Here is a 144,179-nt window from a genome sequence, read left to right on the forward strand (position 1 = left end):
CATGTCGGTATGGTGTACTCACTGAGCTTTAGCATCATAGAGATAGTATACATTCATCTAAGTTTAGCATAATATTATACTGCAGTCTGCAGAGTTAACTAGAGTTTTTTTTTAAAGTCAAATGATTTATTCAAAATAGCCATAGGTAATAAATTACTCTTTTTGATGGTCAGATGTTGGATTTCTAAGATAATATAGTAGTGATAATTATTACACAAACTTAAAACTAAATTTATTCATTACCTACTAGCTGCTCCGGCGAACTTCGTACCGCCTAACAGTCGACTCTTTAAAAGGATTTTTTTTAAATTTCTCTCCGTAAGAAGAATAAGAAGAATATTATGAAAAAAGAATTAGCGAAATCGGTTCAGCTGTTCTCGAGATTTGCGATCAGCAACACATTCAGTGATTTATCTATACTCTATACTATTATATAAAGAGGTAGGTAATGTCGTTAAGTTTGTTTGTAGGGGGTAATCTTTGGAACTACTGAACCGATTTTAAAAATTATTTCGCCAGTAGAAAGCTACATTATTCCTGAGTGACATAGGCTATACGGGATCTTTGAAAACATAAATCTACGCGGCCGAAGCCGCGGGGATCAACTAGTTTTTATATATAGAGCAAACGCTTGACCACAATCACACCTGATGGAAAGTGATGATGCGGCCTAAGATGGAACGCGTTTACCTAGAAGATGCCTATTCACTCGTTTTAAAGATACCCGGGTTGCAATTGGTAGGAAACACATATCGTGGAAGAGTATTCCAAACCTTAGCCTATACGTATGAGGAATAATGACGCAAAAAGTTTTGTGCGTGTAGCTGTAGATGGGATGTCGACCACATATCTAACACCATACCAGACCATCAATAAGAGTAATTTATTACCTATTTTGAATAAATCATTTGACTTTGACTATCTGTCTATCGACAACTGCTCGAGGGATCCACGTAGTTACTCAACGATGAACTGCTCGGGCTAGCCGGATATACTTAACTTGACCTAATCATAGTGACTAAAAACCTTGGTGAATTATCTGGGATCTTAAAAATACATATAACTGTCAAGTCAAGGTAACCTGGGAAAGTAGGTACTAAGTAAATGAAAATGTATCAATGGTTTTGTCTAATACCCATCTACAAATTCATTACCAAGAATAGAGGCATTTAGAATTCACGATAATTACTCGTCCAGACCTACGCAAGATATTGTTTATCATGACGTGGTCCGTATGAATAGACACTACAATTGCGTGAGGTCACGCACTTGTAGTGTCTATTCAGACGGACCACGTCATGATAACCAATATCTTACGAGACCTCCAAAACCGTAATTTTTCAATATAGCATTTTAATAAATCTAAACGCATTCCAAACTGCAATGTTTTACGTCGTCCTCTTTTAAAAATTCATAGTCATAAGTAACTTTAATAAATTAAATCATTACTTATGTAGGTATACTTAGCTTTTTTTTAGTTTGAAAGCGTAAAATAATTAAAAATAGGCGTTGTTATTTTTCAAACGACCGACACTAATTTTACTTCCCACGTAAGTTGTGGTTAACCACAACTTACGTGCGGGAGGTATCGCTGAGTATGACGGCAACCACATCACTGCTCTGAGATTGTCGTTTGCAAAATCCTATTAGGTAGGTACACTGTTATTTTAATGATAAGAAAGCTTGGGAATGAGTTATCTTAACAGCTTTTCTAATTAGTTTTTAAGTGATATTGTGAAAAGGAGATAGTAAAAAGGATACCCGGCTGAGTTTGTTGTGGGATCCTTCTCCGACCAGAGCGCGCTTGGAACCCTCGTAGCTTTTGTTAGTAGTAGTTTACGTAATCAATTACTCACCTTAGAAATTACAAAAAAAACATTATTAGCCTTGCCGTTCAGCGAAGTAATAGCGCCAGTGTTTTGGGCACAATGCCCATATATGACCATTTGGACGGCGGCGTATATTTTTTGTAAATATAATTTTTTTAGTGATAAGTTTTATCTGTATGTAGGTATACATACACTATACATATAGTTTTTTTTAAATATTTTACAAATTCCACAATAATTGACAATCAAAAAGTGTACAATGGTGAGTTTGAGTTTCAAAATTTGAGAGACCATTAAAATTCAAGAACATTAAAAAAATTCAAAAGTAGAGGTCCTTAAAAGAACATCGTAGTATTTAAAAACGCCTTCAAGAATATCTTGTTTATTACTGCCAAATTCCACCAAAAGTAAAACAAATAAATACCTACGATGGCCGCTCTACGATAACTGTCACCTGTAATCTTCATAAAATTACAAGGGATTTGATTCCACTTTGATTACCTCCCAGATAAAAGTGGTATATCTACCTAGTAGAACTGTAATTGGACGAATTTTTATCCAAATTTTCCCAAAATGCCAAATTGTAAGATAATTTTTATCCCAAAAACAATAGGGTTCTGTGGTTTTAACGGTTCGGGCAGGACGATTCAAAATTTTTGTCAATCTTACATCATGACTTCGTCGAACTGATTTTCACTATTCTTTTTTCTTTAGTAACATGTTGTATTTTTACAAAATATCTATTTATACTATTTAGGTATAGGTAGGTTCATTCCCTTACAAGGTACGGAACGCGGTGCGCGAGTCCAACTCGCACTAAGCCGGTTTTATTTTGCTGTTACTATGACGTCAAGGAGTGAAAATTAAAATCCTTGATGTCGTCAGAGTTCCGTTCCGTGTAAATATCCCCATTGTGTTGACGATCATCCGGTCAGAGGAATCTTCCATTATCACGAAGCCCAACAAATCTCGGGAAAACCCGTAATTTAGATTCCTACGCCTCAACCGCGCGACGCTGCTGTACCCGTAGTACAAGATTTTACGTCTCACCAAACGAAACCAAATTCGAGAGTCGAAATACTTCCGCGTTACAGTAAAATGGACCTAAACAGCCTTGAATTGAAGTCAAATATTCAATGCCACTGATTTTAATTTCGCAATGTTTCCGCTTGGAGCGGTGGCTGTAGAAGTGTAGACAAACTTGAGCTTTAAAACAAGGCGTTTAAGATCCAGTTTACTGTAACGCGGAAGTATTTCGACTCTCGAATTTGGTTTGGTTTGGTGAGACGTAAAATCTTGTACTACGGGTACTGGTCGCAGGTGAGACGGAACTTAGCCACGACCTTGCCGCTATCATAATATCGGCGGAATCTAAGCGCGGGGCGGTGCGCGGTAAAAAGCTGCTCGGCAGTGTGATTCTCTAAATCTAAGAAACGGTTCAACGTTGCCAGCATCGATGTGGTTTGCGATGTAGGTTTAAAAAAAATATAATAATACGAGCGTTGTTTCTAACTGGATCATTGCCGCCAGCAGCGGCGGTTTTTAGAGTTCTGTACCCGAAGGGTGCCAACGGGATTTTATTACTCCACAGCCCGTCCGTCTTTCAGCGGTCTGTATCTCGTGAATTATAATAGGTAGAGAGTTGAATTTTCCTTGAATGTGTATTTCTATCTGTCAATTTGCACTTGGCCAGCGTGGTAGACTATGGCCAAAACCCTTCTCACTCTGAGAGGATACCCGTGCTCTGTAGTGAGCCGGCGATGGGTTGATCATGATGATGATGATGTATTTCTATTGCCACTATTACAACAAATAATAAAATTTTCAAAATGGTCGCCATGAAAATTATAAATAAATAAAAACTCTTGTACGATGGGACGGAAGTTCCGTACCATTTCACGGAACCCTTCGTGTGTGAGTCTGATTCGCACTTGACCGATTTTTTAATTTTTGCATAATTATTAAAGTCTCAGAAGACTTGTATAGTCTTCATTTCATCTTCTTCAGACTCCTTGAAATTGTGGCCCGAACATTTTTTTTACGAAATAACAGTATCTAACGCGGTACGTAGGTGAACAACAGGATATCCGATGCCCTGTAGCTTTCGATAAGTAATCATCCAAAATTATCGGACGTTCGGATAATCTTATTCGATTAAGTTGTTGTGAATAGCGTTTGATAGTCGTAATCGTACGATATCTACGTAAGTTCGATTCGGTTTCGATTTCGACAACTTTACTGTCGATACGGTTATTCTGAATTGAAAATACATCTTATCGTACGACAACTTACCGAATCGATCGATAATTATGTTATCGAAGTGTTCTGAATCGGCCTGCTGGAAGGGGTATGACAGTTTTTAATAAGCCCATGCCCCTTTGGTTTCTACACAGCATCGTACCGGAACGCTAAATCGCTTGGCGGCACGGCTTTGCCGGTAGTGGCTAGCCAGGGCCGAAGTCTCCCACCGTGCTCCCACCAGACCAGAAATTTAGAATAGAAATTATAAAATTCTAAAGCCCTGGCGGAAATCGAACCCGGGACCTCCCAGTAATAAGACCACAGCGCTTACCACTTCGCCAGGGAGGTCGGCAATAAAATTGATGTACGGGCGAATAACAGTTATTCGCCTGTACATCTCACTAAGTTATTGACTCAATAACTTCACAAGCGTCACGGACGCTGGTGGTAGACCGGCGGCTAGACGAATTAAAATATTAGACGATTTTGTAGCAGAAAATGAATGAACAGAAAGAAGCGTATTAAAATATTGTATTGTGCAATGCTCCGCCTACCGACGCGACGCCGCCGCCGCGCACACTGCCGCACCGCTTTCCGCTAAGCCAAAAGTCGTGGCCGAGCCGTAACGTAGCCACACCTCTCCGCAAGCTGAAGGTCGGACAAAGGTAAACAATTATATTATTTTCTAATAAAGCTAGGTAAGTAATATTTCACATATCCGTCTCGGTTTAATATCTTGGATTTGTCAACAACAATTTTATTTTAGGACATAATTATAGGTATTGTAACATACGGGTTTTATTTTCTTACTTCATTAGGTACCTACTATAAGTAGGTACGTTTAATACTAACATCCATGTTTTTTTCCGTTATCCGCATTTGAAACGTTGTTTACGATTTAGTAGGTTCCTATATCCGGTTTTTTTTTTATTTACACGACAGACAGACAGGCAACGAAGTGATCGTGGTTTCTTTTCTCGGATTACGGAACACAAAAAACTGACTGTGCGAGTCGGACTCGCGCCTGAAGGTTCAGCTACTCAATCCTGATGTTGCAGGGTAGGTACATACTTTTAAGCCGTGAGGCGTGGGGATTTTGGAACCATTGATGGTGGATTGATATTATAAGTAGGTAGATAGGTCGGTACTAGGCTAGGTACCAAGCAGCGACTTCACTGAGGAATACACCTGCCTTGAGGATTAATTACCTAGGTAGGTAACTTTAGATACATCTAAATCCTAAGTAGGTAGGTATTTTATAAAGTACCTACCTAATTTAATCAAATTTTTAGCTTTAGGTGCCTTTCCTGAAACTCAAGTAGATACTAGAGCTTACTAATGTAGGTACCTCCTTAACTAATTAAAACAATAAGCGACGACTACCTAATTAGTAATAAGCAAAACCATTACATGGGTCGAGTAAACAGGAAACAGAATATTTCTGAATCCGGCCTAAAAGTGATTTTATTCGATTTGAGTGGGAAGCTATCCTTATAGAAATTATAATAAGCACAATTTAAAAATAAAGTCGACTTGATTTTAAAATAGTAGGTAGGTTTAATACCTTTAAAGACTTCAAGCTCGTCAAGGCCCCTGATTTGATGATTCAATTAAAGCTAGGTAATACATAAATGTAAAAATTAATGAGTGCCTGTACTGAATTTCATACACTACTTTATCTAAACTTATATTTTCATAAAATCCAAACCATAAAATCTTGGTAACATATATATTTTGTCAAAACTCATAAGCTTTTCTTGATAAAATATTGAAGAAAAAAAGATTAAATCAAAATTATTCACTGCATAGAAAAATTAGTTAAATGTCGCTGAAATAAGAATAGAAAAAAAATCCAAAATAAATGACGATTTTTTATTATATGAGAATTTTATTTTAGAAAATGTTTGAATGACCCATTAGTACGCGACAAGTCGAGATGGCTATCGGGGTATGAGGCGGGGGTGACGCCCCGCACGTCACCCACGCTATCCCGCACCGGTTTAGCGCGGGGGCTGTGCGGGTGGTCCCCACCCCGATTGCCATCTCGACCTGTCACGTAAAACCTATAATAGGTACAGTTTTATAATAATCCAGTAACTACCATAATGACAACGCCATCTAGAGTAATACCTTACAACGATATTAGTGGTTTCAAAACCTACAAATGAGACGTATTTTGCAGTCTGTGGTTCAAATGAGGAGGTTTCCAGGCAACGTTCGACAAAATTTTCATAGATGGCGCTAAATACTACCACCTAATATATCATTTGTCCATTGATTGACACTACCTAAACATCAAAGTATAGATCATATAGATATAGGATATAGGTATTCTTTTTCATCTTTAGTGGTGTATTCAGCGACATCTATGAAAATGATCTCGAACGTTGCCTAGAAACCTCCTCATGGAAACTCGAAAGCCCCTAGGAATAGAGGTGTCAAAAAATAATGTAGGTACCTAATAAATTTATTAAATATATAAATGTATTCAAGATATTCGTTTTTAGATTAAAACAAAATTGAATACAATATATAATAAGTAGCGAAAATTTGAGAAAATCCTTCCTAAAAAATAACTCAGGCGTTCGATCTTTGATACGCCGCGCGCGGCGCGACCGAGCGACGATATTAGAATAAAATATATTAGGTAGGTACAGCTGAATACAAATATCGTCGCGATTCGACGGTGAATAATTATTCGATTATATTTATTCGGTGAATAATTATTCATCGAATTTTCGTATTGGCCTGTTACATGTTGACTGTGATGATACGAGTATGCGGCTAGTATTTTTATCATTTTGTTTGTTTCGTAATAAATTTTGAATACAGTTTTATTTATTTGTGAACTTGAGTGTCGATAAATATTTAATGCGAATAATTGTAATGTAGATTAGGCAAAATAATGTAGATTAGGTACATTTTTGTGTTGTGATAGATTTGTGTCGCGCGTTAATAATACCTATTATAGTAGATTTGTTCTTTTTGGAAATACTTGCGTCATTTTATAAATCGTATGAGAAAATGTTTTTCAAAGTGTAGGTATTATCATACATTTAAGTATTATAGGTAATAGGTTAGGTACGTGAAGTGGTATTGTTCTTTTTAGAAATCATGATCATCATTTTATAATTCGTATGATGATAAATATGTAGAAATGTATGATAATAAATATAGTAGTTACCTACTAAAAAGATTTTTTTATAGGTAACTAGGTAAACTTACCTACCTATTGTATTGTAGGTATCTACTTGACATTGCTTTATCGTTCTACTTGTTTTTATTTTTACATACATAGGTAGGTACTAGGTACTGTATTCCGCGACAGGTTGAGATGGCAATCGGGGTATGAGGCGGGGGTGACACCCCGCACACCCGCACGTCACCCTCGCTCGCTCGCACTGGGTTAGCACAGGGGCCGTGCGGGTGTGCGGGGCATTCCCTCCCCGATTGCCATATCGACCTGTCGCGAAGGTATGGATTGGGTACCTATTAAGAGTAAAATTTAAAATTTAAATCAATCGAGTTAAATACAAGCTATACCCTAGTTCTCGACCTTATTGACGGTTATGAGAAAGTTGTTTTTTGTCATATTCTTGTTCAGTAGGTATCATTCATAGATTGTTAAAATGTTGTTCCCTATGTCAATAAGGTCGGAAATCGCTTGCACCCATTTATCTGCTTGCGCCTCATGGTGAAATCGGTGCAAGCAAATCTCGACCTTATTGACGGTTATGAGAAAGTTGTTTTTTGTCATATTCTTGCTCAGTATAATTCATAGATTGCTAAAATGCTGTTTTCTGACGTATGTCAATAAGGTCGAAAATCGATTGCACCCATTTTTCTGCTTGCGCCTCACGGTTCAAGCAATTTTTTTTTTTGTAACAAAATAATGTAACGTTAATAATTATTAAATATTTGTCTGTAACACGTGATAATATTGTGATACACACATGAACCTGTATTTGACACCTCTACTAGGAAACTCCAAACTCCGCCGAAGGTGGCGCTGGTTCGGCAAAATTGTTGCTAATGATAAACGAGGTTTAGACTAGCAAGAACTTCTTGCAAGTTATTCCGCAAGTACTTGCAGAATTGTTTACACTACGAGCAATATTGTACATGTACTGTGTACATAGGTACACGTCACGTCTGAGCTATTACTCTGGTTCTCGTACAGATCTCCTCATTTCTGATTTGATCATGTAGAGTAACTCTGAGCATAGCTGCTTCCATCACTTGCTGAGTGACTCTGAGCTTTCTTATGAGGTCCATAGTTAGCGACCATGTCTCTTGATCAATATACCAGAAATCTCCAGAATTGAGAAGAACAAGACAATAATATTATCATGAAAAATCTGCCAGTAATAAAACATGTTTCATTCAATCTATTTGTTTTAATGTGCACAAATGATTTTAAATAATAAACCAGCATTATAAATTATTGTAACATTTTTCAGTAGTTCTTATAATGCTTTAATCTGTACAAATAGGCGCAGTTCTTATTATTTCCGAGTGCCATATAACCACTGTGTGGAGAAAAATTAATAGTCTCAACTTGATAACAATTCTGTTTTGGAAAATTATTGAAAACCTTGTACGACGGTATGTGTACAAGTTTTACTGCATTTGGAATATAACTTGATGTCACTGACAAGATTTCTGTGGATGAGTTGAATCTTAAATTTGTAATCCTTGTGGTCAAGTTTGATATTGTTTTCAGTGGTAGTGGTTCTCGAGTTGTGATATTTTGTGTTTCATACACATTAACTATACCTTCACCACTGCCTGTGGCTATTAATTGACCACAAGAACTTAGGGCCATACATGCTGCAGTCACACATCCATTATCAATAAACTTTTTGACAGATCTGTACATTGACAGGTCCCATACGGTGACTTCACCTAGAGCACTATAACAATACAATTGGTCAGAATTAGGACTAAAAGCTAGAGATTGCACATAGCTATTTAGTTTGAGTACCCTTAATAACTCTTTGGACTGGGCACATATTATGAATACTTCATCAAACTTGTCACTTGTAGCCAAAAGTTTACCATTTGGAGATAATTTGAAAGTTTTAGCTCTTTTGATAGCTTTGGGTAATTGTATCATTTTCGTGTCAGCTTTAACAAGATTGTAGACACAGTAATTATGGCTTATCTTCGAAGCAAAGTACGCCTCAGATCCATCCGGGTTGAACTGAGCTGCATCAACTTTAAAGCCATTTAACCTAAAGCTGTGTAGCTTGGTATTCACATCACCACCTATAGAAAATAATGAAACAACGCCAGATTCGCCTCCGATTAAAACAACACTCATTTTAGGGTGAAATTCAATAGTAGATATTATAGGCCCTTCGTTTCCTGTCTCATAATTTATTTTAGGACACTTTTTGAGCTCAAGCAAATTATTTTTTAAGCCACTTGATCTAGTTTTCTGCAAGTGACCAACTGATCTCATTAATTTGTCATTATTGTCATTATCTTTTGTAATTTTGGCCCAACCTGGAGTCCCAACTAAAGTTTCATATTTCTGTTTGAGTTTTTCAGTGTATAGTCCATCGCTTTTCACTTTGGGAATAAGAGCCGCAGTTAACTGTTGGTCATCCTCGTCAATCCATGCGGGTTTTAGATCAACATAAATATCATTTTTTAGAGTTGAGATATTTTCTGTAAATTTCTTTGACTTATTGAAGAGAAGCGATGACACTCTGTAATTGAGAAAATAGCTTGGTTAATAGTCATACTACTTAATAATACGCCTGTTGATTATTGCAGGATTATTGTGGACTATGCCTGTAAAGAGGTAATTAGCCACAACTTAAGCCGTGAAAAATGATATTAAGAGGAATTAATAAGTTATTACGAAGCAAGACCAATAATTAATCTATGTTATAACCTTTTCTCTTCTTCGTCTAAGCTTGAAATTTTACGTTTCATTTTTGTTGGTTAGGCACTAAAAGTTGTCTGTACTTTTCACTTAGGATTTTTTTCTATTTACTCGCCAATACAGAATTATAAAATATACTGCAATCAAATCATAATAATGTATTTTAATTTTAGAAAGAAACATTCACGTTGTGACCAAAGAGTCTATAATGATAATCACTTCACTACGTGGTTGTGACATTTTCACGACACGCAAACTTTTGTCCTGTGTAGCACGGGCGGTTCACGGCCATACAAATTCCGACAGCAAAATAGAAGTTGACAGATTCGACCACAGAACGATACAATAACACACGTTAGTGCCTGCCTGACGCCATTTTGTTATCAGTTGTTGTTCTAGTGATTGTTTCCGTACATTTCTGTTCCCTTAGCAACAATAATATTATAGTACATTATTTCAATATAATTTATTGAAATGTATTATAAGTGCTGTGTTCCCGATTGTAATAGTACGCGAAAAGACGCTATATTACATAAGTTTCCACAGTGTGAGAAAAGACTCAAAAAGTGGCTTAAGTATATAAATTGTGATGTTTTGCGAAGTAAAAGTACAATAGATCTTAAAAATAAGTCTCAAGTGTCATAAGCACTTTGAAAAGCGTTTTGTGACACAAAAATCTCGTCTTGCAGTAACAGCATTTCCTACTTTGTTCCTGCAATCTGAGATCCTCAGTGGTACTCCATCCATTCCACTGCATGATTCTGAAGAAATTTGTACTAGTAAGTTTTCATGGCTTTTTGTATTGTATATTGTTGTCCTCTAATCACAGTCCAGTTGTTTTGTCCAATGTATCACAACCTTCTTTAGCATACATTTTACAATCAAACCGAAGAAAATGTATTTCTCTATGCCTGAATCATCTTACCACTGTGTAGCACTAATTTTGGCCTTTAATTTTAAAATGATTATTATTTAATTTACTTTCAGGATCAGAGAAGATTGACCTTGATCATAATTATTATGCTTCCAAAAATATATATAATGACCACAACTATTGTACACAGCTGCAAACATCACAATCAGCAAGTGAAAATGAGCTTTTAGGTGAGAAAATATAATTTATTATTATTTGAAACAATATTCATAATAATAGTACTAATAGGTCGTTCCTTTGCTAACTTTGAAAGATTATTTACCTAGGAGTGTTTTAAATAACTTACTATATCAAACTTTTTTATCTATGTTTGCCTATTTGTACTCATTAAACTTATTTTTTAGAAGGATTGCCCACTACTTCTAAAAGAAAATTAGAAGAATACTCGATTACAGATTGTCAACAAAGTATTTCCTCAGGTAATCATCTATTTATTAATAGTCTTAATCTAGTATCCACAGGAATAAGGATATCTGCTCTTTTCATTGATCAGTGTTAACTACAGGTCAAAATTTTCATAAATAAGTTATTACTAGATTATGTTTTTAAGCTTAAATGAGATATTTAAATGTGTATAACAATTAACAAATAATCGTGGTGTGTTACCCATCCATACTTATATTATAAATGCGAAAGTGTGTCTGTCTGTCTGTCTGCTAGCTTTTCACGGCTCAACCGTTCAACCGATTTTGACAAAATTTGGTACAGAGATAGCTTGCATCCCGTGGAAGGACACAGGCTACTCTTTATTCCGGAAAATTGAAGAGTTCCCACAGGATTTCTAAAAACCTAAATGCACGCGAATGAAGTCTGGCATCATCTAGTTATATATACATCAAAATTTCTTTTATTTTTTGATTTTAATAAAATGTTGATAATTTACCTTAACCAAGCTGTTATTTTTCAGAACCCTTGCCATCTACTCCTAAAAGAAGATTAGTAGAATACTCAGAAGATATATACATATATATACATGCATATAACAAATTTAAAATAAGATTTAAAAGAAAATAAATAAATGTCTTGAAATAAAATGTGTTCTTTATTTTTAGAATCAATTAATTTAGGTTATTTAAGTAAAAAACCGTTTAGGTAATAAAACAAGTTCAGAATTATACAAGAAGCTAAAGCTGCAGGAAAAAATTCCTCTAAAATCCAAAACTAGAATTCAGAGCCGCGCAAAGGAGGCAATTTAAATAAATATCTTGCTAAGCTATTGGCTCAAATAATCTGATCCTATTGGTTAGTAGAGAAATAGCAAAATAGAGTTTGACAGATGATCGACCAATCACGGGCTGCATTTCAAGGGTGTCAAAATTTGTTTGCACGTGAGCCATCTGAAACGTAGGTACCTACCTAGTATCCCTATTAATCTGTGGTCCTGTGCTTTTGTCGTCCATAGAGTAAAGTAATACCCACAGACCAATAACATATAATACCTACACTGGAAATTGTTTTAGGTCAGTGTTGAGTTTTGATTTGATGTCGTAGATAGAGTAATAAAGGTAGATGCAGAAACGTTTGCTTTCTCATTCACACTAAAAAGAGAGCACAGATAAAGTTACTAATGTGATAAACAGAGACGCAGCTAACCTATTTTTTGTCCCTTATCGTGTAACTGGTTTTTTTCAAGAATACATACAAGAAGTTGCAAAACAAACTTAGAGAATTCGTGGCGTAATTATACCTATTTCTCATGAGTTATTTACTTGTTTTCACATAAAAACGTTTAATACAAATATTGTTGATCGGTTAATACAAATATTGACTACTAAACAATGGTAATAATTGTCGTGTTATTCATCGTTACGTCGTGCTATCGCTATCCCATACGCGGTTACACAGTAGGTACCTACTTACATCTATGATCTACCTATTATTCTATCTACGTTTGATGTGCTTTTGACGTTTGACATCATCCTACTCTATGGTGCTCTTTGGTTTGTGGGTTTGACAGATAGGTAGGTACTTACATAGAGACACAGAGATATGGATAATATAATAAAACATTATTTTATCAGCCGCATTATTAACTTACGTAAAATATTCAAATATTATTCAAAATGTAATTTTTGTTAGATTTCTATAGGCGCACTTAGCTTGACAGCTGATTATTATTTTCTGAACGTTCGCATTATGATTCATGCACTGTTCATGCCTCGTTCATGCTTCATGCGTGCTTCATGGCTCAAGCCCTAAATGTCGGTAAAACAGTTTAAGTAGATAGGTCTATGGTTACGGTCTATAGTCTACGTACTGAAATTGACATTGCAGTGTTTCCGCTTTTAAGGATGTCGCCCTGTTTAGGGCGAAACGACTGATATTCGGTACAGTTAGGGCGTTGTTTTATGTTGAAAGGGATTTGGAGTAATTAGTGAATTTTAGGTAGTTAGTAGTTAATTAATTTTTTTTATAACCGCCCAATGAAATTTTTATATATTTTTTGGTTCATCAACGAGCAATCATTAGTTATTTCCAAAAGTTTTTTAGAAATTACGGAATACAAGTGTATTTCTAAAGAAATAAAAACTGTTTACAGTAGCCGGTAAGAAATATTGTACATCAACCTTTAAAATGAGATTTCGGCTTTGTAGAGCGTTGACTCTGTCACTCACCTATGCAACGTTTTGTCGGTCGACAGAGACAACACACTACGAAACCACTACGGTCTATCACTTTCTTAAGGTCGATGTACTACATTTTCTGCCACGTAAGTACTGAAGCTGGGTTCATTCAATAACGTAGTACACGTAAAAGTATTGGAAATGATAACCAACCAACAATATAATGTAATGTGCCCTTAATATTAACTTACTACATTCCTTCACTAAAATTATTTTTGTATGAATACAATTTGTGACGTTCTTTTAGTGTTTAGGAAACAAATTAAAAGTCTCAGAAAGGTTAAATCATTTAGAAGAAAAAAAAGCACGACCGCACAAACGTCATGCTGTATTTCCCACTACATTGACATTAGTGGAATTATTGTGGAACAACAAACCGCAGTGGAAAGAGCCTTAGGGAAGCAACAACAACAACAAACAACGTCACAAGATTTAAAATCTAAAATCTAAATATTTAAAATGTAAAACGATGTTATAAACAATAATTATTAAAGTAGAATAAATTATTATGCGCCCTAAAGCAGGGGGTATTTCAAATAATTTTTGGGGTTCTTTAGGGCGAATTCCTTAGGAAACTAGGGTAAAAGCCAAATCATACGTTGAAACACTGTTTGTGTGTAGTTTGGTGTTTAAAAAAAGGTTTTAGTTAACTTAACTGTAAATAGATGGCGCAAAACTGCATACTTTATCATTCATCTCTTTCACAAAATGTGGTAATTTCACTCTATTGTTGGCAGTTTGGACGAAACAGTAAATTTGACCAATCGGATACAAGACAGCGACAATATTTGGAGGATTTTATTGGTCGTTTTGTGCGTACGAAGTAGCCATAACTTTATTATAACCCAACTCATCGTATAGCATAAAGAAGAACACTCAAAGAAATAGTTTTGACTACCTTTATCGGTTAGTCGTATATCATATTGGTGGTGATCTGTGGTGGTGATTTAATTCGTATTTCGTTGTTCTTTCACAGTGTTTTTCATTCGGATGGCATCGCATTCCGAAAAGAAGATATTTTTTTGTGTTTGTAGTGTTAATGAAAAATAACATTTTCCATAATATTAACAAAAACAATAATCAGAAGGATAGTTATAAAATTAGAGGGACTCGTCTAACTCTAAAGATGAAGAAAATATTTTTTATTCTGTGACCTTTTTACATTCATAAAATATGTCAATATGGATCTTATTCGAATGAATTAAAATCCAGTAGTGTACAAGTGATCTCCGAAAGATTTACGACTCGGCCTATTAAACAATGGGGCCGAAGAAGGCTCCGCCATAAAAGTATTAGACCCCATTCGTTTGGCCTGCCATAAAACAATTACGGAAAGGATTGACGACATCGATACATAAAAAGTGGATCCGAGGATGGTGCAGCGGTTTCTGGATACAGTGAGGGGTTCGAGCGATGATCGCAGGGTGGACAGCGATGCGAGGTGGCAACCCGTCAGGTGGGCTGGTAGGTCGGCTCTCGCATCGGTGGCGTCCAGCTAGTGCGCGGGCGGCCTATGCGGCGGGTGATGAGCGATGTCCGGCAAGCCGGCGAGCGTGGCGCCGCGAGCGGGCGGGGCCAACGCGCCGCGCGTGCTGGTGTACGTGGCGGAGGCGCGCCAGCTAGAGGCGCGCGCCGCGGGGCCCGACCCGCCGCCGGCGCCGCACCTCGCCCCCAGGGGCCTCTACCGCCCGCAGGACGACATTCCCGCCACCGTCTACTACAAGCCCTTCAGTGACACAGAACCCAAAACAAACTCTTTCGATTCTAATAGCTGTCAACGGGGGGAATTCTTTCCAACTCAATTTGTAAAAGAAAACTGTGTACAGGCCGATGAGAACAAAGATAGGCCGAGTAGTGTAAAGCGGGATTGTGATATAGCGGAGTGGAGTAACGACACATATGTTAGGATACCCTTGCCGCTGGGAGAGTTTGGGTATCAGAGATGTCCAACGAGTGTAGATAGTAGTATGTCAATGGTACCGGTGGTGCATCAGAGCCAGTTCCATGATAGTGTGGTGCACAGTGATGATAGGGACTGTGGCGACAGGGAGCTCGTTGCCAAGAGTCTTGTGAACTACCAGTTGTTGGAACAGAGCGTGTCACATCAGTCTATAGTGAATCAGAGTATCAATATACTGAACCAGCAGGTGGGTGTGAGTAGGGTGGTGGGTGAGGATGCTCCGCAGCTGGTGCGCACGGCTGACGGAGTGGTGCTGGCGGTGCTGCCCTCTGTGTTGTCTCAGTCGGAAGCCGAACTGAGGACTGTGCATAGTGAACTGCCACAAACTGTTACTGTGCCATTGGGATGGAGGAGAATTGTTAACGGAACATCTGTTTTGTATGTTAGGTGAGTAGTTAAGATAAATTATTTAATAAATAAATAAATAATAATCTATTTATGAGAATGTAGGTACATAAAGTTAGAATATTACAGTTTGTGAGCCATAAACATTCTATCAATAATTAATTTTTTTTTTTTTAGTATTCTCATTATTAAGTATTTTATTAATACCAATAAGTTGTTCAACAGTGCAGTTGTTGAAGCAGTGATAGCCTAGTGGTTAGGATGTCCGCCTTCTAATCGGAGGTCGGGGGTTCGATCCCGGGCACGCACCTCTAACTTTTCGGAATTATGTGCATATGCAAAATACTAATTTTTAGTTCATGACCATAGTTAAATTTTTTATCAGTTAGTCACGGTTTTCAGGTTTTCCCCGAATGTCTGCTGTAAAACCTACCTACCTGCCAAATTTCATGATTCTAGGTCAACGGGAAGTACCCTGTAGGTTTCTTGACAGACCAACAGACAACAAAGTGATTCTATAAGGGTTCCGTTTTTCCTTTTGAGTTACGGAACCCTAAAAAGAAAAATTCATAATCATTTACATTTGAGAGTGAACTTAACAGGAGGTATGTGTTTAAGTTGAAGTTTTCAATAGAGACAGAACAACTAACTTGAGCAAAAATGTAAAAAAATTAGCAAAAGCATTTTTTCTGTTTATTAATCAAAAACATATTTTTATCCTCATTTTTATCAATCTGATATGATTTTGTTGACTTTATGAACAGCTGATGTCTGATATAATATTTAGATAATATAATAATTAATTAGTTACTAACCCCACTTACCACTTACAAGAGTGGTGATAGCCTGACTTTGCTCAGACTTAAGACAGTTAAAACGAGACAGCATTATATTGCTGGTCCCGTTTTAACCGAATCTCAGCATTAGAGTTCGCCATAATTTCTCAAAGGTGTGTGAAGTCTGCCAATCTGCACTTGGTTGGAGTGGTAGACTATATATACCAAAGTAAACCATTATTGGTAATCCCAGAATGCTCTCTAAGCTACATAATCTACCTGCAGTCCGCTTCGATGGTATAGCATTGCCATACAGCAATAAAGTCAAGAACCTTGGCCTAATCTTGGACAATTCTCTCTCTTGGGGTCCACAAGTGGGGGAGGTGGGGCGGAGAATCTTCGCCACTATTGGATACCTAAGACGGTTGAAAAATCTTCTGCCAATAAAAACTAAGATTACGTTAGCTAACACACTTTTGTTGCCAATATTAGACTACGGTGACTCTTGTTATCCGGACCTGACACAAGAACTTTTAAACAAGCTGGAAAGACTACAAAACATGTGTATTCGCTTCATCTTCGGCCTACGAAAATATGATCATGTATCAGAGTTCCGTGCTAAACTAAAGTGGCTGCCAGTATCTCGGCGGAGGGAGATGCACGCTTTGTCGCTCCTATATCGTATTCTGTACTACCCTCAAACACCATCATACTTAAAAGAACGGTTTTCCTATCTTGGTGAGAACCATCAGTTCTCCCTCCGCTCCAGCACCGACAATAAGCTTATGACTCCACACAGCCGCACGGTATACTATGGTAACTCTTTCACCACTAACAGTGTCAAGCTCTGGAATTCTCTCCCAGCTGAAATACGTCAGGCGAAATCCTTAAACACCTTCAAAAATCGTTTGAAGAACTATTATTTATCTATGTAAACAGAATTATGTAGTATATTATAGAGATATGTATATGGGTATATATAATTATATTTATTTGTGTAGTATTTGAATGTACTGTGTATGTAGTCTAATTTATAATAATAACTAGGGCCATTTTCGGCTGCCGCACCAACCCGTGCTTTCGTGATTCCTTTCGTCAAAGGTTGCCTGGAAGAGATCGCTTTAGCGATAAGGCCGCCTTTGCATGCTACATCTATTAGAATAAGATCCTGTATTGTGTTTTTTCAATGTTTACTTTGTGTTGTGTGCAATAAAGTGTCAATAAATAAATAAAAATAAATAAACCCTTCTCAATCTAAAAGGAAACCTGTGCTTAGTAGTGAGCTGGCGATGAGTTGATCATGATGATGATGAACCTCATGTAATATCTAAAAGTAAATAGTCTGGCATTAGTGCTCTTACCTTATTATAGTATGACTGACTATTAAAAAATATATCATTGAGGAAAGCAATCAGTCAGTATTTTAAATAAATTATTATAAATGCGAAAGTGTGTTTGTTTGTTGGTTTGTCCCTCAATCACGTCGCAACGGCGCAACGGATTGACATGATTTTTTGCGTGGGTATAGGTAAAGACCTGGAGAGTGACAGGCTACATTTTATCCCGGAAAATTAAAGAGTTCCCACGGGATTTTTAAAAACCTAATTCCACGCAGACGAAGTCGTGGGCATCAGCTAGTTACCTATATCTTTGAATTCTTAGCCATGTGTTGGAACATGGGAGTTAGGTATTTAAGTAGCTACCTACTTAATTCAAATTTGAATGTATAAGTAGTTATTTTTTAAATGGCTATAAAAAACAACTTAAATAGTATTAAAAGACATTATAGATTTCTTATAAATCGATAATGAAGTAACAAGCGAACATGAAGACGAAAGAGGTTGAGATCGTTGCGTTTACGTTAAATCAATCCGGCGCAAGTGGACAAACCAGTCGGGCAGCTGTCGGACGTTGCGCGTTGGTATTGGCGCAAGTGATAAGAGACGTGAATCGTGATTTCAACCGCAGCCTAGCTATGGCTATTGAGTATTGACACTTACCCAATAAAAATGAAAAGCATGTTATGAGGACATTAAATTCTAATTCAAGTGTGTGCCCGCGACTTCTTCCGCGTGGATTTACATTTTTTAAAATCCCGCGGGAATTCTTTGATTTTCCGGGATAAAAAGCCTATGTGTTAATTCAGTGTATAATCTATCTCCATACCAAATTTCATCCAAATCCGTTCAGCCGTTTTTGCATGATTGAGTAACAAACATCCAAACATCTACACTTTCACATTTATAATATTAGTAGGATTAGGATTAGGATAAGTACTGAGTTAGCCGATAAATATGTCAAAAAGTAGCATTATTTATTGTGTCTTTTAGTAGGCAAGAATGCAAGCTACCTAAGCTTAAAAAAAATCGGTCAAGTACGAGTCGGACTTACACAACACTCGAAGGGTTCTGTACCATTGTAAAAGAAATAACATTTTAATTTTTAATGTTTCATGGCATTCATTTTGAAATTCTTACTGTCGTTATAGCGGCAATAGAAATTCTGTGAAAATTTCTTTCTGCCTATTACAATTCACAAGATACAGCCCACCGACAGGCGGACGGACGGACAGCGGAGTCTAATAGGGAACCCTTGGGGTAGGGAACTTAAACATTATACAGTCAAGTAAACGAAGTGTTATCTCGGCTTACGCTAGCCAGCCGTGGTATGGGTCATCATGGTTGTCCCTATTTGACCTTTTGCCAGCGGCAAGCAAATCTAGTTGCCATCAAACAGCAAAAGATCTTATATAGCTAACCTATACCTTAAAGCCTTAAACCTTAAAGCCCGTGATACACATGCTAGTTACTCGCACAAAAGCATGCCAGTTATAAGCAAGAACGAGCTACTCGCACGTGTATCGAGGTTCTGCCAGTAGCTAACGTGCCAGTACAAGGCATACCAGTAGATCGCAAGGCGTTTGATTCTCCTCTTGAGGGGAAGTGGTACAGGGGGCTCGCATGCCAGCTACAAGCACGCGAAAAACATTTGCTAGTAGATCGCACCTCAACTTCTGCCAAAATCTTTTGAATTTTTGTGCTGGTTTTGTTTTGTATTTTTTTTGTCGTCTTTTGCGTCTATTCTTTGCCATAAAAGTTTCTTCACTAATATAATCGCGAGTTCTATTCACTATTAATTTCTTCATAATTAGTATTCATTTTGTGATCTTCAACTCGCACGTCACTGGCACGCACGGTACGTAGTCTTTCTAGAAACTGGCATACCAGACACAAGCATGTGTATCACGCGCTGACATTCTGCTAGTACCTGGCATGCCAGCTTACCAGCACCTAGCATGTCATTCACTGGCATGTGTACCACGGGCATAAATTCTTGTGGAACTTTGGCCTTGCGTCTTAGATTTGACTGACATGACGAAATTGGAGCACAAAGGTAAATTAATCAAGTAATCATTAAAGTAGGTCGCTATTCGCCAGCGAATGAAACTATCGCTTTAATTACTTATTAATTCCGATTCAGAATCATGGTCATACTGTCAGTTATCATTCACGAATTAGGTATACTGGTTTTTTCTTGTTTAAGGGTTCCGAGTTCTCCATAATGTTCTCAACGGTGTGTGAAGTCTACCAATCGGCACATGACCATGGTAGACTATGGCCAAAACCCTTCTCAATTTCAGAGGAGACCCGTGCCGGAGATGGGTTGATCATGGTGATGATGATGATGATGATAGCCCCAAAGTATAAGAAGAAGAAAAACATGCACGTTTTATTAAAGAGAAACTGGGAATGAGTAGTACAAGACAAACATTCGTCCGACAATTTCCCGCGCCGACATGAACTTGCTAATTTGAACAGATTATCCTCCCACTAACTACTTAAGTAGGTACTTAGTTATTTGATTTTGTGTAGGTTTATTTTGTCCGCTCTCAGGTTGTTGGGAATATCAAAATCTGGATGTGATTTTTTTATTCCATCATCTGCATGATCTTCATTGTTCAAGAGTTAATACCTATATATATATCTTTAAATAGGATAAGTATTTAACAATACGCTTGTGGTTTAATAGTTTTGTATTGTTAAATGTTTTATTTAAATATAATTAATGGTGGCGGCACGCATGGGGCCTTAGTGAGATTCCATTGTAGGTCGCTGTGCTCATTACAGAGCCTCTTATCTGTCATTGGCAGCACAATGCTTTGCTGAACAATATGGTTACTCACGCATCTTTGGACTCAATTTAATGGACTGTAATCTGTACTTATATTATTATGCATGCTGAAGCCCGCGACTTGCTTCGCGTGGATTTAGTATTTAAAAAGTCCCCTGGGGACTATTTGATTCTGCGGGATAAAAAGTAGCCTGTGTCACTTTGAAGGACAGCAAAATTGTCTTCCTTTGAATTTTGAAGTAAACTTGCACACCTCTGGTCCATCTTACAGCTGTGCCGGTGATAAATTCTTGCCAGTTATCTTTTCACTCATTGGCGTCCGTTGCACAATTGATTTACGGGCCCGAATATCTGAAACGGGAGGTCGCCGGCCGCTTCTTTTTAAATGAAGGATTTATTTATTAAGCGCTATGGAATTTCGGATTCTTTTGTGAGGACACACACAATCTGGCCGGCATTCAATAACCACACGGGGCATCGATTGTTTCTTCGTATGGGATGGGCGTCACCCGGCTCTCTGATCCTATTTACAATTCGTTCCGGACTTTCTTTACAACACTCACAATGGAGTGCGTCGGCAAATTCATTGCATTTGTCACCGCCCGCCGTGTGAACAATTTCAGACTTCTTTGTTTTTTGCACAAAATAGACGATTGGGATTTTTTGCCAAACGCTTTGTCTGGCATAAGTACAGTTTTGTGCTTCATCTTACGGTGCATCCAATCCGCAGTTAACATTTGTTGAGCAACGTTTCCAAATTAATGTTACTCAGCAACATCAGGCAACAAAAAGTTATTTATTGTTAACTAGAGGATGGATGGATTTCCGGTATAAAAATGTCCTTCCCCGGGATGTTAGCTAAATCTGTACCAAATGTCATCAAAATCGGTTAAACTGTTGGGCCATGAAAAGCTAGCAGACGGGCAGACACACTTTCGCACTAATAATATTAGTATGGATTAAATTGTATATATATTCGAGGCAAGTAGGACATTGTGCAATTGAAACGACGTGAAAGAAAGGAGAAAAAAACCACAACCATTTTGGCCTATTGTATTTCGCCGAGAAATATGAGCTTTACCTGAGGTCGTTAGAAGTCAGTAAAACTTTACAATGTTCCTAATTTGAGATTTACGGTCCTGGCTTCTGATGAATGCCTATTGTGAAATACAATATCTTTATAATAAAACAAAGACAGAATAAACTTTAGAATACTTTGTTGGAATGACTTTATCAGACCTGTGCTGTAGAATATATTACCATGAAGAGATCCTGTTTCATCTGCTTTTCCGTATTCCTAAACATAAAAAAATTCATTGAGCAAGTAGATAGGAGGAGATCCGCAGGAGAACCAAGGTTACTGACATAGCCCAAACTATTAGCAAGCTGAAGTGGCAGTGGGTAGGTCATGCCTGTCGTAGAGGTGAGGCCGTTGGAGCCGGAAAGTCCTTGAATGGAGGCCGTAAGCGTAGTGTGGGACGCTCTCCAGCACGATGGACTGACGATATAAAGAAGCTGGATGAAGAAGGCTGAGGACCGGGTGTGGAGGCGCTCTTTAGGGAAGGCTTATGTCCAACAGTGAAAGTCCACAGGTTGATGATGATGAACTAGATAGTTACTTAAAAAATAAATATAACTCCCAATAACGATACCCAGAAAGTAAGACAAAGTGGAAAAATTCAGAGGCAGTTCTAAGATGACACCGTGATGCAATTCAAAAACGCTTGTCCATTAGAGAAAGTATAATAGACACCATTCGTTTTGGTACAAATGCTGAAAAGGCAATGGTGACGAAGAAACGAAGCTAATGTAAAGTTTGTAAGGGTGATAAATTGGACGGAATAGAAATATACCCGGATACGGAATAATCTACCACCTTACAAAGATTAGGGGAAAATAATAATTTACTTTACTTGATCTATCTACCTAGTAAAGAATAGAAGCTAGCCGTCGACTCCCTTGTAATGCATATGAGGTGTTATAAATGAAATTTGCTAGATGTTAGGCAAAATTGTTTTTAATGTAACTTTTACCGGGGTCGCTTAATACAGAATGATGGCTAATAATGCTTAGTTATTCTAGCTTAATGCCAAGACTTAATTTAGATACATTAGAATGACTTAGGTAGATAGTACATAAGATCTATGTTTTAAATTTAAGATGCCATTGGCATGGAATAGACAATGACACAGTAAAATTCATAAAATTGTTTCAAAATAAAAGCTCAGTAGTAAAGACAGGGTTCTTACTGTACACATACACTCAGAAGGTTCACTAAACTGTTGCAGGATACAAACATTTGCTTACTTGTAGGTGCGAAGACTGCAAGGTAGCTGGACGGCATCGGCCAAGATCCAAAACTCAATTTATATGATTCTTCACAACCGAAATGTTTCATTACAAAGATTTTCACCAAGTCTTATCCATAGCAATTAAGTTGTCAACGTGAATGTGCAAAAGAAATAAATACGAAAACCGAAAACGCAACGGAAAACTAAAACGGAAAACTGAAGCTAAACGTAAAACGTAAACGTAAACCCTATTTAACTCCTGGCCACCAATGGTTTTCAGAAGTCCACCCACAACCCATTATCCTCATTTATTTGGGAAGTTAAAATAACTGGAACTGAAAGAAATCATGAGATTAGGATTTTCTCTAACCAAACCGCCATTTTGTCGAATCCACATTACTTGATTTTTCACTCACCATAACTGATGAAACATTGAAAATACGTTAGGATGACTAAAATTTATGACTATTGTATTTTTCCAGGCGAAGCCATGGGCGAAAAGAAGTGAGATTTTCCTGGAACGAAAAAAATTCGTCTTCACATGTTGACTCCAGGAAAATTCTAAATCTCAGCAATCGGTGTTGCCAGACGCAACCCGAGTGTGGCCGCACTCATTTAGTTTGATCATGAAGCCAATTCATTTTTGAATATTTGCGGAACCTAAGGATATATTATAAGAACCGTTTTGTTAATGACTTAACAATAAACAAATGATATTATGGTTTTATTTAATTATTTTGTTTTATTTTTACGACAATTGACAACGAAGCAAACGCCATCTATTGTGGCTCGAATGAACTCTGAACATCGACCCACGCGTAGTTCTGCACCTTGATGCTAGGTGGCACCAACATACTTTGAACAAAATAAATTTTTATTAAAAGCGAAACGCTAATTAGTAGTTCAAAATTTACAACGTCACAATACTTCCCCTCCTACGAAAAGGTTCAACAGGTTGAACCACGCTGCCCTCAGCGTCATCCAACAACTACTAACAATTTGCCTGAAACAAACAAACAAAAAAAACACAGAAGTTACGCGTGAACGCACATCTACTACTAACAAGGAAAATTGTCTAACAAAATAAATATACTGAAAACAGTGTAAGGTTTTATACATTATACTTAACTACACAACCCTAACTTCTAAAAAGAATATATACAAAAAACTTCATGGTGTCTAAGACACTTGAGTGGAAACATCTTGGCATCATTCTTCAGCTGACTGATAGAATGCGTCTAGGCCTACGGTGGTTCACTCTTTTAAACTACCATCTTAATATTTGTTACTCAACAAATACGGAAAAACTGGTTGTGAACGGGTCCATCTGATATGGCAACCGTTCTCTATCCCATTCGGAAAAATAAAACCGAATCAAAATCGGAATATGAGAAAAAAAAAACGAAATAACTCTCCTAGAAAATAGATCTCGGAACAGAATCGGAAAAATAACAGAAATGATCCATTATCTAGAAGGAAAACGAAAACAAAACACAAAACCCCCCCTTTTCGTTATCCCCAAAGTACGATATTTGCATTTTTACTTTCTCTACCGGTTGGTCTACCACAAGCATTCCAATCATCACATATTCATCCCTACATACATCCACTACATTCATCCTCAACTGAACCATGGTAATGTAACTGTTAACTCAGAACATCACTACACTCATTCAAATTCCTAATTGAATATTGATAACTTAAATATTCAAACAGTTTAGACCAAACTAAGTAATGGCAAATATCTACTTCTTAATATCCTTAATATGCCAAGTGCCTATTGGGTGGTTGTCAGCTACTCTAACTAGTTCATAAACCAAAGGTGACAAAACCTTGACAACCCTGCACTTTTCATACTTAGGTGCCAGCTTAGCTGCGAAAAAATTTGTAGCGTCGCTTTGTGGATAGGTCTTTTTCCACACTATATCCCCAACAGAATAGCTTGCAGACCTACGCCTTAAGTTGTAATGCGTTGCATACTCTGCATGAGCCTGAAACAAATTTCTCCTAACCTGACCAAATATGTCCTCCAAAGATCCAAACTTTCCTGCGTATTCCTCCCTTGGAATTCCGGCCTCGTACTCCTTATCCGTGTCCTTATAGAAGGAACCATTTAAAACCGGTTCTCTAGCGTGGACAAGGAAGAACGGGGAGAATCCAGTGGATTCATTAACCGCACTGTTTATGGCGAACTGGACCTTGTACAGGTTTTCGTCCCAGGACCTGTGGTTATCTTTCACAAAAGCGGCTACAGCAGTCATAACAACCTTATTGTACCTCTCAACAAGGTTAACTTGCGGAGTGTACAGTGGTGTGTAGTGTAATTTCGGAATATTATAACGCTTAATGAGATTACGGAATTCAGATCCTGTAAATTGGGACCCATTGTCCACAATCACAGTCTCTGGAACACTATGGTTCAAAAATACAAAATTCTCTAGCGCTTTAACAACAGCGGCACCTGTGGCACGCCGTAACGGAAACAACATTGTATATTTCGAAAAACAACACGTCACCACAAAAAGAAATGTAAATCCTGATTTAGACCTAGGCAAAGGTCCGACTAAATCAGCCGAAATGACCTGAAAAGGTCTCTCGCAGACTTTAGGCTTCCCTAGCAGACCTGGAGTGGCTGATGTCGTGTGTTTATACGCAGAGCAAGTATCACAATTCTTAACGTACTCAACCACGTCCTTATACATACCACGCCAAAAATATCTGAGGGATAATCTGCGATGAGTTTTGAACACACCAAAATGACCTGCAGTTGCATCTGCATGGTTTTGTTGCATAATTCTAAGGATGTCGTTCTTGTGGACTACCTCTTTCCAGTCGAACTCACTGAGAAGCTGGTATTTACATTTACTGTAACGATATAGTTTATCGTTCAAAATACAAAAATTCGGAAAATTTGCTGGATTGATTTTACAGCCATTAAATGTTTTGTCATACCAGTCATCTACCAAAACTTGTTGACTAGAGTTATCATCACGATCACCAACTACATCTACGTGTATGAGTCTCGACAAGGTATCCGGAACTACATTATCACAACCCTTCCTATGTTCGATAACAAAATTATACTGTGATAATCTACAACCCCATCTGGCGAGTCGTCCTGAGGGATTTTCTAAATTTAAGAACCACTTTAGGGATGCATGGTCTGTGATAATTGTGACTGGCTTGGAACCAAAATAAGCCTGAAATTTCTCCACTGCAAAAATCACAGCTAGAGCCTCGCGTTCCGTCGCGCTGTAATTCCTTTCGTTTTTATTTAGGCTCCTACTGACATACGCAATGGGATGATCGCAACCATCGGTTTCTTGCGTTAGCATACCGCCAACACCATATGCAGAAGCATCACAATGTATTTTGAATGGTTTTTCAAAATTCGGTACCGCAAGAACAGGTGCGGTTACCAACGCATTCTTCAATGTATTAAATGCTACCTCTGCCTGTTCGCTCCACTCAAATTTAGGTGCGTTCTTTCCTTTACTCGTTAGTCTATTGAGTGGTGCAGCGATGGTTGAAAAATTCCTAATAAAGCGCCTGTACCAAGAACAAGTGCCTAGGAAAATCTTTACCTCCTGTGCAGTTTTTGGGGTCGGAAAGTTCAAAACTGCGGCAACTTTTCCAGGATCTGTGCGTAAACCAAATTCATCCACTATATACCCTAAATATTTCAAAGAGTTTCTAAAAAAATTACATTTTTCAAAATTTATGGATAGTTGAGCCATTTTTAGTTTATCCAGAACTCTGTTTAATAAAATTAAATGGGTTTCAAAATCAGCAGAACAAATAACAATATCATCTATATAACAAAATACTATTCCATTTTCAATATCACTACAAAAATTTTGATTAAATAACTGGTCCATTAACCTCTGCTGTCGTGCTGGTGCACCGCATAGGCCAAACGGCATGACTTTAAATTTGAATAACCCTCTACCAGGAACTGTAAAACTGGTTTTTTCCTGAGAGTCGTTAGCTAATGGAATTTGCCAGAAACTTGAACTTAAATCAATCGATGATAAAAACCTTGCCTCTTTCAAGCTATCTAGAATTTGTGGAATGTACGGTATTGAGTATGAATCCCCCTTTGTCACTGAATTTAATTTCCTGCAATCTAGGCAAAATCTCCAGTCTCCATTTGCCTTTTTCACTAAAATTGCTGGGTTATTCCAAGGGCTTTCACTCGGAGTAACTACGTCCATTTCCAGCATCCTATCTAACTCTTTACTTAAAGCTTCCTTCTTTTCGGGAGAAAGTGGATATTGTTTTATTTTTATTGGCAAGGCATCACCGGTGTCAATAACATGTTCAATTAATTTTGTTCTACCCAATCCAATTTTCTCTGAAGAAATATCTAAAAATTTATTTACTACAGACTGGGCTAATTCTTTCTGTTGAGATGATAAGTTTTCAAAAGAAGTGATGGTATGAATTTGTTTATTATCAATCGCACAAATATTGTAAAATTGAGAAGGTGCCTTAATTAATTCTAAATTATCAAAAATGCCAGGGGCTAACTGAAATGTTTTCCAAAAGTCACAGCCAAAAATAACATCCGCTATTATAGAGGGTACTACAAAAAATTTTATTATGTGAGTTACGGAATTATAAGTAATCGGAATAAACATATAACCCATGCAATCAAGTTTGTCTCCATTTGCCACTGAAAATGTGGTATCAACACTGCTATGCAGTTTATAACCGAATCTCAAAAAAACCTTGTGCGCCTGGTTACCCAAAATTGACGCGCAAGCACCGGAATCTAGTAAACCTGTAATCTCAAAACCGTCAACAAAAACCTTTAAATATGGCCTAAAGTCTCGTTTATCCACTGAATACAGAACTGTGTCAGGTAAAAGGGATGTTTTGTTGTTAATGACCAAGTTCTTTACTTGTGTCTCTGCACAGTTCTTACTAATTAGTTTTTTGAATTTTTGTCCGGAGCGGGTTTACTAATCGCCTTTTTACTACAACTTGGACATGTCTTTACTGTAAAGTTCTGACGTCCACACGAAAAACATCTAATAAATTTCGGAACTGTCCTGCAAAATTTAAAGGAATGGTTACCCTTGCCGCACTTGTAACATAGTTGTTTATTTGTTTTCGAAAAATCAGTGCCTTTACTTGTATCAACCTTAGGTGCAGGTGTGACTGAAAGTGTGTTTATCTGTTTTGTCACTTGTTTGTAAGCAAACTCTGAACTTAAAGTTGCCTTACTGTTAGTAGGCTCAGAAAATAAGGCGGAACGCTGCCTCGCAGCCTCTAGTTTGCGACACTTTTCCTTCAACATTGCGACAGACTTAATGTCAACAAGAGCTAATTGTTCTGAGTAAAAAGGGCGAATATTATGTAATAAAATTTGTAACTTTTGTTCTTCGGAAAGTGGTGTTGACAACCTTGAAAACATGCAAAACATTACAGCGAAATAGATAGACACAGGTTCTTCAGAGCCTTGTGTTCTTGCTCGAATTTCACCTAGCAACCTGTAGTCATAATCTACTGCATCAAATTCCTCTAAAAATAAAGTTTTCAATTCTGACCAAGACGAAACTTGACATTTGTTGCCTCTGTACCATAACAATGCTCGGCCTGTAAAAAGATGAAATGCAGAAACAAATAATTTTCCATCTGAAACGCCATAAGATCTTTTATATTCCTCAACGCGTTCGATGAAACTGCGCGGATCACCCTGTCCGTTGAAATGTAACTTCCACTTGGCAACATTTTTATCACCAGTGCAGTCAACGGCGGTACTCTCGGAATCCAGTGATTCGTCGTGAGACGACTCATTGTCAGCATCTAATCTGGAAATCAAACTCTGCAACTTTGTATGTAATTCACTCTTCCTACTTATTAAGCTGAGTTCGGAACACTGTATTCTCAAAATTCTAAAGTACAAATGTGAAGCTAAAGCTTTAGACCTACAGAGGGCATGTCTATCTTTAGTGTCAGAACACTTTTTTAATAAATCTTCTAAGTCTTGAAGTTTTTTAGTAATAACCCCTAACTCACTTTCAGAAGTGAAATCCGTCTCTAAAATTGATTCAGAAGGAATTTCCTGAATTAATTGTTTTAACTGTTTCTTTAAACCTAGCACTGTAGGTGCTGGAGTTTCGGAACGAATGGATACCTCATAACACAATTCGTCCTTCAAAAGTGAATGAAACTGGGCAAAAGTCTGTTCCATTGTGTTAAGTCAAAACACATTTAACAAAATATCGAGCTTGTGTAACTGTCTATGTTTAGCCTTATACAAATTGGTTAAACACAAACACAAAAGAAGTTATTTAAACTATTAAATATACACAAGCAAAATACACAACAAAAACAATATTCTTAAGTCTATCCTAACTATTTTATCAATTATGTTCCTATTCCAAAATATTGTTAATAATACAAGCACATATTATTACTATAGTAAACAAAATATAACAAAATAAAACTTCCCAAAATTGAATAAATGATTGTAAGGTGCAGTATCACCTTTATGAGTACACAGTGTGTTACAACCTTTACAATTACAAAAGTAAACAGGCAACAAAGTTGCAATGAACTCTGAATAGCATATTATCTTTAAAAAAAAACAAAGAGATTGTGCAATGGTTTGATGACTGTTACTTTACACTTTTAACACATAACCTAAAATACAACAAAATCTGTTTCTAAATGTCACTTTAAACTACCAGCATTCACTTAAACTTAACATGTTTTGTGTGTGAAGTAGCTTTTATCATAACCTTAACACAGCTCTAAACAAAATTTCAACAAAATAATGAAGTATCAAGTCACTGAAAAAAAATTGTTCATAACTTCATACTTGAACTTAATGTAATCTCTGAATATAGTTTATATATTTAGTTTCACAAGTTGTAACTCTTAGTATTTATAAATGTATGTGTGTAACTAGTTAACGGCACATAGCGTTTCAAAACTTTAATTATACTAAGTTACCGGAAGTTTCAAACATAAGATGTACTTACTATTGAAAGCAATACCCAACAACAACTCAGTTAAGCAATGTTTATTACTAAACTGAAGGCAAACATTCACTTATACACCTCAAAGGTAAGTCAAATAACATAATTGAACGGCATAAGCACCATTTATAATGTGTTAATTAAATAAGAAAAAAAAAACCAATGTTGGACTATACTCAGAAAATTACTTAAACTATCAAACAAAATTTCTAACTATTAGTTATTATTTAGTTAGTTAACCATAAAAACAGCTTAGTGCTCTTTGCAATGTGTCACTACTTAGAAAATTGTACAATCAGCGGAGTACATTTCATAAAATTTACAAAATTTCTCAAAATATACTGAAATAACTATATAAAAAAACGTTCGGGCGCCATTTGTAAGGGTGATAAATTGGACGGAATAGAAATATACCCGGATACGGAATAATCTACCACCTTACAAAGATTAGGGGAAAATAATAATTTACTTTACTTGATCTATCTACCTAGTAAAGAATAGAAGCTAGCCGTCGACTCCCTTGTAATGCATATGAGGTGTTATAAATGAAATTTGCTAGATGTTAGGCAAAATTGTTTTTAATGTAACTTTTACCGGGGTCGCTTAATACAGAATGATGGCTAATAATGCTTAGTTATTCTAGCTTAATGCCAAGACTTAATTTAGATACATTAGAATGACTTAGGTAGATAGTACATAAGATCTATGTTTTAAATTTAAGATGCCATTGGCATGGAATAGACAATGACACAGTAAAATTCATAAAATTGTTTCAAAATAAAAGCTCAGTAGTAAAGACAGGGTTCTTACTGTACACATACACTCAGAAGGTTCACTAAACTGTTGCAGGATACAAACATTTGCTTACTTGTAGGTGCGAAGACTGCAAGGTAGCTGGACGGCATCGGCCAAGATCCAAAACTCAATTTATATGATTCTTCACAACCGAAATGTTTCATTACAAAGATTTTCACCAAGTCTTATCCATAGCAATTAAGTTGTCAACGTGAATGTGCAAAAGAAATAAATACGAAAACCGAAAACGCAAACGGAAAACTAAAACGGAAAACTGAAGCTAAACGTAAAACGTAAACGTAAACCCTATTTAACTCCTGGCCACCAATGGTTTTCAGAAGTCCACCCACAACCCATTATCCTCATTTATTTGGGAAGTTAAAATAACTGGAACTGAAAGAAATCATGAGATTAGGATTTTCTCTAACCAAACCGCCATTTTGTCGAATCCACATTACTTGATTTTTCACTCACCATAACTGATGAAACATTGAAAATACGTTAGGATGACTAAAATTTATGACTATTGTATTTTTCCAGGCGAAGCCATGGGCGAAAAGAAGTGAGATTTTCCTGGAACGAAAAAAATTCGTCTTCACATGTTGACTCCAGGAAAATTCTAAATCTCAGCAATCGGTGTTGCCAGACGCAACCCGAGTGTGGCCGCACTCATTTAGTTTGATCATGAAGCCAATTCATTTTTGAATATTTGCGGAACCTAAGGATATATTATAAGAACCGTTTTGTTAATGACTTAACAATAAACAAATGATATTATGGTTTTATTTAATTATTTTGTTTTATTTTTACGACAATTGACAACGAAGCAAACGCCATCTATTGTGGCTCGAATGAACTCTGAACATCGACCCACGCGTAGTTCTGCACCTTGATGCTAGGTGGCACCAACATACTTTGAACAAAATAAATTTTTATTAAAAGCGAAACGCTAATTAGTAGTTCAAAATTTACAACGTCACAAGTTATTCAAAAAATCCACAGATCAGTGGCTTACTGGTCTGTGACTATAACTAACTATGTATATGAGACACCATTTATTAAATAGATATTAGGTAGTCTACCTACTAAGCATTCAAATTTCAAAGTCAATATTGTAGAATAAAATATTTCTCTTAGCAGGTGACTAGTTTTGTTGTATCAATTTAATAGGATAGAATAAAAAATATGCTCTCAAGGTTAACGACGCAATTGTGAGCGGCTATTAATACCGAGCACATTCAAGGTTTCATTTGTTAGTTATACTTTTAATTTTTAAGGATAACGAATTCAAAGACTGAAATCTTGAGGAAGTGCTTCAGTAAATACTAATTAAGGTACCTACTATATATCCATCTATTGGCCGTCTATTGTATGTAATACGTATATTGCTGAAGATCCTATATCCACATCTTCCTTCTCTAACATCCTATATCCAGAAGGATTTAGGTATATATAGATCTTTTTGAAGAGCGCATAACTACGGTCTTTCGCATTTATCGTCTACCCAGTTCCCGCCATCTTTTTAAGATCGTTAGTCTTACGTGGTCTCCACTCCAGAACGGGTCTGCTCCAACGGCCTTCGGTTCTGCGACTGGCATGGCTTGCCGAACCTGGGTTAAATTCTATAGATGGATCATGGTACATGATATAATATGCTACCTCAAGGGTACCTTAGCACTGAATGAGAGCGAAAAGTCTGCCCAGAACCAAGACAGTTGTCATTCCTGTGGTGGCCTTTACACTTTAACCAAGCTTTAACCTTTCTAAAGGCCATAGCGTCTTAAGTTCTAACTTTCTAAACCTAAGCCGTCTAAACTTGAGCTTCTGAAGCTTATCTACGGCAGTTATGAAATGCGTTGATTAAAACAGCATGCTCTCACGCTATCCACGATTATGTGATATCCAATAAGAGAACCCCCTCATAATGTTACTTATTTCTGTTCAATTTAGAATCTGCATTTTAAATACAGATTAAGGGCAAGTACTTAACTATAATTACTTCAGAATGTTTATAGTTGTCCTTATCGCTGGCTTATCCTCTAACGTGCCAGATCAGTTGAATAACAAGATCATACGCACATTGACCCCCGCTGCTGCTCAGGCCTCAGAGTTCAGACGCGGAAATATCGCTACTTACGTAAGCGAGTCGAAGATTTTTTATTGCCACATTAAATGAGGCACACCGCCTACGCTGGGTGGAGACTGGAGACTGGAGAGCAACAAATAAACGATACAAGCATTACGTTACGGCTATTCGTTCCTCTGTTAATTACTTATTGCAACTGAGATATTGTGACGAATTTTTAAAAGGTTTAGACTGCTTTATCTACCAAGGATCTTTCTTTTTCGTAGGAGAAAACATCGGATTTCCTCCCTTATCATCACTACCCGTATTATAAATTCGAAATTGTGTTCGTTGCTTGTTTGGTTTGTCCTTCAATCACGTCGCAACGGAGCAACGGACTGACGTGATTTTTTGCATCGGCATAGTTTAAGACCTGGAGGGTGACATAGGCTACTTTTTATCCCGGAAAATCAGAGTTCCCACGGGTTTTTAAAAACCTAAATCCACGCAAACCAAGTTGCAAGCATCAGCTAGTTATTGCTATAATCTAATAAGTGCAACAGTGCAACACCCCAAAAAAAATTCTTGAGACGTCATAGCTTTCACGTGCGAAATATCTCAACCCTCCTGGTTTGTTTTGAAGGAATTTCCTGTAAATTCCTGTTCAGCAAAGTACATTTGTCATCGTTACGGCTTAATTTGGATGTCATACGACGCTTTCCTGGTTCTTAGAACTACTGTTCTAGATGCTTATAAGCCATCTTCACAGCTAAAATTTTTGTGTTTACGAATTTCAATCGCTTCGTGCACTAGCCTAGGTAGGTAGGTAGGTATATCCTTATTATTTTGTATGTATGGAAACATTTTCTTTTGCACACTTTTAATATCTCAGTAAGTCTTCATAATAATATATTAATATTAAGTAAACCAACAAAACAAATGGAGTCAACTTATCATATATTTTATGTCTGCCCTAAATTTAAATAATACACCATCTTCTATCTCGCAAATGGGACGAAACTTTCTCCATTTGTAACTGACGCGACCAAATCTTATTTCTTGTTTTGATTACGAAACCTTTTTACGACACACAAGAAGAATCTCATGAAAAAGCGTTTTAATCAACCAAACAAGTCACCCAGGATATTGTTTTGTAAACTATGAAGTTTATATGGGGGTTTATTTTGTTTTCTTTTATGCAATGATACTGACAGAGATATTATACTATATATAGCTCAATTACCACTCACTCACTGATTGACATAATTGTTCTCCTAGAAAGAGATAGAAAATGATATAATAATGTATGGGAGATATGTTCAGAAGTGGGATTCGACTAGGGAAAAATTATGACATTTCAGAAAAACAAGATGGCGGCCGACCTGACTTTTGTAACTTTTTTGTTTTCCAACCGATTTTGTTACAACTTGCAACAATTGAAGATATTAGTAAACGGTTTTTAGAAAAAGTGAAAAAAATTTGAAAAACAAGATGGCGGCCGAGATTTTCAAAAAATTCCCTCCTGTAAAATTTTGTATGAAACTTTTTTTTTTCACTTGTGGTTTCATATAGAAGACAAAGATTCCTTTAGGGCAACATATGGAGGGAGCAGATGATTGAGGATTTCGGAGACGGGTGAAGGGCACGCTCAAGGTATTGAAGATAGGTGGGAGGTGCTCGACCAAATGTCATTCGAAACCTCGTCCAATTACCAAAAATTTGAAAAAAAATTCTAAATTCCGAAAAAAAGATGGCCGCCATACAAATTTCATCGGCGTCCATCTCGGAGGGTATGACAGATGGAAGAGTGGTTTTTTGGCAAGAGATGATCAGGATCCTAAGGTCTATTCGATGACTTGAAAAAAAATTCAAAATGGCGGAATTTATTTTTTCATACAAATTTTTTTATTATTCAAAATTGCGATTATAGACCTCGAGAGCTGCTTTAGCAGCTCGAGCAGCGAGCAAAATACTAGTTATACTATATATAGCTCAATTACCACTGACTGACTGACTCATTGACATAATTGTTCTCCTAGAAAGAGATAGAAAATGATATAATAATGTATGGGAGATATGTTCAGAAGTGGGATTCGAGTAGGGAAAAATTATGACATTTCAGAAAAACAAGATGGCGGCCGACCTGACTTTTGTAACTTTTTTGTTTTCCAACCGATTTTGTTTAAACTTGCAGTTATTTTAGATGTTAGCAAACGATTTTTAGAAAAAGTGTAAAAAATTGGAAAAACAAGATGGCGGCCGAGATTTTCAAAAAATTTCCTCCTGTAAAGTTTTGTATGAAACTTTTTTTTTTCACTTATGGTTTCATATAGAAGACAAAGATTCCTTTAGGGCAACATATGGAGGGAGCTGATGATTGAGGATTTCGGAGACGGGTGAAGGGCACGCTCGAGGTATTGAAGATAGGTGGGAGGTGCTCGACCAAATGTCATTCGAAACCTCATCCAATTGCCAAAAATTTGAATTTTTTTTTAAAATTCCGAAAAAAAGATGGCCGCCATACAAATTTCATCGGCGTCCATCTCGGAGGGTATGACAGATGGAAGAGTGGTTTCTTGGCAAGAGATGATCATGGTCCGAAGGTCTACTCGATGGCTGGAAAAAAAATTCAAAATGGCGGAATTTATTTTTTCATACAAAATTTTTTATTATTCAAAATGGCGATTATAGACCTCGAGAGCTGCTTTAGCAGCTCGAGCAGCGAGCAAAATACTAGTTATACTATATATAGCTCAATTACCACTCACTCACTGATTGACATAATTGTTCTCCTAGAAAGAGATAGAAAATGATATAATAATGTATGGGAGATATGTTCAGAAGTGGGATTCGACTAGGGAAAAATTATGACATTTCAGAAAAACAAGATGGCGGCCGACCTGACTTTTGTAACTTTTTTGTTTTCCAACCGATTTTGTTACAACTTGCAACAATTGAAGATATTAGTAAACGGTTTTTAGAAAAAGTGAAAAAAATTTGAAAAACAAGATGGCGGCCGAGATTTTCAAAAAATTCCCTCCTGTAAAATTTTGTATGAAACTTTTTTTTTTCAATCACGGTTTCATATAGAAGACAAAGATTCCTTTAGGGCAACATATGGAGGGAGCTGATGATTGAGGATTTCGGAGACGGGTGAAGGGCACGCTTAGGGTATTGAAGATAGGTGGGAGGTGCTCGAGCAAATGTCATTCGAAACCTCATCCAATTGCCAAAAATTAGAAAAAAAATTCAAAATTCCGAAAAAAAGATGGCCGCCATACAAATTTCATCCGCGTCCATCTCGGAGGGTATGACAGATGGAAAAGTGGTTTCTTGGCAAGAGATGATCAGGATCCGAAGGTCTATTCGATGATTTGAAAAAAAATTCAAAATGGCGGAATTTATTTTTTCATACAAAAATTTTTATTATTCAAAATGGCCATTATAGACCTCGAGAGCTGCTTTAGCAGCTCGAGCAGCGAGCAAAATACTAGTAATTATTATATTACTAGAGGTTGTGATGACCAATGACCAGTAAAATGAATTCAACTGGTCATGGTGAACCAGTCTTACGTTTCTATGTTTTGCCATGGTTTTGACATTTAGTAAAGGTAGTAGACCTGTTTTGCTTTGTTAATAATATCGCTGTCTATATCATAATATTACGCAACTCTTTATGGTATGGTAACAGGAGAACATAGATGAGTTAGGAATGCCTACATAATATATTAAATTATTAATACATTCATCATGCTTACTTAAATATTATTTAAGTACTTAAGTAATATGTATGTCTTTACGTCTTTGTATAAAAAAGTGAGGGGCGCTTTTTTACTCCTGATGTATAAAGCCTGTGTCTGTATGTTCTAATCCTCATTGGAAACTAGTATTAAATTTTGATATTTATATATTATGGTGATTGGAATCAGCGAGTGTGGCTCATATTGTATTGAGTTTTTAATAACTTCATTGACTTCATTAGAAATCGTTTATTTTTTGCATCGTCGTCGTTTCTGTATTCTTGATTGCACTTGTGATTCATTAAATTCGTTGATACAAACTCTTGTCTGATTTCCTTATTGAATATTTCAATTTTCAAGTTCGATACTCTGAAATTGATCGTGTATTTTTGTACAAGTATCATCTCTCTCAATTCTCATCTTCATTGGTCGATAACTCGGTCGATCTAGTAGCTTTAGTTTTAAGTACGTAATTAATTATCACTACTATATCATCTTACTAATTAACAATTTTGACCATCAGTAAGCGTAACACGTTACCTATATTCTGAATAAATAATTTGACTTTTGGCTTCTGATGGATCTCCGGCATCTCAAATGCGCTCCCTATTACATAGAAGTCATTGCCTATCGCCCAATGAACATGTTCCTCAAATGTAGACTTTATGGCTTGCCTTTTAGAAATTCCCTGCGTCCCGAATGTTTTCCCCGAATTCCCTGTTGTTCAGTACGAATTCCAAATTCGTACTTTATCGCATGCGTTTGAGAAATCTGTTCCCCAAATCTTCGATTTCCCATTCTGTATTATCGTCCAATTAAATTGTTCCTTGAAAATAATCTTGAGTAAGTAAGAGAGTACAGATAAGCAAAAGATCAGTAAATAAAACTTAATTACTGACTTACTAGTACCTACTTTACATGAAAACTAAGTAGATAGGTATATGAAGCAAACATAAATTAAAACATTTGTGGAAGAATTGGAACATGTTGTACGCAACATTCGTGTGTAGTCCTCATTAATCATGTAGCTCATAACAAAGGCGGATAAATAAACACTCGATGTAGGTATGTAATGTTAAGCTACACTGTGACTTGTGAGTAGTCTGCCGGATGCGTTCGGAATCACATGGACTGCAGACGGCAACGAAACGAAACGTTCCCACAGACGCTAAAGGCTTAGTCCTTACTCCTTAGATACACAAAACGCGCGACGGAATCGTGTACAACACGGTTCTCTCTGCGCCTTATCGTAAGTCGTGACGTGACCCATTTTACAGTATAAAAAATCGTTCAAGTGCGAATAGGACTCGCTTACAAAGGGTTTCGTACCACCGTATAAGAATTAACACTTTAATTTTTATGGCGGCCATTTTGAAATTTTTATTATTTGTTGTTATAGCGGCAATAGAAATACATATTCTGTGAAAATTTCAACTCTACCTATGACGGTTCACGAGATACAGCCCGCTGACAGTCAGACGGACGGACAACGGAGGCTTAGTAATAGGGTCCGTTGGCAACTTTCGGGTACGGAACCCTAGAAAAGGGGTTTTCTTGGGATAATAATGTGTTCTGCAGCCAAATCCTTTGCGCATAAGGCTCTAACTTAACATAAGAGTTCGACCTGTGTAACGATTTGGTATTTATTACCAGTCCCAACTCCAAGTTGGTTCCATTAGTACATGGGTATTGAAATTGGCAGCTGTGACAAACAAACGGACAGATGCACTTCATAAGGGTTCCTATTTATCATTTTGGTGAGGGTCCCTAAAATGATTCAGGGTTTGAACTTGTTCTATCCCGGACCTATATTTATACGTTTCGAAGCGTGGCAGGTGCTTGCTAAAGACTTGAACTTGACTAAGCAACATTTTGTATGCCGTTCTAAATAAAGGTTTGCACATCCATACTAATAGCACTACTACTACCATACTACTAATACTACTACTACTAATACTATCCATACTAATAATTTATAAATACAGTCTGTCTGCTAGCTTTTCACGGCCCAACAGTTTAACCGATTTTGATGAAATTTGGTACAGAGTTAGGACATTTGTGACACAATGTATTTCCTACAGAGGGGAAGGACATTGGCTACTTTTTATCACGGAAAATTAAAGAGTTATTAAAAAACCTAAATCCACGCGGATGAAGTCGAAAATTATAATAAACTAGATGATAATCTAGTTTATTATAATTTTGCAGCACCACCAAGCTATGTTTACACGGTATTGTGGCCTTGAATTAAATTGTATTCGATTATAAATTAGCTTATGTTTTTATTCACAAAGCTATTAAGTACCTACTGTACAAGCGTAATTAAGCCTCAAGGTAGGTGCATTGTTGGTAACAAAAACCCGATGTACCTACTTACCTACTAACTTGTTTGAATCTTATTTATTTTTCTTGGCGTTTTGAGATGTTCGTCATATTCACCATGTTCAGTATTCTGTTTAGTTGCGGAATGGATTAGATGCCGGCATTTGAAATGCCGAATTGGAATAGATGGGAGGTCTAATTTAGTTCACCATCATCAACAACCGATAGACGTCCACTGCTGGACATAGGTCTCTTGTAGGGACTTCCATACGCCACGGTCTTGCGCTGCCTGAATCCAGTGGCTCCCTGCGACTCGTCTGATGTCGACCTTGAGGCCCCAACATCTATTGGTTTTTCGAACTATGTGCCCTGCCCATTGCCACTTCAGCTTCGCAACTCGTTGAGCTATTGCTTTGTAGAGCGTTGTCTCTGTCACTCATACCCATATGACGCTCTGTCGGTTTCAGCGACCGAGACAGTGCTCTACAAATTTGCTGTCTCCTTCTAAAGACCGATGTTCATCACTTTTGGCCGCGTACTGTAATTTTGTTTTCAGTTCACCGAGCTTAGAGTTTCCCATAGTTGGCTCAATCATTGACGATTAAATATAATTAGCAAATCGGTTGGCAGGTATGTTACCTGCCAACTGATGGCTTGCATAGTCCGTGTGCTCATGCCTCAGGCCGTTCACCCTTCGGCTACGATAGCTGACGTGTTTATTAGCTACTTATTAACTATTTACCGTGTTTGTGTGGTTATTACTGCCAGTTTTATATTTCTTCTTCTTCTTGAAATGCCGTCTCCTATCGGAGGTTGGCAATCATTAGGGCTATCTGCACCTTGGACACAGCTGCTCGGAAAAGAGATCGGGTGCTCTTCCCGTACCATTGCATTGGCATAAACTCTTTAGCCACAATGTTATTCTACGGCCTGGTGGTCTTCTGCCGGCTATGTTCCCCTGAATAAGAGCTGAAGGAGGTCGTGTTTGCTATTTCTCATAATGTGGCTGAAGTACTCCGTACTCCGTAAGAAGTTTTAAATTTGCAATCCTGCAAATAGCTTTGCGTATTACAAAATTCTATATTTAAGCAGGTATCTAGATATTTTATCTCTGAAGTAGAACAAAAATTGTATGGCACGACAGTTGCCCGAGAGCCTGTTAGAAAATTTTGAAATGTTTCAAAGCCATGTCACTAGATTTAGAAGAATGTTAAATAATATATACATGTGGAAGAAAAAAAGAGGAGAGAACGACCAAAGAAATGGTGGATAGATTGCGTGAAAGAGGATATGCGTGTAAAAGAGGTGGAAAATGCGTTGACGGATGACAGAAGTGAGTGGAAGAAGAAGATAAGCTCGCGCTTGACGATAATCATGCCTTAAGGAAGCAATGACGAGGTATAAGTTGGACCGCGCACGCCTACTAGATGCCCTATTCACTCTGGAAGGTAGGTTCGTTTTACATGGCAGAAACACGGACGCCGGAAGGGCATTCCAAACATTAGCAGTTCGCATCTGAAACTTTTATTTAAAATTTAATTTATGAGTAATCTTAGCAGAATTCTATGCTCTTAACGCTTGTTTAAAAAACAAATTATTATCTAAGTATGAAACACGTTTGGCGATTAACATAATGACTTGTAGTAATACTTGTTTGCATTTTAAAGTAAGTACAATACCAGTTATAATTATATCTTCTAGCGCATTGTTCTCAGTAACTATCATTACTTAGTTTACGTCTCACAATAATTAAGTACTTACTTATTATTAGATTTAACTAGCTGCCCTGGCGAACTTCATTCCGCCTAACAGTCGATACAATTTTTTTAAATTTTTCTCTCCGTAAGAACCATCCTCGTACTGTAAGGGTGGTAAATTGGGCGGAATAGAAATATACCCGGATACGGAATAATCTACCACCTTACAAAGATTAGAGGAAAAAAAAATAATTTTACTTACTTGATCTATCTACCTAGTAAAGAATAGAAGCTAGCCGTCGACTCCCTTGTAATGTATATGAGGTGTTATAAATGAAATTTGCTAGATGTTAGGCAAAATTGTTTTTAATGTAACTTTTACCGGGGTCGCTTAATACATAGTGATGGCTAATAATGCTTAGTTATTCTAGCTTAATGCCAAGACTTAATTTAGATACATTAGAATGCCTTAGGTAGATAGTACATAAAATCTATGTTTTAAATTTAAGATGCCATTGGCATGGAATAGACAATGACACAGTAAAATTCATAAATTGTTTCAAAATAAAAGCTCAGTAGTAAAGACAGGGTTCTTACTGTACACATACACTAAGAAGGTTCACTAAACTGTTCCAGGATACAAACATTTGCTTACTTGTAGGTGCGAAGACTGCAAGGTAGCTGGACGGCATCGGCCAAGATCCAAAACTCAATTTATTTGATTCTTCACAACCGAAATGTTTCATTACAAGGATTTTCACCAAGTCTTATCCATAGAAATTAAGTTGCCAACGTGAATGTGCAAAAGAAATAAATACGGAAAACGAAAACTAAAAACGGAAACGCAAACGGAAACCCTGTAACAAAGAAAAACAAGATTATAATTTGTGCTGTGTGAAAATTTCGACACGTGGAATTTTCCCGATCAAACACAACTCACCTATTGAACTCCTGGCCACCAATGGTTTCAGGAGTCCACCCACAACCCATTATCCTCATTTATTTGGGAAGGTAAAGTAACTGGAACTGAAAGGGAAATCATGAAATTAGGATTTTCTCTAACCAAACCGCCATTTTGTCGAATCCACATTACTTGATTTTTCACTCACCATAATTGATGAAACATTGAAATACGTTAGGATGACTAAATTTATAACTATTGTATTTTCCCAGGCGAAGCCATGGGCGAAAAAGAATGAGATTTTCCTGGAACGAAAAAATTCGTCTTCACATGTTGACTCCAGAAAAATTCTAAATCTCACCAATCGGTGTTGCCAGACGCAACCCGAGTGTGGCCGCTCTCAGTTAGATTGATCATGAAGCCAATTCATTTTTGAATATTTGCGGAACCTAAGGATATATTATAAGAACCGTTTTGTTAATGACTTAACAATAAACAAATGATATTATGGTTTTATTTAATTATTTTGTTTTATTTTTACGACAATTGACAACGAAGCAAACGCCATCTATTGTGGCTCGAATGAACTCTGAACATCGACCCACGCGTAGTTCTGCACCTTGATGCTAGGTGGCACCAACATACTTTGAACAAAATTGATTTTTATTAAAAGCGAAACGCTAGTTAGTAGTTCAAAATTTACAACGTCACAGTACTTCAAGGAATAAAAAAAGAATTAGCGAAATCGGTTCAGCTGTTCTCGAGATTTGCGATGAGCAACACATTTAGTGATTCATTTTTATGTTATAGCTGCTATTTATGCTGCATGTTTTTTCTCTGAGTCAAAAATTGTTTGTTTTTCACACTTCACACAAAAAATTTGCGAGTTTTGGAAGCTTTTTATTTGAAATACTTACCTACTTAAATACTGTAACTTTAATGTTCCAATACATGCATGTTTTAGGTATTTTCGATTCCGCATGAAATAGGTACAAACACGATAGGATTACAATACAATTTCCTCTATAGAAAAGAAACGCCCAAGTGCGAATCAGGCTCGCGCACTGAGGGTTCCGTACTACAGTCGTATTTTTTCGACATTTTGCACGATAATTCAAAAACTATGATGCATAAAAATAAATAAAAATCTGTTTTAGAATGCCCTTTCACATTATACCCCATTTGGTATAGTGATTTTTCTTCGAAAATTGAAAATACTAATTGTTTGTTCATGAACACATTTTAGTTTTTATTGTGATGTAACCACAAATTCACAATTTTCGGATTTATTCCTTTACTTGTGCTATAAGAACCTACCTACAAAAATTCATGATTCTAGGTCAACGGGAAGTACCTATAGGTTTTCAAGACAGACACGATGGACAGACAGACAGACAGACGACAAAGTGATCCTATAAGGGTTCCTTTTGAGGTACGGAACCCTAAAAACGGAATCTGCTCCTTTCTAGATTTTTAGTTTTAATCGAAACTGCTATTAATTTTTTCTTTTATGTACCTATGTAGATACCTATACCTACTTAAATAATTTAGGGTAACTGCACTAGTGGCCGACAGATCCACACTCGAGTTGTAACTCATAATGTTCAAAATTAAGAATATTATTAATAGTATTTAAAAATTAATTGAAGTAAAAGAAACCTAGGTTTATCTACTATCATATATATACAAAAACTTACAAATACCTCAATAAGCAATAATAATAATTTCAATGATTTAGTAAACCACTTGTTCACCTACTGATTTCTTTAGGTTCCGAAAATGTAGTCAGTATGTAGAGAAACCATGTCTATAATGTTCCTTCCTACTCCTATTCTACAAGCGCAACCTTACGAATTAATAGAACGCCCTGGCGTTCGTAACACGGTAACTAATCCACAAATAGAGCAAATGATACGGGATTAACTATGTCCCCCTTTTGATACTTTCTATGTTTGTGGTGTCACTTCAATTGTTTATTGACGCCGTTCAATTTGTAAAGGTCTCCCACCTTCCGATACTGTTGACGGGCTGTCGTGGGAAGTGACATGCCCTATTCATTGTCACCCTCACTAAAGAAATAGATACCTCTTGCTGGGGAAAGAAATAGATGTACCTACTTCTTGCTGGGGACATTCGGAATGTTAATTTTAAGTTGTTTTGGAAACACTGATAGCAAAAAAAGAGGCAGCCATTTGACCCATTAGCTGACCCATTCTAGTTAGAATTCTCGCTGAAATCACAATCTTCAGCAGAATTATATTAAAAGCTTTATTGGTGCAAGGCCTTAAATTTTGCATTTCGCCGCGAAAACGCTACCCGTCATCTTTTAAGGTTCATGAGCTGTCATGTCGTCACACGGATTAGTAAACATTGTTTTCTTAAGTGAAATACATTACAACTTCAATCCATGTGACCTCGAAGTCGGAATCAACATCATACGTCTTGGATATTTGAAGAACAGGTAAAAAAAGTGAAATCTTTAAAATGAATTATAATTTTTATAAACTGAAATTAACATTTGTCGATTGCTTATTGCTAATACTATCTTGTTTAAATACATTATTAGATTTTTTCTCGCTTGGTGTATTGTGTAGAGCTGAGTACATATTGCCTGCCTATTATCTAAAATCATCATTCATGACTAGGACATAAGTCATAACAATACCTCGGAATTCATTGTAGTACAGTCAACAAGTAAAAAGAGGCAATGTCACCTAGCGCAGTAAATATAACGTTCCCCTCCTTCTAAAGTATCGAATTTCCTGTTTGTGGTGTATCATCAATAATTATTGTGTTGAACTCGTGTAGAGTTAGACCTGCCACCTTTCGATACTGTTGACATTTTGTCGTGTGAAGTGCCTTGATTCCCTTGTAAACCTCTTGGCACCTTTTGACTATTCCATTCCGGCGGGATGATTACGTAAAACGTTGCAGTAGCGACAGCAACGCGATGACAGTAGCAATGCGACAGTTCATGTGATGTCTCTCTTCTTCTTCTTCTTATTTTGCTTTGTGGCTATTGCTGTCTCTCTCTAGCCGGACGTTTGACAGCAATGATAGCGAGATGTAGGCCTGTCGCAAGCCTGTCGCGAGATACGTAATCACCCCGCGGGTTGCACTCGTTAATTATTCTATCGTTTCCTGTTTGTATAGTGGGAAGCGGAATTTTAAAGAATCATTGCAATGTTTATCATTATCTATTACCGTTTAACATCTCCTTTATACCAAGTGCCAACGTCTAAAACATGTATTATATAATATGTATTTAATTGTATTCGTAAGCACTTGTAAAAGTTTATACGAATAAAAAAAGATTTTCATTTTCATTTTCATTTTCATGTATAGTAGGTATCTATGCATCAAAAATAAGTTATGACAGGAGTTTTAAAACATTTGTTGATACTTTTATACGATATACCTACTAGATGATGAAAATAAATGTCGCAACTCTGTTTTTCCTTTTTCTCTTTAAAATTATCAACGCTATTGTTACAATTTCTCGGTTCGGCTAGTCTCCCAGCCTAGTTGCCTTCGTCTGAGTTGCCCGTCGACTAAGTTGCCGGGCAATTCTATCGACTGTGCGCAATGGATCTTAGTTATGTAAGAGTAAAATCGCCTCGTAAGAACGCCGTCTTAAAAGCGTAAACAAAAAATCCTAGCGTAGGTAATCATATCTTCGCTGAACGTCTTTAGTGATGTATGGACTGTGTAGTGTAACTAACGAGGCTAAACCTGAATAAACATTGCTTGCTACGCAGGAGTTAATATAAAAAGTGTTAACAGCTCGCACGATTATAGTGTGACTTGTCTAACTGGATATGGTTAACTAGAAGATTTAACATATTCATAGGTTTTATTTATACCTTAAAATAAGTGCGAGTGGTGCGACGATTGGAAATTAAAAAATGTAGATCGCAGAGTTATAGAAATACTGTTAAATAACATTTATAAGCTACCTACTAGGAAAAGGGGGAACTCCTAACTATCTCTCTCTTTCTCGTCCAGGGTCTCCTCTCAGAGTGAGAAGGGTTTAGGCCATAGTCGTCCACGCTGGCCAAGTGCGAATCGGCAGATTTCACGTACTTTTGAGAACATTATGGAGAACTCTGAGGTATGCAGGTTTCCTCATGATGTTTTCCTTCACCGTTAACTCGAGTGATATTTAATTTCTAAAAACGCTCATAACGTTTGGGGTGCGTGCCCGGGATCGAACCCCCGACGTCTCGAAATAAGAGGCGGACGTCGTAACTACTAAGCTACCCCCGCTTTATTAACAACATAATACAAACATAAGACTGGACGAGGAAGATCTTCGAGGCGACCTCTCGAAAGGACCTAGCAATAGGCACATTGAATAATACAGAGAGACTACTTTAAATCTTCAGAACCTCATAAAACAACATATACATAACATATTTTGAATTTTTCTGTTCCCGTTCACTTAAATCATTAGAAGTTTATCTAAATTTATGCTGAAAAGCTGACTGACTGACTAACTGATCTATCAACGCACAGCTCAAACTACTGTAAAGATCTAGAAAGGATTTTGGAAAATTCAATCCCTAAGGGGGTTTGAAATTTGTGTGGTCCACGCGGAAGAAATCGCTGGCATAAGCTGGTTTTAAAATATATCTCCAAACCCAAATTTAACTACAACATTATAAACATAATTGGGGTAGTTAAAATTGAAGTCGCATGTTTATCATAGCGGCGATAACAGCATATAATACATGAATAGAGTAATTATTTTAGTACGATTGCGTATCGAGTCACGAAAGGGTTTCCCGAAGTGACTCACCGCGTCCCACCGCAAACAATCATGAAATGTGTAGAATACAAACGAGTCTCGGCCGACTAGCCTGCTGGGTTTATTATCAGCTTGGTGATAATAAACCCAGCATATTCCCATATTTCATTGTTCTAAAAATGGCTGCAATACCGTCTACCACACGACACCAATTTGACCTATTAACTATTATGAAACACTAGAATCTAGTGTTTCATAATAGTTAATAGGTCAAATTGGTCGCGGGCATCATCTAGTGACTAGATGATGCCCGCGACTTCGTTCGCGTGGATTCAGGTTTTTTAAAACTCTTTGATTTCCGGGATAAAAAGTAGCCTATGCCCTTCCCGGGATATAAGCTAACTCTGTATCAAATTTCATCAAAATCGGTTGAACTGTTGGGCCGTGAAAAGCTAGCAGACAGACAGACAGACAGACAGACATATTTTCGCATTTATACCTAATACCTATTAGTATGGATACAATGAATTCATAATACTGACTAGTTATTCCACGAATACTCTGTGTGATAGCCATAAAAGAATTGTGCTACATCAGTTATTAGTACGCGAAACAAATAGTTATAACGGGATTTCTTCGAGATTGTGTCGGTGGAGCAGATAGGTAGTTAGTCTAGTTGTTATTTTTTCTCGACTATAATACAGTACGCGGCAGAAAGTAATGTGCATTGGCCTTTAGGATGACATTTCGGCTTTATAGAGCGTTGTCTCTGTCACTCATACTTATATATGACGTTTTGTCTGTCTCAATAACGGACAGTGCTCTACAAATCTGCTATCTCCTAAATTTTGATGTACTGCCGCGTACTGTAATCTCTTCGACGATACGTATATTTGAAAAGTAATCGCTGATCAATAACATTCTTATCATTTGTTGCAATCATATTAATTTTTAGGGTTCCGTTCCTCTTACAGGATCACTTCGTTGTCTGTCTGTCTGTCTGTCCGTCTGTTGGTCTGTCGTGTCTATCAAGAAAACCTATACGGTTCCCGTTGACCTAGAAGCATGAAATTTGGTAGGTACGTAGGTCTTATAGCACAAGTAAAGGAATAAATCCGAAAACCGTGAATTTGTGATTACATCACAAAAAAATTAAAATGTGCTCATGAACAAATAATTAGTATTTTCAATGTAAGATAACTATACTAAGTGGGGTATCATAATATGAAAGGGCTTTATCTGTACATTTTAAAACAGATTTTTATTTATTTTTATGCGTAATAGTTTTTGATTTACCGTGCAAAATGTCGAAAATATACGACTGTAGTACGGAACCCTCGATGCGCGAGTCTGACTCACACTTGGCCGGTTTTATTTATAATATGTACCATCACTAATGATAAATCATTCCGGAAGTCATTTCGAATTGCGGTAAAATTAAATAGAGTATAGTATTTCATAAATAACTCAATACCACGCCACAATAAAACAATAATAGCTTCGTTAAAATATCATTTAACAGGAATTACCATTAATAATTAAGTAAACGAGTCGCGTCCCCCCACATACAATTTAATAAAGGGTAACTAAACAAGAGCGAGTGCCGAGTAGCTTTCGGTTTTACATAATTTTCCCAAAACACATCCAGTGTCGTGGACCCTCCGTCTGATAAAGGATTCTCGACTTTGTTCTCCGAGTGGAGTGAACTGATCGAAAGAAGGGGCTCATTTATTTCTGGTGACGTTATATCGATGCGTCGGTTAGGCGCGCGAGCTACAAATTGAGCTTTTATTTATTCATGCGAGGGGACGATGTTGATATGGGTCGGGGTCGTTCGATAAAGGACGCAAGTCGGCCCATCAAAGAGCTCGTACCCGTGTCTAAAGAACCGCCGCGAATATCAATCAGCAAATATGTCACAGCCGCTTTCATAATAATATTGTTCGGAGTCTTTAAGAACTTGTTATGGATACAGATTTTGTTAAATGTCTCAGAATTGAGATTGAGTGTAGCGATTCGTCAGCTTTCATCGTTTGCACTGCAGCTTCTGCTCAAGCGCGTCACGTATACAAACGAAGCCTGTTCCTTATTTGAAAAGTATTAACCAATCAAATGTAAATCTCTGAGCCCAATTTTCACGGCAAACCATAGACACAGATTATATTACTTTTTAGGCCATGTCTACAAAAAACAAGTGAGTTTAATTATTATAAAAGTACTTGATCGAAATTTAAATAATAATCAAACTTCGTTTGCATGGAGCGCGCTCCGAAAACACACCTTTTAAATTCTTGTATTACTATTCATAGATTCAAAAGCATTCATTACATTACATTATAGAAAGACATATATATATATATTTAAATACTCGTATGATCATTTATTTTTTCAATTGTTAGGATGCAAGGCAAATGACCTTTTTATTTTTCAAATAAAATGTGTTTATTTGAAAAGGTTGTTGTCATGAAAATACTTTGCTACCTGGATGTTTTGCTTTGCTCTTCAAAAAACCTTTTAAAATGCTGTCGAGTTTTTGTCAGATTTATTTTAGCATTGTCTGAGCACTAGCTAGTAGGTACCCAAGCCTAACTACCAAATCCCATTGCCATTTCCTCCCAGCTTTTGGCGTAAAGTTAATCCGTACTAATATTATAAATGCAAAAGTGTTTGTGCTCTAGTAAGTCTGTGTCTGCTAGCTTTTATCCGCCGGTTTTGACATTTGGTACTGGGTTGGTTTGTTTCTCTCGTAGCTTGCATTCTGGAGACGGGCATAGGATACTTTTTTTATACCGGAAAATCAAAGAGTTCCCACGGGATCTTTGAAAAACGTAAAACCACGCGGACGAAGTCGCGGCCATCATCTTGTTTCTAATAACATTTGTGTTCGTTCGTACACTTGACAGAAGTTTTTTTAACAGTAAATTTTTCCTCTTTCGAGTTTTTTATTAAGTAGGCTTTTGTTTCGCCAAAATTATTGTGATCATTTAGATTCTCGGGCTTTGATAACTAATCCGCCATTTTCTAATTGATTTCAACTGGTTTAAGTATGAGTTACGGATTGTATGTAAATCGGAATTTTAGTTTGATTCCATCGAATCTTGACCCGTCGTCAATTCATGTATGGCAGTTGGTATTGGCTTTGTGCCAAGTATTTTAGCCATTATACTATGCCTCGCCCATGGAACAAAGGAAATGAGATCAATCACCGTACGTAACTCGACATCCATTTTATGTACGTCTATTGGGTACACGACAACGGCTTTGATTTTATTTGCAGATAGCTTTAAATGATATGTACAAGTTATTTTATGTTTGTAAACAGACGTATCTGCCATATGAGTGAACAAGAGTGAGGGAACTCTCGGTGTGATCCTGAATAGACGATATGTCAAATATTATAATCTAAGCCTCAATAGCTCAACCGGTAAAGGAGTGGACTGAAAACCGAAAGGTCGACGGTTCAAACCCCGCCCGTTGCACTATTGTCGTACCTACTCCTAGCACAAGCCTGACGCTTAGTTGGAGAGGAAAAGGGAATATTAGTCATTTTAACATGGCTAATATTCTTTATAAAAAAAATATTAGGCTATAGTGACGTAAAATCAGAGAAAAATAGGACTACTTTAGGGCTACCTGCGTCAAATGTACTAAACATTTGACGCCGGCCAGTGATGTCGATGCCTCGACGTTTTGTTATGGAACTAAGTGTCCTTCCTCTGTGTCGCTGCGACGGTGTATAAGCATTTAAATAGAGTGATAGGTACTATTTGTTGATATTGTCCTTAAAATCTATTTTAAATTAGGTTTCTTCTCCTTTCCTTTTACTCCTGTTGTATTGATTAGAGTAGCTGTAATATTGGCATGTGTTTAGTAATAGATTCAGACTGACAGCGAATCAAAACGAATATCTAAAATGTTTCATTCTTATTCTATAGAAATTGAATTGTCTGCCAATGTGAAAGGAGCCTTAGAAAATCCCTTTCCAAGTACTCGCTCTGATAGTACCTACTGCCTATTTAGTTACTTAATTATATCAAATTGGGCACTAGGCAAATAACAGCTCAGAGCTGAGAACCTCAATAGCTCAACCGGTATAGGAGTGGACTGAAAACCGAAAGGTCGACGGTTCAAATCTCGCCCGTTGCACTATTGTCGTACCTACTCCTAGCACAAGCCTGACGCTTAATTGGAGAGGAAAGGGGAATATTCTTTTAAATTAAAAAAAAAAATACTTAATATTATAAATGCGAAAGCGTGTCTGTCTGTCTGTCTGTCTATCTGCTAGTCTTTCACGGCCCATCCATTCAACCGATTTTGACGAAATTTGGTACAGCGGTAGCTTGCATCCTGGGGAAGGACATAGTCTTACTTTTTATCCTTGAAAATCAAAATGTTCCCACGAGATTTTTAAAAACCTAAATCCACGGGGATGAATTCGCGGGCTTCCTCTAGAAATAAATAAGGCAACACACAGACAACGTTGGTTCAAACAAATCCTTTTTATCAGCATAATTAATGTTACTATTTATATTTGTAGGTACGGTACATCAATTAATTGCGGCCCACAAGTTAATTTTAAACTTAAACATCGTATTAGAGCTGTAATTTTCCACAGAATTCATGTACCTGACTCGTAAGTCGTAATTTATTCACGCTAATTGTATAGATGTGAGATCAACACGAACTGGTTAGCAAATAGACTGCTTTATTACAGGCTAGGTTAGGCTGTTACAATTAGTTACAGTGTGTTTGAATTAGGTTTGTAAAAATCCCGTGGCAGTCCCGGATAAAAAGTAGCCTATGTCACTCTCCCGGTCTTTAACTATACCCATGCAAAAAATCACGTCAATCCGTTGCTCCATTGCGCCGGGATTGAAGGACAAACCAACAAACCAATAAACCAATAAACAAACACACTTTCGCGTTTATAATATGGGTACTGATGCTATCATTATAAATACTCACAAGAATAAGAATAATAAAAATTCTTACTCAACATAATTAACATGACGTACATAGTTTAATTTCAATATGCATGTAGGCAACTAGGCATCAAAGTAACAAGGCCACCAGTCAACGACAGATGTTCGTAATTGGTTAAGTGTTTCTTGTGTGCGTTTTCCTCGAATCGTCTGTTTGATTCATCGATCACATTTGGTCACTTGTGGTGACTAGATTTCTTTTTATCTTCAATTTTAGCGAGAACAGGATAAAAGAGACATTAAATCTGAGACCACCAAAGGAGTCATCATTGCGTCGCCGTCGTTGTTGGCAATCTGAGGTTGCCAGTTTTCAAGGAATTTTGGTTTACTTTTTTCAAAATTCTTTCGTCTTCGTTCTTCTATCTGAGGCCACTTCGTTCTATCGGAGGTTGCCAGTTTCCATGGAATTTTGGTTTTATCATGATCAACCCATAGCCGGCTCATTACAGAGAACAAGTCTCCTCTCATCAAGTTACATTTTTTTTTCTCAGTATGAGAAGGGTTTGGCCAGCGCTGGCCATGTGCGCATTGGCAGACAATTTTGGTTTACTTACTTCAAATAGGCTACTTGACAATTTTTTTAAGTTGGTCTTAAATGGTTAATATTTGTCCTATTATATCAAAAAAATTAACACTATATTTTTTTGCGCCCTAAAAACCGTAAAACTTTAATTTAAAAAAATATTTTTCTTAGACAGGTGAAAACACTGTCGGCCATGTTTGGCCGATAGATTATCTGTGCTCTGACGTCATGCATTTGTAAACAACAGTATAACCCTGTGGTTATACTGACGTCATGCATTTGTAAACAACAGTATAACCCTGTGGTTATACTGTTGTTTACAAATGCATGACGTCAGAGCACAGATAATCTATCGGCCAAACATGGCCGACAGTGTTTCACCTGTCTAAGAAAAATATTTTTTTAAATTAAAGTTTTACGGTTTTTAGGGCGCAAAAAAATATAGTGTTAATTTTTTTGATATAATAGGACAAATATTAACCATTTAAGACCAACTTAAAAAAATTGTCAAGTAGCCTATTCCTTCGTCTTCAAACTTCCTTCGTTATCCTGTGGGTCACAACTCACATCTTGTGAGTTTTGTTGGTTTGGCCTTGGTCTCCTCTAAAATTTTGTTCCATATCTATCTTGTACGTTCTTCTTTCGCGATGTTACAGTTCCTTTCCTCCGTAAAACTATTAACCGTCGGATATTGCATATTGCAACCATGGGGTTTTTCTGATGTTGGATGATTAGCCCAACTGCTTTAACAAAGCTTAGCATTGACAGCGTTGTGGTATAAACTTAGGTTAGTAAGAATATTATAATCCTGACGAAAAGAATTTATATAATATATCTATACCATATACCTACACACTTAAGTAATTTTAAACAAGGTTTCCTGTATCATTCGTTACTGTTTAAAGTGTTATACAGTCACTATCCGTTATGAAAAAGGCTTATAATTTATTTAAGTACCTACTTTACTTAAATAAGCATAAAATGAAATATGTTGAAGAGCGGCTCGTATGACGTAACATTTAACATTATTGTAAATAATGTTAAATGTTACGAAAACTAATAAATAATAATGTTAAATAAACTATAATAAATAATCGATACAACGTGGAAGATCGATCATACTTGCGTAACAAAAAAAAAGATAAAATTGACCGAATGTTCGGTGAAAACTAAACGGTATAACAGCTCGTGCAAGGTGTAAAAGGGTTTGCGTGCTAAGTAATTATTATTATCGGCAGCTGTCTATGTACACGTCTCCCCCAAACATTTCATTCAATTAGGGTTGTCGCCCTGTATGTCAATATGTACGTACATATAATATATAAAGATTAGGTTCTGAAAATTGAAGACATGAGTGAGGCTATGTATTTATGGTTTCTGATGTTAGTCAGCTAACCTAACCTAATCACACTATCTTGACCTAGATAATATTATGTTAAGTGTTAAGGTAAGTTACTTCGTTTTTACAAAAAGGACCACCTAGCAACACCAAGTCAGTACTTATTGTTAGTTAATAACTCCACTACATCCATCGTGTACGAGCATGCTTGCAATTTCACCAATCCACATACATACAGGTTAAAAATCACGGTAGTCCAAGATTCCTGTATATCCTTCTCTGTATACCCCTTCAAGTATTAGGTACCGATTTGCCTCTCTAATATAGTGAGTAATCTGGTTTCCATTCCAGTAGGCACATGTAAATAGTGCGGGTAGCAACCTTAACTGCGATGCAAAAGCAAATTTCACCGCGCACTGTCCGACCGACCGCGAACACGCATACGTATCCGTAGTGGTCCAAAGCCGCATAGGCCCCGTAATAAAAAGCAAACAGAATCAAAAAAGCAAACAAAATCTTTTTTGTGGTCGCGGCTTACCTTTGCCGCGTGTTGCAGACCGTGAACAATCACTGTGAATTATCATGTGAAGCGTTTATGAAAGAGGCAGTTTGTAAAGCGATGCAACTACATATATATACAGTCCGTACTGCCAACTGATTCTCTATATGTCTAGAAGTTGAATACATTGGATTGTAGGTCCATTCCGGAAAACCTGCATCAATTATTACTACAATGGAAATTGTTGTGATTGGCTGAATTTATGGTATTCTTGTTGCAACAATGCATTGTAGCCAATAATCAGCGAGTATCGGCCAATCAGCGATTGTGATCGTCACACTGTAGCTGTCATTTTACCGTATTCGAGGGGTAGACCATTGATAAGATGAATTTTATGATACGTCAATGTGGTAAAAATTACCGGCAGTCATATCGGACGCACGTCTGAATTCTTTAGGAATAATCTAATCAATGCTGTTTCTTCTATATGTCTGACTAAAATGGTCACTCCTAATTCATTATCATCAACAATGACATGACCTATGACTGAACAATGAACATCTTTGCATATTTTTTTAAGTTACTTAACTTATTTATCCCTATAATAATTTCATTTGTTATTCAAACTGTCAAACTCTAGAATAGTCAACCCTGCTTCAAAAACTACATCCTCAACAATCATGACGAATGATGTTGACGAACGTCTTTGCAATATTGTTACTCATCAAAATTTTATGTAAAAAATATCTCTTTTGAAATCTAGTTATTTACCATCTTTTAAAGTCTTTCCATCGCTTATATTCGCTTGTTATTGCATGGTTGGCTGCCTGGCATGGCAATGCCATTTTATTTTGATGAGTTGGCATCACTGATACTTCCGCTGACAAAGCAAGTTGTACCATCCTAAAGGGATTGCGTTGTTGTGTGCAAATTAGAAGTAATGGCTTTTTATGGTGTGGGAAATATATGTCTTTTTTTCTTTTGACCTCTTTTTGTATGGGAATTCCAACTAAGCGTAAAGCTTGTACTAGAAGTGAGATTTAATGATCCTGTAAAACGCATTGTTAAATTTCTGACTCCTATTTCCTCTACAATGAAGTTTCGAAAGTACAAAAATTCAATAGATAAAAGTTGACCGCTAAAAAGCTAACGACTGGCATGCATACGGACAGAGATGTGTTAGTCAGCAAAACTTCAGTTAACCATGATTCTAACGGATTGCAGTACTAATAAACAGGCCTACGAGTTCAAGCGATAGAGATCGATAGGGGAAATATTTTTTAACAGATCTGCGCTAACAAATAACTACTTGAATTACTTGAAGCGTAATTTACGATGACGATGAAATTGGTAAGTTGAGAGACATCGTACCACTTTCATGCCAATTTTGTCATTGCCAATTCAAGCCAATATGCATCCACTGTTGGACATGGATCTCTTTATGTTAGCTCCAACGTTTCGTTGGCCTTCGGTATTTCGGATCTAGCCAGTTAGCCACTTTTGTCACTTTGACTTTAGCAACATGTGAGTCATGTGAAGATATAAGCAAAATACAATAAATCATCAAAATTTCCTCTATTTGTAGTTAAATCTTCTTTGTGTCTTGCTGTGGTTTCTCCGGATGAGGTACACGAGTAGGTAGCTATAAATTTTCTGCCAATACACTTGAATGCAATAAAAACAAAAATAAATTGTCGTAGACAAAACATGCAAGAATTTATACAATCCGGTGTTAGTCATCACATCACACTAGTATGAAACATGTCTAGCGTCTAGTAGGTATTCACTAAAATGAAATATGTCGGAAATTCCGAAATACGTGTAAGTAGAGCAAGGAGAAAAAAATTATAAATTTTGTGTAAAAGAAACGATTTAAATCTTTAGCATGTATGGTCCTCGAGTTCGAGTCGAGGTTCCAATTTTCTATTAGCTTCTCAATTTTTTCAATCTTGGGTATCTTTAAATCTTGATTCCGTTAGTAACAATTTCGCATTATCTAATCAACGCTCTTTGACCTAGCAAGTATATTTACCGAGTTTTACTTGATGTAATTTTAAATAAATTTAGCTTCATACTGATTCCCATTGAACGTATCCGTCCTAAATTTAATCCCCCTATTTTTGGTCCGATTTCAGTGATCCGTGTTGATTATTGACTTAAAAGTGCAGCTTGTAATGTAATGTAAGCAAAATCGGTTGCTGGCAGAAAGGATGAAAAGCAATTAAGTGTTATTGACTGGCCACGCAGTCAGTTTATCACAGGACTGAGCGAGCACGGTTGACTAGGAGCTTTTCAACCCTTTCAGCAATCGCTTACACGAGTCACCGCATCGCTCGGTGCTCCCCTGTCAGCTTACACTACATTAATTAACAAACTACGTAACTCCAAATGCATCAGAATGTATTAATTAACTCCATAATAGGTTGAATCAACTGTTATTTGAGAGAGACTCATCAACAAAAATCTTGTATGTAATTCGATATTTTTATAAATGAGCATTGTCGGAATATCTCGTAATATGTATTCCATATTGCTATGGGTCACGATCCCTTTCCATAAAAATAATATCACATGACGATACGTTGGTTTTGTTAGTATAATCTAGGTATAATGCGGTGAATTCCCAGATTCTATGGAGTTCCGTAAATTTGCTCTTTTCATTTTATATGCGTCGTTCTTGAAAGGAATGTTGATACTTCATGCCCACCTTTAAATAATATTCTAATATTATTAGGAACATAAAAGTAAATTACGCTGACATCTTTTCAAAAGTGAAATGCTATAAAATCAGACCGGATAAAACTGTCAAGTTCCATTATGATAATACTAGATGATGCCCGCGACTTCATCCGCGTGGATTTAGGTTTATAAAAATCCCGTGGGAACTCTTATGATTTTCCGGGACAAAAAGTAGCCTGTCTTTCCCTGGAATGCAAGCTATCTTATGAACGACTAGCTGATCCCCGCGGCTTCGCCCGCGTAGATTTAGGTTTTTAAAGATCCCGTATAGCCTATGTCACTCAGGAATAATGTAGCTTTCTACTGGTGAAAGAATTTCGAAGAAAATCGGTTCAGTAGTTCTAAAGATTACCCCCTTCAAACAAACTTAACGACATTACCTCTTTATATAATACTAGCTGATCCCCGCGGCTTCGCCCGCGTAGATTTAGGTTTTTAAAGATCCCGTATAGCCTATGTCACTCAGGAATAATGTAGCTTTCTACTGGTGAAAGAATTTTTAAAATCGGTTCAGTAGTTCTAAAGATTACCCCCTACAAACAAACTTAACGACATTACCTCTTTATATAATATAGCTGATCCCCGCGGCTTCGCCCGCGTAGATTTAGGTTTTTAAAGATCCCGTATAGTCACTCAGGAATAATGTAGCTTTCTACTGGTGAAAGAATTTTTAAAATCGGTTCAGTAGTTCTAAAGATTACCCCCTACAAACAAACTTAACGACATTACCTCTTTATATAATACAACGGGCCGTGCAGCAGAAATCGTAATATTTTAATTTCGCCATAACTTCAAAACCAAACGTCCAATTTTAATCATTCAAAGACCAAATATTATCTCCATAAACTGTTCTTAGTGATGAAATCATTTATTTTGATAAGGATTAATAGCATGAGTAAAATAAACGCGTTTAAATGTAGTCCAAAAAAAATTCAAGATTTTTAAATAAAAAAATTGTTGCTGTGCCTCACTCGACATAGATGGGTATAGTGTGTCGCGGACTTTTTTGTAGATATTTATAAGATCTACAATTAATTAGAACATTTTATGGTTCTATCTTTTATAGTTTAGGCAGCGTACGCAAAATAAGTAACTTTTCTGGTTGATTTTTTACACCTTGTGTCCGAAAAACCCAAATATCTTACGGAACCCTATTTTTTTCCAAAATAAAATATAGCCTATGTTACTCGTGGATAATGTAGCTTTCGAATGGTGAAAGAATTTTTAAAATCGGTCCAGTAGTTTTTGAGCCTATTCAGTACAATCAAACAAACAAACAAACAAACAAACAAACAAACAAAGTTTTCCTCTTTATAATATTAGTGTAGATAAGCAGTCCTTTTTGTGTCGGCGAGAAGAAGCCCGGTTGGCTTAATGTCAGTTATTATCGTCCTTTTTAAAATAACTTGATAATTTACACTTTATTATCCTTGTAACCGCAGTGACAAGTTTTTGTCACGTAATTATAATGCAACAGACAGATACAGACACACATTTCGTATTAATAAAATAACCCAATACATACATCACTTTTCTTCGTTTTATGATCAGCTATCTTTCTTCTACATTATCTCTAAAGGCAATGCCTTATTGCTATTATCCTCCTTCCAACTGAGGTATGCGCAGACATGTTACTTGAGAATATAAGACGAATACACCTTAGTTAGCTAACATCTTATAGCTAACCTTACTATAATTTTCTCTTAATGATTTCACGATATTTAAAAAAATATATATTAATAAATACACGATATTTACTTACATATAAAAAGAAACTCTCGTGAACAATGCCACGCTAAGATATTTTGATCAAGTATCAGACATCCAGAAAAGTATTTTAACTTAAACTTTTGTGTTCTACCGATTAAATTCCTTTGGAATATTTATCGTGACCGGAGTAGGTATGTAATGCTACACGATTTTCACCAAGTTTGCAAAAAAATACCACCGCCCCGGCATTCGCAATCACGTAATCTTGATTCTCTGGTTTGATTGACTAACTTAAGGCATGTCTGGAATTAAAAAACGGTAGCGCAAGACCTTAATTTATTCTCTTTTGCTCAAGAAAATTTTAACTTATTTTCATTCTCGCTTAGATTTTAATTATTATTATCTTTTGAAAGTACCTATACTCTTTTGAGATCGCTTGGTCTCTGAGCGTCGGATTAAGATAATTTCTTGTCTCGAGACTTAATAAGACATTAATTAAAGCATATTATTTTAATTATTTATTTTTCTGTATTTATTAACAAGGTTTTAAAGCAACTGGTATTACAATTGATGTTTTTAAATTACAATATACTTGTATCTTTTTTGTTAAATAAATAAAACGACTATTGTCCTGCTTCGATTGTATATTCGATCGCTATAATATTATTCTATACTTGATTATTTTTGATCTGACTGTGTGTAAAGTTGAAAGTATGACACATATTATCTTCTTAATATTAATTCTTCTTTACTTGTGTTTGTCACCTAACTCCTCCTAAACGGCTGGACCGATTTGGATGGAATTTTGTGTGTATATTTAAATGGGGCCGTGGATGTTTGAAAACCCACCCGGTAGGTTCCGCTGCTGTTTAATGTGGCTCTGCTTTTCCTGACATGACCAGGTCTGCTGGGTCCGCTAGTACTTAATAAATAATAAAAGTTTTAAAGATCTTAAGTTGTAGTTATGAGTGTTGAGTAAAAATATTGCGTCGTTACATAATATTATACTTAATATATATTAGCTCATGCTCGCGACTTCGTCCGCGTGGACTACACAAATTTCAAACCCCTATTTTACCCCTTTGGGGGTTGAATTTTCAAAAATCCTTTCTTAGTGGATGCTGAGTCATAATACATTTCCGCCAAATTTCAGCCCGATTCGTCCAGTAATTTGAGCTGTGCGTTGATAGATCAGTCAGTCAGTCAGTCAGTCAGTTTCTCACCTTTTCATTTTATATATTTAGATTAAGTGATCGACATATATATTATTTAGTCATTAGACACTACAACAATCTGTAACCTTGTTGAAGAAGGAAATCACCGTTAACAAGTTGCAACCGGTGGCGGTGCATCATCATGATTGTTTTGTTGGTATGCTTGGTCTAGACTATGATCAGACAGTGGTTCGCGAACACAATGGCATTATAAATAACACGATCCTTACCTTGAAACTAGATATTACATTAACTTTTGAATATATTTACTTATTCAAAAAAAAAAAACTTAGTAGGTATAGTATTAAGGGCCGATTTTTCAATCGATAAATAAAATTTTACTGAGGATTAAAATAAATTTTGGCAGTTTTATATTAAAAAACTCTGTCAAAATTTCAATTCCTTAGTTAAAATTTACTTGATAATTGAAAAATTTGCCCTAGGAATACGATTTTAGTTTTTAATACTGTTTGTTTAATTCAAAATAAAAATACCTAACTCTATTACAATTTCTGAGCATTTTCAATGCTGCTACGTAGTAAATATGTATATGTTTTCATTCTGAACCTTATGATATTATTATGTTTATTTACGATTAAGTATTTATACTTACTCATATATTTAATAACAAAAAAACTAATAAATGATAAATCTGAATTCTGTTACTTCAACCAACTGATTAACACTGCTTATAGAAAAATGCCTACCGTTCTAGCACCCCATATTTAGCATCAATACAGCTTTAACTGGCTTGTATCAAGCATTACATTCTATACTAATCAAACGCTTACTAATTGAACGACGCGACGACGATCTACCTTGGTTGCTCTATTGCACTTGGGTGCCTTATATTTTATATTTATGCCTTATATTTTACAGCTTCTAGTGAATTTATCTACATGTTTCTATGCTTAGATACGACTTGTCTAAATTGTCACTTATACGGTAGAGCTCTCTTTAATTTTATGGAATCTTGTGACAGACAAAATTAATCAAACAATTTCTCTACATGAGCAGAAATTTCCTGTTTCATGGCAGTTAGTTTTGGCGAATGTATATATTTTATAAATAGTTACTTATGTTGGAATCGGTCTTAGTATGGCCAGACCAAAGGCCAGACGAATTTCAGTACAAAGTTATCATAATTTACTGATATAGTCGCAAATGCAGATAGGTCTAATAGCCTAATAGGTATAAAAGATTTGCAAAGGTTTCATCGCTTTAAAATATTTATAAACGCCTACAAAACTGTACAAAGAACTGCACAATTTTTTTCTCTCTATCAGACAATTTACGCATACTTACGCAGATTTATTTATAAGCCCAACATAATTTGTATCTGTGATGTGACATTTTCTTACGTAAACTTCTTTCGTTGCAGCCCCAGTGGAACAGCGTTGAGTAACCTCTCACAGCTACGGGACTACTTACAAACGTCGGGCACTTGTAAGTGCGGCCTGCCCTGCCCTTTGAGACCGGAGACTGCCTTCAGTTTCGATCCCAAGGTAATTTATATTTGCTTTTCCTTTTTCTTCTTTAACTGTTTCGGTTGTCCCTTGAACTTTAAACGGTAGGAAATTGAAGTTTTCTTTAGTTGTAACGTCGAACGACAAATAGTTATTTGTGTTACAAGGGGCCAAAGTGATAATTTGTTCCTCGAGAGCATTCGTTTGAATTCAGAGCGTAGGATTTGATAGTATTCTATTGGCCCCAAGTGACACACACTATTTTTTATCACTACCTATGAGAAAAAAAACTGGGAGTACCTACCTACTCGTACGTATTCTTAAATGTATAAAATCTCTCGAGAAATTGTAGGAATAAGTAATATCCATAAAGACATCAGAAAATAAATAATTCTGTGGATATGAAAGGTAATTATTCTATATCTTTATTTGAAACTGGTCCTAATGTCTGAAATAAAGAACGAAAGTCGAATATAAGAATAATTTGGCAGAAGCCGGGTACAGAATACAGTTAACATTCGTTTTTGTAGTCGAAGGTCTTCGTCATGTGCAAATGTGTCGTTTATAACCATGTTTATGCATTTCTCATAACAAAAAGAAGAAATATTATAGTGATGTTGTCAATATTAAGTTCATTTTTCGTTTCTTTGTGTGTTACGAGTTATGATTAATGCATGATGATATTAAATTATGCCGCATTGACTCTTTCTGACTAGTTTATGAGATGTATTTAAATATCTGCTGCAAAAAATAACAATTTCTGTCTGCTTTTAAACGAATTATTAAGAGTTGAAGTGCCGACGCGACGTCATCTGCTAACTATTGATATGCTTTTTATCAACTTGTTTCCAGTTTCATGACGGATGGTTAAAGTTACGTTACGTAACGTAACTTTAACCAACTGTTTAACCGTACGTTACAAAAGTCAAGCAATGTTGTCTTGCAAAATCATTGAGACTGACGATTGAAAAGTTCGTCCAAAAAAATATAACTAAGTACATAAAAGCGCGCGCACTGCGGAATTCATTCCGTACCGGATTTTGATAAATTTAAATTCAAATTTAAGGATTTTAAAACGCACCGCACCGTGGTGCGCGCTAGCTCTAAAAGCCCCCCCATTTTGTATAAGATCACCTCTGAAATAGGTAAAGCTTTTTATATTTTTTATGCAATATTCGCCTGAAAGCCATCAGTTTACATGTGGTTTACATATGTACTAGGTATGTATGTTTAAATTTGAAGTAATTACGTTCAGTAATTCCGCTGGGCGATTGTCTAAAACCTGCATCAATCATTATTACAATCTCAATTGTTCTGATTGGCTGAATTTGTGTGATTCTTGTTGCAACAATGCATTGTGGCCAATAGTGAGCGAGCATTAACCAATCAGAGATGATTGCGATCGTGACATTGTAGCTGTCAAACAACCACGGTAGGGCCACAGAAGTTATGGCTGTGACAGACGGATAACTGCAATTTCACTCAAGTAGACTCAGAGACTGAGCGAATTATAAGTCCCGCAAATTGCTATTGCGCTGAAACCATGTCTCATTAACATCGAAATGACGTCATTTTTACGTCAGCCGAAATAAAAATATACCATCAGCTCGAAACTTCACACTATTGCTGACGTCACTAAAATAGCGGCCACGCGCATTAGCAATTTGCGGGACTTATATTCAAGTTTTCCTGTAAGACGGCTATCACTTGACGTAATCGTTTTTAAGGTAGACGGTATGTATCGGTAGGTATCGGGAGGTATTTTGTGATCGTATTGCGAACAGGTTTGTCGTAACGTTGTGGATATGAGTAATGTGAACAATGCGGCGCGATGTGAAAGTAAACAAGTTTTGGTCCGCTTACCGCAGCCAATTCGGTATTGTTTTTATTTTACCTCGTTAAATCCGGGATTTATCTGAGGAGGGTAATTGCGTTATCATCGGCAATCTCTTCAATTGACTGATGATAGCGATCTCATTGTTGATATACCTACCTATACAATAGGGTATTTTAAACCAAGCGAGAAAAATCTAAAAATGTATAAACATGGATAGTATTAGCAATAAGTATTCGAAAATGTTAATCTCAATTTATAAAATTATACCATTAATTTTTTGATTCACTTTTTTATCTGTTCTACAATATAAGTCATTGGTTCTACAAAATAATTGAAACGCACGAAGCTATAGCCGCCATGATGAATTCCGACTGTGACGTCACATGGATTAAAGTTGTAATGTAATGTTGTAATGTATGTCATCCACCTAAAAAGATGGCGGTATGAAATTCATAACTTAAATGCATTTTTATTGCACTTATCGATCGAATAATTTTTTTAGATTTTTTTTGGTAGTTTATCATCACTTTAGGATTAAATTAAGACACTTTTATAGAAAGGGTAAAATACCGTATTGTTGTTGTAGCAAAAGTACAAAGAAGAGGGTTTTCCACGACGCGATCCAAATTGGAATTACTCTACTCTCAGGGCGTTTGTGCACGAATTCGATTCGTTTTCGTAATTTGTGAAAATACGATTCGAAGTGGCCCTCACACTACGGACCATTTCTAATTGACATCAGTTATGGATTTGACATTCTACTTCTTAGGCACTACAACCTTGGCAGACTAGTCGTGGCCGTTTCTACAGCTGCAGTTTACTTGACAACTCGTCTCCACTCCTCCCTGACGGTTTCCTCTTTATGCACTCTCTAATTTGAAGCATTCGCAGTATTTGGTTTATATTGCCACCACTGCAAAGTAAGAAAGTGCCTCCTACCTTGTTATTTTATGCCACCACTGACTGGTTTTTATTAAAAGCCTTTTTCTCCATAGTCCATATTAATATTATGCATGCGAAAGTGTGTTTGTGTCTATCTATCTAAATCACCAGCCCATCCAGAAACAGACAGGCGATAATACAACGGTATTTTGTTTATTAATTTAGTTCTACGTCAGGTGGCAAAATTGTTTTAGTTGGTCTTACGGTGCATCGTCACTCCTTAGTGACAGGGCCTCGCCGGCATCATTCTGTATAGTTATTCAGGGCACACCCATTGCCTAACGAATGCGTCGTTATAGTTCGCCCCACTTTGCGTTTACATCAGACATTTACACGAAATGTAGAGGAGCTATTGGAAACATTTTGTTGCTAAAATTTTCATCGCGTTTCATTAAGACGTATATTAGCCAAGACTAGAGAAAAATTTACCAAGTACTTTGTAGCCTTTACTGTTTTTAAACTTCACCACCCTCAGTTTTCCCCTGCTCTGGGCATGGGGTACCTACAAGTCGAGAGTGAATAGGCATCTGCTAGGCAAGTGCGGTCTTAGGCTGCATCGTCACAGCGAGTCTGAACTCTAATTACAGCCAAGCGCTGGTCTATAAATTAAGAAAAAAAATTGCAAGTTAAGTTTTCTACCCCATTATTCTCCAATTAAACTCGGTCATGGCTCATGTCTTTATTCATTGACTACGAGTAGTGAATTTTGTGTCGAAACGTAGAGAACAGTGATGAAAATTGCAATCAAGTCGCTCGTTCTTCTTTCTTCTTCTTTTTCTACATCCTGGTTTCGTGCTTAAATTGTCATCGCGTGCTTTGATAAGGCGTTCTATTTTAGTCGATACTAGAAACAAATTAACCAAGTGCTTTTGTACCTTTACCTACTGTTTTAAAACTTTCGTGACTACTGGATCATGTTATTATTCATTTACCACGAACGAAGCATTTTGTGTCGAAACATAGGGAACAGCGATCTAAATTACAATTCATTTGCTTGGTCCTCTTTTCCAGCTTCCTGACCATGTAATGGCCCTTACAAGTTGTCCGTCCGTTCCGTGTGTGACCACCACTCGTATGGCTTCCCGCCGGATCAGTGCGTTGATCGAATACTCCTTTGTTTGTCCCATCTGTGATACATACAAGTTTGAATGATCTTTGTTTGTACAGTGGGCCCGCTTCTCAACTCGAGCACGCTTTATTTGCTTTGATAATCTCATCAAAACATGTTTATCCTTCAATTTTTACTGTTTTGTCGTCAGTTCAGTGTACCTTTTATGAAATATTAGCATTTCAAATTATTCGTTTTATTTTTCTTTGCCCTGCCATTTTAATCCACATTTTAAGAAAATTACCATTTTATTTGTCATTGCTTCGTCATTTCAGAGGTATTTTTCTCGATATTCACATTTTTGAATCATCATTAAAAAGCTTAATCATTTGATGTTTATGAATAAACAGCTAAAGCAATGCTAATAATTACTTTGGGGTTACTATCCGATATGTATTATATTATGTTATTATACGGTTTTAATAGCTAGTTGCTTACAATATAATTTTTTCAAATATCTTGCTAAAAGTCGGCAAAATTGATATTGGCCTGTAATTGTTTGGGTCATTTTACTGCCCGATTTAAAAAAGAGGAATTAATTTACTATATTTCATAAGATCTGGAAAGCATCCTAAATCTACAGACTCATTAAAAATTAGAGCAAGATATGGAGCAATAATATCAATAATATTGCTGATTATTTTTACTGATATCCCCCATAAGTCTCCAGTTTTTTTGGATTGTAAAGATTTGAATACTTTAATAATATCATGATGTATGGTATAATAACATTGTAAATTGTAAAATTAAAATTAGCAACCGCCGAGTTTCTTGCTGGTTCTTCTCGGTAGAAACGGCATTCCGAACCAGTGGTAAATTAAAACTACCCGACTATTCGGAAGCGTTTGTAAAAAGTCTACTTGAATAAAAACATAATATTCTATTCTATTCTATAATAGTGGTGTAGCAATTCTGTAGTAAACAAATCTAACCCTAATGACTACAATGTTGTATGTAAATTGCAGTGTAACTTTCAGATTAAAATCGACATCGAACAAGTCACCGGCAAGCGTTAAGGTATATTGTGCTGAATGCAGTTGAAATTTGCATGAATCTAAAATTCCGTCTCGTTCAGCCGCGCGAGTTAATATAGGTGATGCTTACCTAGTCACTGGCTACGGACAAGTTAATTCTGTCAAAGCTTGCTGCGACCTCCTCGCCTTGCCTTTGTGTGCACTTGAAATGTACAAATTGCACCGTGGCCGGGAGGAGGTCGGTGCACTCGACACCCCTCCCTCCTTCACCCGTTTTCATCGATTCCTCTTTGTTCAGAGCATTCGTCTTGAGATGCATTCGCCGAGATCTCGATTTCACATTCAGTAACGTTGAATCGATTCATCGGTGTCTCTTTCTATCTTGTCGTTGATGGATGGAATTCCGTGGATGCAACTCCGAGGTACTTAAACGCCATTGAGATTCAAGCCAAAACTTCAAGCGTATTAAAGAAGTGTATGAAATAAACGTAAAACATGAGAAATTGTGGAACTAAATTTTGTAAATCGACTCTAAAATATCTTGGTGATGGCCATAAAATTAGATAAAAATAGAATGAATTTAAATGATCTGTTTTATGAGCTCTTAATGGTAAAATATTCAATGAATAACACACTTAGGTAACTTACCAATCTAAACATTACACATGTGGTAGATATATGCAGCGACATATTTTATTGTAGGTATATGACTCGGACTCTCTTGCCAAAGGAGCTCTGGTAGGCTATTTAGGCATGGCTCTCTTAACGATATGATCAAAAGGGCTCTTGCCACCAAAGACATTCCAGCGCTCATTGAGCCCGCAAGGATTAGTTGGGATGATGGCAGGAGACCTGATGGATTGACGCTGGTTCCCTAGGAACAGGGACGGGCGCTAATGTGCGACGCAACGTGCATTGACACATTGGTCCCGTGTCATATTATCAGGAGACAGCATCAAGACCGGGAGCCGCAGAAGAAATGGCTGAAAACGGCAAGCGGCGCTAGTATGTCTCTTTTATCGAGAGTTACATTCTCGTTCCGTTTGCCATGGAGACCCTTGGGCCATGGTCGAGTGTTTAGTGCTTTAAAATATTTACGAGACATTTCACTGCTATTAACTGCCTCATCTGGTAAAAGAAGAGCTGTCTTATTTTTTTGCTGGAGTTTTGCTGCGCAACGTTTTAACTTGAGATTAAACCGTTTGTTTGTAATATACCATTCGAGGCGATCTTGTTTACAATACGACGACACAGACTGACTTGTAACGTGTGTTTGTTGTAAAAATGTATCACTCGTGCTCTTGCCTCAAGTGTGCTCCATTTTTACGACTAGCGCTTGCGATTTGCTCTCGCGATGAGGCGACCTGCACTGATTTGTAATGTAACACTCAAAGGGAATTTGCAAAAAAACCGACTTTCAAGTGGAGCATGCGGCGCGAATGATACATTACAAACTAACGTTACAAGTCAGTCTTTGGTTTAAGTTATAAAAACTCGATACATTACACCAAAAAGTCAATCTCCAGCTTTAGAGGATTGTGGAAAATGGTATTTGTATGACAATAAGAAATTCAAAGTAACAAATTACATAAAAAATATATAAACTACTTTGAATACTTGCCACCTTTGCTTATGAATTGATTTGATATTAACATACTATCAAATCAAAGTTATTCAAAATACGTGCCATTGTACACTCTTTGATTGTCAATCGTTGAATTTGTAATTGATGTATCTAATGCTGAAATTGATTATGTAAACTTAAAACTAAAGCTATCAGGGTTCCAAACGCGCTCAAGCCCACAACATACTCAGCCGGGTATCCTTTACATGTTTTATCATCTAAAGTAGACACTGTTTGAAGAGCATTCTTTAAGCACTCTTATCGATTGAGTATTAATTCAAATGTAGCTATAGAGGTTAAAATATATAAGTCTGAACTTTCAGCTCCACCGTGGCAGACAGTCGTGAGGCAGTCGTTGATTCCAAGTTGTCAGCGATATCATCGCGGCCACACGTTCACAGCCTGAGACGTTTATAGACCATTACTTTATTATTTACTGCAACCGATACTAAACCTTATGCAACACTTTGCACTTGAACAAAATACACATCGTAAACAGTAAATCTGCCTTGTACTCGTATTTTTTGCAACGTAGCACCAAGTCGTGATGTCTTTACTTCTCAACATTTTATAATTTCACTTTGATGATTGCTATCTGCGAAAGGTTCTCCATTGTTGCCATGGCATTTCTTTGTTGCCCTCTCGGTAAAGGTCTGACGTTTCCGCGTGGCAACGTGTTTTCAAGTGACATTTAACAGATCGATCGAGGTCAACCGTTTGGATTATTCGTCGTGACTCTGTATTAACAATGCTTTGTATAAATAATGTCATGTCAATCGGTTTATTTTTATCTCTTAAATGATTTATATGAGTACGAATAATATCATATATATAATCTAAATCTACTTATAAATCAGTTTCGTAAATACTGCTTTTAATAATAATTTTGAGCGTTTTAATCTTAATGTCAAGGATATATTTTATCATTTGCAGTAGGTAATCGGTAACAGGTTTTGCAAATTAAATCAAATCACAATATTGAAATCAGTGTGAAACAAGCTTAGAACTTGTTTTTAACACGTTCTAAATCGCCGTTGGCGACTTTCTCAAAGTGTGAGGTGAAAGTGGCGTCCAAGTAGAGTACGGTGGACCACACAGTGAGGAGCAATTTCCTTTTATTGTCGTCCTTATGCGTATCAAAATAAAAGTCAAAATTTAGAACGTTGCCTTGAGTGCTGCTTTATACATTACTACCAGATACGAGTCTAGCTTAAAATAATAACGAGGAAGATTGTGTATATCTATATTACAATAAATCATGACCTTCATGTTTCACCTTTCCTTTATCCGTTTAGAATAGCGCATGAATTTCTGCAAAGTAATGCCGCCTTATTTAATTCAATTATTTTATACTTTCATATAACAACTTTATAACAAAATTCCGCAATCAATTTTGGACTTGCCTTTACACAAGTTTAAAAACTGTATTGAAATTATGCTCCTGAAAAAGCATGTTATACAAATCGAATATTATGTTAATGATAAAACGTGGATTTGACCTCCAGCAATGGGCGGAATGGAATTAGTTTTATATATGGTATATCAAATCTTTGAAAAGAGCAACTGCCAAGTTTCTTGCTGGTTCTTCTCAGTAGGAAAGGTATTCCGAACCAGTGGTGGATGCATTTGACGATTCAAAAGTAAAAGTAATTGAATAAAAATATTTTGATTTTGATTTTTGATTCTAACAATGCTTAGAGGTATTTAGCTTATATTTATCTAGGTATCTTCACGATCACGAACAGGAAAATCAGAATAGCTATTAAAAATATCATTTAAGTATATTATATCGGAGTAGATAAAAACATAGACATTAAATATTTCTCAACTGGATGAATTATCACCTACCTACTGTTCGTTACGTAATTTATTATGCGATAGGTAAGATAAAGTATCTCTTTCGTATTTTTAGGGTTCCGTACCTAACAAGGAAAAACGGAACCCTTATAGGATCACTTTGTTGGCTGTGTGTCTGTCTATCGGTATGTCAAGAAACCTACAGGGTACTTCCCGTTGACCTAGAATCATGAAATTTGGCAGGTAGGTAGATCTTATAGCTGACATTTGGGGAAAAATATGAAAAACGTGAATTTAGGGTTAGATCACACAAAAAAAATTAAATTGTGGTCATGAACTAATAATTAGTATTTTCAACTTTCGAAGTGAGTGACTATATCAAGTGCGGTATCATATGAAAGGTCTTACCTGTACATTCTAAAACAGATTTTTATTTTTTTTATGCATCATAGTTTTTGAATATCGTGCAAAATGTCGAAAAAATACGACTGTAGTACGGAACCCTCATTGCGCGAGCCTGACTCGCACTTGGCCGGTTTTTTTATATAATATTCCTTGAAGTACGAGGTTGGTTCGTACGGGGAGAAGAAATTAAAAAATTGTAAGTATTAAAAAAAATAAAAAATAAAGAAGCTACTGACTGTTAGGCGGTACGAAGTTCGCCGCCGGGTCAGCTAGTATTGAATATACATAAGTGGATAACATTCGGCTTGACGCGTGACGGCGACGGTTGCGTTGTGCAATTTGTCCGACTCGTCAAGCGCTCTCCACTAATTAATGGCGACATTAATTATTATTGGTGCCAAACTTGTATCTGCTTACTTGTGTGTGTATGTGGATTTTATACAATTTGCTCGTACTTTTTGCCAGGAGATATACAGTGGAAACTCGATTAACCGGACTAATTGTTGTCGTTAGGGATCCGGATAATCAAATGTATGAAGAAAAGCGGGTTTTGTGCATGTTATGTAGTTCACTATAATATCTAGTATTTTCAATTTTCAAAGTAAGATAACTATACCAAGTGGGATATCATATGAAAGGGTTTTGCCTGTACATTCTACAACAGATTTTTATTTATTTTTATGCATAATTGGTTTTGATTTATCCCGAAAATAATAAATTGAAAATACCCGAGTATGGAACCCTCGGTGCGCGAGTCTGACTCGCACTTGGCCGAACACTTTTCGGTTGGTAGTCCGGATAATCGCGAATCCGTATAACTGAGGGCCGGATTATCGAGTTTCTACTGTAATGTGATCCGACCTCCTTTACTTCATATTTTGTAGCTGTCGATTTTCGATGGTTTTGACACACCTGATAAGTTCATATTACTATAACTTTATAAGTTCTCTTTCTTTACACCTTCGGAAAGTTATTTATCAGGATATCCATTCGCACTTTTCCGAGGCACATATTTTCTGACTGTTGTCAACTGGTATATATCTGTATGTATAAAATTCAAAGTCCTGACTGACTGACTGACTGAGTTATATACCAACGTACAACCTAAACCACTGGTCCTAGAGACATTAAATTTGGAGGGTGTGTTCTTTGTAAAGAGTATGTATCCACTAAGTAAGGATTTTTCGAAATTCCACCCCTAAGTGGGTTGGGGTCGAAAGTTTATATGAAAGTCTTAAGGGTGGTAAAATAGGGGATGAAAGTTTGTATAGGATAGTTTATATATTGTTATTATTAACATTTTTATTGTAGTTAAGGATATGAAAATCGGCATTTATGTATTCTGGGTTCCGTATCTTAAGGTGAGACTGAGTGAGTAGGTAAGTGAGGCTTATGAGGATTATTAGGTCGCAAAAGCTGCTAGCAGCTAGTTGTAATAACCGGTGTTAAGTCTTTACACTACAAATAGCTGGGATTTATATTTTGGTCATTATAACCAACATATTATAACAAACATAGATCCTCGTCGTAGACATAGATCAAAATTACGCTTCAGTAGGTGTAGCCGATAATAGTCGTAATAATACTTGCATGTGATTTAAATTATACCCCACTTGTATAAATTACCAGGTATTCAAAAGCGTGGTGGCGGTAATGCGCTTGGTTACGAGTTACGAGTACATATAATATATTATTATATTACCACAAACTGCATGAGTAATTATCTTGTTGTTGAAAGATACGTGGCCACAAAAAGGCCCGACTTTCCCCTCCGGGTAATCTTTATTCAGGTCGAAAAGCGTGCAAACATTGTCGCCCACTAAACGTTTAACTGAAGTACCTACCCACAGGCCACAGTTTAAAAGGCAAAGATTCCGTAATATCGTCCATGAAGAAAATTGCGGTAAAATAATTATGCAGCAAGTACATCAGCCTGGCCCGTTCACACAATTGCTATTAGTTGAAGCTTTTGGCACGCAAACTTGAACTATAGAGAGACTACATAATAAACCACTTTTAAAATCAATGCTGTGTCTTAATACACTGAAAATAATTATTTATCTTTACCTACGTTACTTGTTCTGATTTATGTTTAGTGTATATTCTGCTCTTTGTTACTTTTGGCTTCCCAAAGTTGAGGTCTAGATCTGGGTGGAAATTCAATACGTCTTGAATATCTATTCAAAATGTTAAAATGTTGCTGTCTGTAGAGTTAGACTCAATTTCTTTAGTAATAAGCTAATCTAATTCATAGCTCCATGCGCTTTCTCCTTACTTAAACCTTACTCTATCCTTACTTTGCTCTTTCGTGGTATATGAAGTCGATTATACCTACCCAGTGGGAAGTTACGATTTACAAATCTGAAGGAGCCCTCATGCGATATGCCTCATTGTATATTGCTCCATTCTTCGGGCATCGGTAGATCTCACAATGGTCAATAAACAAAAGGTAGTGTGCCGCCTCGGGCCCCTATCGCGCCATCGGATTGGTGGACCATGTCCTGCCAACTGTCTCTAAACACATTTTACTGTGGCGTTCCTATAGTGTTAACTTGTGTAACGGACACCTGCTAAATTGTATCGGGAGTTCGGGACACCTCTTTTCACGCATTTATTTTAAAATTGGTTTTTTGATCTACTTCAACAAAAGCGGAAGTTTTAATTTCGACACGTATTTTTTTAAGTGCATCGTTATATTTTGAAAGAATTTCAAGATCATTCTTTCCGTCGTTCGGTACCATTTTCTTGTCGGCCTTGTTTTGACTACTTCTGCCTTCAACACTCCTGTTTACAAGCAAATTCCATAAAGTCTCGTCTAGTCATTGATCTTTTGTAATACCATAGCTGTTCATTATAACATGTCGGCGCCGATTCTCTTTTCTTCCTCTAAACTAAATTAAGAGTATCTGCATCTTTTTCTTTTTATTATTGCTAATTATTATTAAGGACAGAACATGAATTTTACATTTAAAGACTCTAAATTTTAGTGCAATAGGCTCGCGACTGACAGCTAAAGTTACGAGGTTTGACAGATCTAAATTAAATTTAAAACTATGAAACTGTGTCTATCCTTGTCATATTTTACATTAGTAAGACGAGAATGCGAATACTCTAAAGTGTACGTGTGCTCAGAATCAATACCAATATAAGTGTCATAGTTTTTTTTTCAATATTGTTGTAAGTTGTAACACTAGGATTTGTAAAAGCTTGAAAAAAAGTATTTTTATTATTTTTGTAATAAACAATTAAAGTTATTAAAATTTCTAAGTTTAATATTGCACGATTGATTACTAGATATATATTAAAAATCTACTTCATTAGGGGAAAAACTAGAGTATGGGCAAACATTACTTTGTTCAATTAGCGCTCCACTAACGCATTAACAAGATTAACGCAATCATGAAGTTTGTCGAGTAAACGAAGTTGTTAGATCTGGGGAGAAGGCAACTAAAACATTCTGATGAGTTGGATGTAAAATAAGCGTGATGGATCTACGAAAGTAAGTTGAATTTTTCCAATCCCATAATGTTTATTTGAATATAGACATATGACATAGTCAAATGACAGGAATGAAAATTTATTACGAGTTTGGGTGGAGAGGCTCATGATTTTGGAAGAGAAAAAGAAGTGGGTGATAATCCAGAAATATATGGAAGCCATAATTGAAAGAAAGGAGAAAGATGAAAGAGAAGGAAGATGAGTTATACCGCGGCAGTAATGGTAGGCCTGGAGAAAGGAGAGGTTTTTAGTCGGTAGGAGTCCGGCACTATGTCCATGAGGACATTCCCCTCCTACAAAAAAAAATGAAGGAAAAATGCTCAAGAGTCGAGATTGATCACACAATATAATACAGGAAAAATTGTCAACCTTGGTCCAAGAGAAAGAAGGATGGGCCTACGATGATTTTCAACCGGGGAAGGAACGCCCTGCACACCCGCACAACCCCCGCGCTAGCCCGGTGCGGGCGAGCGTGGGTGCCGTCTGGATGTGCGGGGCGTCCCCCGCCTCATACCCCGATTGCCATCTCAACCTGTCGCGGACTATACATGTAAATCCTTTGAAATACCTAATAGCTAAATTACCGTTCTATACAGTAAATGTTTAAAACTCGTTAATAAAATGACGGGCTGCTTATAAATAGAGAAACGTAGACATCATAATTCATAAAGCCTTACCCCGACCTCGTAACACTTTGAGAACAATGGCATATGTTGTTAAATGTCCATGCATACGTGACAAATGACATACATGAGGAGGCAAATAAAATAATATACTTAGATTCAAAGTACTTATTCCAAGCAGATAAACAACATTGAGTTTGTGTAATATGGTCACTGAGGTAAAAATGGGGTGAAGATAATGAGGGTCGCAGTTGGAGAAGGGTGAACTGTTTAATTAAATTACCTTCACGGGCTCAATTTTTAACCGACTTGACTTCCAAATAAACTGGTCAAGTGTGTTTCAGAACAACAGAACTAATTCCGCACCGCATTTTGATAGATTTAAATTTACGGATTTTAAAACGCACCGCAACTCGCCGCACGGTGGTGCGCGCTAGCTCCAAGGCAGGTGCAGTCGGCCATAATGCGGAAACAATCGCACTGATGGACGCATTGATGTTGGAAGAGCCAACCCTATGGACGTCAGTGCAGATACGCGTCGACGTGGAGTGAACATGAGACTCTCTAATGACTCCCACTAATTAATAGCTACGTTCCCTCACTGAATAATTCAATTGTTACACGACACATTTGTATCTATGCGTGCGCTCTGTCTATAAATTAGGTTTCTAATCAAATATACGTATTGGTGACTGTATCCCATGTGTACGCTGTCTGCAAATCAGTACCCATATTATAAATGCGAAAGTGTGTTTGTTTGTTGGTTTGTTGGTGTGTCCTTAAGGCAATCACGTCGCAACGGAGCAACCGATTGACGTGATTTATTTGCGTGGGTATATTTAAAGACCTGGAGAGTGACAGAGGCTACTTTTTATATCGGAGAATCAAAGAGTTCCCACGGGATTTTTAAGAACCTAAATCCACGCGGACGACGCACGTCGCGGTTCAGGTTTATCAGGTTTATAATCAAAACGTGAAGTTTGATGATAATTTCATTGTTGTTAAGTTGCTTAGATTGACATGATACTCAAACTGAACAATTAAAAGTTGTGCTAAATAATAAAGCTAATTTTCGCGCTGAGTTTGGACACCTTAAAAATCGTTAAAAACAGCTGTTATTTATGTAGGGTACTAGGGCTTGAAGTAAAATGGTCTACGAATGAAATCAGAGTTTTAATGTAAGTAAAGTGCAGTGCTCAGACAAGCCGCCAAGCGCTTACGAGCACGAAGAAACCAATATTGTAAGAGTTTTTTTTGTGTGGAAAAAAAAGTTGGCAGAAGTAACTACAAACATGTTGAAATAGGTACAGATAATAATTTAACGTTGCGTAGAGGTAGGAAAAAAAAATATTAAAATAAATCAGGACGTAAATAATATTGCATGTTTCCATTTCTTAGCTTACGGAAAAAGTGTAATAACTGATAATAAAAAAGTGATTATAATTAATTTTACTACTTACCAGAAAAACCTTGCTATTGATAAAATAAAATATCTGAAAAATTAAGATTATAGCTGACTGAATATGTACTTAAATAGCGTATGCCCGCGACTTCGTGCGCATGGATTACACAAATTTCAAAACCCTATTTCACTCCCTTAGGGGTTAAATTTTCAAAAATCCTTCCTTAGCGGATGCCTACGCCATAATTCGATCTGTCCAGTATAGTAGCTCAGTATTTGAGCTGTGCGTTGATAGATCAGTCAGTCAGTCAGCTCTTCCTTTTACTTTTCACTCGCCGTTGAAAAAGGCTTACAGGAGAATGATTGGACTAAGTTGATTCAATTAATATTGATAGCAATTTGCAACGAGGAGAATGGGGGTAATGGGGGTAAGGGATGGAGGATGGGGGTAAATTGTCACTATCCAGAAACAATCAACCTGATGGACGTCAAGGCAGACACGCCTTCTCTCTGAACATGACACGTCGATGAATCCCGCCAATAATTTATAGATATATAGGAACATACATGCCAACACTGAATTGTCTTGTTACGCGTTCGCCCTGACTATTAATTAGGCTGTTGATCCAATTTACCTATCCAGTCTATCTATTAATCTATATCCATACTATAATACTATTATAATATTATGAATGCAAATGTGTGTCTGTCTGTCTGCTAGCTTTTGCCATATAAGCGATTTTGATGAAATTTGGTATAGAGTTAGCACATCCCGAGGACATAGGCTAGTTTTAATCCCGGAAAATCAAGTTTCTACGGAATTATTAACCATTAATTTTTTCTCGTTGATTAAAATTTTTAATCCTTCTGCCTTTACAAAGCCAATATATATTTTATTAAAAAGTTAAAAACGTGTACTTAAAATAAAAATGGCAGCTCATTAAATACGTACAAGAAAGTGAAGACCAATAAAGTTCTGCCCAAGCTTCCTGTCAGTTGATTTTAAAAGAATAAGTGGTGCGGCTCTTATATCGTTTACAAATAAATCAACTTTAGTACTCCGTAATAAGTGTGCTATTCGAGTGCACTTGTAAAATCATAATGCGACAAAATGCCGCTGCAGTATTTTAATTCTTGTACTTTTGAACTTGCGAATAAAAAGAAGCATTTCCTTTTCTTTGAATTATCGCGTCGCGGTCAGTGATCCGTTATTTTGTAAGGCTTCTCAGTTCTCACCAGTCTAGAAGCCCTTAAAAGTTAAAGAATCACGCGTTTCCTAAAATACCAGCAGTCGACGTTCAGTGCATTCTAAAACAGATTTTTATTTATTTTTATTATGCATCATAGTTTTTGAATAATCGTGCAAAATGTCGAAAAAATACGACTGTAGTACGGAACCCTCGTTGCACGAGTTGCCAGTCGCGATTCTATTGTTTAAATTTGTAGCGTGCACTAAAATTTAGAGTCTTTAAATCTAAAATTCATGTTCTGTCCTTTTCAGCAATATTAAAAAGAAAAAGATGCAGATACTCTAAATTTAATTTAGAGAAAGACAACAAAATCGACGCCATTGAAAACCTTGTATATTATGAAACCTAATAAAAAAATCTAATTTATTCTGAACCTTGCCTTGATCACAACTTCACACATTTCGGTTACAATAGGGTTACAAGTTTTGTGAGTGAAATATTCATCAATGTAGCTGGTTTTATAGATGTTTAGCTAGTGCCCTCGTAGCTTTAGTTTTAAGTTCGCGTAAAAATTATCATCACTATATCTTACAAATCCAACAACCGACTATCATAAAGAGTAATTTATTACCTATTTTGAATAAATTATTTGAATTTTGAACTTTGCCTACTCCTATTTTGTCCTTAGTCATCCGTCTACCAATCTTGGAAAAAAATGGTCTTGCCATTTTTAAAACGCCTAATATGTATTCTTTAGTTTTGTTCAAATGTTGTACCTACTTAAGAAATGACTTGTAAGACAGATAAGAGTCTTTTATTTAAATGGCATATTTGCACGTATTCCGCACACAATAACATAGTTAGGATAAGTAAGTAATTTGAAGGAGCGAATGGCGTAAACCACAAAAGCGTTTAAAGTGAGCCCGCAAACGCAATGTGCAAGCAACGAGCGTCCCTGGCAGTTTGTCTAAACAAACAAGCGTGTGAACGTTAAGCTGATGATTGCCAGATTTAGTTGCTTTAAGCAAATAACGTCTTTTTTAGGGTTCCGTACCTCAAAAGGAAAAACGGAACCCTTATAGGATCACTTTGTTGTCTGTCTGTCTGTCTGTCAAGAAACCTACAGGGTACTTCCCGTTGACCTAGAATCATGAAATTTGCCAGGTAGGTAGGTCTTATAGCTGACATTCGGGGAAAAATCTGAAAACCGCGAATTTGTGGTTACACCACACAAAAAATATTAAAGTGTGGTTATGAACTAATAATTAGTAGGTACTTTCAATTCTCGAAATAAGATAACTATATCAAGTGCGGTAACTATATGAAAGGCCTTTACTTGTGCATTCTAAAACAGTTTATTTTTATTTTTATACATCATAGTTGAATTATCGTGCAAAATGTCGAAAAAATACGACTGTACTACGGAACCCTTTGCTCGAAAGAAATACTTATTTGCCACTATTAGCAGATAAAAGTTGATTGCCTTTTTATCAGAGTTATGATACTAGGTATTTATGCTGTTTTTCATCTACAAACATAGTAGATACCTACGCCCGGTACGCCGAATTTGCAAGAACAACAATTTGACTTTTTAGAATTTGACTTGAATAATGTTCTTAATTATTGTGTTAATCGATCGTATTTGACGTAAATGATTCATTCTGAAAATCTGTAAAAAAATATAAAAGTTGGTACTGAATACTGATAGATCTTGGACCGAGATTAATTGTGACTCAGATTAAAGAGAAAAAATTTACGCATAGCTACTTTGCATAAAAAAACGTTTTCTAATGAGAAGAATGGTTTAGGAAAGTGGGATAGGTAGATAGGTAGTTTGTAATCGGATTCAGCAAATTAGAAAATTATATGAACAAAATTTTGTAATACTCAATCTTTCAAATAAACTACATAATTGAATTGATAAATGTAAACTAACTAAACTGGATGCAAAGTGCAAGGGCGGTTTGACGTGATGCAACAGAACAGCTGTGTCAGCAACAACAGTGTTGCAATTTGCAAGTGCGACCATGCACAGTGCGCGGCGCGCGCTCATCCGTAATGTATGGCGAACGCTATCACGCCTTCCACAACGCGTTTTTGTTGACTTGTTTGAATATTTCATTTGAATCAACCCTGGCAACCCATCGCTGGCTCACTACTGAGCATGGGCCTCCTCTTAGAATAAGAGGGTTTGGCCATAGCCAAAGTTTAGAGCCTCAATAGCTCAACCGGTAAAGGAGTGGACTGAAAACCGAAAGGTCGACGGTTCAAACCCTGCCCGTTGCACTATTGTCGTACCTACTCCTAGCACAATCTTGACGCTTAGTTGGAGAGGAAAGGGGAATATTTGTCATTTAACATGGCTAATATTCTTTAAAAAAAAAAACAAAAAAAAAAATAGTCCACCAAGCGCTGACCAAGTGTAAATTCGCAGACTTCACACATCATTGAGAACATTATGGGGAACTCTCAGGCTTGCAGGTTTCCTCGCAATAATATTTTCCTTCACCCTTAAATCGAATAGGCTACATTTTATTACTAAGAAAATCGATCTGACGGATGTTACATCCAAATAAGTGGGGTCCCCAAAATTTTCTTTGAGCAGTTGTCTATTAATAAGAATTTAATTCGACGTAATGAATAAATAACGTGTAATCGTCTAATCGTCTAATTTAGTATGCAACGAATGGCTTCGTCAGATATTATAACAACACTACTTATGTGTGCAACCATGCGTATGATGCACTTAACTGCGGTATTGTGTCATAAGATGGCCAACTATCTACATGGTGCACATTCGAAGTGGACGCATCAGTAGCTTCTGGCTATATTGCATATTTATCTAACGCTGGGAACAGAAAAGTTCAAAATAAAACAAGTCCTCCATTGTTTTCGAAGTCGAACTATAGAAACTGATATGGTCGAAGATAATTATTACATATTTTGAACAGAAGAAAGTTGCGGAGGAGACTTTGTTTTTTTACACCACAATTATTTTTTATGGCGGTTTTATCAATACCATTTAATACATTTTGGGAATTTAATACATTTACATCAAAATATACATAACTTTGATTGAAAACTATTTTTAATCGAAGGATCAAAAAGCAGAAAAATTCGATGGCGTCTCTAATACCTATCTGAAGAAAATTGGAATCACGCCGATCCGTTGCTCCGTTGCGGCGTGATTGAAGAATAAATCAACAAACAAACACAATTTGGCATTTATAATATGGATAGTGATTTATTATTAAGAGATTAAAGAAAACGTATATAGTGTCAGAAGTTAGATCGGAAGGTGTAAATATGCGAATATTCAAGCAACGAGAGCTATTAGCAGTTTTACCTGATATGGGTATGAAACAGCTGAGTCAGAAAGGACGTCGCAATTTGTGTGTGCGACCATGCACAGCAAGCGGCCATCCGTAATGTATGGCGGACTCGATCACACGTCCAACAATGCGCCATGTGGACTGTGGACTGCAGATATTGGACGCTGTGTGATCTATTTGACAAATGGGGCTGTCAAGTGGAAATACGAACATTTTTGACTATAGTCACTGATAGTTAGTTCGCCCTGGTAATATCGTGCCGGAACTCAGAAGTTGGATTGCGAGGTGCAAATATGCGAATATTCAAGCATCGAACGCTAATAGCACTTGTCTGATATGGGTATGAAATAGTCGAGTCAGAAAGGACGTCGCAATTTGTGTGTGCGACCATGCACAGCAAGCGACCATCCGTAATGTATGGCGGACTCGATCACACTTCCAGTCTTCCACAACGCGCGTAGATATTCGACACTGTGTGATCTATTATGGATCTATTTGACAAATGGAAGTGTCAACTGGAAACACCGACATCCGTATTTGACTGTAGCAGAGTGAACGAGAGTGAGGGAACTCCTACCACATGTCTCATAATTTCTAGTAACTGAAATTGAAATACACCACCCTACCGGTAAAGCCGTGCCTTTAGCATTTCGGTGCGAAACCGATACCCTTATCGGTATACCCCTGTATGGGCTTAATAAAACTGCCATACCCCTTTCAAGTTAGCCCGCTTCCATCTAACACTGCATCATCACTCACCACCAAGCGAGATCCCAGTCAAGGGCTCGTAATGGAATAAAAATAAAATAAAATATACTTTATTTTTTAGGTAATTTTAGGTATCTTAGTACGAGTGTCTAAGCACTCCTTTGGCAGGATCACATATTAACTAGCATAATATTGGGAACGATTTTTAAGGAGTAAAATTGTAATTCATTAATGTAAACAATTAAATAAATTGAAATTGAATTCATATTCACAGGATGATGATGAACGATTAATCTATACTTCTATTCTAATGTTATAAAGAGGTAAAGCTTGTAAGTTTGTTTGTAAGTGGTACTCTCTGGAACTACCCCCAGTGAAAGCTACATTATTCCTAAGTAACATAGGTTATATTTTATTTTTTAAAAATAGAGATCCCTACGAAAATTGTAATAAATTACCCGTGCGAAGTGCGAAGTCGGGGCGTGTCTCTAGTTTATTTAATTATATCTTGTATCTCTTGCAGGTAGTAAGCAAGCCGTACCAAGTGGCGGCGGGCGCTGAGCTGACCAAGTTGTGCAACCACAAGCGGAAACTGCTGGCCTCGCTGCAGTCGCGCGTCCAGTCGCCCGTCACACCACCCCCGCAGACCATTGAACAGAAAAAAGGTAAATATTGATACTAAAAATTAATAATACTATTATAATATATTATAGTACATATCTTCTAATTAGTGGTTCGGTTTGTATTGAAAGGGGGTAAGGATAACCCGTACTTTTGACAGGACAGCAAAATAATATGGCGAGTGCGTTCTTAAAAAGTATGCGCTATAAATAAAGATGATAATTATAATAATTAATCATAACTATTAAACTGAACACTATCGCCGAAGATCAAAAATAAAATGGGAAAATAATTCATCATTTAATGTGATTGTTTATTGAAGTTATCTATAAAGAAAGAGAGGTCTAGTCTCCATCAATAAAATAAATGTACGGAAAATGATTTCCTGAAAACGACAAAGTAGGTAAGCATGTCATGCCCAGGCTGAATATAGCGAATAAATTGTCTGTCACAGTAATCGATTTTGCGAGTACTGGAGCGAAAGGTAAGTTTGTTGACCCAAAAACGTCGGGATGTACCTACTGAAATCGGGGCTATTTATCAATCAACTGTCGATACATCTTCCATTAGTTTAGTTGCTTTGATCGAAAAAAGGTCACCGTCATAGTGTTGTACAATTTTCTTTTATTGGTATTATTCTAACATCACTTCCCACATTAATTACGTGAATGTGTTTGTTTGTTGGTTTATTTATTGGTTTCTTGGTTCATCATCATATCAGTAATCATCAGTACTATCACCTGTCTTCGTTTTTGCCAGCGTTCTGGTTAAACTCAACTACACATCACGCGAACCAAGTATTTATCAATCAACTGTCGAAACATCTTCCATTCGTTTAGTAGCTTTGAACGAAAAATAAATCACCGTCAGTGTGTGTTCTATAATTTTCTTTTATTGATATTATTCTAACATCACTATCCACATTAATTACGTGAAAGTGTTTGTTTGTTGTTTTGTTGGTTTATCTTTCAATCACGTCGCTACAGAGCAACGGATCGACGTGATTTTTTGCATGTGTATAGTTAAAGACCTGGAGAGTGACAACATCAAAGAGTTTATAAAAGAATAAAGATAGCGAGCAAACAAGGTCTTTCAGGAATTTGTTGGTCCCCCCCTTGAATAACCCCATGTTGTAATCTAGTGGGAAACTAGTTCCCACGGGATTTTAAAAATCTAAATCCATGCGGAAGAAGTTGCAGGCATCAGCTAGTAGTATATAAGTCAATAAATTCAAGCTGTGATAGCCTAGTGGTTAGGACGTCCGCCTTCTAATAGGAGGTCGGGGGTTCGATCTCGGGCACGGACCTCTAACTTTTCGGAGTTATGTGCGTTTTGATTAATTAAATATCACTTGCTCTAACGGTGAACGAAAATTTCACTGATGTCACTCTCCATGTCTTTATCTATATCCAAGCAAAAAATCACGTGAATCCATTGCACCGTTGCGACGTGATTGAAAGACAAACCAACAAACAAACACATTCGCATTTATAATAAGTGTACGGATTATTATCTAAAATCTAAATCGTGTTGCCCATTATTATAGTGACGGAGAACTTTCTAGAAATTATATGAGTCAGTAGATAGGTAGATAGGTAGGTTGGATGTATTACTTGATTAGAGAAAGCTGGAGGCTCTCTAGGTAGATACAAAAGCAATTACTCGGTGACCTACTTTAAAGCTTACTCATGTATTACAATAATGATTACCTTTGCAGAGGTTAATGTAAAGAACAGAACGGCCCCAATCTTTCTGTAGGCTTTGTTATTTTATGAATCCGTTTCATATTTACATCTTTTGATATTTAGAGGCCAAAGAAATTGAAGTCAATTTTTAAAAAGGTGCCTTGAAAAGTTTTAGTTATTGGTAACTGAAAAGTATTAATTATTGATAACTGAAAAGTTTTAGTTATTGATAACTGAAAAGTTTTAGTTATTGATTACTGAAATGTTTTAGTTATTGATAACACAAAAGTTTTAGTTATTGATGACTAAAATTTTTTACACCCTTTAGAAACACCGGCGTACTAAATTTCATCAAAATCGATAAACGGATGGGATTTGAAAAGCTGGCAGATAGACAGATATAGTATCTGTTAGAGTAGCTTTATCAATGTTATTATATCCCGCTCTGGACGCATTCTCATGGGGACAGTCGAATAAAGAGGTTGTGATCAAATATTTGGGAAAATTCTACCTAATAGTTAAAATATTACATTGGCAGTTGATAATAATAAATAATTGATTGTAAAACCACAGTGATGTAGACAGACAGACAGACAGACAGACACGCTTTCGCGTTTATAATTTAACTAGTAGGTACTAGTTTGAATTGTGGTATGTGTTATGGAATTCTGACACGAGTAGTGTTTTGCATACAGGTTAAATCCCATTTGGCTACACCCGTGTAATTGGATGGGACAGGATGAGTCGGGACTCGGGAGTGTGCACTGGGACGCCATTACGCTTAAGCGGTTAATATTGTTAAGGAATATGTACTCGACGTTTTATCTACCTAGCTACCTACAATTACAATGAAAGCAAATAAGTATGACAGTAAATAGTACGCGACAGGTCGAGATGGCAATCAGGAAGGGAACGCCCTGCAAACCCTCACAGCCACTGACAACACTTTCAAACACTGATTTTACTCCCTTAGGGGAAAAACTTTCTAAAATCCTTTTTTAGCGGATGTCTATGTCCTAATAGCTAACTGCATGCCAAATTTCAGCCCGATCCGTCCAGTAGTTTGAACTGTGCGTTGATAGATCAGTCAGTCGGTCAGTCAGTCAGTCAGTCAGTCAACTTTTCCTTTTATATATATACCTATAGATACTGTACATCATCACCAAAAATGTGGTACAGTAGGTATAAGGAAGTGGAAATAAGGTACTAGGTGATGCCCGCGACTTCGTCCGCGTGGATTTAGATTTTTGAAAATCATGTGCGAGCTCTTTGATTTTCCCGGATAAAAAATAGCCTAAGTCACTCTCCAGGGCTTTAAGTACACCTAGGGTTGCCAGGTCGCCAAACCTAATATCCGGACAGACCAGCCAGTTTGGCCGGACATTTGGGTAGAAAGGCCGGACGTATAATAGGTACGACAATTTTTTTTATGTAAAATCAAGCTTTTTTTATTATTGCCATAAATCTTGTTGTCAGGCGGCACTGCCGCCTGCGGGAGCGACCGACAGTCGAACGCGCCTGCGCTCGGCCACTCTCGTTTGCGAAATGTAAAAAGCCCAGCAAAAGCCGGACAAGCCGGACACCGTTTATTTTGGCCGGACACGCAATCAAAAAGCCTTTATCCGGACGCATGGCAACCCTAAGTACACCTATGCAAAAAATCACGCCAATCCGTTGCTCCGTTGCGACATGGTTAACCAACAAACCAATAAACAAACACACTTTCGCATTTATTATAATATGTTACTATAATATGCCGGCGACTTCGTAAGGGTTGATTTAGGTTTTTAAAAATCCCGTGGGTATTCTGTGATTTTCCGGGATAAAAAGTAGCCTTTGTCCCTCTCCAGGTCTTAAACTATACCCATGCAAAAAATCACGTCGATCCGTTGCTTCCTTGCCACTTGATTGAAGGACAAACTAACAAACCAACAAACAAACACACTTTCACATTTATAATAGGGGTGGTGATTCTCATCTTCCCGAATGCGGCGACTATCGTGCTCCCAGGCCCCAGCGGCAGTAGAGGTAATCCTATTGGATGCGCATCCGGATAATTGGATGAAGAGGGATGAGCGCGGATATTGCAAAGGAAAGCTCGTTCGCGCGTCGGATTATAATGTTCGCGGATAAAGCCAACTGCCTAGCTAGTAGCTACATTTCTTAAGTCAGTTCCATTCTGTTTTTTTCGTTTGTCAAAAAACCATATTTTATTTAGGTAGGTATATAAATTATAGGACTAGCTGACCCAGCGAACTTCGTACCGCCTAACACGCAGTGGCGTGCGCAGGGTTTGAAGCCAGGGTAGGCACTAGTTAAGTAAGAGCCTGTTTACTGGCAGGTCATTAAGAAAAATATGCATTGAGCTATTCAACTGGGGTAAGCACGCACCTGCACGCCACTGCTAACACGTCACTCAATTGTTTTGCCTTCCCGGAACCCCTCCTCTAACACTTAATCTTTATGGTATGGTTTTAAAGTTCAAATTGACTTTTAAGTATTATTACGAATCTTTTGTATGGGAATAAAGAAAAGTGTTGTTTTTAGACTTTTTTTCAGGCAATTTTTTAAATTTTTCTCTCCGTAATCCTCGTTCTTAGAGGAATATTATAAAAAAAGAATTAGCGAAATCGGTTCACCTGTTCTCGAGATTTGCGCTTAGCAACACATTCAGTGATTCATTTTTATATATAGAGATTTATAAAATTATTATTAGTTTAAACGGGTCAATCTTCTTTCTGGACAATCTGAACATACGGAACAGATAGACTAATACGGCGACGATTCGTGCGCCCAGGCGGCAGTAGAGGTAATCCCATTGGAAGCGCATCCGGATAATTGGATGAAGGATATTGCACAGGAAAGCTCGTTCGCGCGCCGGATTATAATGTTCGCAGTGATCCAACTTTGTTTAACTCTGTTACGCAACTTAACGAAGTTAGGCCGTTTCTGTATTTACCTTTCAACGTCGAACACAAAACAATTAGACGCGACTTAAAACACACTAAAGTTTTTAATTAATTAAAATTGTTAACGCAACCCTTACTATTTAGGTACATTATACAAGTTGGTGAGTGATTTTACAAATCAATTAAACAAAACTAAATCAAACCCTTTTAAAATAATTGAAGTTCAAGATTCAGTTAATATTTACGACAACAATGTATTACAACGCAAAAGAAACCATAATGATAAATACTTTTTCGGAAAATTATAAAAAGTACAATATGTTTTAACAAAATCATGAAGGAGCTCAGATATAATAATTACATTAACGCGTGTAACGTGGGAAATGCTTCGGAGTTAACTAACTCCGTCGTCCTAAATTGCAGTCTATTTAGAAAAGTAAAGCAACACTGAGTGGTAGCTGGAGAGAGGTTCCTTCCAACAAAGAGGGTAGATCTCTTTGTTGTTAAGTGGCAGAGACGCATAGACGCGTGAATAAATTCGCAACGTCTGTTTCTACAGGCGGACCAACTCCAAGTTTGACAAGTGACAACTGGCAACTGACATGTTGGCCCATCTACAATTTTTCTAAAATAATAATTATTAACTAACACCATAATAGCAATTTTATCACCTATGCTTTGCTTAAAGTGTATTTTAACAACTTATTTTTTAATCGTCGTTTTTCAGTATTTTTAAAAATCGTCATATATCTATTTATATCCTTAGCTATTCTCTTTGGGAATTATTTTAAAAGAGGGTATCCTTTTGTTTTGTTTCGTATACTAAATAAATTATTATATTATGTATACTTATTCAAAATAAATAACAGTAATGTAAACAAGGCCTTTGAAGTGTGTAGACTCGGTAAACAAATCTTCTCATCTCTAATGGCTACATAATATTGTACCCTATAATACAAAATTATTTTATGACAAAGGAAAACAGAAAACATTTTTATACCTAAGAGAAGTCTTTAATAGAGCTCCGACGAACTTGAATATAGCATAGAGTGCGCTCTGAGAGCTACTTAAATTGTCTGTTTACTAAAGTGTAGCGACAGTGGATAGTGGAAGACGGGAAGAGTTGTTCCTTACACAAAGAGGGTAGATATTCTCTTTATTGTTAAGTGGCGGGTGGGTGTAGGGGCGTGAATAGACGGGCAACTACTCTTTCCGCGCGGGTGAAACAACCAACATTGCACCTTACTCGTAGTCATACACCGTCGAAATCCACGCCGACGAAGTCGCGAGCATCATCTAGTATACTATAAAGTATTATTATTGTCAGCAACACTGACTAAATTACTAGTTATTTAGTGCTAATTTTAAAGAATTGGTTTGAATTCAAAGTAATGATCAAGATTATCAATGTATTTATTGAAGTTAGTTTAATAAATTGGACATTATTTGACTCATCCGATGTCACGCGATTTGTGGCGGGGCAGCCATTTTGAATCGATTTGTATAAATGCGGGTGTTTGACCGTTTTGAAGGCAGTCTCGCTCTGACTCGAGACTCGACGACTATTAAATACTTTTTGTGTTTAGGTCGTTATTTCAACCAAGTGGTTGAAATAGCATTTATTCCCCGATCAAGTTAATATTTCAGTTAGGTTAGTTTAAAGACTAAAACTCGCGATAAGCCTCTACGCGTTGTGATCGATATCCACGCGCAAGTTTAATATGAGAGGACATTTTAACCAAACTCATCTAAAAATACCCAATAATTCGCCAGCTTTCTGACTGACTCTTTTATTATTAATCTAACATTTTTAAGCGTACATAATTACTCTACATGCAGTTTCAAAAAAAAGGTATTAAATCTATAATGTGGGGAGTCTTATTTTTATAGCACTAGATTTTATTCTTGAATCTTGATAAAGCTCAGACGATCAGACGGATAACAAGCTTGAATATAACATAGAGAGCGCTCTGAGAGCTACTTAAATCGTCTATTTACAAAAGTGTAGCGACAGTGGATAGTGGAAGACGGGAAGAGTTGTTCCTTACACAAAGAGGGTAGATCTCTTTGTTGTTAAGTGGCGGGTGGGTGTAGCGGCGTGAATAGACGGGCAACTACTCTGTCCGCGCGGGTGAAACATCCAGCATTGCACCCTACCCGACCTCCTCCCGCACTCGTAACTTTACCACCCTTGTTTTTACTCACTTATGCTAATTTCTCTACATTGTCACCGTTTAAAATTAGAACCTTAATAGCCTGTATGAATAATATACATTTACGAGTAGAATGAATGTTGCTAAAAGATTTTTACATTTCCATTAAACCGAATCACATAGAACCGAAGATAATATACTTACTAGAATACTTAGCCAAATCGTTTTCTTAGCATTCGTTTTTGTTTTGCTGTACCAATCCAATTTTAACAAAGGTACAGCAAAAAAATATACTTCGATAACGTTGAAAACCGAGCGATTTAAATACTTGCCTAATGATTTTTATAAAACTGTAGCTACTTCAGCATAAAGTTTGTCCAATTGTCCCTAGCTGTACCTATAAAAATAGCAATTTACATTTTTTATTTAAAAACTTGTACTCTATCAAAAGAGATGTTTTAAATCGGACTAGATCGTGTACACTTTCATCAAAAATTGAGAAAAATCTTTATATTCCGGGAAAATTACGAATATTTTTCATTTAGTAGTACAAACATAGTTTTAATAAACAATACGGGCGGCGCCTTACTGATGTGTAGACATCTGTGAATAATATTTGGGTCAGGTCATAGATTTTGTGCCATCAAACAAAGCTATAACGAAAATCTTATAAGGAGTAAAACACTGTTTTATGATTGTTGTTGACTATTTTTGAGTAGGTACACTGTCCAAGACCTAGCCAACAGACTTCTTGGCAAATCATAAAGGATAATGAGGATTTCATCTAGGGTATCTATTTCTTGGGTTAGCAATGCTTTTATGCCTCTACGAGCTGCACACCACTGCTAGCCAAAGGCCCATTCACCATTAACAAACATGATCCTTTAAACTAAACGAAAACAGATATTTTTTTTAAGTTCCACAAAATGAGTAACTCTCGGCGACTAATAAAAACAGTCTCAATAGCATAAAGTCAACGACTCGTCTGACTGACTCGTAAAACGAGCGCATTACCCCCCACTAATGAAACGTCGCGTTGTATTCCAAAGCCTTTAATGGCCAAGTAGAGAAAACTCGTGAAAAGGGTTACCGGCTAAGAAATGTTAAAGAGAAACTTGCACATATGTACACCACGAGAACCCACAGCTGGTATTTACATGTCAGAGAGCAGTTCTATTGTTTGACAAGTTTTTATCCATTTTAGTTTTTCTTTGGTTTATTATGTTAAGAAATACATTATACTTACAAAGAAGACATTAAAGATAAAGTATCAAATACGTTTATTCCTAACAAGATGATGCTCGCGATTTCGGCCGCTTGGATTTAGTTAGGTTTATAAAAATCCCGTGGGTACTCTTTGATTTTCTGGGATAAAAAGTCGGTAGCCTGTCTTTCCCCGGGATGCAATATTGGATCATATACCAGATACCCTATTGCTGTACCAAATTTCGTCAAAATCGGTTAAACGAATGTGCTGTGAAAAGCTAGCAGACAGACAGACAGACACACTTTCGCATTTACAATTTTAGTATGGATTGTACACGGGGATACACGACTTAGTTTTTATTTTTATTTCACGCTCTTCCTCACTATCAGCACGAAAAATCCCTGACGTTAATCGGAAGACTACAATGTGCAACGCTATCTCCTTAGAGAGAGAGTCTCACTTGCTGGGCCACAAGCAGAGCTATTATAGTACGCGACAGGTCGAGATGCCAATCGGTGTATGAGGTGGGGGGACGCCCCACACACCCGCACAGCGCCCGCGTTAACCCGGTGCGGGATAGCGCGGGTGACGTGCTGGTGTGCGAGGCGTCCCCACCTCGATTGCCATGTCGACCTGTCGCGAACTATACGTGTTGATGAAACTTGTAACTTCACTATTCATTCAACATAACAAGTTTTTATTGCGTTTTTATACACACGATATCGTTTCAAGTACTCCACTAAACCCCTTTCTCGGAGTTTTCCCGTTTCTTTTATGTCATAGGATATTATGTCAACGAATCTGAAAGGCTCAAGAGTCTCTCAGTTATATTACTTCTGCCTGTTTGTATGTTTAGGGGTAGCCGGTATAGTGCATAGTACTGGTATCTAATTGGCAGGAATTTTTTCAAGTTGATGCTTTCCTGTAAAGCTCTAACTTTTGTTATGTTTGTGGATTGTCAAAATCATAAACTTTACTGACTACGTTTTCATAAAATTACAAAAACATTTGAGTGACCTTATTATAGAGAGTGAAGGTTACCCCGTCAAGCCTATGTCCTTCTCCGGGATGCAAGCTATCTCTGTACCAAATTTCATCAAAATCGGTTGAACGGATGGGCCGTAAAAGGCTAGCACACAGACAGACAGACAGACACACTTTCGCATTTATAATATTAGTACGGATAATAAATTTAGAAAGCTACTGCAGAGTGCGCAAACATAAGCCTTATGAATAAATCTGTCGAGGTTCAGTAGGAAAATAAATTAAAACGTGCAAAAAGTGAATTCCTTACAAACGGCTAAAAAACTTCGTACAATAATAAAAAATAAGTTCGGGGAGAAATCTAATATTTTATGACTTACTACGTAACTACACGTTTTAGTGCTTAAACAACTTTCAAGTACATGAATGTAAAAGTTGGAAGGACTAAAAGAAATCTAACAAAACTCTACAAAAACAGAAAAGGAAACCCTTTACATAGAACACCAACTTTATTTCATAACAATAAAATTACAAAGTACCTACCTACCCACCTATCAAACATTTTGTGTAGAAACATCTCAGATTTCGAAACTTTGAGTGAAACAATTCTGAAGTACGTACGTGAGGATACGCCAGCAGGATTCTGTTGTTATAAGTCCCGCAAATTGATATTGCGCTGGAAGCATGTCTCATTAACATCGAAATGACGTCATTTTGACGCCAGTCGAAATAAAAATATACCATCAGCTCGAAACTTCAGTCTAGTGCTGACGTCACTAAAATGGCGGCCACGCGCTAATATTATAAATGTGAAAGTGTGTCTGTCTGTCTGTCTGCAAGCTTTTCACGGCCCATTTGTTCAACGGATTTTAACGGGTACAGAGATAGCTTGCATATTCCCGGGGAAAGACTTCTTTGTACCTAGGTCATATATCCTCCTTTCAGTTTAAAGTACATTATCAAGTTAAGATTGATTAATCCACTCTACCTACTTAATAAATTACTCAACTTAGAAGCGTAGGTTACTTTTTATCCTGGAAAATCGAAGAGTTCCCACGGGATTTTTAAAAACCTAAATCCACGCGGACGAATCGGGCATCATCTAGTTAACTATATTAAGATTAACTGTAGAGTCAATGGATTAGGGGGAGTATGCATGACGCAACTTCTTCTCAACCGTTCACTCTTGGGAGAGTGGTCGTGGCTATGAATTCTCCATCACTGCGGCTCGTGCGATCTCTCTCCAGCGACTTCTATTGAAGACATTACTTGCACACACAGAGACAGTGGTTGTTGTGGTTTAATAAAAACTGCCATACCCCTCCCAGGTTATTCCGCTTCCATCTTAGACTGCATCATCGCTTACCACCAGGCACCAGGTGAGATTGCAGTCAATGGCTAACTTGTATCTGAATATAAAAAAAACCGGCCAAGTGCGAGTCAGGCTCGCGCACCGAGGGTTCCGTGGTACAGTCGTATTTTTTCAACATTTTGCACGATAAATCAAAAACTATGATTCATAAAATAAACAAAAATCTGTTAGAATTCATAGATGAAGCCCTTTCATATGATACCCCACTTTTTATAGTTATCTTACTTTGATAATTGAAAATACTAATTTTTAGTGACAACTAACATGACAACAATTTAATTATTTTTGTGTGATGTAACCACAAATTCACGATTTTTAGATTTTTTCCCTAATGTCAGCTATAAGACCTACCTACCTGCCAAACATGATTCTAGGTCAACGGGAAGTACCCTGTAGGTTTCTTGACAGACAGACAGACGGACAACAAAGCGAACCTATAAGGGTTCCGTTTTTCCTTTTGAGGTACGGAACCCTAAAAACGGTTCAAGTATGTCCGCTTAGCTTGGGAGCGACCACGAGGACGTTTGTTCTCCACTCGACTTTGTACCACGAGGTGTTCGATGGTACCACTCACTCTCCATCGTACAGAAGAGGGTTCGCAGTAGTACAAGCGAAGAAAGCTCTTGATTTATTATCAGTTCTTTGAGTATGGAGTAACGCTAAGTTGAGTAATTTCTTAAGTAGGTAGAGTGGATTAATCAATCTTGACTTGATAACGTACTTTAAAATTGTGTAAAAAAACTGAAAGGAGGCTATGACCTACAAAGAAGTCTTTAAAGTAGAAGAATCAATAAAAAAAACAAATCCCATAAAATTACGCCTCGCCCGAATTCTTACTGCCCATAAAAGCGTGTCAAGAATGGTTCGTAAAAACCTTAAGTCGCTAAGCTTAATGCGATAAAAAGCCCATTAAAATAGATTAACATTGGAGTGGGGAAGGCCGGGAAGCCTACCGCAGGATTGCGTAATTACCATAAAGGAAGTAGGCCGTTTACGTCAACAAATATTGGCTACTTGAGAAAATTCTCTAGAAAAATATAATTCCCTAATTTATTCCCATTAAGGTAATCTAAATTCTCAGAGCCCATAACTTTCAAAGAAAATGTATAAAATCTTAACCTTCATCTGGTAAAAACCCATTAAAGCTTTCAAATAGACAAACTTAGAAAACCTATTATATTATAAGCTATTGCAAGATCGAGCAGGTAAATGCCTACCTAAAAGAGTACGAATTACGAAAGTAAGAAGTGGTAAGAAGCTGTTTGGACGAGCACAATTATTACGTCAATAAAAATAATCCGAAAATTCTTAATGCCCAAAAAATATTTGGAAACGGTTCATTTCTCAGGTTGCCTAGACAATTGCGCTAAAAAGATGGGATTGATTCATATTCAAGAGGACATAGTTACTGAGAAGAAATCTGCTCCACACTTGTTCCCTAAAAACATCTATTCAGCCCCCCAATTGTGTAAGAATAACCATTTCATGGCTATCGCAATCGTCAAGAAATTCTGCCATTTGATTGGTTGATTCGCTGTTTACATATTTTCACAGCCAATCAAAGGGCAGAATTCTTGACGATTACGATAGCCATGAAATGGTTATTCTTACACAATTGGGGGACAGGTTTATGGAAAACCCCCGTTTAAAAGTACACATCGCAAGATAAATAAAATTCTTGCTACCCCTAAAATAATAATATGACCAGGTGGTAAAAAATTCAAGTTAGATAAGTTTATCTGTTAATTACAGTTAATATTAGATAATTATGTTAATTGAAGTAAATTGATTATTATAATAACATTCAAATGGGACATTTAGATTAAGATGTTGTAAAAAGACATTGAGACCTGTCGAAATATTATTTGTGTTGATAAATTAATTTTTGGTATTCCGAAACTTCCTAACATCCCCAAAATTAATTAATATGACCAGTTGGCCAAAAAACCTCAAGTCGATAAACCCCATTAAAATAGATCAACATTCGAGAACTGGGAAGCTGGGAAGGCTGCCGCAGGATTGCGTAATTACCGTAAAGGAAGTAGGCCGTTTAGGCAAACAAAAACGTTGGCGACTCGATCAGCGGTAGAACAAAGGCGTAATTTGAAACAATCGGTGCACGGCAGTGGGCGGCGGGCGCACCCCGCCGACTATTGATCTGGCTCGCGCCCCCGCCCTGGCGCCTCGCAGGCCACCCCGTCCGCGTCCTCCCGCCACACAACTCGTATTTTAATTGCAAATCTGCCAGATAATGCGCAAATAGATAACGCCATTATACCTCGGCTCGCTTATTATTTAGCGCTATCGAATTACAACTTGAACAGTGCTTTTAAATTGACTTTATTAATCAACCTGATAATAATGCCCGCGATTCGTCCGCGTGGATTTAGGTTATTAAAAAACCCGTGGGAGCATTTTGATTTCCCAGGATAAAAAGTAACCTATGTCGCTCTCCAGGTCCTTAAAATGCAACTCATACAACACTTTACAATGTAACTCATGCAAAAAATCTCGTCGCTCCTTTGCTCCGTTGCGACGTAATTGAAGGACAAACCAACAAACAAACACTTTCGCATTTACAATATGGGTAGTGATTGATGACATTATTATGTTGATAAGCTTATGTATTTTCTATTTAGTTCTTAGTTTTTCTAAGATAGAATATTGCTTAGGCGTGATACATTATATGGATTACTTTAAAATCTCCTCGTCTAATTATGTTTTATTCCAAGTCCCTATAAAAAAGTAGATAAAGCTTAGTTGACTTGTTATCAAAAAAAATCTGCACCTCGGCTACACTTCCACTCGGCGGGTGTGCGTTGCGCCATAGTTTTACTTCCAAAATCTGCCAAATAGATAAAGCCGTCATACATGATGATACCATGGCGCGGGTCGGCTGCACCCACCCACAGGGTAATTGCACAGTTAAACAAGATGCTGGATCAAGTCCCAGATGCCGATGTGTTTTATCAGAAAGAAGCAGCTTTTATAAGAACAATTTTTTTGTATTTAAAAAATTTCAGTTACCGAGTGATTTTTTTTGAATGTAGTTAGATTTAAGTAACTTAGCATAGTACACGTTTTGGATTAAGGTATGTCGCGGCAGCAATGTAGCGGAACATTGCTGCCTAGCTCGGAATGTAATGTCATATAAGCTTATAGAGATTGTATGGGGACCAGTAGTGCCGCGACAGGACTGTGACAGCAGTACCCGTAGTACAAGATTTTACGTCTCAACAAACGAAACCAAATTCGAGAGTCGAAATATTTCCGCGTTACAGTAAAATGGACCTAAACAGCCTTGAATTGAAGTCAAATATTCAATGCCACTGATTTTAATTTCGCAATGTTTCCGCTTGGAGCGCTGGCTGTAGAAGTGTAGACAAACTTGAGCTTTAAAACAAGGCGTTTAAGATCCAGTTTACTATAACGCGGAAGCATTTCGACTCTCGAATTTGATTTGGTTTGGTGAGACGTAAAATCTTGTACTACGGGTACTGGTGACAGCACTGTTGCGGCAGCGCTGCTGCGTGCAGCGTGGTTCGGAATCAAACCTTTAGTCTGTAAGTGTATACTGTTCCAACTGAAATAAAATATTAATAATACCTCAGCTTGGTTATTATTTAGCAAAATCTGGGTTATTATTTGGCAGTATTTCCTTTTTCTACTCATCTTAATGGTATTTTCTCTTTGTATTGCCTAATCTCCTGTAATCTCTTTAAACGGGTACACATTAACACTTCCACGTAACTCGAGTCAGTACCTAATTGTTTAAAGAGTCTATTCAGAGCGTATTCGCTAAACAATCGTTCGCCTCAAAGGCTTTTTACGCCTATTAGAGTGGAGCGGGCTTTGTTTGATTGAAAGGAGAGGTATTGTTACGTCATGATTGCGAATCTTCACTGCGGTCGCGAATTTATTACCGCTGGATCATAATTTTTACAAGCTTTTTTCACGATTTTTGTCCGCATGGATTTTGGGGTTTATTTTTTAAAGTATTTTTTCCGAGTACAAGAAAAAATCGGTCAAGTGCGAGTCGGACTCGCGCACAAACGGTTGCGTACCAATTAGGTACTATCGTACAAGATTTTTTTTTCATTTTCATGGCGGCCGTTTTGAAATTTTTATTATTTGTTGGTATAGCGGCAATAGAAATATACATACTGTGAAAATTTCAACTCTCTACTCTATTATACAGTTCACGAGATACAGCCCGCTGACAGACAGACGGTCGGATAGCGAAGTCTTAGTAATAGGCACTTTCGGGTACGGAAACGGAACCCTCAAAATGTCCATACTATTTAATGAGTGCTTCGAACGCGACTCATAAAGCTAAGTACTGTATGGACGCGGCTTACAAGCAAACACAACTGTATAGACTTTATTTAATCGCAAAGCGACTATGTTTTAATAACAAATAATGTGAGTTTATCACAGTCTCTGTAATTAGAAGGACAATGCTAAATGCGCAAACGTCTCATCGTCTAAAATTGATAGGACGTCTAGAGATCGCTGTAATGTCACGCGGTCGCTCGCCCCCGACCTCTCCGATCTCTTAGTAGTATCAATATAAGGCCGCCTTTGCATACAATTGTTTTTAGATTTTAGTTTCTTTGTATTTTTCCGTACGCAAAGTTAAGTTTAATAAATTACGTTAAGGGTATCTGGCGGGGGATCCCACGACACTGAGTTTCTGGCAATGCATGATGTGATTTCTAATATGTACCTACTACTAATAAGAAAATTAAAAAAAAAATGATTTTATACTTTGACGTAAGATTATTTATAACTGTTATCTCCCAAAGCCATCTTGATCCAAACAAACATCCAAATAAGCGTTCCTCCCAGTGTTGGGGACAATACGCAGATAAACTCAGCTTTTATAAAGTAAGGACAGTCTGGCACGCGCTGGATCTCTCCTTAACACGTATTTACACGTAGATACTTATAAAAGCCAAAGAAGTCCTTTATTTATTAACTGCCAGGTGCTTTTAAATATATTGTATAGTTGCAGGCGTTACTTTGAGAAGGTCCATGATACACAAAGAACCAAAAGCTAATCAAACATCTTATTTTCTGTGGGATTGGAGTGCAGTAGGAGAGAGTAAGAACCTTCTCTAGGTTCTAATGGGATATCAAAAAACACTATCAATAAAAAGTCATTGCGATTTTTATACCTGTTATACATATATTAGCTTATGCTCGCGACTGCGTCCGTATGGACTAGACAAATTTCAAACCCCTATTTCACCGCCTTAGGGGTTGAATTTTCAAAAATCCTTTCTTAGCGGATGCCTACGTCATAATAGGTATCTGCATTCCAATTTTTAGAAATTTGGAATGGGCGTTGATAGATCAGTCAGTCACCTTTTCCTTTTATATATTTAGACATTTTCTATAAAATATTTGTGATTTATTTCCAGTACCGGGCGCAGAGACTGCAAAGAAGAAAATGAAGAAACGGTCCGGCTTCGTGCCCGCGATGAGCGTGTCACAAATGATGGTGCAAAGGGAGAGACCCCTCAACGAGTTCAAGGTGTGTATTACGTATTCATAGCGGCGATAAGACTTGGACCCTCGCCAAACACAGCCTGCAACCGCACTTTTATCGCCCACACCAAATATCGCAACGAATTTTTAAACATGTCATTGTTGATTTGACTTTTTTTGCCGTATTACCACAGTTCACTACATGGACTAAGAGCCAGCGCGTGCCAGACCTTCGTTATTTTATAAAAGCTGAAAGTTTCTCTGCCTATTTTCCGCAGCACAGGGAGGAAAGATTCATAATCACTGATTGTTCCTACTCGTTCCATATCGACCTACCTATTACTTGAAGTAAAGAAACAGCAATGCAGTGTTACGTACCTACTGCTGAGCTAACGTCACGTATCGCATAGAAGAGACAATTATAGAGGCCACCAAGCTGATCCATTGAGTGTTGGTGGAATACCAGAACCATTCATATGACAGGTTTCCTTGCAGCGTTTTTCGAAAAGCGCAAAGTAAATATTGTATCACATATAGTCCGCGACAGGTTGAGATGGCAATCGGGGTATGATGCAGTTTAATGATAGTAATGTAAATTTATTGACTTTTCCAGCCCGACAATGATCAGAAGCGGACGGCTTCGCCAGGAGCCATGCCGCAACGCACAGGAACTGTACAATCCTATCTTCCGTACTCACAGCACATGCTTAACGCTGTCCAAGATGATGCTAAACAAGAAACTCATGTGCAAAGAAGCTCACATTATCTTACCGTTAGTAGTGGTTGGATAACGCACCAACCGGAAATGGAATCTAGCCCGAAACCAAATCAGGCGACATCCGGTCCCATAAATAATACAATCAACATTGGCCAGCCTGTACTGGGGACCAACGGACAGGTTATAGGCGTTAATACGGGATACAATAAACATATCACCAATGTCAAAAGTGCATTGAACGTACCCCTACAAAACATGATGGAACAAGATCACAAAGAGGACGAAAAAGACTCGCAGGCTCATAAACAGCAAAAAGATGAAGAGTCACAGATATTCTGCGGCCTAAACCAACCTCTAACGCCTGAGGTGATGCAAAAAATCAATGAACAGCAACAAATCTTTATACAGCGGAACCAGAAACAGATAGAGGTTATGAAGGGTTATAAAACACAAATGACCGAGCATATGAGTCAAAACAAATCGATCCAAAATCATTATGTTCCTCAGGGTCAGCTTGTAATACAAAATGGCGCTGTCGTTAAAACGAACTCTGCCAAAACGCCTCCATGGCAAGTTAAAAGAAATGATTGTAATCCTTCAACCTCTTTGATGTGTCCAAGCCCGAAACTACAAAGGCTAGAAAATATAGAATACGATGATACAAGCATAAGTACGTTTGAGGACTCTTCATCCTCGTCAGGTTCCTTCGTCAGTAACGAACAAATAATGAACCCTTCGATGTGCTCCCGGGTGCCGCCTCTCCCACAACATTACAATATGATGACACAGCAATGGCCTGGCGTAGATCTGAACAAGAAAAAAATCAAATGTAACAAAGCGCCAAAGAAAAAAGCTGCTCTGAACGAGAATAAACCTATTACATATGGAAATAACGGAATGAGACAGTTACAGGATAAGGCAAAACCTTGTGACGATATTGTTAGAAATGCTGTCCCATCATTCATGGACGATCCTAATGGATATTTAGCACAACAAACGGTTTTGCTTAACAATACAATATCAAGACAAGTCGGCATGAGCAATCAGTATGATGTTAATCAATTTGACAATGCAAGCACACCGTGCAATTCTCAACCTGACAAAAACTTGAAATCGACGCCAAAACAAGGCGAGCATATTAACGTGTTTAGAAATAACGTAGTACCGAACCCGTTGCCTTCACCTAACAATACACCGGATAGCAGTCTCGTACCTGACAAGAGCTTTGAAAATAATATGCCACAGTGCTGTAAAGATTGCAATGTCCCCTACAAAGGGAATTGCATAGAGACATCCGATAACCAAATGCGTGCTAAATTTTTAAAACATCATCCCAATATATACGGCAGAGAGTTAGAAAGTGGGGCAGCTACTACGTCAAGTCCTAAACATGCATTTGATGATAATCCTGTTACATCCTCTACCTATATAGAACGGAACATTATGATGAATGATAATTGCGGACCAATTCAAGCTGGTATTGTCAGTACGAGCAATGTGTCACCCAACGAAACGTTACAGCAGCCTGAGCCTTCGCCGACCCCGTCTAATAGCTCTCGGAGTACGGACACGCCTCACAGTAGCGGAAGTAATTCGCAACTACAAAATAATTGCTCCTATCCCATACAGAGTCCAGTTTACTCCAATCCGGGCTCCAGCAGAGATAATTACAGTAGCAACCCTTCCACGCCAGGAAGCAATCATACATATCCCTATAATTCACCCGGACCACCTATCAGTCAATCGGTGTCTGGAAATCAAGTGATGCATTTTATATCAAATCACAATGTTAACAAGAATCTAATGGAAGTAGATAACATATCAATGGTCGGTGTGAAGCCGGGATTAAAGAATCAACAGGAAATTTTGAGACTGGAACCAAAGAAAAGGATAGAAAATGCGATGCCCGGATATTGTCCTCCACCTCATTTGGGCGGTGGTCCAGCACATTCCCTTATACAGGCCTGTTACATACAGACATTCGTAACGACCATGGCCAGTGGTTTTTCTGTTACTAGAGACACTGTAACGTCGGTTCTAGCTGGTAAAGCTAGCACGGCAACTACGTCTATCAACGCATCACAAGCAAACTTCATTAGGCCACCGCCGCCCCCAAGCGTTAATTTGGCTACGTCATACGCTATACCGAATCATCAACCTGATCCTTTCATAAACTCTGTCAATTTGCCTACCAGCTACCCATTACATATTGCGGGTACAACTGCTCAAAGCATGATATCCAAATCACCGCTAGAAATGGTGCAAAATGTCATAAGTAATATACCATCTAAATCAGAAACGAGTAACACTCAATCGTCGTCAATACCTCAAAGGCGAGCATGTTCCACCCCGGGACAAATTCTTATTTCTTCCACGGGTCAAATCCTCGTGTCAACTAATCAAATGCTGCCGCCGCCGCCAAAGAATACAACAGCCATATCTCCAATGGGCTCGAGTGTTGTTACCAGTAACACTTCCTCCTTGAACCAAGTCGTCCCAGCCGTTGGCGGAGTTCAACCAATCGTTAACCAATCAACAGTAATGGTCAATAATCTGCCAACTCCATTTGTCATTCAACCTCCTATGATGGCTGTTGATGGACAGGTTGTGCAACAAAATTCGGTGTTGCCTCAAATTGTTGCCGGTGGTATTGTTCCTGGACAACAATCGAACGAAAGTCAACGACAAATTGAAGTTAAAAACGGCCAAGGCTTCGTTCCAGGGGTAGCCATGTTGTCACCGGAGAGTTTGAAAAAAAGAAGTAAGAAGAAGAAGACTCAGGTGCAGAATATAACCAATGTACTACAGATATCTGCGCCTCAGCAGAATCCTAATAATATAATGGTGCATCACTCTTCCCCGCAACATAATTCTAGTCCACAATTTTCTCCTCGCGGTTTCCAACTATCGCCAACGAATAATATATCACCGACGCCAATGTTGCAGGCGTTAACTATCGTCCCCGGCAAATCTGGTACTCCAGCACATATAGTGATGAATGGTCAGGGAAACACAAACAATTATGCGTCGCAGCAGCTAATCACAAACACCTCACCATCGCAACAAATCAATTTACTACAACCTGTCAATTTGATAAACAATGCAAATAATGTAATGTCGAACTTCCCCGCTTTTCAACAATTTATTCTTCCGAACCTCGGTGGAATGGTGATGACGGCTGACGGAACGGCCATCATTCAGGACAACTCCACTGGAATGCCAATGCAGCTCCAGTTACAAACTGTTAATGGCCAAAACGTGTTAACGCCTGTGCAAAATCCTGGTCTATTCACTACGGGAACCAACAGCGGCGTAGTTATCCGAGCACAGAATCAGCAAGGCAAGATAATACAATCACAGCACAGTCCTGGAGCCCAATTTCTATCTCCGAATAGTCAAGTGATGATGAACAGTCCCAACTTCAACGGTCAATTAAGTCCACTTCTCACCAATTTAAGCCCGACAAACGTCGGCTTTAACGCGAGTCCCCAAGTGCGATCGGGAAACGTGCAAACCCAGGAATTCATTCAGACTAACCAGATGGGCCAAACGCTAATGGTTCCGCTATCTCCCAAACAAGTTCCCATATCTGCTACAAACAACAGAACTAATTCTACATTCGTCCAGAACACGACTATAGTGCAGCAGCAGACGACTTTAGTCTCGAACTCTCATAACGCACAAAATATGAACATGCAGAGTGGGAATTCGAGACTGAGTATAGACCCGAATATTTTACTCAACCAGAAGCCAGTTGCGAATCCGAAAAGGTTCAATCAATTGGTCGGGGAGAGTAGCCAAGTGGAGTTCAAGGAGGATAAAGGCTCTGTAAATTTTGACCACGGGTTGAAAGACGAGAAACCGGATGGTTCAGAGGAATATGCTCGGCTGATGCAAGAGCTGGGAGGTGTCAGGCATTCCGTGTCGACGCAAACATTGGGCCAACGTGGTGGCAAGTCTCCGAACATGGCCGGAGGATCGCCGCCCGATACGACTACACATAGTCCGCTTGGCGCTTTGGACGCGGCGCCTAGTCCTCGCATTTATGCCGCGGCTTCCAACTACGCCGATACTACTACCAAATCACCAGAGCCCGCGGATATTCATTCTTCGGTGAGTATGCTTTCTCTTATCTTTACTTTTATTGAAATAGCTTATGTATTTGTATGAACGTCACACTAAAACCACCAGTTCGAATGATACGAAACTTTTGTAGTTGGTTAGATAATATAACATATAACATGTAATTACTGCTTGAACTACGATTACCAGAATTTGATCGAAGATAAACGCGTCGCGTTGCGTGTTAATGTGTTTGTTACCTGATTATTCAGTTCTGTTTGTATGCAATAGTTCATCGCATCACACTAATATCGCCTTTATAAGGCGAAAGTTTGTATGTGTGTATGATTGTTACTCTTTCACGCAAAAACTACCGGACGGATTTGGCTGAAATTTGGAATGGAGATAGATTAACCGTAGACTACTTTTATCCCGTAAAATTCCATGGTTCCGCGGGATTTTTGACCTATATCCACGCGGACGAAGTCGTGGGCATCATCTAGTCTAGAATTATTCTAGTTAATATTTCATTTATTACAAATATTTGAATAGAAGTTGATATAATTTGCAGGCTATGGTGCAATGCGTGTCGAGCAGTGAGCAAGACATGGCGGAGTCTCGCGAGCGCGCGTGGCCCGCCCCGAGAAGCGATATCAGCTCCGATTCCGAACATAGTAAGTCCTTAGTCTCCTAGTTCAGGCCTGGACTGACACTAATCACGACGAAAGTGACGTGCGACGGCCGAAGAGCGGCTCCTACGCACGCTCCGCGTCTGCTGACACGCAGGCGATGTAGCTTAATAAAGCAGTGCAGGGCAGAGAAGATTTTGTACTGTATGAATGGACTGAGAGCTGCGTGCGCTACGGCGCAGGCACGTGCGACGCAGACATGTGTCTGCTGTGCTGTGCTATGCGTCGCGTTGTAGTACCGGCACAGATTTCTGCGCGACGCGTGCACTACGACACGTATTTTTTACTAATCACTCAAAAAAAAATCTGCAGTGACCGAACATTTCATTAAATATTTCGTCGTGAACCTTGTTTGTATGATACAAATCATCCAGACTAGTCAGACTTGTTGGTTTGTCCTTCGATCACGTCGCAACGGATCGGCGTGATTTTTGCATGGATATTGATAGTGAAAGACCTGGAGAATGACGAATTTGCCATCATGACCTTGATCATTCTCTTTTTACTTAAAACTCTACTTATAATCTTTATTATTAAAAGTGCTAATTTTGGTCCTTTTTACTTTCAGATATGATGTCCAACATACAATTGATGCGAATGAACCGCACCCACAATTCGGTCGAATCGAGCGAAATCCAATACAACCAAAGCATAAATCCATCCAATAGCCAACACGTTTTACCCATGACATCGACTCTTTACGATCGACCACAGAGCTATAAGAGGAAAAACGATTTCGGAGACGGGTCGACATATAGAAACGATAAAATTATGAGGTCGAATTATGGCATGGTTCATGGAATGCCTAAAGACTATGATATGTCTATGAGCCAAGAGAAGCAAAGACGTTTCTCGCCTTCGGGCAGCAATTCTGAAAGTTCATCCATTCAGAAAGTATTCGATAGACATTTAGGTTCCGATAATGGTGAGTTTTACTTCCAAATATCAATTATCTGTTTTATACACTGAGGGAATTTCTTGTTACTTTTAAATAGGTACATAGTATCAAAAATTGCAGAATCTGAAACATAATTCTATCATATTTTATCATTTTAATCATTATATTATTTAATTATGTATCATATATTTTATATTTGTTATATTTTATTTTATATAAGTTATTGAATAATTTACCGCTTTTGTACTCGTACAAATGCGTATCAAAAATTGCAATCTAAGATGGAACGCGCTTTAGTTTGCGCTTGACTGAAGCTGCTAGCCGCTTCCAAACAACTTATACTAGGGCGACACGGTGTAATACAGCGCAGTGTAAAGTACTACAGCGCCATCTATCCTCAAGATATGTCAACTTTATATGCTACGTTCCGTAGTCTACTTTTTAGCCGACTACGGCAAAAGGTTATGATTTTAGCAGTCTATGTATTTCTGGTTAAAACTACGCGACCTATTCTTAATATTTTTTCCATATTTTTATAAGATGTACCATGTATAAAGCAAAAAAAGCAATGGTGCCATTATGACGGCAAGGGACAAGTTAAAGTAAACTTTTTCGGATCCTGATAAAATATGCACCGATAATCCTAATGAGTCATAGCAGTCTGCCCGCAATACACAGATGCGGGCTTATTCAGCCGGTTCTGCAATTTTTGATAAGTTTTAATACGTCATCTCCACGGACGGGAGAATCGCGGCGATAGTCTCGCCGTGTGACAAAATTCGATACAAACCCTATGGACCAATCTCCACAGGGCGATACTATCGCGGCGATAGTTTGTATCGAACTTTGTCACACGGCGAAACTCGCGATTCTCTCGTCCGTGGAGATGGCGCATAAAAATAAGAAGTAAAATTTCCGAAAGCTGCAGTTTCTTAGGATAGCGGTGCTCTCATATAACGGCCGTTATATGACGGAATCTTGTTGATTGAAACAATGAGTTTCTGACATCGTCTCGTTGGTGTTAAAAACGCTCTTCCAAGCGACTGCTATGTGACGGTATCGCTTTCCTTGGGAATCAGGGCTCAAGGGTACATGTCCACTAAAGTGGAGTGGTGTGGAGATGTGTACAGCAGGCCAATCAGATTACACGAGATGACGTACTAAAATAAGTATGTCATATATCAATAATCTGATTGGTCCAGTACGCGACAGGTCGAGATGGAATCGGGTAGGGAACCCCCCTCATACAGTGCGACAAGACTCTTGGCACTTCAATGACATTGACAGGGGGGCGCTGTTGGAGAACAATGGCTTATAATATTAAAACCACATTCAAACAAGTCGACCAATCCGCACATGGCCAGCGTGATAGATTATTGCCAAAACCCTTCTCACTCTGAGAGGAGACCTGTGCTCTGTAGTGAGCCGGTGATGGGTTGATCATGATGATTAAAACAAGAACAAGAAACTTGATGGCAACGTTAGTTCTGATTTTCGCCACGCGCCAAGATAGTCTTGTCGCACTGTACCCCGATAGTCATCTCAACCCGTCGCGGACTATACACATCTCTGCTTCGGTCATTAGATACTTTAATACACCTTAACTACCCTTACACATTAAAACTTCTAATGCTTTGTCTCTTTGCTGCAAATAAATGTGGGACCCGCTATCTCATCGGCTTGAACTGACAGTATTTTACACTTCTTCATAAAATTTCACTTCTCTTTCACATTAATTCTTGGATAACTTATTCAGGGCACGATTAATCTATTGAGAATTGAATAATATTAATTTTTAGCGTGATATCTGAGGTAGTTATGTATTAATGTATATGTTTAATTGTTTATTTATATGTATAAAGGTACTTACCGTAAATCTAAATATATAAAAGGAAAAGGTGACTGACTGACTGACTGATCTATCAACGCACACCTCAAACTACTGGACGGATCGAGCAGAAATTTGGCATCCAGATATCTATTATGATGTAGGCATCCGCTAAAGGATTTTTGAAAATTCAACCCTTAAGGGTGTGAAATAGGAGTTTGAAATTTGTGTAGTCCACGCGGACGAAGTCGCGAGCATAACCTAGTAGTTTAAAAAACTCAAACCGATTTGTGCCCTCACTTATCTTTGCTCTTAAAATTCGCTCAGTTTGCTGATAGCGCATTCTGGACGTGTTTGGCATTCCACATTTCGATGGCCCGTTAAAGTACAGAAATTGGCTAACTTTAGGAACCCTATAAATTGAATTGAACTGAAAATTGAATTCAAAATAGAAATTTGTAAATTAGGGGTTCTGTTGGCCAGCAGATTGGCCAAACTAATCTCAAAAATGCGTAATTGACACGATTCTTATTGAAATTAAATTTTTATCGCATAGATAAAGTTACCCGGTTTCACTGCAATTAAAATGCTTTGTGGGCGGCATATGCGCTCGCCCATAAGGGTGACCAATCAGCATTGACCTATGCTGCTCTGTGCTGTGCTCTACTTTCTGTTGCTGTTTTTTCTACAAACAACATTGAGCTGTGCGACTGCGACAGCGTAACATGCATGTGCAAAAGTGCGAGCGAGCCAGCAAGTGTAACGTGATCCTTGCTATGTTTTAATTATAGCACAGCCGGACAAAGCGCAGCGCAGCAGGGTTTGTTTGTATCTTCATTATAATCTAAGAAGAGCGATAGAGAACAGCGCAGCCTAGCTCAGTGTTAACCCTGAGCACACCCTAATGCGCAATCAGTATTGTAGGATGATTTTATTTTTCTACTAGGCAAAAATAAACACCGTGTTTCCTCAACCCTTACAAACCACTGTAAATGTTGAATCTACTAATATGTACAGAACCATCTCACGCTTTAGTCACAGCTAACAAAATTCAAAATTGATTCTAATGTTGTGTCTTGTATTGGTTTTGGATTGTCGATACGCCGTCAGCCGCCGCACAAACGCCGCGGGGCCACAGCTTTTGGAGAAGCGACAAGCGACGCGCCAGAAAACTATTTTTAAAATGTAATAAACAGGCCATGAGTACCCGCGTGGGGCGACAACACTTTTCTACGAGTGTATTTTTGTCATATCACATCTTACTATAGACGCCTCCCACCACACGTGATTTTAATGCGATTTTATACATACCTGTTGCTTTTGTCACAAAAACAAAATATATAAATGTTAATGTTCTATACCTTGCCATTTATACATATTTTGGTTAGCGGCAGTGTTATTACAAATAAAAATGCTTTAAAACGACGTTTTTTATAGTGTGCACCAACCACAGTTTCATAGCCTCGTTGACGGAAAAGTGTATAGAATCGCATTGACATCACGTAAGGTGAAGACGTACCATAAAAGCCATACAATAATTTTATACATTTGTTTCTTGAAGCCGCGACGCGACGCTTGTTGCTAAAGGCGGAACGATTTACTCTGTGTTGTGGTGCTTTGTAAGCGTAATGCAATTTGGCGTCACGATTGATGAATCGAGGTACGCTTGGAGCGTTAAAGCGCCAAGACAAGACTATGAGTCAAGAATAATGTGCTTGTTTTCATATGAAATGTATGACTATGAAATAAATTTTTAATATGTATCAAAAATTGCGTAACCGGCAGGGTTTGCACCTGCATCCCTCCGGCTATCGCGTTTTTGGAGTGCCTTTAGTCCGTTTAGAATGCAGGTTCAATACCTGCCGGTTCCGTAATTTTTGACGTGTGTTATAAATTTATTTCGAAATTTCCTTCAAGTGTAGGTTTTAATAAAATTTAATAAAATTATAAATTAGTGTACGATTACGGTTGGTTTTTGTACTGTCACGACATATTACAACACAGCAGTATGCGCCTTGACCTAAAAGCCGTGGCCCTACGATTAGGCGACGCTAATGCGACAACGTCGTGGCCCTGCAGCAAATTCGATACAAATTGCGTATAATATTTCGCCCGGCAAGTGCGGTACTTATGTATATTGTGGTATTTCAGCTTCTACATAGTGCGATATATTGGTCATTGGTTTTCTTTTGGTTGGGTTAATACAAGATACAGCTGTTCATAAAGGTGTAGTGGAAATTAAATCAGAAGGCTTTCTGTCGCTTTCCATTGCACCGTTGAAGTAACACAAAATTGGCTCACACATTGGGATACATTACTAACGCATCATTGTAAAGCCATCATTCTATCTGTCCATCATTGTAAGTAAAGCACATTTTTCATGTTACTTGTATCCTATTCTACTGGCTCATGGGGAAAATATTCTTTAAAATATATGTACTTTCCAAACATAGATTTTATTACTATAGCAACCTTAGAAGTTAGTGCTAAACTAAAAACCTTTCGGATTTCCCATCCTATTCAACGTAAACGCATACTTAGGTACTGAATCAAAAGCATGTCGTTTTCTTAAAAAAAAATGTGTTTTAAGTAACTTTTATACCATCAACATGATTAATTGCTGAATTGTTTAAATAATATTTTTTCCTCTGCCAGGCTTTTATAATCTGAGATTTTTTTCATAACATAATCTGAGATTGTTTTTGTAAATTACTTACTGTGTCTAATCCACTTTACAGCAAAAAGGCTTATATTAAAAATGTCATTGCTCACTAAGCTTATGCAATATTACAGTTGTGTTAACAAAAGCTGGCACGTACAACAAATTCACACATTGCGCTTGTTTATGTCTAAGCACAAGTATCATAAAAAGTCAGTGTCTCTCCCACACATGGCGAAACTTATGAGCGTGACAGAGAAAGTTATATTTTTGTTTTTAGTATTACGAAACACATCGGGGTTTTTGTGCTGAACTCATCCGTCAGTTTAGTGATATTTGTTTATTTTGATGTTAAAATCAAATATTTTCTGAAAAAATTGGATCTAGCTTAACATTAAGAGGACCTCGTGAAATAGTCGTATAATGTTTTTTGCTTTTTCATGTATTACAATAAAACAGTGATGGAAGTAGTAATCTTTTTATGAAGGATTTTAAATTACACTTACAGAGGTACATTATTTATAGAATAGAAATAATATTGGTCTCAAAAGTCATGAAGCTTCAATTAATATAAATCTATTTTTTAAAACATGCTGTACCTATAATAAAATTGCGTTTGTGGTGAGTACTGTGAACGTACCAGCTCTTGTTACCCGACCTGTATCGATGAAATGAAAATTTGTATCCCCATTAAAATATATATAAAAATGAAAGGTCGGTTAGAATTTTTCGCTTCTGAAAGTAATCTGTAACGTTTTTTTATTATCATTAAAGCTGTTAAGTTGAACATCGTTCGTGTTTTAAATGAACGATAAATCTTCACCGACCTTTCGGCGATGAAGTAAAAAGGGCTAAGTGAAAATAAATAGTTAAAATAATTAGTTATGCTTCTACATTGAAGACAAAAATCTTATAAATTACTATGATTAATATTTCTATATAATAATTAGTAGTTTTAGTACTTATAGGTATAGCCTATAACTGAGGAGGCTGATGGCTGCGGTAGTGGGGCAGTGCGGGAGGGTGACAGTTGTCACAAGTTGACGAATCGCTGAGCTCTCGCGTACAAACAGCTCCACTACTGCAGGAACCTGCTAAGTTATGCGTTTTCCCTATAGTTTTGTTTTGATAATGGCCATTTTTATCTTCCCCGTCTCTTTAGTTATAACATTATGGTGAAGGATCGGTGATGGATGCACATTTTTACTATCAGAAGCTAAAACTAGGTTCGATCGGTAGATTCGAAGAGCGAGGACGAGTCGGACGACAAATCGCAAGATGGGTCGAGCGATAACTCCATTCGGAGGCTCGAAGTCGGGGATCTGGTTTGGGGTCCTGTGAAGGGGTACGCGTCGTGGCCCGGCAAGTTGGAGGCGCGAGTGTCTGAGAGCAAGTGGAGCGTGCGCTGGTTTGGGGACCGCTCGCCCGGGGAGGTGGAGCACTCCAGGCTGCTGACGCTGTGCGAGGGTCTGGAGGCTCATCACGCCGCCAGAATGCGCCATAGGAAGTGAGTTCTATGTCATGGCTGTCGTTGCGTCTCTCTAACCTTTTTATCCTAAGCGTATGCAGGTGACGCAGCACATTACAGATTTTGCAGGGCAGAGCAGTTGAGGCAAACATAGGCCACGAGCGACGAGCGTATGTTGCGACACTGCTAAGTGACAATGACTCGTTCTAGCTCGTAGTACACAGAATAGATATTTCTGAATTAACTGCTGAAGTCTGCTCTGACCTGTACAGGCTCTGTACTCTTTACTATAAGCCATCGGAAATATCTGCGAACCTGGCCTAATGACGTTGTTCAACGTGCTTGCGTTTGTAAAGGTACGGGTAGAACGTAGTGTTTATACTATACTGCTGCGGGAAAGCGCGAGGGGAAGCGCATTTCAGCAAGGTGCGCAGATATTTCCGACGGGTTGTACGTCGCCTTGGCATACGCTTAGCCTTATATGTGCATTTTGCAGACTTTCAGCTATTACATTGGAATTGATGTAAAGACAGATCGGTCCCGCGTACGCAACGTCCCTACTCGTATGCGATGCAATGTTCCTAAGTTGTTGGTGTAAACAGTTGACTATCGCATTACTTTTTCTACTTGCATTTTCTAGGAACACACTAATCTTATCATAAAATGTACGAACATCCTTCAACTTCCATCTTCCACGCCGATCTTGGGCATTTACGTCGATCTAGGTCGATGTTACATGGGACGTGTGAGATCGCACATGTCAAGTACATATATGTCTAACCCATATGTTTTCAAATAAAATCAAGTATCCTGATGTCGTAGCGCATTGCAGTCGTTGCGTACATGGGCTCTGTCTGTCTCCACCTTTTCGAACCATATTATTTTATCCAGATACGACGATGTTCGCAACAATAGCCATTTCCTAAATAATTCGTGTATACCGGATAAACGATCCGACATCTGATCATCTCTTTAGAGCGGCTACGCACTGCATACGAGCTGAATCAGTGAAAATACGGATATAGGTAAAAAGTCGGACAGGATTCGGATATTGCTTACGCCCTAATCTCTGATTCATCCAAGCTCCGAAAATCTGAGATAATGGGAAAGCGTTCGTACAAACAGTACTACGGTTACTTCGGTCCGAATATTTCCGGACTACGACTTCCCGTGACTTCGTCCGCGTGCAATTAGGTTTTGGTCGTGGAATGTCCTTCCCCGGGATGTAAGCTATGTCTGTACCAAATTTCATCAAAATCGGTTGAACGAATGGGCCGTGAAAGGCTAGCAGACAGACAGACAGACACACTTTCGCATTTATAATATTAGTATGGAATGGAGACTCGGATGACGGAGAGAAATCTGATGTCAGAAGTCTGATCTAGTGCGTAAACTACCATACAATTAATGGTTCTATGACTACTTCGGTACGTATTTTCATGGATTCGGATCGGATGCATCATGCAGTGCGTAACCGCTCTTAGTACCATTTTGTATATTTTGACAATATTGATAGAACATCAAACAATGAGACACTGTAAAGTAGATCTAGATTCTAGATTCAACTGGACCTAAAAGTGATTGCTTTAAAATAGTTTTACAATGTTTCAATGATATAGATATGTGACTTACTTGTACTAACCTGATTATACCCATATAGATAGCAAGTTAATAAATCTCGAAAACTTTTATTGTATTATGATTTATGTTGAATCGCAATCACTTAATTTTTGTAAATCTGATTTACAAAAAGAATTAAGCGCATTTAATTGCAATTAAATCTAAGTAATTAAATGGCGGATTTTAATTAGGTACTATGCAATCACAGAAATGCCACCTCGTGCCGGCTTTGGTGGTCTAGTCACCTTATGACATTCTTATAAACTGTTACATAAATACTCAGTCATAAAAAAATGTACTATTAACCCAACCGAAAGTTTGATTTCTTTCATATGAAAATTCGACTAAAAAGACTTGATTATACTTCAATGTGTAAAATTTATCCATACATTTTGCATGTTGCAACATACACACAGACTAGATACATGAGATTTATCCAAAATGATGATTTTAATTTTGGTACAAAATTATTTTTTAATTATGGAATCTATAACTATATGTATACAGGGTGTAACCAGAACGCTGGCAAAAACGAAGACAGGTGATAGTACTGATGATTACTGATATGATACCACAAAAAAACGCGAATAAAAATATTAAAAAAAATCTTATATTTTGTAATAGTTCACGATATATTGCAAATAAAACATCTGACTGATGCTAGAGGTCAACGAATGATCCGTAAGTAGGCCACTCGAAGTTAATGCCGCGTCGTAGGTGGGGCATTGACCCGAGTTTTGCACGCTATACATTACAGATTTAAAAAATACTAGATCACTAAAACTATAAAATGAGGCAAATGGTTATTGGTATTGGATTGTGTTTAGGTAGTTTAACAATACCTACCGCTAAGTTTTTGCTAGCGTTCTGGTTACACCCGGTATACCATGGCTAGTTTTACAGCCCCAACTCAGTCCGCGTGGATTTGGGTTTTTTTAAATTTTCCAAGTAGAGTTTATAGAGAAAGAGAGCTATGTAGTTTTTTTTTTAAATCGGTCGAATGGTTGAGGCGCTAAGAACTAACAAACAGACAGATACTTTCGTATTAAGTATGAATTTTGTTTTTACAGGAGCAGAAAGCTGAATACACTGTTAGAGAACGCGATACAAGAAGCGATGGCGGAACTTGACAAGCAAACAGAAACGAACGAACCAGACGAGAGTACGGAACACCTCGCCGACATCATGGAAACACCGAAGCGGAAACATCACAAACTCAAGAACAAACACAAGAAAACCCCCGCCAAAGTAGATGGCACTCGGTTACGGAGCTCTCGATGACAATTTGTAGGTGTTGTACAATTGGGTATTTGACTCCATTTTTTATTACTTTATTATAAACTAGGATAAAAATAATGACGTAAACTGAAAAAACTAATTAAATCGATTAAATAACAAAAAAGTTATTAGCATTTAAATATTTCTGACTAGACAGAGATAGCGATATAGCATTTTGACGTCACACTTTACTAATGCCATAGTAGCTTCGTGCGGTTTCATACAAATTTTCGTTTTGCGAGAAAGGGCTATCACTTTCTCCCTCCCACTCCAAAATTAAAATGCCCGTAAGTTTGTAAATCTTTGTTGGATTTTAATTTTTTTTTTCAGCGTATTATTTTTATCCTAGTTTATAATAAAGTAATAATATTTATCAAATTCAAAAGTAGGAAAATACCCAATTGTGCAAGTCTTAAGGCGGGGTTATATTGAGACAGGGAGTAGCGACAGCGTCACAGGCATAATGGCCCCAATTCTCTAGTCTCTCTCTAAACTAAATTTAGAGTATCTGCATCCTTTTCTTTTTACTAATGCTAAAAAAGGAACGGAACATGACTTTCACATTTAAAGACTCTAAATTTTAGTGCACAATACAAATTTAAACAGTAGGTTCGCGAGTGTGTGCTAAAATCACGGGTTTTACCATCTAAAAATTAAATTTAGAAATGTCAAACTGCTTCTGTCCTTTTCATATTACAATAGTAAGAAGAGGGTGCGAATACTCTAAAATTAGGTTGTGCTTAGAATCGGTGCCAGTGTCCATCCATAATGTCGCCATCCAGTCTTAATCTAGCTTTGCCTTTAATACTAATATTACGTACAAATAAATTAGGTCTGGTGTCGTTTTTTCAAAGAAAGTTTTAACATAGAGATTCCATTAATATATTATTTAAGAGCCGATTTTTCAATCGCCAAATATTTAACTGAGGAATGATTTATTGAATATTTGCATATTTTTTTACTAAATATGCGAAAATGACGATTTAAGTTTATTTGGCGATTGAAATCTATGCTAATAGGAACAATTTTTTATCTCAAAAGTATCAATATCAATAGAGGAAATGAAGCCTAAATTATATTAGTCATAATAAATATCGGTAGCTGTACTCGTAATCAAAGTTAATATTATAATACTGTTGAATAAAATTATAATATAATATTTCGTCGCTAAGTCCGAGAATTCTAATCTTGTACATATTTTAGAACTACCGTTAGTCCTAAATATATAGTTCACTATGCTATCACGAATATAAATATTATCACAAATTGACAAAAATAAATCTGACACGCTCTCTCTGTCACGTAATTCCATACAAATGATAGACAAAAATCTCAGTACGCGCTAACATTTTGAGACACCAACCATTCACAAATGAAACTATGTTTTCCAATTGAATTTGGAATGTTTTTTGAATTGGTTGATGCCTCAAAACGGCTAGCGCCCACTGAGATTTTTGTTTCTATCATTTGTATGGGATTGCGTAACAGAAAGAGCGCTATACACGTGTATGTATCATGACAACAATGACAAAGCGCCTTATAATTACAGCCAGCCTAAATGTCGTCGTTTTCTTAACCAATACTGGACGAAGGTCTCTTGCAAGGATCTTTACAGAACACGGTTCCTTGTGTCCAGCACCTCTCAGCTACTCGCTTGAGGTCTTCTGTCCACCTAGTGAGGGGTCTTCTTATTCTGCGCTTTCCGGTGTTAAGTCACTATTCAATTACTATGGGACCCTAACGCCTATCGGTTCTTCGAGCTATGGGACGCCCATTGCCAATTTTAAATGTAAAAAGTTTCTTAATATGAAATTATTCATGAAGAGGGCCGGTAAATAATCGACAAAAATTTGATTCTGTCACCATGTTTTAATCGTCAGTAAAAGTTTACTTGACGATTGAAAAATAGGCCCATCGATTAAAAACCTCTCTAATCAAACAAGAGATTCCGGCCGGAATTTAAGCGGTTTGAGTGAGGACTTAGGCTGAGATCTATTAAGCGAACTTTGACTTAACTCAGATTCAAGACACTGTTAAAACGAGACAGAGTAATACCGCTGGCATAAATCTGTCTCGTTTTAATTAACTGAAACTTAGTCTGAGCGAAGTCCTACGCTCTATAGGTAGATCTCAGTCTAAGTCTTTTTGAAAATTACTTATTGAACTTTTTAATTATATTTATGTGTATTATATGTATATTCCAGCGTTTTACAATGCCAATAGGAAACCGATGGAAATTTTAGCAGCTAGTTTAGTAGACGTGATTCAATCACAATGGTCTCATCCAGAATGACTGGAATACTCCTGCTTTATTTATTTCCAAGTTAAATTAAGGCCTCGATAATATTGATGTCAATTTTGTATACCCTATCCGGAGAAAGAAGTTAGTATTATATACGTAATCCCATACAAATGATAGAGGAAAAAATATCAGTGGGCACTAACCGTTTTGAATCATCAACCATGTTTTCTAATTGAATTTCGAATGTTTTTGAAAACATGTTTGTAATTGGTTGGTGGATCAAAATGGTTATCGCCCACTCTGATTTTTGCCTCTCTCATTTGTATGGGATTACTTAACAGAGAGAGCGCTATTCTGACTTGTTTCCGCGGATAGGGTATGATGATGAGCCTATATAGAAGAACACAGCAGCATCGCAGACAGAACCGCAAAACGATCGGACATTTAAATATAGACCTTATGCAATTTGAATAAAGTTGTAATTAGTATAAAATGTATTGACATACTAGTTCTCATAGCATAGTAGTGGTTCTCGCGACATTGGCAGCTTTTATTACAGTTGTATTCAAATTGGATCGATATTGAAATATATCCAAGGCCGTGATTACACCTGTAAGTTTTACTAACGTAAGTAATTGACAACAAACTTACTATGGTGAATGTACCTACTTATAAAGTTACAAGAGTGTTTAGGTAGTTTTGTCGTAAGTTAATCATGTAAGCTACTTACGTGAGTAAAGGTGTATAGGTGTAAGTGGTGTTACTTACAAGTGTAATCATGCAGGGAACCATGCAAGTGAATTTGCAGTTCTGTCTTCGCTGACTTTAAGGCATGTATCTAGTCAGTCTGGACGCGACCTAATATATTATTTAGATTAAGATGATCTGGCTAGACATCATTTGTCGGATTAGAATAGAGCGTAATTATTCAGAGATTTTTTATACGGTAGAAATATAATATTACTTATTGTTTTTCATAATAACTATAGAACAACCAAAATTGCTGATTTCTTAACATAGTGGAGAAACAGTATTTTTATTATGTGATCGAGATTTTTTAGATATGATCCTGTTGAATTAATTTTTTAATCTAACAACTGTGTTATTTCTCTTTTATATTTACGATTGAAAAGAGATACAAGCGCAAAAGATTAATTCCACAGAACGCATTACTTGTTTCAATTAGGTCTGAAGTTTCTATGCCAGTTGTACGTAAAAAATCTGGAAATACTAACGGTAACATAAAGGGCCCTGTTAGGAGGAATTCTGTTTCAAGTGAATCGGTAATATTTGTAGAGCCAAATTAACAGCTTTGGTAATACATATTAACCTTCGGCGTCGGCTTTTTTTTCTTTTAGGAGCTTCAGTAAAATTTGCCTTTTGGCTCAATTTGTCGGGCCTTACTAGGGACTTGCGGTACGATTTGCCGGGCCGTATTAGGGGCTTTCTGTTCAATTTGCCGGGCCTTACTGGAGACTTTCGGTACAATTCGTCTGGTCGTATTAGGGACTTTCGGTACAATTTGCTTAGCTTTATAAGGTGAAACAGTAAAATTTATCGGGCCGTATGAGGGACTTCGGTGGAAAAATCCGGGCCATATTAGGAGCATCGGAAACAACAGGGCCTTGCAACCAATATTTTGCGGGTCATATTATATGTTAAATCACAATTTTGTACAATTTTACATGAAATATAAATCATGTGTGCTATATGAATATCGTGTACATTTTTTTACGTTTTTGTTTTTTTAAATAAAATAATAATATGGTTTCTAGTCAAATAATTGAGCATATTAAATTGTAGATAACGCGGATGGGATATAATTGACAATAAAATGGGCCTGGCGACATATTATTAACATAATAAATGCAGTATTTATTTTATTTTCGGACATTAAGTATAATAATTGTTTGCCGTTGTATTCAAATAGTATTTCTTTTTGTTAATAATTTTAAAGCTAAGTATGTAAGTTGGTAGTAATGTCAATTTCTTGAAAGCCTATAAATATATTCCTAAAAAATAACGCATATCATATTTTGTGCCGAAAAGTCGCGTCCACACCCACAAAAAATTGCATTGTGCGTAGTTTTCGCCGCAGCGTGCGATCACAACGCCGATTGGTGTGGACGCGGCTTTAGGATAACGCTATCATGGTAGGTCGTGCCAAGAATGTTTCGTTGCCGTATGGCCTGCCTTAAATATTTTTTTATTGTTATAAATGCTACAGTAAAATCCCGAACTTTTGTAAATCCTAAGATTTTGCAGTAAAAATTAAGATTCACAAAGTCTTAAATGTAAAATTCCAAACCTATCCATTGATGATCATTCATTTCAGACTTACTAAATTTTTAAATCTTCGGAGACATGCAAATATCTGTTAAATAACTAAATCATCACGAAATTTGAGCACTCTGACTCCACGCAGTCTGTCTATCCTACCCTAGAGTGTTTCTGTAAAATACGAAGCCGAAAGAAGCTCTTCGAAGCAAAGTCTTCTAGCGTAGCCCATTAAAACATTAAGTAAAAATCTCACTAAATGCCGAATTTAAACTTAATTTAGTTATTTTTCCTTGTGCATATCTCTGTGGTAAAACCTAGAATTTAACGAGTGAATACTGGTAAAATTCCGAAATTAACGATTGTCACAGGACAGTTTTGATTTTTACCGAATAAGACTTGGCAAATCTTTGGTTTTGCCGGAAAATTCTAGGAGAACCGTAGTGTGCTGTGTGAGCTTTTACAGTAGCATAAATAAAGAATATTGCCGTGTTAAACATGACTAATATTCTCCTTTCCCCTCCCACTAAGTGTAAAGTGCTAAGAGTAGGTTGACAGTTATAGTGCTTGATTTATAGGTTGGGCTTGAACCGTTTTCAGACTTAAGTCCGCTCCTTGAACCGTTTTCGGACTTAAGTTTGCCCCTTGCGCTATTGATGGGCAATGTCAACAGTTACAAGTCTCAGTACTCCAGGTTGACATTTCTAGCCGAACTAGGGAGGCTAAAAGAAGGCTTAGTATTATGGTACCGGACAAAATAACCGAACAAGACCAGAGGATTGAAAGGACACAATCACTTTATTTTGAGAGAATCATTAAAGTTTTCCTTTTAAAATTGATTTGAATCATAAATCGATATCATACAAGCCGAACCTCATAAACCAACCTCTAAAATAGAAAACAATGTGGCTAATTCCTTTGTACACAATCTCTAAACTAAACTAAAATATCACGTCTAAATCTATTGCTATCCCTTTCATAATGTTGCTTGCGGAAAAGGAAAGCACTAGATTTAGACCTGTTAATTTAGTTTAGTTTAGAGATTGTGTACTAGAGAATCGGCCCCAGTATCTATTCTATTCTATTCTATTCTAGTATAGGCCATAAAATGTCAATGAACTTGAACAAAATTCATTAATTGTGATATGAGCGAAAATTCGAGAATTAATCTTTTATACCGTGATAGTTGATATTAAACAAATCATCACAAGTTTGTACCTTGGGAAATTACTTTATTTTATTAATAAATAATAATAATAATAATAATCTCTTAACGAATTAAGTTTCCGTTTGTGGTAGAAGGGATCTTAATTTATATTAAAACATTTATAAAATGCTTTTTTAAATCACAATAATAATAATATTATATAATAGGTAATGAATGTTTTTTCTAAATATTGTAGCTAGATTATTAGATCATGTCACGCATGAATAAATTTTGATAGGAAATTTGTTATCGACGGATCTTTGTTAGATAAATGTCTATGCGTAAAATGAATTTTTGTGATCTTTGAATGTAACGTAAGTATGTAATATTATATCAAGGATTTAATAAATAGCTGTTTTTATATTTACGTACGGCCGAATACTGAAACGCCTCACAATATTTGAGCGCTCCTCAAAGTGAAAAACACTCGTCAATGCAAAGGGTTTGAACATTTTCGTATGGAACCTGGCATACCTACTTGAAGTCCGCCATTTTGGATAAAACTTCGTTTCGGCGGCCAGTGATGAGACATGTGCCGATCGACGGAGGTGATTACCTACGGAGGTAATCAAAAAGCATTCAGTGATGAAATGTCATAAGTGATGTACATTCTGAGATATTTGAGTTTAAACCCGTAGAAAAATAAAGCAATATTAATTACTAGTAACATATAACTAAATGCGCTATTTTACTACGATTTTGAACTCAAATATATAGTATATCACTTAAAACATTTCATCACTGAACACTTTTTGATTGTAATCACTTAGTCTATCGATTGACACATGTTTTATCATTGGCCGCCGAAATAAGGTTTTCCAAAATGGCGGACTTGTTGGTGTGCCAACTAGGCTCAATGCCCTTTTAAGAAGCGCTCAAATATAAGAATCGTTTCACTAATCGGAGGTTAAACATAGGGATTCCACTTAATTTATCCTATAAAATAGATGTCCACAAGATATCATATTAAATGTTAAATGGATATTGTTTATTGAAATCGGTCGGTTTACACTTCCCAAGACGGTATTATGTAAATATTCTTATAACTGTAGTTATGTATAGTATTCTATTTCAAGGAAATTAATGTTTTATAGATTAATAACTGTACAACATAAGATTATTTATTTGTTTTGCTGTGTACATATTTTTTTCAATAAAATGTACCTGTTTTTAATTTATGATTCGATTTTTCATTTGTTAACCAATCCAAATCCAATCAGGTTTTCCTAGTCACTTAAAATCAGCGTTGTATTTGTGTTATCTGATTTTCTGTCTGTCAGCAGGTTGTATCTCATGAACTCACCGAGTAGAAATCCAAAACGTCTGTGCATGAACTATAATAATAGGTAGCAAGTTGAGATTTTTACTGAGTGTGTATTTCTATTGCCGCTATAACAACAAAATAAAAGAATTAAAATAGCTGCCATGCAAATTAAAAACTAAAATAAGTAAATACATGGCAGTTTAGTCAGCTCACAAAACAATACAAAAAATATGTGTCAAGATGTTAACAAAAAAAAAAAAAAAACTACGAGCTAGAAAGTACTAAAAACAAAAATTATGTAGGTAATAGGTATTGTTTGAGCTGAAAGGGCTACTGCCTCGTCATAATGCTGCAGTATTTGACTACTGCAGCGCTGATTTTCAGGCAGAGCTGGTGTCACGACCCGACAACGAAACAGTGTTCTCAATAAAATTAAAGTCAACTAAAATAAAAAATATAGGTAGGTACCTATAATATATAAGTAGAGTAAGTACCATAATGTTTTATTATCTCTTGTATGATGGCATTAATAAATGATAGAAAGTAAGATCGCTTCGTCGTGTTGGTGGAATTTCGACTATGTACGGGTGTAGTACTTGACGATGCCTTGCGGTAGGTACGATAGTTGAAAGGTGAAGAAGGAACCAGATCGAAAAGGTCTTGGGCACACTCCGAAATAAATCCTGTAGAATACCGATAGACAAGCAACCTAGTGCTTTGTTTGGTAGGTAGTACCTAGGTATAATAATGTTATAATTAATTAACAGTTAAGTTAACCATTGTAGTTAACACCGTGTCACATTATAATGGTCCCAAATTACAATTAATTTGTTTAATCCTGTCCAACGAGAAGTTATGGCAGTGTGGCAATAACGATAAATGTACTGCGATTATCTAGCTTATATCTATTAGTTGGTAGGCAATAAAGTTTGGAATCAGGCCAGGAATATTGGGCAGGTTTCTTTTTACTTTTTAAAATAATTACATGATAAAAACATGCCCTATCCGCGGATCGAAACTAGTTAGTACTATAGCGCTCTTTCTGTTAGGTATCACAAACATGTTTTCAAAAAACATTCGAAATTCAATTCGAAAATGTTTTCGAAAACATTCAAAATTCAATTAAAAAACATAGTTTCGTTTGTAATTGGTTGGTGACCCTAAAAATGGTTAGCGTCCACTGAGATTTTTGCCTCTATCATTTGTACGGGATTACGTAACAGATAGAAGCACTATATCTATTTACAGTACCTACGCGGCAGAAAATAATGTACATCGAGCTTTAGAATGAGATTTCAGCTTTGTGGAGCGTTGTCTCTGTCACTCATACCTACCTATGTGACGTTTGGTCGGTCTCAACGACAGAGACAATGCTCTACAAAGACGCTATCTCTTTCTAAAGGTCGATGTGCATTATTTTCTGCCGCGTATATTTTACCTATCTTGTTTCCGAGGATACGGTTTAAAGCGGCAGTGCGTGTCAGAAGTTCTGACCTGTAGGGTTGTTCTAGTGCTGTCATTTTCCGCAAGCAACATTATGAAAAGGATAGCACTAGATTTACCTGTTAATTTAGATAAGTTTAGAGATTATGTACAAGAGAATCGGCTCCTATATCTACTTAACCTACGAAAAGTGCATGTTTGAAACCGTGGCGTGTCTCTTCTAGGATTTTTCTACCTATAATTGGTATTTTTTTAGGGTTCCGTACCTCAAAAGGAAAAACGGAACCCTTATAGGATCACTTTGTTGTCTGTCTGTCTGTCTGTCTGTCTGTCTGTCAAGAAACCTACAGGGTACTTCCCGTTGACCTAGAATCATGAAATTTGGTAGGTAGGTAGATCTTATAGCTGACATTTGGGGAAAAATCTGAAAACCGTGAATTTAGGGTTAGATCACACAAAAAAAAATTAAATTGTGGTCATGAACTAATATTTAGTATTTTCAACTTTCGAAGTGAGAAAACTATATCAAGTGGGGTATCATATGAAAGGTCTTCACCTGTACATTCTAAAACAGTTTTTAATTTTTTTTTATGCATCATAGTTTTTGAATAAACGTGCAAGATGTCGAAAAAATACGACTGTAGTACGGAACCCTCGTTGCGCGAGCCTGACTCGCACTTGGCCGGTTTTATCTAATTTTCTAGTTCTAGTTAGTCACTTAATCACACCTAAGTACCTACTATAAGCACAGCCTTGAATAATATTTCGTTAAACTGTGCTATAAGTATAGGTGTCTACCTACTAGCTTTGTATATATTATATACCTACTTAGGTATTGGTATTTATAGTCGGTAGGTAGGTAGTTAGGGTGGTATGTATACCGTATCTACATTTATCTAATATCTTATAGCAAAATACATTACGTAAACGAGATTTAAGCAACCGAATGAGAAAACATTTTCCAAGGGTCGTTTATTCTGATTTCGCACACATTTCGCATTATCAGAAGTTGCGAGTTAAATTCCCGTCTACAAACAACAATCGGAAAAATCTCACGCTGAATGTTTCTTATTTCTACTCCGGCCCCGGCCCCTAGTCACTTAGCATCGTGAACATAGGGCTGCGCCGTCTTTCAACCAGTTTTACTGAGTAGCATTTCAACTAAGGACATCGGTAATTTAGCACCAGAGTCTTCGGCCCAGGTGGGAGCGTGTGCGTCCTGCGGGGCGGCCAGTGTCTAGAACAAACTCTTATTATTTACAAGAAATTGGAAGGAAGACGTGTCTTAATCCGGGTCCACCCTAAGAGCGGGTGCCGAGCGGCATGGAGAGTGTGGCATCGCGTCCGCTGTCCCGGCTGGGCCGCAGACTTGGGCCCTTTTCATAATTTTACCTGTGTCCAACAGTACAGGCACAGAGCAAATATGGCGAGTCCTTTCTCAAATCTTATGCATTAAATATATCTAACAGTTGTTTATATCTGCACTAAGTAGGTACTTTCACCGCGCGATGTTTCCCGCAGAATTCTGTAACACCTACCTACCTAAAAATAAGAAAATTATTTGTACCTAGTGCTAGTAGATACTTATGAAGCCGCAAAGTGATATTTATCGGTGCGAACTTACCCTTCGCTTAGTAGGTACTATATAGCCGTAAAATTTCAACCAACTACGATTGCAGACCTTGGCCTGAACCATCCTTGGCTATCTGACAATGCCTTGCGGTACGATAGTGCCGCAAGTACCGATAGTACGGTAAAGGAGGAGACAGGTCAAAAAGTTCTTGGGCTCACTCTCCAAAATGCTTATTTGACTTGATTCAACTCCTTTTTAGGTAATGTACCTAATCTAAAACCTCACTGTGTTTTTTGCAATTCACAGGATTGCAGCCCTAAGAAAATATAAACAAGCGTCATTCCTCTTCCTTACGCGTCGGACCAAGTGAAAAGAATGACAAACGAGTTAAAAGAATAATGGAAAGTAAATGAAAACAGCAAAATCTCTTTTGTCAATGTACTTTCCTTCGGCAACAACATTCGCAAACGCTTTTGCCGCCTAACTTATAATGACTTATTCCGACACCCGCTCTATATTTTGCATCGACACTGCTTTCTCTAATCGCACAGTGCTGCCTTAACGCCGACGCAGCGACGAATTGATATTAGGTATGTGTTTCAAATGTGAAGACCATCGCCAAGGTAGGTATGTACTTCGTCTGTAAGGAGGTATTTGTCTTTTTTTTATTCACTATAGGCGCACGCATGACCACGATCACACCTGATGGGAAGTGATGATGTAGCCTAAAATAGGACGCGTTTGCCTAGAAGGTGCCTATTCACTCTTGTTTTAAAGATACCCGGATTATAATTTGGTTAATATCTCTTTGGTTGTTACTTTTACATGTTACTTTTATCCCGGAAAATCTAAGACATCCCATGGGATTTTAAAAAACTTAAATCCACACTGATGAAAGAAGGAGTGCGCATGATATAGTTTCAAATATAGCGATGAGTAAAACTTGTAGATCCAAACTATGTTTTTTACACAACAAACACAACGCAATAATTATGTCAGAGCGCCGCGTGCCAATTTATTGTGCCTCATAGAACTTCGGACGTCGTTGTTCCGTGCTTTATTATCCACTAGAACTAGATGATGCCCTCGAATTCGTCCGTGTGGATTTATGTTTTTAAAAATCCCATGGGAACTCTTTGATTTTCCGGGATAAATGTCCTCTGTCCTTCCCCGAGATGCAAACTATCTCTGCACCAAATTTCGTCAGAATCGGTTGATTTGATGTGCCGTGAAAGGCTAGCAGACAGACAGACACACTTTCGCATTTATAATATTAGTATGGATTATGTAGGTATATTATAATGGCGAACTCATGGACGAACACAGCGGCTTAGAGAATTAAGCGGCTGGAAGCGGTAGTATATTAAGATTAAGGTGTTGAGCGACTTTCCTTATTTCCATTTCAAAAAGTTTGAACATGCATATTATTGTGTTGGTTGATAATGATGAATTTCTCAGTGTTACAATCATCATCCATATCGAAGTATCCATAACCATCCATACTAATATTATAAAAGCGAAAGTCTGTCTGTCTGTCTGCTAGCTTTTCACGGCCCATCCTTAAAAGAAACCCGATTTTGATAAACTTTTATATAGAGATTGGAGTTTATTTTTGTCCCGGAAAATTAAAATTTCCACAGGTTTTTTTTTTTATTTATTTTTATTCAGATACAAGTTAGCCCTTGACTGCAATCTCACCTGGTGGTAAGTTATGATGCAGTCTAAGATGATAGCGGGCTAACCTGGAAGGGATATGGCAGTTTTTACTAAACCCATACCCCTTTGGTTTCTACACGGCATCGTACCGGAACGCTAAATCGCTTGGCGGCACGGCTTTGCCGGTAGGGTGGTAACTAGCCACGGCCGAAGCCTCCCACCAGACAAAACCTAACCTAACTCCACGCTTGCGAAGTTATGGGCATTATCTAGTAATTTAAGTAGGTATATCTTTACGTACGATAATTATTAAGTAACTACCTAAATTATTAACAGTTTGTTATTACGAAAAAAAAAAAAACTGAATTAGGTGCTATTTAATTCGGTACCTAATAGGTATGAGGTATGTGGATAATGCATCACAAAACTAGGCTTTGACCTATGATCAATAATTAGATTTTAAGCCGCATTGCAGTCTGTAATGAGTTCATAAATATTATACAGCTACCTATCTACCCAAGCACGTTTCGCAGAGTGAACGCCTCATGACTGCGGAACCCAACTATATACTATGTAAGTACATATATGATATATGCCATTTTTAGGCGCGGATTTTTTTTTGTGGTAAAGAGGCGGTGGCAAAATTATACCGAAAGTGGCGAGCTTTAGGCCGGGTATCCACCTAAGCGAAGCGGAGATATATGAGTACAGTAAACCAAGCCGATTTATAAAAGATGACGTGATAATTTTTTCGCGTCATCTATTTTGAATTTGATTGGTCGATTCAACGCATCTCCTCTCCTCTCCGCTTAGGTGGATACTGGGCCTTATTTTGTGAGCTGCCGTGATATCCGTTACGTTAAATTACGAATCGAATGAGCGCACATACATTTTGCATGATATCCACTTTATCTACTACAAATCGTACTTTTACGAATATGAATACGAATCGAATACCTACTTTCAAATAAATGCATAACATACCCGCAGACTACCATTATATTATTATTATTATATTCTGCGGTAGAAACATACCTAAGTAGGTTACTTAGTTAATGCATTTCCAAGTCAAGCGACAGACCGACCTCTAGAAATCGATTACTGCACAGTTCTTTTTCCTGAGAAGAACAGCTGTATTTAGATACAGTAAGTATTACGCTGTTTTTGGGCGTGAATTTTTCTTTACCAAAAATAGCGGTGGCAAAAAATTAACCGAAAGTGGCGTGATATCCGGCGCGGGCGATTTATTCAAACGACGTATAAATATTCAGGAGTAATTAACCGCCGACCGCGCGTCTGTGGCGCGCAATATTTTCGCAAACCCGGCTTGGTTAATCCAAGTGAAGGTGGATTAATCAGTATTGCCTCACATTTTTAGAGGCTTTAGACAGGTAAGGTATACTTACTATACTCTATCTAGAGAGTTACGGCTCTCTCTTTCACATAACCCCATACAAACAAGTATGACAAGGATAAAAACTCAGTGGTCATTAACCATTTTGAGCCACCAACCAATCGCAAACTAAACTGTTTTTGAATTGATTTCGAACGTTTTTGATAGCATAGGTTCTCTACTCTAATAGACATAGTACAGAAAACACAGTTTCGTTTGTGTAATTATTGTACTAATTAATATTATAGTCTACAGATATTTTAATTACCTAACTTAAAGTAGGTATAGGTAGGTACCTACCTACAACATGGTCCTTTAAAATATGAAACATCTTTAAACAAAGTGCCTCGAAAACTTAATTTAACTTTATCAATTTTCGTTTGATCGTTTATTTGAGAGATGGGCGATAATTAAAAGGGATAGCGCAATCGAGTCGAGCCACAAACGAAATAATGGCGGATCAATTAAAAGTTGAAGTTGTAGCGGCGAGGAATCGAATCATTAGTACTGCTCAACCAAAATACGACAGTGGAAGTGAAATCCGCCATTTGCAGAGACCAATTTAATTTTTTATTCAAAAAGAACTACCTACTTAGTAGCGAGTAGCGACCCACCCCTTTGACTTTGACTTTGTACGGTCGGCCTCAGAATTCGAGTAGCAATTCCGCAAAACTATTGCATCAAAAACCTGTCGCACTTATGACCTTTTTCTATAAATACGCCATACAAACACTCAGATGTGCACAAACGTGCCGTGCAGCGCAAGCGAATTCAAGAGTTTTGGCTTTTGACTGTAAGTATCTACATAGTAGGTACATATCTAGTCTAATGGAAGCCGGTAAACTTGGAAGGGATGCGACAGAGAAACTGACTTTTTGACAGTTTCTACACGGCATTGAACCGGAACTTATAGGCACGATCGAAGACCATGAGCCAATTCAGAAATTTAAAAAAAATCCTGAATCCCGAACCCTGCTGGGAATCAAACCACACCAGCAGGCTCACCACTGAACCAGGGAAATCGTCGACACAATATTCAGGAAAGAAGTTTAGCTTTTAGACTTGCATTGCAGCAGTCTAAATGAAATTTATTATGGCTTGCAGGCTGCAGCCATCCGCCATTGTTACCATGGCGCGCTGCCACCTAAGCTACTTATCTCCCTCACGCAGACGTAGCAAATCCGCAAACATTGGCATTTTCAAATACCTATAGCTGATATAGTTATAGAGAAGGACCATTTCACAGATAGAATGTGAAAAATCACAAAGCAAAATCTCACAAAGTTGAATATTATTTATTACTTACTAGCTGACGCCCGCAACTTCGTCCGCGTGGATTTACGTTTTTCAAAATCCCGCGGGAACTCTTTCCGGTGATCTTTTTGATTTCCGGGATAAAAAGTAACTTATGTTTTAATCCAGGGTATAATCTATCTCCATTCCAAATTTCAGCCAAATCCGTCCAGTAGTTTTTGCGGGATTGAGTAACAAACATCCAAACATCCAAACATACAAACATCCACACTTTCACATTTATGGAAATTTCATTATTCACACGCGTGGATTTACGTTTTTAAAAATCCCGTGGGAACTCTTTGATTTTCCGGGATAAAAAGTAGCCTCCGGGATGCAAGCTATCGCTGTACCAAATTTCGTCAAAATCAGTTGAACGGATGGGCCGTGAAAGGCTAGCAGACAGACAGACGGACACACTTTCGCATTATTTAGGACATTAGTATGGATTTTTTAGATTTTTTCGCGTTTTTTTGGTGATATCATCATCAGTAGTACCCACCACCTGTCTTCGTTTTTGCTAGCTGTATATTTCCTGTTTCTGTGGTTTGCCAAATTTTCGTCAAATGACTATATAGTTTTAAAGTTACCTCGGCGTAAAAATTTGTATGTAAGTCCTTATCCTTGAGTCCGTGTATTAAAATATTGATTTAAACGGAAATCTGGAAAACTACAAACACTGGTTCCTAAAACGTATTAGCAAAATTTCATTGAGTTTGATTGGTTAACATTCGAATGAGAGCCAAAACGTTAATGTTTCAAGCGCGATACGAACAAACCCCTCTTGACAAATTCAACTGAACACTCATTTACGGGTTTCATTAGCTGCTATGCCTAGATGCCAAAGCCTTTTATCTTTGCGCTGCAGGCCTGTCGCAGGAGGAACCTCACTGCGAACATGAGTTGAATTTCTTGAAATTATATTGCAAAAGCTGTGAGCGAATTTTACAATGTTTCTGCTGCTGAAAATGTCCCATTAAACAAGTAAAAGAGTTTTCAAAAAAACCCCAAATACGATTTGCACTGCATTATTTTTCAGTCCCTACAGTAGAACGCATAAAAAATCCTACATTTTGTTTTTTAAGAATTTTATGTACCTACCCAGTAACACTCGCACTAACAAGACGAATCTAATGACGTATCATTTATGAAAATGGGTTGAGCCGTTGAGTAGTTACGAGTGGACTAATGAACGGACATACATACAGGTCAAACAGATAACCCTCCTTTTGGGCTTCGCCGCAGTCGAGTGAAAAGTATTTTCAGAAATTCCATCTGAGCGAAGCAGAGATGGAGTGGTTCAGCTAGTGTCAATAAAACATACTGATAGAGTGTTAAAGTAACCTTATAATGTTTTGTACAGTATTTAAGTCCCGCAAATTGCTGGCTGGAATCATGTCTCATTAACATCGAAACGACGTCATTTTGACGTCGGCCGAAATAAAAATTTACCATCAGCTCGAAACTTCAGTCTAGTGCTACGGCTGATGGTGGCCACGCGTATTAGCAATTTGCGGGACTTATATAACAATAAGCTGTAGTCGAATCAATAATCATGTCCACGCGGAATGGTGCCAAGAATAAGGGAGACCTGCATTTTCAAAAAGCGTTTTAAAAGCGTTCTTCTGGATTCTGGTTGCAGAAAGGCCTCCTTTTTGACCTGCCTTTCTGTAAATACTATCTTCTACTAATAGGCACAAGTATGCTGAACTTGCTATTTATTGCTAACCAGTTTTTGAAGCAACTTGATTATTGTAATTTTGACTCTGAGAGCAGCAGTGAGCGTCGTGATAATATGTGCGTATTAGTGAGCTATATCTCTCACATAAATCTGTCTCGTTTTAACTCAATCTTAAGTAACGATTAGCGACTCTGAGTGAGGTGGTAAGACTATCAACACGGGGAGCATTTGACACAAAGGTAAAGGTAGGTAGGTAGGTAAAGGTTCCCCGGGTTACTCGGCTGGGCACTTTCTGGGAATTTTCTTCACAAAGGTTCCTTCAATCCTGTAAAACGATTCTTTATACAATATAGTATACTGAAAAGTAACAGTGGGAAAATAGAATACAAATTGTCGGTTTATCCACCGCGAGCGATTTATTCAAACGACCAATAAATATTCAGGAGTAATTAACCGCCCGCAGCGCCACCTCGTGGCGATACAGGCAGGACATTTTTTCAGAAAAAGATTTTTATTTTTACGTGCACAAAAGATAGATGGAGAATGGAGATTGCCTTATTACCTATTTACCTAAACCGTATCAACTATACGGTTTAGATAAATGTAGGTGCCAAGTTATAGTGATATTTGACAATCAAAAATCCCGTGGGAATTGTTTGATTTCCCGGGACAAATGTAGCTTATATCCGTCCCTGGGATGCAACTCTGTAGGTACGATGAAAAGCTAGCAGCAGACAGACAGACAGACAATTTCCTACCTACCTACTACTATGTATTTTGTGATCTTACAACTAGCTCCCTTTGATTTTTCAACGATTAAAATTTTCACCGACTTGTGTGTGCACAACTACTTAAAAATCATACATATTAAATACTTACCTGTAGTGCACTAAATGCAAATTCGATGTCATATCAAATCAATCAACTCGAGTTTACAGGAACAACCCAACTAAAGTAGTTACAAAATATGAAGTATCATCAACATCAGCAACCAATAGACGTCCACTGCTGGACACTCTTGTAGGGACTTCCACACGCCACGGTATTACGCCGCCTGAATCCAGCGGCTCCCTTCGACTCGTCTGATGTCGTCCGTCTACCTAGTGGGGGGTCTTCCAACGCTGCGTCTCCGGTGCGAGGTCGCCATTCCAGCACCTTGGGACCCCAACGTCTATCGGTTGTACGAACTATATGCCCTGCCCATTGCCACTTCAGCTTCGCAACCCGTTGAGCTATGTCGATTACTCTAGTTCTCCTACGGATCTCCTCATTTCTGATTATGAAGTATGTTATGCGCTAAATGGCATTCAGAATTTCAGATCGCTTGAGACGGCGTTCAATGATCGCGCTAGCATTAACGTTGAATAGATTAGCGTTGAATGGATTATAGAATAGATTATAAGGGTTGCCGAGGGCAAGCGATATTCAATCAATAGTTGAATGAAAGGTCGCTGCTACATATTATATTGCGCAACTCGATAGCAAATGGCCATAAGTTATTAAAACTGCTGGTCGATTTCGAAAAAGCTGCAAATAAGTATACCTACCATTGCTACAATCTCAATTTGAAATTTGAAAGTTTCAAATTTTTAAGTTAAAATTTTATTTAGGTACGTAATTATAAAACAACAATAATACCTCTAACGAAATAAATAAAAGCAGGTTTTATAAATAGGTAGTTTAATAATATTTGATTACAGTAGGTACCTTATACTTACTACCGTGTTACTACCTTATATTATGGGTATACCACTACCTACCTAACTGTATTTTTTTTACAGAAAAAATCCAATATTTATTTTACGTTTATTGCGCTGTACGCTCCAGGTAGGCTCGAAGTTTTACTGAATTACCTAATATGTCAGAGCAATGCAATTTACATACTAGGTAGGTACTAGTTTGAGGTTTACTTACTAAATGTAATCGATCTAATCCATAATACAACCGTCTACAAACATGAAGGTAATTACAAGGAGCCTACAAGCTCGTCCGCTGCATAAACATGAAAGGGCTCTCACAGTTCGGGCTATCGGGCGTGTAGTCGGAATTAATTTGATGACAGACAAATAAATAACTAGGATAATATCTAGTGAGAGTGGTGGTGCGGCCCAGAGTAGTACAAAAGAGTAAAATCATCCATAAGTGCCAATATGCATATTATAAGTGCTAGTGTGTCTGTCTGTCAGATTTTCTCGGGCTATCCTATTAACCTACTTTTACAAAGTTTGGTACAGAGTATATCTCTGTACCAAACTGTTTAATATCCGGGACAAAAATAGCCAATGTCCAGAAGGACCAGAGGAAATAAAAGAGTTCCCATGGAAATAAAAAAATCCTAATCCGCGTGGATGAAGTCGCAGGTATCCTCTAGTAGTAGGTACTAGGTAGGTACATAATAATAATAATATGATGATGATAGCTTCAGCACAGGGATATACGACGAAGCCGTCTAGACAGAGCAATCGTGCGGTAAGTGAAGGACGAGGGAGCGTCCCAGGATGGCCATAGAAATTTGCGTTGCGTTGCGTTGCGATGCGTTGCATTGCGATGTGTTGCAATGCGATGTGTTGCGTGCGTTGCGATTCGATGCGTTGCGATGCGCTCCGTTGTGCTGCGTTGCGTTGCATTACGTTGCGATGCGATGTGTTGCGTAGCGTTGCGTTGCGTAGCGTTGCGATGCGTTGACCTTGAATATTTTTTTTGCAAATGTCTGATCCATTGATGTGACATATTTTGCACATTTCATTTATTATGGTGTTCCAAACATTCGTAGGTTCAAATTTTCAGCTCTATGCGAATTATTGGAACCTTACCCCATTGATTTATTTCTATGCCTTACCCCTATTTTTGAGCTAAATTAAATTGACCGGGCTAATAGTCGATCCTAAGTTTAAATTATTGGAAGGTTCCACCACAAGGTCACAACCTTCAGCTATGAGGAATCCGATAGATTTATAAAACAGAGAAAAATTTGGTAGGCCTACTAATAAAAAATTATGGGACGTAATAAATACATATAATTGACATAATAAATCCAAGATTACTACTTCTCCTATTTATATATTACTATAATATAAAAAGAAATTAGTGTAAACATGCACTCGTAATATTGCTAGGGAAAACAAGAAATACCTACAGGCTGTATGATAACGTCATTCAGGCGCAGTCGAGCGTGCACACGTTTGTTATTCCCTTTTCCTCTTGTAAAACAGAAAGGAGCCGACTATACAACGGAAAATTTTATGAGTACACCATTGATACAAAATTTTGATATAAGATATAAAAAAAACTTAGAGTCAAATTGAGAACCTCCTCCTGTTTTGAAGTCGGTTAAAAAGAAAAGACTGAGTAAATATTTTTTTTATATGTAAGTAAATGCATTTATTTTATTCTCAGGTATAGGTAAGTTTTTTTAAAATATATAGGTACTTATTTAGACGCAACGTTAAATAATTTTTATGTCAATTTAATAAAAGTGTAGGTACTTATAATTTGGAAATCCCAAAAATTACTTATTTCAAAGTTCAAACGCTCAGTATTTGAACTGTACTCTCAGAGTTATTATAGGTCGGGCGTTCGATCCCGGGCACGCAGACGCAACCTCTAACTTTTCGGAGTTATGTGCGTTTAACAGAGAAGGAAAACATCGTGAGGAAACCTGCACGCCTGAGAGTTCTTCATAGTGTTGAAGTCTGCCAATCCGCACTAGATCAGCTTGGTAGACTATGGCCAAAGCCGTTCTCACTCTGAGAGGAAACCCGCGGTCTGTAGTGGGCCGACGATGATGATCATGATGATGATGCATTAGAGAACTTACTCGACGTATGGTAACACGATTTGGTACCTACCCAAATCTCTCCTCAACACTCTCTCTAAAGAATAAACAGGATACTCTGCAGAAAATATAAAGGTAAAATATAAATAGAAATAAAATATAAAGGTTCCATATATTTTCAAACTCACAGTACAGTAATTTAGAGACTGTCTATCTTCTAAGTAGGTACATACAGTTACCTTTCAGTTAGTAAATTACCTTTCAATGATCCGCAAGAAACTAATTGACAGCTCTTAGGAATGTACATCATGTGTGTAGGTATATGTATATCTTGAGTTTCTTATATCAATGAAGTACAAACAAGAAGAGTAGCAAAATATCTTAAGAAAGTCGTAAATGTTACTTGAACTCGTACAAGTGAAATTTACCACTCGAGCGGTCTTACTGTGCACAGAGTAGGTATACTTGAAATATTTTATGATACTGTCTCTACTCTATTTTCTTAGCTAGGCTGTAGAGCCTGTAGGTAGCTACCTATGTTCTTATATTTTACTAGCTTATGCTCGCGGCTTCATCCGCGTAGACTACACAAATTTCTACCCCCTATATCACCCCCTTAGGGGTTGCATTTTCAAAAATACTTTCTTAGCGGATGTCAACATCTATCGGTTTTACGAACTATGTGCTCTGCCCATTGTCACTTCAGCTTCGCAACCCGTTGAGCTATATCGGTTACTGTAGTTCTCCTACGGATGTCCTCATTTCTAATTTAATCACGTAGAGAAACTCCAAGCATAGCTCTATCCATCGCCCGCTGAGTGACTTTGAGCTTTCTTATGAGGCCCATAGTTAGCGACCATTTACTTAGGTAAATAATCTACTTTACTCAAGACAAAAATTGTTTTATTTAGGCGACATTTATCCAGAACAAAAGAACATCACCTAACTCACTACACCCATTTCAATATCACCGCACATAAACGAACAAACAAGAACTTGTCGTCTGCAATATGTCGGATTGAAAAATAATATCCCGTGTTTACGTTCACGTGTCACGTCATAGCGAATGTTTACTTTACCCTAGTTTATCCCGGTTCCATCGCAATCCTCTATCACGACCGGACTTAGCGACAATTTTTATTTGAAGCCTTTGCCGGGACGGAATCAGGCTTCATTTGTTACCGTCATATACATAAATACTAAGTACGTTACCTAGCTATACCTATACAAGCTAGGCACCTAGGTATACTAGGTGCTAGGTAATGTAGCTACAAAAGTTGGAGAGCGAGGGTCTGCTCTGAGCGAGAAGGGCTTTGGCTGTAGTCAGTGGTGTGCACAAGGTTTGAAGCTAGGGTAGGCACTAGTTAAGTAGGAGCCTGTTCACTGGCAGGTCATAATGAAAAATATGCATTGAACTATTACAACTGGGGTAAGCAGTGCATTTATGCCTCTATGACCTGCACGCCACTGGCTGTAGTCTATCACGCTGCCGCACGACTTGGGACCAGCCAGACGAGGCGGGGAGGGGTGGTGCGTTGCAACGCCATACTTTTTTCCGGAGCGGCAACGCAGTGCCCATGTGGCAACCAATAGTCAAATCCGCAGCGGTACGGCGCCGCAACGCACCGGAAAAGCATCGTACTCATGTGGTGTTGCCTCAGTCCTATTTGTTCAGAAATTGGAATAAGTACATATTTGTATACCTAAGTAGATATCGGACGCACAATTCGTTGAAGCGCAGGGATTAACAGAGGCTCGATAGTTCCCGATGATTTGGTCCCATTAAAAGCCGATGTCTATTCACATTACACAGGACGTTGCTTTGATAACCAATAGTCGGATTTCGGGCCCCCAGTAGGTAAATAGACAGAGCTAGATTTTAGTTTGCACACCACTTTGGGAAATGGATCTCTATTTGAAGGCGAAACACGTTTGACAACATTATCTAGTATCTAACCCACAGATTACGGTCTAACCTATGTAAAAATCACCTGTGACAGCGGACAAGTCGCATTACAAGAGTTCCATTTTTAGGGTTCCGTACCCAAAGGGTAAAACGGGACCCTATTACTAAGACTCCGCTGTTCGTCCGTCACCAGCCCCCCAATTGTGTAAGAATAACCATTTCATGGCTATCGCAATCGTCAAGGAATTCTGCCCTTTGATTGGTTGATTCGCTGTTTACATTTTTTCACAGCCAATCAAAGGGCAGAATTCTTGACGATTGCGATAGCCATGAAATGGTTATTCTTACACAATTGGGGGGCTGGCTACTGAACCATGATAGTTAGACAGTTGAAATTTTCACAGATGATGTATTTCTGTTTGAGGGGGTTCCCATACAACAGACATGATTTTTTTGCCGTTTTTATAGATAATGGTATGGTACGGAACCCTTCGTGCGCTAGTTTTTACATTACATCACAAGAATTAAAATGTGTTCATGAACAAATATTGCTATTTGCAGTTTTCAAAACAAGATTACTAAGCGGGGTATCATATGAAAGGGCTTTACTTGTACATTCTAAAAAAGATTTTTATTTATTTTTAGGCACAATAGTTTTCGAGTTATCGTGCAAATTGTCGATAAAATACGATTATAGTACGGAACCCCCAGTGCGCGAGTCTGACTCGCACTTGGCCGTTTTTTTTCATTTTATGTTTATGTATTTCTACCTCTTCGTTAGCTGTTTTCTGTGTCAATAAAAGAACTAATTTTTCTTAAAATTAATTATTATAATGTCAATAAATAGCTGGTATTTAATGAAACTTGTATTAATAGGCCTAGAGCTGACTGCAGCATTACGCTAGATTAACCGCGTAATCTCTGCGGGAACGTGAAACAGAGCGTTCAATCGGCTAATGCTAATAAGCTTAGCGGGGTAAGAGCTTAGGTAGGTAACTAATCAATAAAAAACCAGTCAAGTGTGAGTCGGAATTGCACGCGTTTTTAGGGATATTGCCATATTTTTAGGGCACCTACCTACCTCATAAAGAAAAAGGAACCCTTAATTATTATGATCACTTTGTTATCTTTCTGTCTGTCCGTATGTGTGTCGAATCTGTCAAGAAAAGCTAAAGGGTACTTCCCGTTGACCCAGTATCATGAAATTTGGCAGGTAGGACTTTTCAAAAGTCCAGGAAAAAATCTGAAAATCGTGAATTTATGGTTACGTGTTTGATGTTACATCACAAAAAATTAAATGTTTTCACGAAAAAATTAATTTATTTAATCACATACAGATGCCGCTGTAGGTCATAAACTTGTAAGTGTTCTACATAAAAGTGTTAGATCTATATGGTACGATAGTAGGTACGGAATCCTTGTGTACGGGCCCGACTCGCACTTGACCGGTTTTTTCATGTTTGGGGTTACAATAATTATTCTTTTTTTCATAATTTAAATACACGCCTATATACTTAGAGGCCACAACTTTCCATAACAGTGCCTTTTACCTTTCCGGCTTTAATAGTTTATTTTTATACAATGAACCAAAAGCTTAATTTGTCATAATCCGCTGAAACTGGTCAAATCTGTATGGTGCAACATGCAGCATGCGACATGCGCCCGCCCTCCCACTGCTAAACATGCAGGAAAAAGCATTCACCAGGCAAGCAATATGCACCACCACCACGCAGCACCACCCAAATCCCAAAACACACTCGACGCACGTTTCGCCCCGACACCGGAGCATCTTCAGGAGATGTAGATCTTACAATCCACAATTGCCAAGTGAATTTGGTTTTTTTTAAACGAAAAGTGGTTTATTTTTTAATTTGCTGTGAAGACGGACAGCTGACGCACGGATTACAGGAAACTAATAGGTTCGTAAAAAGGTATTACGGAACCCAATAAAGCGAATATCTTTTGCAAAACGTGTGTTGCATTATTAACGACTTCATTTAAGGTAAGATATTTGCCATCCCCATATCCCTAATCCCTCAAAGTGGGTAAGAAGATACTCTATATTCCTGTTTATTTCACATTGTTATTCGCGGATCAAGTAGCAAGCAATCGGGGGCAATTTATTAACCTGTCTCATTGATCCGCAATGCCATACAAGATAAATTGACTCACATGAACTGAGTAAGATTTTCTTTTATTTTGACTTTTCCTCTCTCCAAATCTGTGAAATCGAATTACCTAGGAATACCTACTCGTATTAAGTATGTATGTTTATATTGTATTTTTATATTTCGCCGCATTTAACTAATTATTGTGGTGAGAAGCGATGGAGGACAGGTTTTATCTATGTATCTGTGCAACAATGTTATAAACAGTAACTACCTACCTGTAGTTTCAACTTTCAACACTTATATACCTAGTTGTAGTTCACTGTTTATTGTACCTATGAATAGAGTGATTGTCGTATTTTCTTTTAATTTCCAGGTTTTACTTACGTTTTCTTTCTAACTTATACAATATAAATCTTTGTCTTTGTCTTTGTGTGTTGTTTAAAAGTCTTTGTCCAGCACAACCGTTACACCCTACACGCTGCAATTTTTCACTGCTTTCGTCCTAGTAATAATAATATGATACATTCATATTACTACTAGGACAAAAGCAGTGACATAAGTTGATAAAGTAGTGTGCGCCTTAAAACTAATATCGTAATATCGCATTGTACAGTCATAATATAATTTGTTATCGTCACCCCAGATTTATGACGCGGAGATTTTTCAACATCCTGCTGTGTATTTTATGAAGTGTCGAAAACTTGCTGAATCAGCACCGTCGCTTCCAAGTTTTGACTTTCGATATAGGGAGAAATAAATCATAAACATTTATGTTGACTTAAAAAATCAGAAATAGGTAAGTATACCTACTTATTTTTATTTTTATTTTAGGAATCTTGGTAGATATAGGTTTGCTGTCCAATTTTCTGTTTTGAACTAATTTTTCAGTTGGTACCTATCGCATTTGGCGTCATGTTAAAAGAGCTCTGGAGTCTGGATGACAGAATAGGGGATCTGTCAACGCATGGATGTACTTTCCTACAGCAGCAGCATGGTAAGAATAAGGTTAACTGAGGAAGCATAGCACGACGATATGGACAACTTTTAATAATTATTTAGATTAATTAACGTCGTTTTAGACATGAAACAGTGTACTATGTCTTGCTGTTTTTTGCTGAGTTCCTTGCTGTTTCTTCTCGGCAGGAATTCCGAGTCAAGCACAGAGTAGAGCAACTTCCATATTACAATTTATGTACAGAATATCTTATGCTCGCGACTTTATCCGCGTGGACTACATAAATTTCAAACCCTTATTTAATCCACTTAGGGGTGGAATTTCGACAAATCCTCTCTTAGTGGATACCTGCTCTTTACAAAGAATACACCCTCCAAATTTCATGTCTCTAAGATCGGCGGTTTAGGCTGTGCGTTGATATATATAAGTCAGTCAGTCAGGACTAGGTATATACAGATTCTAACGGTCACCATCGACCGAGTTGCCAGTCGACTAGTCGACCGACCGTACGTAGTGGGTCTAAGATACGCTACCTATGGACACACATCAGATGTGAAAGCTGTTCAATGATCGTGTTAGCATTGAAATTAGATGAATAGCCGGCTCACCGCATCGGAGCGTTCCATCTATAGAAAGGACCATTGATATTGTGCTCCAAATTAGACATTCAGTTCAACCATGAATGATATCCACAGAGCTCATTTGACATTTATTTTTAATCCACTGAAGGTTTCCAACGAAAAATCATTTTAATACAGGTTGTAACCAGAACGCTAGCAAAATCTTAGCGTTATTTTTATACTACCTAAACACAATCCAATACCAATAACTATTTGCCTCATTTTGTAGTTTTAGTGATTTAGTATTTTTCAAACCCGCAATGTAATGCAATAGTGTCCAAAACTCGGGTCAATGCCCCGCCTACGACGCGGCATTAACTCCGAGTGGCCTACTTCCAGAATGTTTGTTATTATATTGTGAAACTTTACAAAATATAGGAATATTTTTTCTACGTTTTTTTTGTGGTCTCATATCACTGATTGATCATCAGTACTACAACCTATCTTCGTTTTTGCCAGCGTTCTGGTTACACCCTGTATAACTTAGTGAAGTTATAATGTAGAACCAACAAATGTTTTGACATTAAATGTTGATGCTCATTTGTGAGCTCGGTGGCTATCATTCATCGTTGAACACTGAGTTAGCGAATCAGCATGGCAATTTTTCAATCGCAAAAATGAATTTAAAAGTTCCATTTCCGATTTAAATATTTTCAAAACGTTATATCAGATACATTGTTTTCTCTTCAGTTAAATATTACCTAAGCGATTCAAAAATCGAAATTAATAATTGCTATTTACAAAACTGTTTAATAAAAATATTCTGCAATCTGTAACCTAATCTTAAATTAACGGAACACTAAGCTTAGTTTACAACTTAGATAGGTATACCTACTTATGTGACTTTCTTGTTCACATTCGCCTCACGTTCTCTGAGAAACTTGCGATGATCTCCGCCTGCCGTTGTTTGAACTTAACCTTTTTATTTTATGAGTTTCCCTAATTATTGAGACTAGGAAAACGTGAGTTGGATAGGTAATAGATATTAACCGTACACTTGTGAAAACAATATTATGATTTTTTTTAAATGCAGTTTTCGCAGACCATATTGTAATCTCTGTAATCTCTGGTAATATAATATTTTGATTCAATACGAGTGCTTACTTACCTATCTATTTTTTATACGCAAGCAACTTTAGTACATATTTTGTAGTACTCAAATTGTTTTACACTAAACTCCTAACTCATTTTGTTTGACACTTTTGATACATTTTGTGTTCAGACGTTTCATTTCGAGTGAAGAATGCCGAATGAAAGATAGGAATGATAAAAAATGAACCGTCTGATAATAACCTTTATGAATCGTTATAAATCAGTGTACCTAAGTAGTATTATAATAATCATTCATCCAAGGTATGTGCCGAAAGCATTTTCCTTGCAAACTATAATTTTCAAGTGACAGTTGACAGATAGATATCATGGACTTTTCTATTCTTACTTAGGTAGGTACCTACTTTAGACGCATAAGGACGTTTTTGCACTCATTCGTATTCGATTCGTATTCGTTTTCGTAAAAATACGAATCGAATACGAATGAGTGCACAAACGTCTTTATATTATCTCGCAGCACGTTTTAATGCTTTACCTGCACATGAGCATGTCGACATGTGCAAAGACACTAAGATCTTATGTTCTGAGCAATAAATAAAATGAGAAATAATATAGGATACGTATTACTCCACTCAGCGTGTGTTGGCTGCAGACCGTACATCTTGCACAGCGAGTGGGATTTATTACCGTCCCCCCAGATTTATGATGTAGTAATTTTTCACCGCGGCGTTTATTTCTATTAACAGCTGAAAACTCGCTGACTTGCGTTACTCTTTCAAGTCATCATTACTAAGGAAAAGAAAACGATATAGCAACACAAACCTATGAAAAATAATTTTCTTTGAATTGATCCATGCATAATAGCAAAAAAATAAAAATAGTTTATTGGATATTATTACATATTAAATTACATTTAAGGAACACAAAAAAAATACTTATAATACAGTTAAAAAAACTAGAAAAGCGCTAATATGAATGCGCCCTAAATTGGTACAATGAACACAGGCTTCACGCCACGTGACGTTAGGCTAAACAGCCTGCGGCGTCGCGGTGAGGCAGCTCGCCGTCTGTACGCTCTTGCTTTATTTGCTTTCCCTTGCTATTGCTATGGTAATAGTAGAGCTGAGCAGGAGGGTGAAACCGCTACGGCTTAATATGACCATGCAGTGTTGTATGCAACTTGTACTTATGTTCAGCAAAATAGGTGTGATATACATACTTAATAGATGTCAGATTACTATACAGTGCGTAGGCCGTAGTCTATAGCTAGGCGAAATACTGGAATATACACACATGACATAAGTTATAACCTACACATCCCGTACACATCGAGAGGCGTGCGTTTTATACTTTTTTTTTTTTTTAATTTTTTTTTAATTCAGATACAAGTTAGCCCTTGACTGCAATCTCACCTGGTGGTAAGTGATGATGCAGTCTAAGATGATAGCGGGCTAACCTGGAAGGGGTATGGCAGTTTTTATTAAACCCATACTTTCTATGAATATAAAAATTTCTATGTAATAACACGATTCTCATACCTACTTTACACAGAATAACACCTGCACTTTTTCTAAAAAAATCGTAATTTTATTGTGATAGGATTACAACGATAAAATCACTTTTTGTGCCAAAGGTGCCATTATTTCAAGACTTGTTCAAGACACACACGCATGAGAGAAACGTATAAAAGGAATACTGACTGACCTATCAACACACAGCTCAAACTACTGGACGGATCTGGCTGAATTTGGCATGCAGATAGCTATTATGATTAGACATCCGCTAAGAAAGGAATTTTGAAAATTCTGCCGCTAAGGGGGTAAAATAGGGGTTTGAAATTTGTGTAGTCCACGCGGACGAAGTCGTGGGCATAAGCTTGTGTGTTATATGACTCTACATTCATCTAAGTCATAGAATTGCGATAGTTATCTAGCAAAATTAAAAATCATTTGAAGTTTCCAATCACTTATTAAAAATATAAAATCGACGCCATACCTACCTATACCTAGTTCCTTTGAACAAATTACCTAGGTACTGTTTCTAGTTTAATTCCGTTTTCGCCTCAATGACACTCAAAATAACACCTTGTATATTAATTACGTAAAGCAACAAATAAACGTTGTGAGAAATTCCGCACCAATGAGCTGCATCTACTGGTCTCTTCTTTCTGAGGACTTGCCGCTCCAGTTGACACGAACCACTCGACTCGGACAATTTTCCGCTGTAGTATTACAACCCTATTACAACCTACCAGCTTTTCATAGAAACAAAAGCAACTCAAAGAAGAATACGCTCCGATGGGCCTAAACAATGCCTTTTATAATATAACTACCTTGTGCTCGGGACTTCGTCCGCGTGGACTACACAAATTTCAAACCCCTATTTCACCCCCTTAGGGGTTGAATTATCAAAAATCCTTTCTTAGCGGATGCCTACGTCATAATAGCTATCTGCATGCCAAATTTCAGCCCGATCCGTCCAGTAGTTTAAGCTGTGCGTTGATAGATCAGTCATTCAGTCAGTCAGTCACCTTTTCCTTTTATATATTTAGACTAGCTTATGCCCGCGACTTCATCCGCGTGGACTACTCAAATTTCAAACCCCTGTTTTACCCCTTTAGGGATTGAATTTTCAAAAATCCTTTCTTACTGGATGCCTACGTCATAATAGCTATCTGCATGCCAAATTTCAGTCCGATCCGTCCAGTAGTTTGAGCTGTGCGTTGATAGATCACGCGGAAGAAGTTGCGAGCATAAGCTAGTTAGGTAGGTACTAATTAGAGTATCAGTCGAATCTTGAAAATCTGAGTTTCATATTATGTCCCTTACTTCGCTACAACCGTTTCAATAACAACGGTTTACTGGGTACGTGGGTACACAATAAACTGACAAACACGTCCAACTGGCGTCGTCTGCAATATGTCCGGATTAAAAAATAATAACTCTCATGTTTGCCGACACGAGCCACTCGTAGCCCGCACCATCATGGCACTGTTTGCGTTGCCCGAAACACACTCGCGGTGTTTTTATAGGCAAAACAGTATCTATACTTATTATGTCGTAGTCCAAAGCCCTAATGCTGGCGATTTGCCTAGGAAATACTCAAAAATGTCCCGAACGCTTAGTCTAAAGCCAAAACTTCGGCTTCTGTCTATACCTATATGAGTTTTCAAGCTTAACAAGACTAACGCTCTAGAAAAGTGACTAAATTCCTACTCTAAAGACGAAACTCCATTTTGCCTTTTTTCGGGCTTTGAGTTTCGACCTAGGCAAGGCAGTCCTGAATTTTGTATTTCGCTTTCAATAGAGCAATTTTTTTGAGACCAAATAGTGTAGTTAAACAGTTTAGTATGTTCACGTATTTTTAAGAGCAAATTAGATTTTTAAGTCGAAATACGAAATATTTATACGAATTACTTCTTTAAAAGAAGCCGAAGTCAAAGGTTTGGACTAAGTGCTCTGAGCAATTCTGAGGATTGCGTAGGCCACTCGCGATACACATATAACTGACTGACTGACTGACATAATATTTACGTACCTGCAACTCACACTGGATCGACAAATATGAGATTTTGAACTCTCTATGATGTAGACATCCAGATTCCAGGCTTACCACAAAAACTGAAGATGCAGTTTGCCTACGTTAAACCCGTTTACCCCACACAAATACACGTGTCCAACGTTAGTTTAAAGGTTTTAAACATTGTTTAATCGTCGGCGGTAATCACTTCACATCAGATGATCTATCTGCTAATTTGCTCGCTATTTATATACAAAACAAACCTAAACTTCCAACATTTAAAACTAAAATATTGGAACGTTATAAAAAGTTTAAATTTCTCTATGAATGAGATGCTCAAATCTAATCCCTCCTTACACTCCCTTGTTAGCCGAGAGGGAGAGTTTGTGGAGCGGCTCAATCTGTCGGCTTAGCGGCGGCTACCTGGGACAGAACTTTATAGACAAAGAGCCTGCGAGGGCTAGACCTTCGTTATTTTATAATAAAAAAAACTGAAAGTTTCTCTGCGCATTGTCCCCAACACAGGAAGGCACGATCAGCGATTATGAAGTTTGGATCATGGTGGCTTTGGTAGATACCAGGTAACAAGACAGACAGACAAGTTTAAGGGTGTCTGGCAGGGGGTTGCCACGATACTAGGTCTGGCAATGCATGACGTGATTTCTCATACTATTGCGAGGAAAATATAAATGAATTAGACTTTTGACGAACGATTTTATACGTCTTTGTTACCTGTTATCTGCCAAAGCCACGATGATCCAAATTTCATAGTCGCTGATCGTACCTCCCTGTGTTGGGGACAATGCGCAGAGAAACTTTCAGCTTTTAAAATAACGCAGGTCTGGCCCTCACGGGCTCTTAGTCCATTATCCCTGTTCGGTATTCAGCACGCGTGTAGGATAGAAGGTCCGTGTCTCGCCTGAAACTAGCTAGGACAGGGGCATCTCGATCAAAAAATACTTATGTTCCTACTCAAACTTATTGCTAGACAGCCTGCAAAGTTTGGTTGTATATATCCTGAATATTATGACTTTGAGCATTAAATATTTTAATGATTTTGGTTGTATTTGTTGAAATTTTGAGGATTCCGTACCAAAATGGTAAAGAAGGAATCTTCGTCCATCCCTCACAGCTACTTGTTGTAGTTGCTGACTGTTACATGATTTAATAATAATGCTTGCCCAACTTTGCTGATGAACAGATTTTTTTTAAAATTATAAAAGGTAGGTACCGAAAATTAGGGTATAATTTAAAGTGGGGCTACTCCAAGTAGGCTGTCAGTATAATATTATGACAAGGCTTGATTTTGCACGTTCTAGCATAATTGTTGACCAGAAGTACCTACTTAGGTCTTTGTTTTTGCCTTACTAACGAAAATTGACAAAAAAAGTATACAAATCGAATTCTTACCTAGGTACATATTTAAGTAACTTTAGGATGAATCTAGGATAAATAATTAACAAACCCAGTGAGCCTAAATATAGAATTTTGTCAATAATAAAATAATTTATGTATATACGCCCCTATACTCCCGTTTCCTTTAAACAAGATCATCTTACAAGGAGGATACAATCTGTATACAAGGGTCCATTTCGCTGACTCGTTGACAGGAACCAGCGAGGTTGCGATATAATAAATGTTGTTCGTGATAAATGTAACCGGCGACATTAGCGCCCCCTGGCGACGTGGAGAGTGCAATTTTTCACCGCCCCAACTGCTAAAATTTATAACGGGGGTACAACGATTTTTCTAGTCCCATTAGCTACGTGGTTTATATTTAGGGAGGGATTTTGGAGAAAAATCGGTCAAGTGCAAGTCGGACTCGCACACGAAGGGTTCCGAACCATTATACAAGAGTTAACACTTTTTAATTTTTTTTAATGTAAGTATCTACCTAATCACAAATTCACTTTCGGATTTTTCCCTTTAGGTCAACTCGACATATCCTATAGGATTTGATTCCCTTGACGGTTTTTACAGATACGACAGACAGACAAACACCGAAATAATATAAGGGTTCCTTTAGCACTTGTTGTGATAGGAAAAATAGTACTTATTGTAATAAAAATCAATGTTTATATTTCGTATTTCTTGCATTCGCGCATCATTGCACTTGAGTTGAACCATATATGTATATATAGTTTGTACTTCTTATGTTGTGTCTACATGAATACCCAGGTATTTGAAATCGGTTTCAGTTGGTATATTCTTGGCCACCCATTGTAACTGATGGAATTTCCTTTTCGCAAAGTAAATATAATAATAATAATAATAAATACACTTTATTTGCACAACCACAAGAAGGATTACATTAAAGAATAAAAAACACAGACAGAAGGAAGATACAAATATGGTATGTTTTGAGATTATTGTCGGCAAGA

General features: G+C 37.4%; 3 protein-coding genes across 8 annotated transcripts; 2 read left to right on the forward strand and 1 right to left on the reverse strand.

The window, feature by feature from the left end:
• Positions 1 to 8,447: 8,447 nt before the first annotated feature.
• On the reverse strand, positions 8,448 to 10,249 carry wcd (U3 small nucleolar RNA-associated protein 18 homolog wicked). The gene is made up of 2 exons (XM_034973959.2): positions 9,973 to 10,249; positions 8,448 to 9,784 (listed from the first exon to the last, which is right to left on the reverse strand). Exons 1-2 carry the CDS (start codon positions 10,011 to 10,013, stop codon positions 8,527 to 8,529), a joined length of 1,299 nt encoding a protein of 432 aa, XP_034829850.1. The 5' UTR covers positions 10,014 to 10,249; the 3' UTR covers positions 8,448 to 8,526.
• Positions 10,250 to 10,329: 80 nt separating this feature from the next.
• Positions 10,330 to 11,922, forward strand: LOC138403054 (uncharacterized). Of its 4 annotated transcripts, none has more exons than XM_069502015.1 (5): positions 10,330 to 10,570; positions 10,653 to 10,742; positions 10,951 to 11,067; positions 11,242 to 11,316; positions 11,805 to 11,922. In XM_069502015.1, exons 1-5 carry the CDS (start codon positions 10,438 to 10,440, stop codon positions 11,909 to 11,911), a joined length of 522 nt encoding a protein of 173 aa, XP_069358116.1. In that variant the 5' UTR covers positions 10,330 to 10,437; the 3' UTR covers positions 11,912 to 11,922. The 4 variants fall into 4 exon arrangements, 2 of the variants coding, with proteins under 2 accessions (XP_069358116.1, XP_069358117.1); XM_069502016.1 differs by having other exon boundaries at positions 10,330 to 10,510; XR_011237342.1 differs by having other exon boundaries at positions 10,511 to 10,538.
• Positions 11,923 to 14,346: 2,424 nt separating this feature from the next.
• On the forward strand, positions 14,347 to 118,737 carry LOC117986991 (methyl-CpG-binding domain protein 5-like). Of its 3 annotated transcripts, XR_011237375.1 has the most exons (10): positions 14,350 to 15,868; positions 60,668 to 60,791; positions 80,716 to 80,857; positions 96,547 to 96,659; positions 97,227 to 101,444; positions 101,965 to 102,067; positions 102,651 to 103,007; positions 108,707 to 108,974; positions 111,626 to 117,257; positions 117,421 to 118,737. XR_011237375.1 is itself a non-coding variant. In XM_034973953.2 (9 exons), the coding sequence occupies exons 1-9, from the start codon at positions 15,054 to 15,056 to the stop codon at positions 111,834 to 111,836; spliced, it is 6,351 nt and encodes a 2,116-aa protein (XP_034829844.2). In that variant the 5' UTR covers positions 14,350 to 15,053; the 3' UTR covers positions 111,837 to 118,737. The 3 variants fall into 3 exon arrangements, 1 of the variants encoding a protein (XP_034829844.2); XR_004674245.2 differs by lacking the exons at positions 111,626 to 117,257; positions 117,421 to 118,737 and adding an exon at positions 106,960 to 107,168 and having other exon boundaries at positions 14,347 to 15,868; positions 108,707 to 108,841; XM_034973953.2 differs by having other exon boundaries at positions 111,626 to 118,737.
• The last annotated feature ends 25,442 nt before the right edge of the window (positions 118,738 to 144,179 follow it).

The sequence above is a fragment of the Maniola hyperantus genome, chromosome 12 (genome assembly GCF_902806685.2).
Source record: "Maniola hyperantus chromosome 12, iAphHyp1.2, whole genome shotgun sequence".
In the NCBI taxonomy this organism is placed as follows: domain Eukaryota; kingdom Metazoa; phylum Arthropoda; class Insecta; order Lepidoptera; family Nymphalidae; genus Maniola; species Maniola hyperantus.

Coding starts and splice junctions, on each gene's coding strand:
- LOC117986991 (XM_034973953.2), top strand. CDS start 15,054: ATGTCCGGCAAGCCGGCGAGCGTGGCGCCGCGAGCGGGCGGGGCCAAC. Junction 15,869..60,667: donor ACATCTGTTTTGTATGTTAG/GTGAGTAGTTAA, acceptor CTTTCGTTGCAG/CCCCAGTGGAACAGCGTTGA. Junction 60,792..80,715: donor CCTTCAGTTTCGATCCCAAG/GTAATTTATATT, acceptor TATCTCTTGCAG/GTAGTAAGCAAGCCGTACCA.
- wcd (XM_034973959.2), bottom strand. CDS start 10,013: ATGAAACGTAAAATTTCAAGCTTAGACGAAGAAGAGAAAAG. Junction 9,785..9,972: donor TTAGACGAAGAAGAGAAAAG/GTTATAACATAG, acceptor TCTCAATTACAG/AGTGTCATCGCTTCTCTTCA.
- LOC138403054 (XM_069502015.1), top strand. CDS start 10,438: ATGTATTATAAGTGCTGTGTTCCCGATTGTAATAGTACGCGAAAAGAC. Junction 10,743..10,950: donor TTCTGAAGAAATTTGTACTA/GTAAGTTTTCAT, acceptor ATTTACTTTCAG/GATCAGAGAAGATTGACCTT. Junction 11,317..11,804: donor TCAACAAAGTATTTCCTCAG/GTAATCATCTAT, acceptor GTTATTTTTCAG/AACCCTTGCCATCTACTCCT.